Genomic DNA, 108687 nt, shown 5'->3' with positions numbered 1-108687 from the left:
TGCGCATATACACCATAAATTAGCCTATTTGATGAATTATAACCATTGGTTGTTGATGATGATGGACCATGGTCCAAACATCTCGTCCATGCCAGATACCGAGTCATCTTGGATGAGTTTTCCAATATGTTTGAGATGTCTCGTTCAAAAATGAAAAAAATAAACTTGGGGTTTTAAATCTAGTCCGAAAAATTGACTTGTCCTTCGGTCTCATCCATACTTGATACTAAGACAACTCGGGCGATACATCTCGGTCTCGGACGAATTTTGAAACCATGATGATGGACTGCCACAACCATCCAATCAGATCAGTTTGTTATGTACTTTTATGTGGGAGTCGCAATCCATTTATTCCAACTTGAATATTTCTCAGACTTGATTGATCATGCACAAGTTACGCAATAAGGATTGAAAGTTGGGAAAAAATAGTAGACATCGAAGGTTATTTGAATTCTGAATGTGCACGGTAGAGAGTTACTAAAACAAATGTGGTGCTCATAAGGACTAACTTATACGTATTAATTCTACATATGGAACATCACTTGAACTGAATTAAGCTATCAACCATTTTTCTTTCCTGTTAAGTATGTAGCAAGCATCCTATACACGTAGAAAGAGAACCTTTATATGAAACAGATACGAGTGGTCCATTTAATCCATAAATTTACTGAATTCTTTTTTATTATAGGGAGGAGCGAACCAACACTCATTCTTCTTGAAAAATTGGGAGAAAAAGCCCAAACTTGTTAGCCCAATTCAAATCTTAATGAGTTGGTCTAAATCATAAATCATAATCAATAAGGTTTAAATCTCATCTTGAAGTAATGTATTGATCAAGAGAAAAATCAAAACTGTCTCGATCAAGACACTCCAAAACGATTGAAAATATTCTAAAATATTTAATATTTTGGACCAGTATTTTCATTCAATCCCACCAAATGCAACCCAAATCGTGCTTTTAAAAATCCTTTGAGACTGAGATGATTTGACAGAGTCATCATCTCGTAATTGTTCGGAATTTTTCTTTGTCTTCTTATTATTATTTGATGTTGTTGCTTTATCGGAATGAGCCTTTCTCTCTCCATGTGCTTTGGCTTAGTCGGGCCCACACATGCGGGTGTCTTCAGTTTATTCTATCATCAGACACAAATTATATTGTTTCTATCCTTTTAAGCTCTTTGTGCCTCTCAACTCATTGCCAATTGATTTTGAGTTGGCCCTCCAAATTTATCAGACATTATAATAACCTTGAAGTGGGTGGTGAGATGGCCAAGACCTTAGCTATCGAAGGTCTTGACTCCGAATCACCCCTCGATAGTCACCCCAAGGATTTATCCCAAAAATGATTTGGTGTATGTGGGAAAGGGAACTGGTTTGACTTGAGTCAGACTGGCGGACTTGCACGGTAACTATGCCCATGTGCGCAATTGTGCACAAGTGGGCCCCACTGGGCTTAATCATGGCATCTTAAACAATGGACGATGATTAATGGACAAAATTAGCTATTCGTATAAAAATTCGACTCAACATCAACTTTCACTTCAGCACATTTTCGAGGATCTAGAAAATGTAAGGTCTTCGATCTTGCGTTCTAACATATTAAAATGCATCAAGAAACACCTCGTAAAAAGCCCCCCTTATATATTTGCGTTTCGCGGCATATTTGGTCAAGTTTACTTGAAGTCTAAAACCCTCGAAAATCACTCTCTACGCATTCGCGCACCACCATTAATGGCGAAAGCAAGCTCCTGGATTCCCCACGTGGAAGCATTCGTCGACCCCTCTCGTCCTTCAAACCAGCAGGTTTAAGCTCATTTTCCTCTCTAATCCTACACCTATAATATCTGAAAGTTTTTTATTCCCTCCGATTACAGTAAAGTCCATCTTCTAAAATATTCGAGAAGTTCGCTAGGGTTTTAGTTCGATTTACTCGAATTATTTGTGTTTTATATTGAAATATTTGATCTAATGACTCGAAATTGATCTTTATTTGTTGAATTTGTTTCTTCTGCTTCGATCCCCGACACTTTAAATTTACTCTTGTTCTGTGACTGTGAATGTTATAGTCTGCAAATCTGGATGCAATTGCTACACTTGTGAAGAACGATCTTTTAACCATAGAAGCATTGGTGAGTCTCTGAATGATTTTCCAACTGTACGATTAAACTACACATTCTCGTCTAAATATACTTACATATTCACACACATTTTTTTTCTTTCTTTCTTAATTTTAGGTAAAAGAAATGGGATTGTACCTGACCACTACAGATAATGTCATTCGCTCTAGAGGTACAGTTTCATGACTTTTACATGGGTTTAAGGCCTTATTTTGTTCGATTTTACTTCTGTACAGCATACTGCAGTGTTCTTCTCTAACAGTCTGAACGTTGAAGCTTTTTTATGATTCGTTCATGGAATGTCCGCGGGGGGGGGGGGGGGGGGGGGGGTTGAATTAAGCTGTAAGTTTTAATAATCACAGATATCTTGTTATTTTGTGGATAAACAATCCCACTATTTCGAACATGAGGAATGCTAATGTTACTCACCCTAGTTTGAGAAACACTTGTGTTCGCTCTCTTTATCTGGTACTCTAGTAATTTTCATTTAGTTAATGGACGACACCTTATTTCAAAGGGAAAAGAAAAGAAAAGTAAAGGTTGTAAATGACTTAAACTCCCTGAATGAATACTTTCGACGAAATGGATGGTTGTGTTTCTATATCTGTTTCTTTGATTCACTTCAAAATGAAACGATCGAAGGTGGGTTGCTGTTGACAAGTGCTTAGATTAATCAATTTAAAGGAAATGTGCTGGTGAGAGATGAATCCTTGAGAGAGTGAAAGAAATAAAGTTAAGAATAATATTGATTTGGGGCATACATTTGTTTTCCTTATGATTGATGTGGTCGTATGCATGTATATACTCCTTTATCCCTATCCTTTCATTTTTGAATTTTCTGGTCGTCACCTCCTTATATTTTTCCTCTGTCATGTTCTTGTCTTCGAACTTTTATGCAATAAAATTTTAATGAAATAACTCTTTTCTATGTCATTTTACTAAGTGGTACTAAAATTTCAGGTATCCTTCTTCTAGCAGAGCTGCTTACATGTCTTTCATCAAAGCCGCTAGACAATGCTACTGTACATAGCTTGATAGGATTCTTCACAGACAGGCTAGTAAGTCAGCAATTATGATTTGATACTCGTTTACATATTGAATGGTGATAAGAGTTCATACAGATCCCTTAACCATTTTTTGGGATCCATGATGATTGAAAAAGGCAAAAGTTTGATTTTAGGACAATCTTCTCAACTATTCCACTTTCTGTGGATTTTTATTATGTATTCCTCATTCCCTTCAAATATTTGATTGTTCCTTGCTGTCCATGTGCCCCTGAAAATCGCAAATGGGAACATATACCAAATGCTCGTACCATGTAATGAAAACCCAAACAACTTCCAACTACTGAAAACATCCGGCACACTTCTACTAGGGATAGCCTAATAAATGCCAAAGAGCTAGAAGAAAGAACTAAACTCCTTAGCAAGATTACAGTGGAGGAGCAAATGTTCTACAATCTCCTTGCTCCTTTCACACATAGCACAGTAATTAACAATTATCTTCTTCTGAGAAATGGGGTGGGGGATGGTCAACTATTAGAGTGTTGTCTAAACAAATTGTCCACACAAAAAAGGCCACCTTACAGAGCATGTGGAAACCCCAAATGAAGGAAGCAAAGAGTGGATGATATGATGCCTGGAGACTACTCAAGTAGAAGAAACTGACTAAAGATTCCTTTGCAGTTGTATCACAATCTGTTTTTATCATATTTCTCTATATATTTTCATCATAAGTTACGTGATGGTGGTATTTACAACAGGTAGATTGGCAAGCCTTACATGGTGCACTTATTGGTTGCTTGGCGCTTCTAAGGAGGAAAAGTAATGTTGGTATTGTCACTGTTAGTGATGCAAGAACACTTGGTCTCACTTACCTACAGAACATACAAGTGCAATCTTTAGGAAATCATGACCGCAAGGTACAATATTTTATGTGCATGTTTTGAAAATATCCAAGAAGTTCATTGCTATCAATTAACATTCAATTTCTTGTTGAAGATATACCCATATGACATTTTCCTTTGTAATGTTATTGCAGTTATGTTTTGAAATTCTTATATGTCTTTTGGATCGCTATTCTGAGGCAGTTATAACACTGGTATCATTTTTTACATTCTCTTTCCTGCTAGTCATGCATAGCAATGAATGGATCTCTCTCTCTCTCTCTCTATTTCAAGCAATTGAAATAGTAATGGAAGTATAGACCCAGATAAACTAAGAGAGACATAAATGCATACAATTGAATTGCTTGCACATATTTTTTACCAACATGCAAGCATATGAAAAGAGAATATAAGTATATTGAACTAAAAACTTTGGAGTTTGAAATTGAATTTCTCATACATAAATTTAGAAGTTAAAAACCATATGTGATTCAAGATTTGTTGCTATCCAAAAACTTGAGGTTGAGTTTAATTATCATATATTTGTTACTTTTTCTTAAATTGATTATTTGTAGTGTTTTTCTTGTTTTGTTTCCTTTCAGAATTTTTATTATTATATGACCTGCTTGAAAGTCTTAGTGATTGTTTATTTCATAGATTTTATAATTTATATGACCACTTTATGGTGCTCCTCCTCCCGCCATAGAGCTGCTTCCTAGCTATTTTGACAACTAAACTTTAAACAAGATTGAATGGGGAACTAAATTCGTTCAATGGACCCAAATTTAGGATGAGGCTTTGATGATAATATATACTATATAAATAATAGAAGATAACCTGCATTATTTGAGCTAATTGGGATTTGTTTAAAAATTATGATTAAGTCATAGTATTCGACATAAAATACTCAGATAAAATAGTGTCTTTGTTACACAATAATTGTGGCTTTCCTCTACATGAATTTTATTTAATCTGTTTCATAACTTTTCTCCTTAAAAGTGCTTGACATTTTTTTGTGGTGCAGGGTGATGACCTTATTTATGGGATATGTGAAGCGATTGACGGAGAGAAGGATCCTCAATGTTTAATGCTCACGTTTCATATTGTAGAAATTCTGGGACACTTATTTCCTGATCCGTTGGGTCCATTAGCAGGTTTTTCTGAGGATCTTTTTGACGTTTTGGGTCGTTACTTTCCTATCCATTTCACACATGTAAGCTTAAGGAAAATCATGGTGTTATATAATCAATCTCTAGGTGCTTCCATTTATGGATGATTTTAGCTGTTTATTTTAATTTTCTGCTTATCAACTAGATCATAAATTGGATTTAATGATTAGAATTTCACTTTTTTATTGTTGTAAAATTTTTGTTCTTCTTTGGTTAGTCTGGAAACATATCCATAGAATGAGCATAGTTGAGATGGATGAGTGGTAAGACTAGGAAAGTCAATGAGAACCTTTGAAGAAATTTAGTAATAACCCTAATAAGATATAAAGGAAAATTGTTTGAGATGATTTTGGCATATATAGAGAGACCTATAACAACACTTGTGAAGAGAACTTTGGTAAGTCGAGGAATCTAAAAGGGCATTAGGGAAATGACGCAGATGGAGGCAGTATGAAAAGATATCATGATACATGCTGTTACTGAGAATGTGCCCCAAGATAGTGTGGAATTTCGAAATAGGATTGTCTTCCACACCCCAATATTTGGATAAGGCATAGGATGATGATGATTTTTTTGTTTAGATGGTTCAAATCAATATTTTTAGAGGCATGTGAGGCTACCTCGAGGCGGGCCTCAAGATGAGGCTCATTATAATTGTCTTGAAGTATAAGATTGAAACCTATAGACAGGTAAGGCTTATGTTTCGGACCAAGATGCTCGCAAAAGGAATACGCCTCAATGTGATGTGTGACTTAGAAAGGCTTATGACTCAGTGTGAGGCGTGGCCGAGGCTTATGCCTTTTGATTGAGGCTTAGGCATCATGTTTATTTTTCTATATTTTCATTTTTTAAATTTAAATTATATATTTTTATCTCTTTTTTTTTTTCCCCCTTTCTCTTTTCTTCCTTTTTTATTTTTCTAACAAAGTAAGATTTTGTAAGTTTCTTCTTTTCTTCCGTTTCCTTGTTGTTGTTGGTATGCAATATAATTTGGATACTTAGAATTAAATTCGAATATCTATTCTAAATATCAATTTTAGGTTTATTACAAAAATATAACTAATTTTTATTTTTTCTATAACTTTCTTTGTACAATACTGAGTACAACAAATAATTATTTTATGTTTATTGCGAAAATATAACTAAATATTACTTTTTCTATTATTTCATCTGTATAATACAAAGCACAACAAAAATTCTTTATAAATCAAACCAACTCAATGATTTTCTTTGCATATATAACTATTTGTATTCGAATTTAATTGTAAGTGTTCAAAAACCTATCCCAACTTAACAACTTACTCTGGACTTGCCTTTTGACCTCAAACTAGGGACTTCTTACTCCGTACTTGGTATGCAACTTTCAAACATAGCTCCACAAAGACTAACGAGTTACAACTAACGACTTCCCAAAATTGTCAACTCTTCAAATAAAAAATATTTTTCTTAAATATAAATAATAATATTTAATATTATCATTTATTGTAATGGATTAAAACTTAGAATTCATTAATGTAGATTTGAAATTTGGGAACATATGGTGGCTATCCTAAATTTTCAATTGTTTAACATGCATGTGAAACTTACGCCTTATGCCTCAGGGCAATGACCAGCCTCACTGCTTGCTTCATACCTTAGCATGTGAAAACATGGCCTCAAATTAAATAGTACTTTTGAGCCATCTGTTTTTGTTGTTGTTTGGTGTTCTACCTGATTTCTTTAATGGTGAATGTGGCTCTGCATAGGGTGTTATACTCTTTCTTGTTTGTGCTTTTGTTCGTCAAATGAATAATGTTCATCTATGTGGTGTATTGATTGGGCTTATAATTTATCTATTTGCTTAGTTGAAATTTCCATGCTTTCAATTTGTTTCCCTTTATTGCATTTTTTTGATTTAAATATTTTTTCTTTAATTTGTGCAGCCAAAAAATGATGGCTTTGATGTTAAAAGAGATGACCTCTCAAGGGCCCTAATGGTACGTGAAATACTTCCAAGTGCTGCTAGAAATTTCTACTCAACCATGTTGCTGTCAGAATCCCAAGCCATTGGCGAGATTTGTTTGTCTCTGCTGCTGATTTCTTTTTGTGTTAATGAGTAGAATGCTGAAAAATATTATATGGATGGAACTTACCTCGGACAATAATTGTATTAGCAATTATTTGTATACATGTAGTGGTACATGTGGCACTTTTTCTGAAAAGCAACCAGAATTGATGCATGTAGTGGTACTTCAAAATTCAAATAAATATTATGTTCATATGTGCATTCTTTTAGTTTTTTGAAACTAATATTACGTTATGTACTCCTATTTTCAATATTTATTTGATTTGAGACACTTCTTCATTGATCATTGAATGTATCAGTGCCTGTTAAATCTTTTGAATTAGGCTAGATTGTGCCTTACACATTTGATTAGCGATGTCCTGTTCTGTAAAATGCTGTAATTGAACTCTCAAAAATAGGAATTCTTTGTTTCTTAATTTATTTTTATGTACGCTTTAGCTCATAGTTAATCCACTGTTATAATGACTAACTGGAAACTCAGTTTGCAGCTTGCTTTCACTTCAACTCCTCTATTTGAGCCATTTGCCATGCCATTGCTTCTTGAAAAACTTTCTTCTTCTCTGCCAACTGCAAAGGTTAGTGACATTAGGGTATAGTTCTAGTCATTTGCACTCGTCTTTGTGAATTATCTCACTAATTTTTATTATAACACCATGGCACTGTCTTTTTCCTGTTAACAAATCCTGACACTTTACTGCATTGTCACCCTTTTAATTTGATGATTGTTATTAACTAATGATTACCTAATGAGGGTCTGGGTGTTCCATCCTTAATATGCTACTTCTTTTCAGTTGCTAAATGTAACTATGGTTATTTGATTGCATTAGCTCTATTTTGTATGGAAAGGTTTTCTTTTATTTTTCGTATATACTATTTTCTCATTTTTATTTTACAAAAAAACCCTTTTGAAATCAAGTAGATTAAAATGTTATACTATGTGAAAACATGAAATGTTTGTCGTCAACACCCATCTACCATATTGGGCATGCCAAATATTGCCACACAAAACACTTTTCAGCCCCATTGATCCAATGAATGTTTAGGCCTCTCGTAACCTGGTGAGCTTACATACCACAAGCCAGCTTTATAGGTGATTTCTTGCCATTGGATTGGGCTTTTCGCCCATCATGAACCAGAACCATGGGTAAAAAACAATAGGAGCACCCAATTAAAGAATTCCAACCTAACAGCTAGAGACCACCTAGAAAGTTTTTAGTGTGTAGGTTCATCCATGGTGGTCGGGGTAAACATTCATAGATTTAGTTGGCTTGATGAGTGTTCCATGTGGCAATATTTTGTGTGACCGAAGGACAGGTCTGTGTTTTAGCGTACTTTGAAGTGCCGTGTTAGATACCTCATATCTGAGGGACATCGACACAGTTCATGTAAATGCTACAGTGTAATGAAATTTTCCTGTTAATTTTTTTTTTCTGTTGGCACTGTAAAAGTAATGATTTCCTGAATGCTCGCAGGTTGATTCTTTGAAGTATCTAAGCCATTGTTCAGTGAAATACGGAGTAGACAGAATGGGAAAACATGCTACCTCTATTTGGTCTTCCTTAAAAGATGCATTTTTTAGATCTTCACCACAGGAGCCTATATTTTCACTGATTTCAGAATCACCAAATGGTATGGAATTCCAGAAGAATGAAATTACAAACGAAGCTCTAGTATGTTTGCAAAAGTTTATGCTTCAAGATGGTGGCCTTTTTCTAAGTTTGATTCTTGAAGATGAAGAAATAGAGATGACATTCAGGTCTGTCACATGTGTTAAAAAATATAATGACATTCCTGTAGAAATAAAGCAAAAACTACATGCAGTTGGATGTATCCTCTCTGTTTCATCAACAGTTTCCAGTGCTTGCTGCAATAGGGTGTTCCAAAATTTCTTTTTCCGCTTGATGGACATCTTGGGACTTTCCCCCGGAAGTTCAGACTCAGGTTGCATTTTAGATGATGGCTTCGTGCTTTCTGAGAAACTGAATTCCGGAGCACTTTACCTCTGCATTGAACTCCTTGCTGCCTGCAGAGGTTTGGCCATAGGCTCTGAAGAGCTCTCTCCACAATTGATCTCAGAAGAAGACACTTGGTTTTGCTTGCTTAAAAAATTTTCAGGGCCATTAGCTGGTGCTCTCCGCTATATTTTGGTTACAAGTACAAATCAACATGTTTCTGAGGCAGATATTTATTGTGGGGGTAAACTCTTATCTTCCCTTCATTATTTACTTGCATTCTTTTCTACTAATGTAGCTACTTATCTGCTTCTCATTATGTTTGACTGGCCAGAAATCACTGTTCTTTTACCAATTCTTATTTTAGACTGTATGCTTGGTTGGTTTGTTTCCTCAGGGAACTCAAATTGTCATGTGCACTAGGTAGTAGGTATGAATGATATTGTACTCAGATGGGTTTCTTAAACATTTTTTTAATGCAGTCTTTTATACGCCAGCCTCATCCTGATTTCAATCGCTGCAGCCTGCAAGTTTGATATTAAGATAGGTGTATCTTCTATTTTTATTGGGACATAATATACTCAGTGTTCTATTGATCCTAGGGAGTAAATATTCACTAAAAAATGCATTTTAATTGAATGCTTTCAATTGCATCATGGATAAAATATACTGTCAGTGTTTTAACATCTCCCTCCAGTTCATTATCTTAAGGTGTCATTTGATGTTTATGGGATTCAATTTAACACACACATGTGATCTAATGCCAGTTAGCTACCATTAAATTCTTTTCTTGACATTGTTTTTTTTTCTTATTTTTTTATTGCAGTGAAGGGCTTGCAGATTCTGGCTACATTTCCGAGTTGTTTCTTACCCGCATCAAAGTCAATATTTGAAAATATTTTGAATGTCTTCACATCAAATCTGTCTGTTGGTTGGGAAGAGCAATTGTTATGGAAACTTAGTTTGAAGGCTTTAATGCAAATTGGTACATTCATTAAGAAGTGTCATGATTCTGAGAAGGTGATATGCTATATGACTATCGTGGTGGAAAAGCTTGCTTCATTAATTCTTCTTGAAGATTCTTCTATGCCTCTATCTCTGCAATTGGAGGCGATTTTTGAAATTGGCACAATTGGTCTAGATTTTATGCTGAGGGTAATTCAAGGGATAGAAGAAGCTATATCTGCCAATTTCTTTGAGGCTTTTGTACGTCTTTCCTGTTACTTTTCTATTTGATAGTGCATACATCCTTTTAATTATTTAATTTCTGTTGGTAAGTCCTAGAATATCCTCACTAGGACAATTTAATGACTTAATAATGAGTATCTTGTGCCATCAATTGATTTTGTGCATCAATCTGTGGACATGTGTACAAGATTAGTGGTTGGTGTAGACCAGTGTTTTTAAATCCATATAAACAATCCTTGGGGAGAGGCTCACTAAAAACGTGGCACAAGGAAAAGATGTCTCAACTAAGAGGCATCCAAAAGGCTTACCTCATCAATGTGAGGCGTGACATGCGCCTCTCACATTAAATTGTCTATTTTTTTTCCTGTTTATTAAGACTTATATTTATTATTTTTTTGTTTTCTTCCTATCTATATCTGTCTTGTTCTTTTTTTCTATTTCTTTATTGCTGTTAGTATGCTATGTAATTGGAGATTTGGAAATAATTTATAATATAAAATAGTAATATATGCGAAGGAAGTTAAATTGATTTGATTCGCAAATACATTTTTGTAACATTTGGTATTATGCACAGAGAATTATTGAACAACAATAATTAGTTATTTTTTGAGATAAATATAAATAATTATTTATGGTAGAAACTTTCAATTACTCAAATATAAAATATTTAGTTCTTGCTGAAATATGAAATAACAATATTTAAAGATATTATTATTGTAGGAATTGAAATTTAGAATTTTATTGTCTGCATTTGATACTTGAAATTTGGAAATATCTGATGGCTATTCTAATTTTCTATTTTTAATATTAACTATTTATGTATGTTATATTATTTATCTAAAATTCCATGCATGTGAGGCTTACCTCTTATGTCTCAAGGCTTACACCTTGAGGCACTGGCTAGTTCAGCCCACCGCCTCATGCCTTAGTGTCTGAAAATATTGGTGTAGGTTGCTTTCATTATGTTCAAATGTCAATATGTGATTCATATTTTCTGTTTTTTCCGGCATAGTGGCATCCATATTGTTCTTGTTAACTTTCTCCAAGTTATAAGAATGAAATCATGTTCAAGAGCTCATTTGTACTGTTTGTGTAGGTCAAAGGTAATTTGAAGTCGGTTGAAATTTTAGTTCCTTTGTTGGAATGCTACTCCAGTAAGGTGCTCCCATGGTATGCAATTGTATCACAGATCCCCCTCTCTCTCTCTCTCTCTCCTTTTTTGTTTCATTATGATTACTCTTTTTTCTTTCCCGCTTTCTTTTTAGTTTCACTACGACGATTCAATGATTATAGTTTGTACCCTTTCATTTTATATGTTTACCATATTTGGTAACTTGAATCCAAGTCTTATCCTCTTTTTTTTTTTAATTGACAATTCTATGGTATAGGCTATTATGAATTACATTTTCCTGTATAATATAGGCTACATGCTTTGCATTCTGTAGCTCAAAAGTGACAATTATAACTTAAGCAACCTGAAACTTGCGATCCAATGAGACTTCACTACTTATGAATGCCCATGTTGAGGGTGTTTTGGCCATTTAGAAGCTATGAGGTGAACGCATGTTAAACTCCCTCCAACTCAATCAATATCAACATGTATTGACTGGTTTGTCTTGGTTGATTTTGTCAAAAACATCAAGGAGGTTTCAGGGATTCATTGATTTGTCCCCTCGTGCTGGTAAGGTTAGGACCATGGTCCTCTCCAATTTTCAGCTGAGAAGATCTTTGAGATTAACCGGCCAACTGGGTTGGGGCTATTCTTTTCTATTAAATAGGAGTCAGCTATCTGCATGAGTCACTTTCTTCTAGGCTCTGCGGGAAACATAACATTCTCGTTCAAATATAGGCTGGCCGTACCTGTGATGGGCCTAGGATCCAATGTGACCACTTAGTCTACGTTGCCATGTTATTGTTCTATGCAAGTGGCTGAACTGCTTTTTATAAGTTTCTCCTGATAGTTTTTCATATTGTAGCAGAGGGATTGACCTTTCTATCACATATTTTTGGTGTATCGACATGGCTCCATGGATTTATTTTCAATCGAAGCATCAAGCAGCGAAACCTAGTTCTACTTGACTAAGCCCCATGCTCGTCCAAGGAGGGAGTTTGCTTTACCTAACTCCCCTTTTTGATAACAAGGCAGAAACCTCGGGCCTGACATTCATTGTTTTGTTCGTTAGTTTTGAATGAAGACTGCCCTACGTGGTAATATATGAGCATAACAAGAACATGACTACACTGAACCCAACAAGAGCATAACTTGCTGGGTCTCCTTATTTCTAGCCCCATTTGTAACTAAATTTTTTAACAGAGTACGGGTTATTAGTGAGTAGTATTGAGTTTTTCAAAGTCAATACGGAGTTTAGTTGAAAATTAAGCTGAATCACATTGGGACCATGACACAACCCTTGTCCATATCTACTAAACTCAGGAGAACCAACTTGGTGTCAGATGAGTTTAAATCATTGTTTGTGCTACCTAAATTTTTTGAGGGCTGTCTGATGAGTAGGAAGGGGAGGGTGGTGCTCATTTTTCCTAGGGTTTGGTGGAAGGAGAGATGGGAAGGTTTATGTTGTCCAGTTTTTTAATCTCATGTAAGATTTCTTTATATCTATCTAACAAAGACATGGGCACGCGTTTCTGTGTGTGACATTGTTACTGAGTGTTATATACTCTTGACATGTCCAAGCAATTTTTCTGTATGTTGAGAAACATATTTTTAAAATACTTCAGTTCATATTTAGCGTATAACACAGAAATGTTGTATTCAAGTAAGGTTATATACATCAAAAAATATGCAACCAATATATAAGTAAAGACGGGAAGCATAATATTTTGTATAAATCAAGATTTGTTTGAAAAGTGTGTTGGCATGTGTCCTACTCATGGCATGACATGGTGTCTGATACTGCAAATTCTTGGAAAATGAAGGGTCCTTGTTTCAAAGCTTCATTTGATGTTATTATTGCATGTTCCATTGATGTTATCCTTTGTTGGCTTGGTTAGGTCCCATAAGAGTGAAGGTTTTGAGGATGTTGCATTGCGTTTTTCTGTTAATATTTGGAATCAAATGGAAAATAACATGACTTTCAATGTCGGAGTCGAAGGAAAAGTAAGTATGCTACAATATCATATTTTCTTGTTTTTATTTTAAAGGGGGATCATGTGCTGAATGCATCTCTTTATTCACTTGCACATTCGATCTGCTAGCTTGCCTCAGTTTTAACCATTAAACAAATAGAAATATATCTTTATTTTTGTTTCAGGTCCTTCTTGATAAAATGATGACAACGATGAGACTTGCTGTTGCGGGTTGTTCAGAGTATGATCAGGGTTTGATTGTCCAAAAAGCCTATGGTGTACTTTCATCAACCTCGTTTTTTCCTTTGAAGGAATCAATTTCATTCTCTGTTCCCATCAAATTAGACGACTTACAACTTACTCAAGATTTAGAGAGTTTTTCATATAGAGATGAATGTATTATTTCTCTATTTGCATCAGTAATCATAGCACTTCGCCCTCAAACCTCCCTTCTGAATGTGAGAATAATACTCAAGCTATTCATGACTGGCCTTCTCAAAGGAGATGTTTCAGCAGCTCAGGCTTTGGGTTCTATGATTAACAAATTGCCGTTGATGATCAACACTACAGAGGCTTCAACCGAATGTACTTTGGAAGAAGCAATTGATATAATCTTCAAAATGGGTTTATGGAGTGTATGTGGTAGTGACCCTTTGTGGAAATGTAGTGCAATAGACGACAGTAATGAGGGTCATGTTAATTTATACCGTAATGTTGCCCTACAATCCAATGCTATGGTTGGACTGGCATGGATAGGGAAAGGTATGATTATGCGTGGACATGAAAAAGTGAAGGACGTAATAATGATTCTTTTGAGATGCTTACTGTCAAGGAGTAACATGAGAACCTCGCCATTGCAGCAGGATATGCTGGGAGAATGTAGTGAGCATGATATACATCCTATTGTGATGAGATCTGCAGCAGATGCATTCCATGTTCTTCTGAGCGATTCTGATGTTTGTTTGAACAAAAGGTTTCATGCGACCATACGACCACTCTATAAACAACATTTTTTCTCTAGTATGATGCCGGTTCTGTTATCTTCATTGAAGGAATGTGATTCATCAACCACAAGGTATGTTCATGAGTTCAATCAAAATCTTCTGGTTCTCTTTTATACATTTTGGAACCCTTCGCTTCCTCCCTCGCCTTACTTGATATATCAGAAAATTTTTGCTGTCTGTTAAATAATCTGGAGGAGAAAAAATATTTATATGTAGATGAAAATGAATCTTTTAACTGGTCTTCATTGTATGGATATTGTATTTATGAATCCTCCAACTACTTCTCAAATGTTCCTTTCATATAGTTGGAAACAATGATGTCTTGCGGAACTTGGGAAACACTAACGATATTCTGTCTTTCATTTCACACAATCTGAGTCAGCTCTAGTTTGGTTTTCATTTCACAAATAAATCTTTATGCCAACAATTTAGGGTTGAGCAAATCATGTTCTTCCATTCAATTCCATCTAAAGCCATGCCTTCTATTAATTTAATTATCTTCATATTAGCTCTCTCTACCTCAACACCCGTCTTTTTTGGGCTTCCTCTCGTTCTTTTAGAACCTAACTTGCATGCTTCTAATTGAAGCAGTTATTGGTTTTTGTTGCACATGGCCAAAGCATCTCAATTGACTTTCCCTTTTTATCACCTCATGGCTTCTACATTTTCACGAATGCACTCTTTTCTAATCTTATCTTTCTTTGTCTTCCACCCATCTTTGCTACGCTCAATTTATGAACATATTGTTTTTGATTGCCCAACGTTCAGCTCTATAAAGCTAGTCGGTCTTATTGTTATGTTATAAAAATGTATTTTTTGTAATGTCCCATTTCAATGATATATCATAAAGATCCAGAAGAAAAAGAATTCATGGTTTCTTGATTACACCATCACACATAGGGGAGAAGGTTTTTTGCTTGGACAGATTAGAAAGTGGCAAGTGAAGTGGGCAAGAGTGGTAAATTGGAAAGCTTCCATGTGTAATATGGATGTGTGCCATGTGGAAAAATTTGTAATGAATCTTGACCTTGCAAGTGTTATGTTACCCCTTGAAAGGACCATAGCACAGATGCATGTTACTGATTGATCTGGGTTGTCCTTCAAAGAGCATTGTTGGGGATCAAAATAACATGGTCGATGGTCCAAAACTGGTCTGGCGTCAATGATAATATATTTTTTTTCTATTTTTAGAACAAATCATTAGATACCTTGGATAGTGTAAATTTTCTATTTCAGTATAGCCAAATGGTTGCCTACAATCATTAGATACCTTGGATAGTGTAAAGATGAGTGGTGTGATCTATCTGTCTTCTTTTTTATCTTTCCATGCGGGGAGAGTGTTAATTTTAAGATAATTGAGTGTGTAGGAGATATTTATGGGTCATTTCGAAGGGAACACTAGTTAATTGATGATTACGAAACAATATATGAACTATCTGAGACTAGTGCATGTTTACTATTCTTTACACGTTCTGTTCTTTACACATTTTTGAGGTCTTTCATTACTTTTTGGTTCCTTATGAATTTATTGCCAATTGTTTATTGAAATGATGAATTGTTGACTTGCTTATTCCTATTTTGGTTATGTTGTTTGGTTTTCTTCTTGTTCTGATGGGTGGCCGCCTCTTTCTTTCCTTCTATTTATAAAAAAAATTATCTACCAAAAAAAAAAAATGTTGATTGGATTGGCCTAGTTGGTCTTGGAAATGAATGACCAAATTCTTAAACTTCGGTTTCCATTACAGTTTTCTTCTCTTGTATTTAACTTCCATGTTCAGATAACAAGGTTTGATTTTTATCCACTACTACTGCAACACCATTTCAGATCCATGTTGTATCGAGCTATCGGGCATGTTATTTCTGGTACTCCACTTGCTGCTGTTGTGACAGAGGCCAAGAAGGTTAGTGTTGGAAATCTCAAAATTCTTGATTAAGATGTTATTTCATTGAACATATTTTATGACTTATATAAAATCTGAGGTCACTTCGAATTATCTCCATTGTCACTGAATTATCATTCTTTCTTTGCAGCTGATTTCTGTGCTGTTGGATTGTTTATCCTCCTTGAGTGTGGATGTTCTGGATAAAGATCTGACTTATAGCCTCTTGTTGGTCTTGTCTGGGATATTAATGGATGAAAATGGTGAGATTATTCCATACATGCATGAATTCATAGCCTGTATGTGTTGTTTAATTTGTTTACCTTGTTTTTCATGAAACTTCTATAGTTTTTCCCTTATCTTTGCCCCTTTAGGTTTTTACATATTTTCACTATGGTATTCCTTTTAGTGCCTCTTTAATAAAAGTGATATCGTACATATATCTACTATTATACTAATATCATATTTCTAAAGATGGAAGTTTATCAGTCATGTAATTGACTCCTAAAGATTGAATAATAGTGAGTGGGATCAAAACCCCACCTTCACCTGTTCACCTTTCCAAGAAAAAACTAGAAATTGGAGTGCCGAGATTGAAATCCCACCTTCACATGTACTCATGAACAAAGAAAAAAAGAAAAATGTCCCTCGTCAAACCATTATGTTCATGTGTTTACCATTTTGTGCTGTCCACTTTCACCTCAGATCTTTAATTCTGATCATAGAGAAATTATTAATGGTTTTTTAGGTGGCTTACCTTCGCCTCTTTATGTATCTAAAAGAAAACTGAAGACATTTTCCTGAATTAAGAAAAAAATTTAGGTGAAATTGTTTATTTTACTAGTTTTCATTTCTTGTATACAGTGATTGTTATTCATAAGATCTTATGAATTCCTATTTCTTCTTTGGCATGCAGGAAAAGAAGCTGTTACAGAGAATGCACACATCATCATAAATCACATTATTGGACTTGTCTCCTACCCTCACATGATGGTAGTATTTCATATCTTAGATACAAATTTAAGTTGGTGGTTGTAATAACATTCATACTATATTCTTGTATGTTTGTGGTGTAACTACGTGCATAGCTAGAATTTCTTTGATATGATTGTGAGTTCTTTTCTTTTATACATGTCTAGTATCTTTTGTTTTTGACAATATTAATTGGGTCTGATATCTTGTTCTTAGTAACTATTAAGGGCAGTACACATACTGCAACACTACCATGGGGCTCCAATTATAAAATCATAGGTTTTTTTTCATTGATATTTTGATGTGTATCATTTTTATCTGAAGGTTGTCTGGAAGCACTATTACCCAATGAGAAACTTGTGTCAGTCTCTTGCTGTTAGATTTAAAACTCACTCATCAACTATCTTTTCTTCACGTTTTTTTCCCCAGTAAACCTACATGCTGCAGACAGAGTCTTTGATGCAAATGTTTCTGTTTTCTTCTTATTCATGGTTACCAATTCGCTTTGAAAGCATTTCCATTACTTTCTCTTTCAAGTTTGTAAGATAAATAGCTTGTGTTGAAATTTATTGAATTACATAAACTTATGGGATACCTTCCTGGAATCTTTCAGCTTGTTCGGGAGACTGCAATTCAATGTCTTGTTGCCATGACAGGGCTGCCTTACACGAGGATTTATCCCATGAGGCTGCAGGTTGATTATATTTTACCGCATGATGTTTGAAATTTTCACACAATTACTTCCACTTTTCACCATTTACTGAATTTTGATAGCTATTACTTTTAGTTCTTTGGCTGTGGTGTAACTGCCATATAATCTTTTTGCAGCTGCTACAAGCTTTATCCAAGGCTCTTGATGATCCAAAGAGGACTGTTCGTCAAGAAGCTGTTAGATGTCGTCAAGCATGGTTAGAAGTTTTAGTTTAAATGGTTGTTACTTCAAATCTTCAATCATCTCTATATACAAGTTTATCTGATGTTGATTTCTACTATTGGTTGTTGACTCAAATAGGGCATCGATTGCATCAACAAATGTTCATTTCTGACTAGTGATAGCTGTTGAGAGCGCCCATTTTCCAATATTGGCCAGGTTTTCATCTTAAAACCTCTTCCAACTATGTTTGAAGTTCTTATTCTTCCAATAATATCCGAAGATCAAATTATTAGTAGATCATAGGGAGTGCAATGTTTTCTTGCCTAGTAGTGTGAAATAAAATACTATATTAAAAAAAAGAAAAAAGAACCAGTACTCCCTTTCCACTAAATCTGACATTCTTTGTTGACAGCAACAATCAAATAATTCTTAGCATCATAAATTATCTTAATCTTCTATTGGGTTAACAACCAAATGTCCCCTTTGGCTTCATTTACCACTTCTGAAAACTGAAAACTGAAAACTGAAAACTCTTATGCCCGTATAAATGTAAAATAATTCATGACCCACCCAACTTCAAGGCAATCTACAGGAGAAAAAGGTCTATGGTTAGTTGATGAATCTTGATTAGTTTGGGCTGCAATTGTATTAGGCAGAAGTCAGATTCATTATAATATAATATAATATAATATAATTTACCAAACTTAATTCTTAGAACATAAAATCATTTTAATTTTTTATTTTTCTTTGCGTGGATATATTTTGTTGTTGTCAATAGGTACGCCTGTTTTAAATGAGATAAACAACTAGGGTGCGGACAGGTTTTGAACCCAAGACCTGTCACTCTACAATACAGGCCTGCCCTTACTACGGTAGCCAAGGCATTTGCATAATGTTTAACAAAACTGACAATTACCAAACTGATTGTTTCATCTTTTTCTCATTTCACAAGGGCAATCCTTGACTATTTGCAGGCAAGCTCTTGATTGGTATTGAATTGCAGCCACGGGCTTCCAACCAAAATCATAGGGCTGACACCAACCTGTATATATGTCAGTAGAGATAAATGGGAACGAGGTTTTTTGGTAGGCAAGCAGGTTAGTGGTTGGTAGCTATAAGAAGGATTGGATTTCGCAGATCTTGTTTCAACTCCCATAGGCTTCATCTGTATAGTATGCATGTAAGGTGATAGGACATGGTTTCTATTTGCATACTAAAATCCTACGCCTGATTTAGTTGGATTTATATTGCTGTATTTCCATCTTCGTTTGGATGACTCATAGATTAGCCAAAAGAAAACTTTCCCTGATTTATAAGTCGGATTCTGTGCTGATGACCATGATATTCTGTTGAACATGATTAGCTTTCATACGGTTTATTTTATTGAAATATAAGAATTTGTCTTGGAAGAAACTGTAAATTTGTTTTTTTGTTCTTGTTTTTGTTTTTGTTATTTTTCTTTTAATTTTAAGAATTAGCATTCAAGACTTGTCTTGGTCAAACCCTAAGGAAAAGGTTGGTTTTTGGGGAGGTTGAAGGCGATGGATTTTTGGAAAGAAATTAGGGTGTTTTTTTTTTTGGGCTAGATTTGAAGCGGATTGTTGAAAAGGGTGTGTTTTATATTTCATTTTAAATTAACTGGGGTTGGAGACAATGAGTTTATGGTGAAAAATGTATGGTTTTGGAAAGGGGCTGAAGTGGTTGTTTTGGTCAGTTTTTGTTGGTATCTCGGTCTATACAACTGTCAATGTATCTGGTCTGTACCAGATTGAGGTCGACCACCAATCCAACAAGGATCGCATAGCACCTTTGTTGGATTATGTTTTGTCGATCTCAATATTAGGATCCAAATCCAAAATGATGTAAGTTGGATCTGGATTGGACCCAATCTGATTTTGTCTACAAAATTTGAATAAATATCATGTCTAAACAGTATATATAAATATAATTGATATGAATTCTCACTTTTTATCAGATCGGGATCCTATCAAGCTGGGACAAGGTTAATCTAAAAATGATTAACTAGGTTATTAAATCTGATCTTTATCAAACCTAAATCCTCAATCCACCAAATATCGTGTCCATAATCCATTTTATAAGTTCTTAAATCCTAGAGGAGCCTAGCACTAATACATATTATTATTTGATAGCAGGGCTGCAACCTAGACGGGTAAGCCCGAAACCAACCCAAGCTCAACCCAATTGATAGGTGAGCCTGGTTCAAGTTATGTAGAAGATGAGCTTGGGTTAGGATCTCTCTTTAGGGCCTCCAAACGCCACCCATACTAATACGCACATATTTTTATATGTATATATTAGTATATAAAAGTATGTGTTTATGAGTTGAAGAATCTTGAACGCTCCATTTTTTGTTGGTGGGGTTAGTAAGTTTCAAAATTCGCTGATTTTTGGTGAGGATGATCTCCTCATCATAGAGATCATCTTCACCAAAATTAGCCCATTCCAAAAATTCTTACTCATGTAGGACAAAACGGAGCCAAATAGTTGGCACTAATGGCTCCATTTTTATATTTGTTATATATTTTTTATTTAGTTTTTTTATTCCATGTTATTATTATGCCTTGTGCAATTGAATATTATTAATGTTGGCTCTGGTTTAATACGATATAATTAAATATTCTCTCAGTGATGGATTTGAAGGTTGTATGCAATTTTATTTACTGATTATTTTGTTTTAGATGTTGTATTTCTTTTTAAAGATATACATTTATTTGCTAATTAATTTGAAATTAGGGTTGCTCAATGAGCCCAACCCTACCAACTTGCCCAAAATTACCCAAGTCAGATCGACCCAAACTCAAGTTCAACCCGATTTTAGAAGATCAAGCTCGGATTAAACTTGGGTTAGTGAGCTCAGGCCCATTGATTGGGTTGAGGGTTCTGCTTCTGAGGTTGAACTTGGGGTATACCCAACACCCCACCCAAGTTGCAGTTCAATCAAGGGAAATGCTAGTTTCAAACGGGGTTTTGAAACTCCATCAGACAAAAAATGAATGAGTTTGAGATGGAAGTATGTTCCTAGAGATTCTCTAATATGTGTTTCTTCTTCCATCTCATCCTTTTATGATCACAAGCGGAAAAAAGTCCCTCCAATTAAATGAATCTGGACTTACCTGACTTCAAACCATGTTTGATGGACCACATCAAGCATACCATTTCTTAGGGATTAACACATGTTTCTCATGGATTTGTTTCATTTTTAACATCCTAATGGAGGAAAACTCTAGCCTCAAATGAGGTTTGATGCTGTCCATCAAAAGAATGATTGAGATGTATGAACAATCTTAGGGATTCCCAAGAAAAATGAATCTCTAGAGAATTTATACTGATTATATAAAAAACTTGAACAGATCTCCAAGAAATCTATGTTTTTGCTCTCAACTTAAAGGTAGTTTTAGATTAGAAAAGGTCCCCTAATGAATATTCCCTGATCAGGATGCCAATCTCTCTCTGTCACCACAAACATGAAAACTTCATTTTCAATGGTAGAATTTTTATGTAAGCGTTTCATGTGCTTATATTCTACAAAAGTATATTTGTAGAATATATCCTAATTTTGGTCTCGAACACATAATGGACTTGATGGGAGCCAAGCAAAAGTTTCATTAACTGTTTTTTATTTAAAACATCTAAAGAGAACATAGGAAGCCATCTAAACCCTTCCAGTTTTATTCAAATTGAACTACCCCCACATTCATAAAACTACTTTTAAACCATCACTGCAGTCTGTCTTCATCCTCATTGTTGCTTCTTACTTTGGGCGAGTTGCAGTCTCCGCTGGTCCAACTTGTCTTGCCAACTGAAATATCAATTTTATGCCCAAAACAAAAAAAAAAAAAAAAAAAAAAAAAATTACTTTAGTTATAAATATTGATAAAGTTATATTTAAAAATAACTTATTATACTAAGTTTCATTTGTAAATATGTCTCTATCACTAACAAAAATTACTTGAAATTTGAAAGAGACATTTACTATATGATTGATGATTGATTGGACAACGTATGAAATGATGAATATGGCCCCATCATCAACTCATCAATATAAACTCAAATGCATTATTATACTGTTTGACAGCTATCAATGACATGAGTTGTGGTAAGAAAAAAATATGCCAAACTTAGAACACCACGCATGCACTATAATATTCCATTCTAGATTTTGTGAATCTCATTTTTAACACCCATTGGTAATAATGATACAAGAAAATGGTAGAAGAGACCTGAAAATAATTTTCGAGTTTCTTGCGCAGGGCTGCATGTTCTTTCTTCATTTGTTCGAAAGCCTTCAAGCATCTACATAATAATTAATTATTATGTGGTGTATCTCATGTATCATACTATATTATAAGAATCGTAATAATCTGATGCTCCTCATCACAAAATCATAGATCATTTTTCTCGAGATATACAAAAAAATTTATGATTCTATATCTCAAGGCAAATAATCTATGATTCTGTGATGGGCGTTTGACAAAAAATCATTATCCATATTATAATTTTGATTTTATTTTTTTTATAAAGAAAAAGTATATACCCTTCGGCGTTTCCTTGCATGCAATACTCCCTAAAGTTTGTGGTCTCGTCCTTCACCTTTGCAGCTCCAATGCTACATCAAATTACTTTAATTAATGCGGCACCCACAAGACAACGTAAAATGATTATTTCATTATTCGAGAACGTGGCCCACATGATTTGATAGGAGAATATTCTAAAATATATTGTGATGGGCAAGACGTAGTTGAGACCCTTTGTGGTTGAGGCTCCTTTGTTTGCGGCCATTCCTATGGCATGTGAGGTTTAGCAGGTGTTCGTAAACAAAGGAACCCACCATCTATTTGTTAGATGATCAAAATCATTCAATTGGATTGATCTATTGGATTAATCCAAGGGGACTTTTTTAATTTTATTTTGGTAACCTAGGGTGTATCCCCACTTAAGGCAAGACAAGTCTACCAGGGCCGCACGCACTATCCCACCCTGTAACGTGTGACAATGTGTAAGTAGTCAATTTATGTGGAGGGGCATTTAGGGACTTAAAGTCACAACTTGGGGAGCAAACCCAGTCATGTCTTACCATCTCAGCTAACCTTTGGTGGGTCAAGGGGACCCTTTATTGCAAGCATGTCGCAAGTAGTACATACGCTTGTTTGGGTATCTTATATTATTTCTAGATTTAGATATATATATATATATATATATATATTTTATACCTTGAACTACTACCCTTGAACTGGTGCATGTATTTGTCCAGCTTATCAAAGTCGAGGGGGGTCTTCTCCCTAGATACATTACATAAATGAAAATTATTATTGATTTGAAAATTTGAATAACAAATTAAACTGAAATCAATAATAAAATTATTTACTTACAATGCTTGCTCCATGTTATTGATCTGTCGAACTGAATCCCTGAAGAACAATGTCACAATTTCCTCGACGAAATTTGGGTTAGTGTCGTCTGCTAGTTCCTCCAATTGAATAAATTGCTCATCAAGATAACCCTGTAACAAGTTCAATATTTTTAAATAAATAAATAAATACATACATAGGCATTCTTAATTGTATAAACAAAAAAATGGTAGAAAAGGGTTAAGTTCCACTGCCTAGTAGTAAATGATTCATGTAAAAAACACATGAACCCAACCATGTAAATGTGTCAATAAGTTATGTATTATCATGATGCACATAAATCCTGATAATTGGATTATATGGTCAGGACCATATGTTTTTTCGTGAGTCATTGGAGCCTGTCCCATTAGAAAAATAGGTAACAATAAATAATTTTCCAAATATAATCAGGCGATAACCTCGAGGTCAAGGTCACTTCGAAAAAACAGGGGAAAAAAAAAGAGATAAAATTGTGCAAGCAGATTGAGATCTCCGCCATGGCACGATATAAAATGTGCCCTATTTAATGCGTGCCAATCTATTGTGATTTTCATGATCATTCCCTAAACCCACTTGATGAAAATCAAATATGCAGAACAGGGTTTTCTTTTTCTTTCCAATATGCCATCCTCATCTTCAACTACATGGGTTATCATAGACAAGCTTGCATGTGTCCGTACATATCTAAAATAACATTAACACTAGAAAAAGTTACCTAGTACATTGAATTGTCTCAAAAAATTGAAACAATCCTGTCTAAACTAGTATATCCAAACCATGGTTCCCAAAAACTAACCATGGTTTTGGGATGGTATGTATAAGTGATGTGCTTTGAAGTGGGTTGGACATATTAAACAAACAAAAAAAAAAAAAAAAAGGGGACCCTTAAACAGAGCAAAACCACCTAAGAATCAAAATGGGATGTATTTCTATAAACAAGTCAAGGCTTTCTAAAGGACATTCTTCAATATTTCTGGTCACAAAAAAGAAGAAGAAAGAATTGATAATAACCTGCTTAAAGAGGGCATCTCTCATTTGGGTAACCTGGTTTTGGAGCTGATTTCTTCCCATCCTTGAAAGTGAGAATATGTGAAGAGAGGGAGAGAAGGAGAGGTGATGAAATAATGAAACCCAAAGGAGAGTATTTATAGAGAAGGAAAGGGAGTAGGTTGCAAGGTGGAAAGGAAAATCTGGGTGTCCTCACCTTATAGTGAAATGGGAAGAAAAAAAATGATAATTTTGTGATCTAAACAGAGGGCTCTCTCTCATGTTGATCCTTGTCAGGGAAATATCAAATCTTTTATCTTTTTTAGGCCCTCAAATAAAGGCATTTAGATTCTGTAATTTTCTTTTTTTGAGGGGGCTTTATGTACACAATCCTATCATATATTATAAACTTTAAAATCCAATATTAAAAAGATTTAACTATTAAATGTAGTAAAAGGGGGAAAAAAGGCAAAAATATTTAAAAAAATGTCCTTGTAAAACATTGAAGGCACCTGGGATATGAAAAATGTGCCTGGCTGTATCATTGCTTAACGGTTACGATCTATTGATTTTTGAATGATTCCTGATCCCAAGCAACGCGTGGCATAAACTTCCGTCCTTGGGCCCATTGTTTTTTTGCCCTCCCATGGTTTTTAATCGTGGTTTTCAGATACCGGTAGCGCCCACAAATATCAAGATTACTCAGATAAGTGGTCTCAGATCGGACGAGTTCGTAAATGTATGCAAGTGCCAACTAGTTTAGTTGGTAAAGTCCTGGGTGATGATACTATTGACTTGGGTTCAATTCTCACTAGCACCAAATTACTGATCTCATTAAAAACAGACTAACCTACTAATAATATAAATTTTTTAATAGTAAATATATGTCTATATTTAAATAATTAGTAGTTTGTTTTTGTTATTAAGTGGATACATAAATGTGACTATCGAAGCCTCATTCTGAAAAAACGAGTGTATATATAGAACCAGGATCGATAGCCAATGAAATGGCCAAAGTTGGGATAGAAATTTAAAAATGGGCTGATTTTTTGCGAGGATGATCTAGTTACCATAGAGATCATCCTTACAAAAAATCAGGCCATTCTAAAACTTCTAACTTCACTAAAATTAATTTACTAGTTAACGGTAAAAATTGACGTTCTATGATTCTTCAACACTTTTCATGATATTAGAAGTTCTGGAATAGACAGATTTTTCATCTTCATGTTGAAGAGATCTTCGTCACAAATATATGATAAAACATAATTGTAAGACTCACAATTATTATAATTTTGTGTGGATCCCATCAATTATAATTTTGTTAGGATAAATATCCTATCCAACTACAACTTTGTGAGTCTACTTTATTATCCTTACTTGTTACCTCTTTAATTTTATAATATTTCCTCTTTGACAACTTAACATACTTTACTGTTTTTCATCTTTTACCTTCTTGACCTCAATTTTTTTTAAGAATACTTCTCCAACAAATTTTTTTCAAGAATACTTCTCCAACAAATTTTTTTCTTTTACCATATATATATGGGTTTCGTTCGGTGCCCTACCACGTAACAAACAATTTGGCAAACATTTTGGAGCTGTCAGATACGAAGAAATCGAACGGACAAGATTAAAACCAACACCGATCTGCATTAAGTTATAAACTTTATGTTTATTTACATCGCCATCCCTCAATAACATATTATTTAGTGTTTCCTCCCTTTTTTCTTTAAACTCAATCGAACAAAAAAAAAAAAAAAGAGTTCTGTGGAACCCTCTCTCTCTCATTTGAAACCCCCTCTCTCTCTCTCTCTCATTCTCTCTCGTTATCGCTCTCTAGCTGCAACTACCTCCCTCTCGACAGAACCCCTCTCTCTCACTCTCTCAAACCCTCGATCAGTATCCAATGGCTCCATCGTATTTTATTGTAAAAGCTGGACAACAAAAGAGGAATCGGATAATCAGAAATCAAACTTTCAATCACTATCTGATTGATAGAGGAAGGGAGGGGCGTGAACGTGATTCCATTCGGTAGACACGATTTTTGAATTTTTAGCTTTTCTATCGATTTAAATGTAGTAGAGGCTACTCATAAAGCTATAACGTTTCGTTAAATAGTGGGTGGGATTCCACAGACACATAAAGAGAGAGAGGGTTCTATCGTAATCTATCGAGTTCTATCGAGAGCGAGAGGGTTTGAGAGAGAGAGAGTTCATTCGAGAGAGAGAATGAGAGTCTCATTTTGTTTTTTTTTTTTTAATGAGAGAGGGAAGTAACACTAAATAATCGAAAGGAGAATGATGGTGCTGTAATTAATTGAAAACGTATAAGTTATACGTTAAATCGAGGAGAATGAATCTCGTCTGTTCAAACTTCTTATATCCGACGGTTCCAAAATGATCGCCAAAATGTTTGTCAAAATGTTTTGTGCCGAACATTTCCCTATATATATAGGGTGACGTTCGGAGGCCCTAAAGAGAGTCAAACATTTTTCAATGTATGAGTTAGAGATTTTAGAATGGGTTGGTTTTTTGTGATGACGATCTCTATGATGAGGAGATCATCCTCACTAAAAATCACCCCATTCCAAAACTTCTAACCCAATTAAAAGTTGTTTACAAAAATCGAACGATCCACAATTCTTCAATTTGTAAATTAGGGTTAGAAGTTTCAGAATAAACTGATTTTTGGTGAGGATGATTCTTTTATCATAAAGATCATTCTTATAAAAAATTAAATTATTCTGAAACTTTTAACCCCTATTTTGAAAAATACTTGGCTTTCTTTAGGACCTCTAGACATTTCCCATATATATGGGGGCGGATCAAGCGACATATGTAAAAATAATTGTTGTTAAAAATACGAGTTAGAGGTTTTGGATTGAGCTGAATTTTTGCGAGGATGTTCTCTATGATGAGAAGATCATCCTCACAAAAAATCAGCTCAATTTGAAAATTTTAAGTCCATCAAAAATGGTTTACAAATTATTGGTAAAAAATCGACAGTCCACATTCTAAATCACTTTTGATGGGGTTAGAAGTTTCAGATTGGATTGCTTTTCTTTTAGGATGATCTTTTCATCATAGAGATCATCATCACAAAAAATCAGCTCACCCAAAACCTCTAACCCATATTTTAAATTGGTTTTATTATTACATTGTTTTTACATAGGGTCCGTTAAAGTGTAGGGTAAAGCTTAGGGTGTTGAACATTTCCCATATATATATATATATATATATATGAGTAGCGTTCAATGGCCAACAGTTTGGCAAACACATTTTTCAAAACATGGGTTAGAGGTCTTGGAATGGGCTGATTTTTGGTGAGGATGATCTCTATGGTGAGGAGATCATCATCACAAAAAATCAGCCCATTTCAAAACTTCTAACCTCATCAAAAATGGTTTACAAAAAATGGACGGTTCACGATTTTTCAACTTGTAAAATGGGGCTAGAAGTTTTGGAATGAGCTGATTTTTGGTGAGGATGATCTCCTCACCGTAGAGATCATCCTCACCAAAAATCAGCCCATTCCAAGACCTCTAACCCATGTTTTGAAAAAGTGTTTGCCAAAATGTTTGCCAAACTGTTGGCCACGGATAGGGACCCTATATATATATATGGGAAATGTTCAGCACCCTAAGTTTTACCACACACTTTAACAAACGTATTTTGTCCTACATGGGTTAGAAGTTTTGGAATGAGTTGATTTTTGGTGAGGATGATCTCTATGATTAGAAGATCATCCTCCCCAAAAATCAGCCCATTCCGAAATGTTTAGCCCCATGTTTACACGTTGGAAAATCGTGGACCGTCCATTTTTTGTAAATCAATTTTGATGGGGTTAGAAGTTTTGGAATGAGCTGATTTTTGGTGAGGATGATCTCCTCACCATAGAGATCATCCTCACCAAAAATCAGCTCATTCCGAAACTTCTAACCCATGTAAGACAAAACGCGTTTGTTAAAGTGTGTGGTAAAACTAAGGGTGGCGAACGGGACCCTATATATATATATATATATATATGGGAAATTTTCAGCAACAAACATTTTGGCAAAACATTTTTCAAAACATGGGTCAGAGGTTTTGGAATGGGCTGATTTTTGGTGAGGATGATCTCTACGGTGAGGAGATCATCATCACCAAAAAATCAGCCCATCATCATCACCAAAAATCAGCCCATTCTTTCTAACCCCATCAAAAATGGTTTACAAAAAATGGACGGTCCATGATTTTTCAACTTGTAAACTGGGGCTAGAAGTTTTGGAATGGGCTGATTTTTGGTGAGGATGATCTCCTCAACGTAGAGATCATCATCACCAAAAATCAGTCCATTCCAAAACCTCTAACCCATGTTTTGGAAAATGTTTTGCCAAAATGTTTGTTGCTGAACGGACCCTATATATATATATATGGGAAATGTTCAACACCCTAAGCTTTACCCTACACTTTAACAAACGTGTTTTGTCCTGCATGGGTTAGAAGTTTTGGAATGGGCTGATTTTTGGCGAGGATGATCTCTATGATTAGAAGATCATCCTCACCAAAAATCAGCCCATTCCAAAAATTTTAACCTCATGTTTACAAGTTGAAAAATCGTGGACCGTTCATTTTTTGTAAACCATTTTTGATGGGGTTAGAAGTTTTGGAATGGGCTGATTTTTGGTGAGGATGATTTCCTCACCATAGAGGTCATCCTCACCAAAAATCAGCCTATTCCAAAACTTCTAACCCATGTAGGACAAAACACGTTTGTTAAAGTGTAGGGTAAAACTTAGGGTGGGGAACGGGACCCTATATATATATAGGGTCCCGTTCAATGGCTAACTTTTTGGCAAAATATTTTTCAAAACATGAGTTAGAAGTTTTGGAATGAGCTGATTTTTGGTGAGGATGATCTCTACGGTGAGGAGATAATCATCACCAAAAATCAGTCCATTCCAAAACTTCTAACCCCATCAAAAATAGTTTACAAAAAATGGACGGCCCACGATTTTTCAACTTGTAAACATGGGTTAGAAGTTTTGGAATGGGCTGATTTTTGGTGAGGATGGAGAGGGCTGATTTTTGGTGAGGATGATCTCTATCCTCACCAAAAATCAGCCCATTCCAAAACTTCTAACTCATGTTTTGAAAAATGTTTTGTCAAAAAGTTAGCCATTGAATGCTATATATATATATGGGAAATGTTTAGCAACAAACATTTTTCAAAACATGGGTTAGAGGTTTTGGAATGGGCTGATTTTTGGTGAGGATGATCTCTACGGTGAGGAGATCATCATCACCAAAAATCAGCCCATTCCAAAACTTCTAACCTCATCAAAAATGGTTTACAAAAAATGGACGATCCAAGATTTTTCAACTTGTAAATTGGGGCTAGAAGTTTTGGAATGGGCTGATTTTTGGTGAGGATGATCATCCTCACCAAAAATCAGCCCATTCCAAAACCTCTAACTCATGTTTTGAAAAATGTTTTGCCAAAATGTTTGTTGCTGAACGGGACCCTATATATATGGAAAATGATCAGCATCTTACTATTTGCCCTACATGATTTGTCTTAAATGGGCTAGAGGTTTTGAAATGGGCTGCTTTTTGGTGAGGATAATCTCCATGATGAGAAGATCATCCTCACAAAAAATTAGCTCATTCCGAAATTTCTAGTTCCATGTTTACAAGTTGAAGAATCGTGGATTGTCCAATTTTTGTAAATCATTTTTTATGGGGTAAGAAGTTTCAAAATGGGCTGATTTTTGGTGAGGATGATCTCCTCACCATAGAGATCACCCTCGCCAAAAATCAGCCTATTTCAAAACTTCTAACCCATGTAGGACAAAACTTAGGGTAAATAGTAGGGTGCCGAACATGCCCCTATATATATATATATATATCACTGTAAAATTATAGATTTAGAAATCTAAATGAAGGAGCACCGATTTGATCTCTACAAAATGAGGTTCTAGCATCTTGTGGTATATCATCATCAAATCTGTATCCCAAGGAGTTGGGCGAGCTAAATGAATCTAGTTCCCCAATTCCAATCAATCTTGGGTTGGGTCTTTTTGATATTAAAGTTGTATTTGCTTTCACTGTCTCAATCCACTTTTTGTTGTTGTTTTCACACTCTTCTAGAGCTTCTACTTGAATATTTGTTTTAATTGAGGCTATAATGGCTTTTGTTGACCATGTCCAAGCATCTCATTCGACTTTTTCTTAGTTTATCGTCTATTGGAGCAATTTCTACATTTTGTTTATAATTCTATCTTTCCCGTGTGACGTCTCAACATCCTCACTTTTGCAACATTCAATTTACTAACATGATATTAATTTTTTGACCACCCAACGTTATGCTCAAACGAAGCATAGTAGGTCTTAAAAACCGTTTGTGAGTAGAAAACATGGTTCGGCCTTTACTCTCTACAGCTACCCTGATCTGAGTTAGAACTGGTGGAAGCTCCTTGCCTCACAGTTAGGGACTATGAACTCAATTCAATAAAATTTTTGGTTGAGTTTAGATTTAAAAGAATAAAAATTCCATACATTTGTCTTCAACTAAACCTTTTGTTCATAGAATATAAAATACTTGAATATTTTCATTGAATATGAGTAATAATTTCATATCTGTAACTATAACAAACAAACGCATACTCAAGACCGACTCTTAATGAAAATCAATTATAATTGGAAACTCATTCATCACATCCTCATCGCACTCACTCTAGTCACTATCTCTGATAAATATCTTCAATTGTTTTAATATACCCATTTTGGTTTATGTCCATTATCCACTAAATTGGATTGTGAATGTCATGTACTTTCTTTAAATTAGTAAAAAAAGCATGTAAGGATTCTCTCTTTTATATGCATTTCTCTGTCATTTGCTTTTAAGTAGAAAGATCAGCAAATCAGCCGAAGTGTTAAAAATATCAAATGAGACAACTCAAATTTCAAACAAATCATTAAGGTGATCTATTCTGGCCCACCCCTTGTTGAAACTAACCCGTGAGTTTAGATTTTTTTTTTTTTTGTTTTGTTTACTCAGAGAGCTGATTTTCAGTAAGTAGGCTTGTAGGAGGGGACCAAAGAATTATGAGTCCTAACGAATACTCTCGCGGTTGACATGGTAAGGGCACAAAACCCTAGATCTTTTTCATTGGGATACACAGGAAAAAGATGTGCAGTTCTGTGCCCTTGCCACATCAGTCTCGTACCAAAAACGCGCATGCATCCATCATCATTCAAGAATCATTAAAGAGGGGTTAAAGAATGCAACGTGGCATTTGAGATCATGAAGACAAATGTCAGAATAGTATTGTCTAAAAAAGTGAAGCAATCCCTTTTTTAATTGGAGAAAAATTGGCCCCTTATGCCACTTCTTTCTTAGTATCTCAAATTATAACTTTTGATCCGGTGCGACTTGTCTGATTCTCAATGTGTAAGAATGCATGGCACATGTGAGGTCAAGTCCATGAAAGAGTATTCGAGGTACTCTTAGTCTTTCCAATAAAATAAAATAAAGACAAGGTAAGATCTTTTTTATCACTAATGCTGGAGTGACACAAACGGAGACACAAATAACGTGGTCGCGTGCACATAACCTTAGATACCTTTTACTCATATCTTGTGGAAAAGTTTCTACGGTTATGTGCGCATCAATACATCATTGTCACCCCTGTATCCTCCTTTGCGCCACCCCAGCACGATTCCTTTTTTTATTGTATCTATATTTTTAATTTTTGATGCAAGAGAGAGAAAAAAAACTAAAAAGAACATAGATTAAGGTATAAGAGCATATACAAATGCACCATAATTAATGGAAGACATGGCCTTAGACAGAATTGAATGATAGAACATGAATAATTGAATTACAGAACAAGATTCGTGCAACGAACATCTTGGGATTAGGCTTTAGTGATATTTTGTCAAGTCTTTTAGGGAGAAAGGTGATTCTTGACTCCATTGATTTTAGCTCAAAAGAACTTTTAATCTTATATGGAGCTGTCTAAATTTTTTTTTACGAACAAGTAAATTAAGAGAAAATTTTATAAAACATTATTAAGACTGACTATGCTATATGAAATTAAATGTTGGTTAATTAGGAAAATGTGCTTATAGACTGGACTTAATTGAAATGGGGATGTTGAGATTTGATGAATTGACTTTGATCTGGTAAAGAAAAAAAATATTGAATTAACAGAAGATGTGATTTTGGACATAATTAAATTAACGAATATGATTTGTACAATGGACCCATTTTTTTTTTTTCATTTTTCCCATTAAAATATTTAATTGTTACGATGAGATAAGATGGAGATCACTCGAAGGGCTCACAATATAATGCAGTCTACAATAACAACACCACATTATTTCTGCTGTAATTCACGCTTCACACCAAGCCCTTCATGTGCCAGAGTTACTTCTTCTCATGTGTTACACGTGCCTTTAATAATGGTTCTTTATTCAAAAAAAAAAAAAAAAAAACTTGATTTAGTAGATGGTGGTTATATGTCCATCCTCACTGGACCCTAATCCCCATGTAAGAATTCCAACTAACTAGACGGTTAGAATTAATATGTTGGTGGGCCCATTGGGAGAAGCATGTTCAAACAATCACTGCAATCAGATCAGAATGTATAATCCATCAAAAGATCAAATTGCTTGAGCAAAGTTACATTATAATTGAACAAAATCTAATTTTCCTCACTAATGTTGAAGTGGGAAGTTTTAGTTGTGAGTGGAAAATAGTGACCCCACACACCAAGGAGAGAAGAATAATGCAGAAACCAAAAGAGAACAAATGGGAGAAAAATCCCATTAATGATTGAAATAGGAGCTTTAGTCCATCAGTGGTCCTTATCAAATCTTTCTCTCTGCAAAAACTCAGAACAAAATGTTAAAATAGGAAAGAACTGATGAAAATTGATTCTCCCTTTATTCCTTTGCCACCCAAGAGAGAGGGGGAGCTGAGGAAGGAGTTGCCTTAACTGCTCTCTCCTTAAGCTTTCCTCTCTCACTCCCATTGTTTTCCTGCAAATGTGCTCATCTCCACTCCTTTGTTAAAGAAGCAACAAAAGAAAACTGTGTGGTTGGGTGGAGTGGTATCAGAATATGGTGTTTTCATGTTTTTTTCTTGGACGGATTGTGATTCTTTCTTTCTATCACTGTCGCCTATGTTGATAAGAATCCCACCGTGGACATGATAAAATCTAACAAGTAGAAAGTTGAAATGATTCAATGCACACAACGATTACTCTGAGTCACCATCCCATCCCTGCCAATAGATATATAACAAAACTACAAATATCTCTGTACTTATGATTGAGAACATAAATTATTAAAAAAAAAAAAAGATAAAAAAGAAAAGTGAGAGAAAAAATATCAGTTATGCCAATGTGCTTTCGGTTACCTTGTCTATGGCTACTCTTGCATTATCACAAAATTCTCTGAATTTTCCCATAAATTGGGGAAAATTTGCCGGAATAAGCAGTTAACTGATTAATTCCCTGAATTAATCGGCTAATCGATTTTCTTTTATTAATAAATGAATCAGCCCTAGGGCTGTCAATGGATCAAGTTTGGATCAGATCGAGGTCAATTTGGTACCAATCTGATAAGGATCGGATTGGATCCAGAATTGATCCAATACGTATCGGATCAGGTTTTTATCATATTTTAGTATTAAGATCCAAAACCCAATCCAATAACAATCGGATCGGATCTGGATTGGACCAAACAATTTGATGTATAAAATCTAAATAAACTTCATATATTTAAACAAATATATAATAAATTTGATATAATTTCTAACATTTTATTGGATTGGGGAATGATCAATCAAGATCCAATCCAACAAGATATCATATCGGATCCTTATCACAATCTAAATCATTGATCCAGACCCGAAGTTATCTAATTAGAATGGATCGGATTTGGGTCTGATCCGATCCACTGACAGCCCTAACTTCTGCACCCTAACCCTTGTCAAATTCGTACTTGATTAAGCAGCATAGGCTCTAAGCATAGGTGTGCATATCAAAAAAGCAATCCCAATGACCAAACAAATGTTGCGTCATTCAAGAAGTGAAAGAGCTCATAATGTGGGAGAGGTTAAAACTCAAATAATTGTACCTATATTTACTGGTTTTTTTTTTTTCTTTTTTTTTTTTGGGGGGGGGGGGGGGGGGGGGGGGGGGGGGCGCGCGGGCACCAAGTTGTGTCTAGTATTGTGAGAAAATGAAATCCAGTATAGATTCAATGAACAAACACAACTATCCAGAAAGGAGAAAGATTGAGTGGCTACATCGAAGAATTTGGTCCTTGTGGGAACTTGATGAATAACCTTTTTTCCCACTGATCAACAATATGGTCTCAGAATAATCCAAAAACTTGAGGACGTTGATTCATCCAAAAGGTAAGATCGCTTTCCTACTGACCTTTCCACAGAAATTCTTTCTGCAGTATCGATTCTGCTCATCACTGAAAGAATCCCATAGCTTGGTAGACATTATTGAGAGTAGCATCTACAATATCAACAGCTTTTATAGCTCCCTCCATCAAAACTCTATCCAAATAAGTTGAGTTGGATATGATATCCTTGTAGCGAACCTTCAAAAGCTAATATAAATTATGATTGGGACCATAAAATCAGTGATAAAAGATAACCAAAAACGGAAAGTTGTAAAGGTATCTGCTTTCCACTTGTGCAGTGGCTTTAGATTGGGGTGCATCGATGCATTGGTTTAATGCATCCACGCTTCCCTCCTAAAACCCACACACATACAAACGTAAACACAAACCAATGTTATTCAACATGTAGGTTGTCTGGTGAATAAGAAAGGGGATAAAACTATATACGCATTCAAAGCTATGAGAACACTTCTGTATATAGGTAGGTGGGTTGCCTGGTGAATAATAAAGGGGATTTGATCAAGAAAAGATTAAAGAATAGACAGCGGCATCTAAGAAAATACAGGTTCATTTAAATGGGAAAAATGGACATCAAATATTGTTGCACTATGAGTCCATTTACAAAGGCATTGTTAGTAGAAACAGATACCTGAATGGGTACTAGATGATCAATCAAAGCATCCGCAAAAAGAGGCTTGAATGTGCCCCTGTTCATATCTTTGCATTCCTCTGCAATTTCCTGTAACAGAGAAATGTTCAATACTCAAGCCTCTCTGTTAATGAACAAAGTAAAGCTCACAGAAATGCAAAGCTAAGAAGAAATACATGATAAAAAGTTGAAGCTTACAATCACTTTGTAAAGTCTATGTTTTCAGACGTTGAGGTGTAAGGCGAGATATCCGGTTGGCTAGGACCTTGACACGTAAGCCTACATCCAAGGCATAAGGCGTAAGCCTTAGATGCATGGAAGTTTAATAATATAACATATATAAATAATTAATATCGAAAAATATGAACAGTTAAAGCAGGCACCACATATCTCCAAATGTCAAGCTTCAAATCCACATAATCAAATTACAAGTTCTAGTTCTCTACACTAAAAACTAATATAAAATACACTATTTTGCATTTCAGAAGAAAGAAAAATATTTATATTTGAATAATTGAAAGTTTTTGTAGTAAATAATTATTGAAAAAATACAACTAATTCCATCTTTTCAATAACTTCTTTGCATAATGCTAGTCTATTACAAAAATTTATTTATGAATCAAATCAATTTGACAACTCCATTTTCATATATTATTATTTTATATTCAAATTTATTTCTAACTATTCCAATTATGTTGCATGATATTAGCAACAAAGAAATAGAAGAAAAGAAAAAGATGAGAAAAAAGAAAAAGAAAAAAGAAAAAAAAAAAAAGAAAAAAAAGAAAAAAAAGATTTATATATGATTTAAAAATAGGAAAATATAGAAATGATAATGTGAGACACAGGACTCAACCTAAAGGCCAAAGCCTTAGCCACATCTCACACAAAGTCATAAGCTTTTTGGGACCCTCATTGTCTATTGCGTAGTGCTCAATTGTTTTTACATTTCTTTCTTGCACCTCAGAGTGTTTTTAATGAGCCTAGACCAGAGGTGGTACTTAAGGTGTAAGCCTCAAATGCCTTTAAAACACTACTTCAAACATCATCAAGAGCCCAAGCTGATTGTATTGATAAAAGATTTATACCAAGCAACTATGGACTATTAGCACAAGTGCATAACTTCCTTCTGATTTAACAAAATTACATAATTTCCATGGTCCCTTATTTTCAAGCATGGCAAATACTACTTTCTAGAGGAAATGCGTATGCAAGTATATCAAAACTAAGGTTTAACATCTCAACTTGAGGCATTGCCTTGGTCAGGAGAAAAATTGAGACTGTCTTGACTCTCGATTGACACAATCATAAAACATTCAAAGTTCCATCCCAGTTTCAACCAAGACAGTGTGAAACTTTAAACCATAATGATAACAGACATATCCTAAAAGAGTGAGAGGAAGACCCAAAACAATATGGATGGAAAATAATGAAATCCACCTAAAAAATTGCACCAACCAGCGTTACTAGAATAACACATGCAGTCAAATTCATAATGCAAAGAAGAGAGTACTAAAGATAGAAATGAGAAATGGATATGTGGGAATCCAAATGTAGAACTTTAATTTTTACACTCCCATTTTCTTCCAATTCTTTCCTCCAAATAAATAATTTATTCGCTCAGCCAGTTCGCGTGTCAGTTCTAAATGTTGTTTCTGATCCTCGCAAACTGGGACCGGGTCAATCTGCAAATTTCATGCCTGATTGAGGGACAAAATAAGTCAAATTGATAGCAACATGATAGGATAAAAGATCCAAGAATATTTGATTTATAAGCCAATAGAAACAAATAAAGTGTCCATCCTAACATTTTTTTTTCCCCAAAACAAAACATTTGGGGGATCTAACAACCAAATGTCAACTTATGGAATCATATATATAATCCTGTTAAATGTACGTCAACGTGAACAAAAAACCATCTGATACTAGAGAATATTTGAAGCCATAAAAACAGGATAAGTCAGAAGTGCAACTCCAACATTTTCATCCCCAATACAAAAGAATATGGCGTCTTCGTGGGATGCATTTACGCCAGAGCGAGGACCAGAGAGCTTCCATTCCCCCCCCCTATCAAGTAAGGGCGTTTCCCCTTTCTACCATCCATTCGCCAAGGAGCTTCCCGTGGTCCGTCAGCTCTTGAACCCTATGAACCTCCGGTTTCCTCATTGCATCTTTCCACACAGCATCGGTTCTTCGGATAAAGAACTCTTTCCTTCCTATCGGAGATTCCATTCCCTTCCAACGAAAGGGATTCTCCTATCTTTATACGGTCCTTTTTTGTTTTGACAGCACCGGTTTGGAACATTTTGTTCAGCCAACCAACCGGTGTAGCAGAACTCAAAAGCCACATTAGTTCTACCATGGGCACACATTTGGGACTGCACAAAGACAGAAGCCTATACGTACAAGTTGAAATAAGTGTGTTTTTTTAGTAATAGATGACAAACACAATTACACACTTTGAGATTGCATAAAACAGAAATATAAATAGCTTCTCTAGATCTTGGAGGTGTCCACACCACATGTTAGATAAATAGCCATTGTGTTTCTTCATGTTGTTTGTAGGAACCAAAAATATTTGATCCTAGGGATTAGAAAGGAAACAATCTGACCTGATCCAAACCCGATTATTTAACCGGTTTTACTCATAAGGTGGTTCGAACTCTAAGGGATCCGACCCTTCATTGATTCACGCCTAAGGTGGTTCGGCCTCCATAGGAGCCGACACCTCATTGATTCACGACTAAAGGTGGTTCGGCCTCCCATGGGAGCCGACCCCTTAACGTTTCACCAAAGTAGGTTCGGCCACTCTAGGGAGCTGACCCCTCAATATACCATTCCAAAGTTGATTTGGCCCACTAGAGAGCCAATTCCACTTCATTATATATATAAAGGATAATTTAATTCAGCTTCCTCAAGGAACCAATTCCTCTTCACCAACTAGAAAGTTGACACAAACTCCATGAGAGGTTCAACCCCTTCAATATTAATTCACATTGCTCCGGATTCCCTAAAATTATGAATTCTACCCTTGAGAATACCCAAGTAGTAACAAAGGGAGGAATTACCATCAAATAATACCCAAGAATATTACAGGAAGAGAATTGGCACCGTGTTGGCTCCCTAACGTTGGCTGCTGAACGGGGGCCATATATATATATATATATATATAACTATGAAAGCAAGAGGATAAGTGGGAAAGTGGGTTCAACGAGTTTTCAATGTAGGTCGTGAGATCAACACTCCACATGCCTTACCAAGTTAGCTAAGTTGGCACCTTTGAGCATGAACTTCATCAGCACACTTATTAAATGAGAACTAAAAATTAAAATGAATTTAGTAAAAAAAAAAAGTTATTTTAAGCTTATACTAGCTAACGTTGGCAGCGTCAGCACCAGCAAAAGCATGAAAGGTGTTAGATACGACACAGTGTAATATTGGCGAAGCAATTTTCGTATCGAAAATCGTCATTGGAGGAGTAAAATGTCTCAATGAAGAGTGTATTTCATTTTAATTGGTTATGTAAGACATGATGAAACTTTTGCTATAAGCAAGTTTAAAATATTGTCTCAGTATGAAGAAAAACCAAGATTGTTTCGTTCCGGTCTTGGCCAAGAGATTCTGAGATGGCACAACCGCTTTGAAATGTGTGTTGTTCTTGTAAATAAAAGGTGATTACAGAATAACTTATAATTAATGTTCTCAGCATTTGATATAAAATTCTTCACTATGGGAAAACGAAAAAGAAAAAGAAAAAGAAAAAGAAAAAGAAAAAGAAAACAATGGTCTGAAGCGAAATCCAGTTTTTAATTTAATGGGAGCAAGGTGTAACGGTGTATAGATCCGCGTTTATAGGTTGGAGATACCGTAAACAATTCTTGTTTTCCTGTAAAGTAATTAAACATTCAAATTGAATTGAAACCCTAACTATTAATTTGAAGGTGAAACTAAAGTGCTCTGCCGAAACACATAATCAAGAAATTAGATGCGCATTTGCACTCACTTTAGTTTATACTTTATAGAGATCGCGCGGAAGGATTCTCCTTTCAGCTGCGATTGGTTCCGCTCGAAGAGGATTTCTTGTCTTTAGACTTTCGAGCTGAAACTTGAAACTGAAAGAGGGATGTGGTTCGGTTTTATAAATATATTTAAGGCTCCTTTACGGCGGGAGCGGGAACGGGAACTTGCTTTATACTTCAAACCGACTTAGACATAACACGTGGATTGATAGTGATGTACGATAGTAATCATCCACCATCGAAAAGGCCTCCAGATATGTAAAATATTTTCTCGAGATTGCTAACAAATCTCAAGGTTTTGTCATATGCATTTCGAGGTCTCGCTGTTTTAGTAGGGAAAGAGGTTCTCTTAATTTTTCCATGAAATTTGAAAGGCTCTGGTAATTCTTGTGGGTCCAACGACCCTAAGTCAGATTAGCCTTATCCAATGCTAAATAACCTATAGACCCAAAACACCCTGATTCTTCAGAGTAATTCATTATCAACCTTCATGCTAAATTATTTTTAATCTGATTAACCTTATCTTCAATCCAAAATAATTTGTGTTCTCTTCATTATCTTATTCGTCTTTCGTAAATTACCTTTAATCTATTAAAGTCTCATCCAATATGTTGTCATGAGGCATGGAGAATATGGTAAAAATTTAAGAACAATGATAGCCCTTTGCACTAAGGCTTCTCCCTATTTAGAACATGACCCCCTCCCACCCACCTACTATGCTTTGCTTGTGAATATCATAGATATTTCATTGTATTTTGAAAATATTTATCTACCCCTTTCACGTCATTCTATATTGAATAATAATTTTCTGACACCCCCCCCCTCCTCTCTCTCTCACTCACTCACTCACTCACTCACTCAGACACACCCCTTTCACGTCATTCTATATTGAATAATAATTTTCTGACACCCCCCCCCCCCTCCTCTCTCTCTCTCTCTCTCTCTCTCTCACTCACTCACTCACTCAGACACACCACCTAATGTGACATATACTAGAATTATAAATTATTTTTTTGAAATACATAATTGCACATATTTATGGAGATGTACAATTTTATAATCTAAGGTAAAAATTTTATGATTCTTACCCATCCCTAATTAAAGGGCATATGAGAGGTGTGTGTCAAAAAAATCACAACTCATTATGAATCATGATTTTAAATCTCATAGACCAAGATGAGTTGTTTGATATGTCTTGATATCCGTCCACGAATGAGATGGATAGATATGTCAAAATATTATATCAAGATTTAAAATTACAATTTATTGTTGAACGAGACGACTCAAATGTAGACTAGACTAGACTTAAGAGTTTTAAAACCATGTTATGTTATCCAAAGACCAAACATTCCATGCCATCGGATTTCATTTATTAAGAAAAACCAATAATTCATTCATTCATTCAGTAAACAAAGGGTACAACAGCCTTTCTCGACTTAGGGTACTCCTCAAACTTCACCCTATACCATCTATCGTTCGCACGGGCTCTTGGCACCAAGTTGGCACAAGTGTAGAGAAAAAATCCTAAGCCCACCCAAGACCACGTCATCACCGTCCATCCAAACCACTCCACAATCTCCCCAAAATAGTTGGGACAGCTCACCAATTCGAACCATCCTCCTCTCGGTATCTTATACCCTCCATCCTCACCCTTCAACGACACCAACGTCAGATCCGACCGTACGTTCACAATCATTCCACCCAAGAAAACCGCCAATCCAACCAAAAACCGCCCCCAAAACCACCGATCCTTTTCATCCTCGTAACTCGCGTAGTGAGAGACCCATCGAGTTTGTAAATAGGCGTTGAAGAGGTTGAATGCGAAGGCCATTAGAGCTATCAAGATTGGAAAACCACTAGAAGTTTTAGATTTTATGGTAGTGGTGGTTTTGTTGCGGATGCGGAGAGGGTAGATGCAGGTGCGATGTATGTAGTGAAAGAGGAAAATTGAAATTAGGGTTAGGGATTTGGGATTTGAGCGGTGTTGACCGAAGGGGAAGATGAAGAAGGTGAGCCAGACTGTGGGACTCTCCATGAGGAACCAAGCCAAAGATGGAGAAATTGTGGGGCCCCATCCCTTACGGTAGTGCTTTCCGTATGGAGCTTGGAGAAATCGAAGAGAGATAAAGGTTGGAGGAATTATGAGGAAATAGGAGAGGACACAGTTGTTGAAGATGGTTTCATCCCAAGATGTCATTGGTGCTTGTTTTTCTCAAAGACGGCAATAGGGGAATAAAACTAGAGGATTTGTTATTTATTTTACTTATGGATGATTTTTGGAGATCCTGTCTCTCTAGATTTTGCTAGATATTGTTTAGATACGGGGGCAGTGTTAAATCACTAATAGAAAATGACCAAAATACCTCTACTAACCCTCCCTCAATTTTTCTGTCGAAAGATTGGTTGTGTTCGAATTTTTCTGAAAATTAATTCTATCGTCCTAAGATTTGAAGGCAGAAAGAGAGAGAATTCTAAGTAAAAGTTTTGGTTTAAAAATTCAAAGTACCTTTTTCAATTTTTATTAAAAATGTGATAAACTTACCCACCAAAATAAATCTTCAACATTGAAGACTAAAACATCTAGACAATTTTATGTTAATCATCTAGCGTTGACTTGAGTCAAGGACTCATGTCATCATTTTCTCAAATATTCAGAGAAAAAAAAACATCCTTGGAAAATAACTAATAATAACCAACGCATACATAGAGAAAAAGCTGCGTTCTTTGTCATTAAAAACAAGGGTACCACCTATTTCAATCATTACTCTCGAGTTGTTGGCCCGCAGAGGTGGTGTTTTGGATCTGGTGATATTATATTATATTTGTAGTCTAATCCAAGATAGAGTAAACGAACCTACAAAAAATGCACATGTCCATGAAAGTTCATCCTTTCTTTTGTGATAAACATGATTTTTAAACTCTATATCTCGTCTCATTCAGCTTCGATACCGACTCATCTCGAATAAGTTTTTCGATACATTTGAGATGTCTCGTGAGATAAATAAAAAAATTGAATGTAAGTTGTAAATCTCAATCAAAAAATGATTTTGTGAATTAAACTAATTCAACTTAGATATTGAGTTAACTCGAATGATACATCTCGATCTTGTACGAGTTTAAAAACCAGAAATTTACTTCTAAGTAAAATTATCCTCATATTATGGATTGTGAGAGTTAAAAATGTAAGCAAGAAAAATAAAATTAAGGGTGCTCCTCTTTCCACATACCAAAATGACTCATTATACCCAAAATAAACTTACACTTTTACCTTTTTTGTGTTTACTCATTGCACCACAATCTACCGAATAATAAACCCATTACTTCTTCCAAAAACCCACAGCTAGCTAGCTAGCTCTCTCTCTCTCTCTCTCTCTCTCTCTCTCTATATATATATATATATAGAGGGGCCATGTTCAATAGCAAACTTTTTGGCAAAACATTTTGCAAAACATGAGTTAGAAGTTTTGGAATGGGCTGATTTTTGGTGAGGATGATCTCTACGGTGAGGAGATCATCATCACCAAAAATCAGCCCATTCCAACACTTCTAACCCCATCAAAAACAGTTTACAAAAAATGGACGGTTCACGAATTTTCAACTTGTAAACATGAGTTAGAAGTTTTGGAATGGGCTGATTTTTGGTGAGGATGATCTCCTCACCGTAGAGATCATCATCACCAAAAATCAGCCCATTCTAAAACTTCTAACTCATGTTTTGAAAAATGTTTTGCCAAAAAGTTGGCCATTGAATGCTATCCCTATATATCTATATATATATAGGGAGGGGTTTGATGGACGTTTTGGAAAACGTCTAAGAAAATCACATTTCTCATACGTTGGATGGAGAGAAACGGACGGGGGAGATGGGGAGAAACGTCACTTCAATGAAAGAAACGAAATTTCTTTATTTTTCAAAAAACTCTCTCGACTTTTTCCTCGTTTCTCTTTGTTTTGTTTTTTTTATAACAAAACCTCTCTCCTCTGTTTCATTGAAACTCGACAGAAATTATACAAACCCATCTCTCCTCAGAGAACCCAAACAATCAACAAGTTTCACCTAGATGTCAAGGTTTCGTTTCGAGAATCTTCCCAGAATCATGGTGAGATTACTACTAAATCCATTTGAAGACGGTGCAAAGAATCATCAGATGAGGAGAATCACAATGGTGATGATAAAGGAGGTGATAAAGGAGAGGTCTTGAGATGTAGTTCAAATGCTTCGTTTCAGAGTAGTTCAAGTTTCTTGAAGACCAAGACCCTGAAATTGAGGTTGATGGACCCTCCACCAGACGAACAATATAAGAAATCAGGAAAAATAGAGAAATCAGGGCAATTGAAATCTGGTATGTTGGGTAGAATAAACGATGAAGATGAAGAGGATCCTTTCGCAGTAGAGGACATCCCACCAGAATTCAAGAAAGGAAATTTCAGTTTGTTAACAATCGTTCAATGGTTGAGTCTCATTTTAATTGTGGCAACTTTCGTTTGTAGTCTTTCGATACCTTACTTTGCCAAGAAGAAGCTATGGGACCTCCCTCTATGGAAATGGGAGCTCTTGATAACTCAAGTGAGGAAATCTCTCCTAGGATTTCTCAATCGGTTTCAAAAGATTCGAATTGTAGTCTTCTTTATAGAACGTAATTTCCTTATTCGAAAACGGGTTTTATATTTCGTTTATGGTGTTAGGAAAGCAGTTCAGAATTGTTTATGGTTGGGTCTGATTTTGATTGCTTGGCATTTTATGTTCGACAAGAAAGTTGAACGAGAGGTCAATAACAAGATCCTTCCTTATGTTACCAAGATTTTGATATGTTTCTTGTTGGGTACATTGTTATTACTTGTGAAGGCTCTTCTTGTTAAGGTCCTGGCATCATCCTTTCATGTGAGTGCCTACTTTGATCGAATTCAGGAGTCCTTGTTTAATCAATATGTGATTAGACACTCTCGGGAATGCCGTTGATTGAGATAGAGAACACTCAAGAAGAGGAGGAGGTGGTCATGGTCGAGGTTCAGAACCTTCAGAATGCGGGTGCTAAAATGCCTGTGGACCTCAAGGCCATGGCTTTCCCTACTATGAAGAGTGGAAGGGTAATAGGCAGCGGGGGACTTCGACGAAACCCTCGGGTTGTAAAGAGTTTCAGGATTTCTGAGGCAATTTCTAAACAATAGAGAGGAAGATGGGTTTGTATGATTTCTGTCAAGTTTCAATGAAACAGAGGGGAGAGGTTTTGTTATAAAAAAAAAAACAAAGAGAAACAAGGGAAAAGTCGAGGGAGTTTTTGAAAAATAAAGAAATTTCGTTTCTTTCATTGAAGTGACGTTTCTCCCCATCTCCCGCGTCCGTTTCTCTCCATCCAACGTATGAGAAACGTGATTTTCTTAGACGTTTTCCAAAACGTCCGTCGAACCCCTCCTATATATATCCTTATGAGTTTTGTGAGAAATTGAATTAATGGAGACCTTTTTTTTTCTTTAAAAAATTATCTTATTTATTTGATTTTTGATTTTTTATTTCATTTAATTGTAAGGATGAAAAAATCACTATTAAAACCTCTAAAACAACTTTGGAATGAAGAACTTTTTTTCTTGACAAATTTTGTTCAATAACTTCAGGCCGAACTTATTTTAATACTAAATAGATTCGGTAAGTACCTATCAAACATAACTTTCTCATGTGAATGACTTCAACTTGATTGGACGTGTTAGGAAAAAAACAAATAGGAGCAAAACTTAAAATCCTCATTTAAATCTTTCCAAATAATAAAAAGAAGAAACAAGAGTGAGAGAAGAATAAGAAATGGGTTCAATAGGCTATTGGGTGGATGAAATGAGAATTAGACAAAAAAAAAAAATAATAATAATAATAATAATAATAATGAATTAAATGTGTGAAATTTTATATGGATTTTGTGAGTAAGTGGTTACAATGAGCCATTTTGGTGTATGCAAATAGAACTGCCCTAAAATTAATATCAAACACAAACATATATTTTTTTTGATAAAAAAGGAAAAAAAGAAAGTAGGAATATCTCAATAAGCTATAAACGAAGAAAATTCATCTAGATGATTTGGACACACGACCAATGCAGATTACAGCCACAATTGTAAAGAAGACACAAGTTGAAGGTTCTAAATGAATGAAGGAACAAGATTAAGTTAACTAACTACACATCTTTGAGATAAGGCTTCAATAATGATGATGACCACAATGACGACGGCCACTGCTGGCAGCTGCATGATGTGTGATTGCATCCAAACATACCAGTTCATAAAAAAAATGGTTCACAAGCTACAAAATCGTAACCCGAAATTGAGATATTAATGCCAGATCCAAAACTCATTAGTAGAACTTTTTGAATACAGTTAGGTAGAGAAAGACTTGTTTGAATTGTCTTTTAACATTAGTAATCCAAATTGGATTACAGAGGCAAGAGACTCATTTATACAGAATATTAATAAATTAGAGACAGAGGGACATACACGAAAAAAGAAAAACATAAGCAAAATACCAACCCTTTTTTTTCTACCTGATTCAAACTGCAGGGATTGCATTACTGTCATTCTTGCTTAAGTTCGGTCCATTACCTGTTTGGTTTGCATGAAATGCTGACTGCCTTGAGGGAGCTCCAAGAAATTTCAAGGAGAGTTGTGATGGTTCTAGATGGCTAGTCACGGCCGTTCCTAATGTAAGCTTAGACAAGCCCACAAGTTCATCTACATTGACAGGTTCTTTTGAAAGGATTGGGATTGGCTTTAGAACCTGATGATGAGGATTCTCCTTTGGGTGGTTCTCTTCTTCAGTTGCTGAGAGATTTGGTGGCCAGAAGGGAAATGGAACAGGCAGATATGTTGGAAGGAATGTAGGCATGATTGGTGTGACATTGTTACATGTTGTAGTTTCTTTGGCTTCTGTAGGGGTTTCATTAGAGGTGGTTTCCATTGGTTCACATTCGAGATTGAGAGAGAGATGCCGAGGAGGTAATGAGGTTATCTTCTCATTTTCGGTTCCATGAGAAGAATGGAGCAGGAAGGGTTCATCTGGGATTGGTACTGGATTGATAGACTGAAACAAAAGAAAAGGAGTGATTAAAAACTATGGGTTTATAATTGCAAATCAAATCAGGTCCAACACTGGTATTCCTAGTATCCCACAGTGCCAATGTTTCCATGCAAATATAAGTATAAATTACAAAACTTGGAGAGATACCATATCGGGGGCCATGTCGAATAGGCTGGAGCGTCTCTTTCTTCGGGTTGCATTACTCTGCCTGATGAAGTACTTCTGGGCATGGCTGGCCACCTGGGTAGGAGTCCTTGAAATGACAAATTTCCGCGCAATCCCACGCCAGTCTCCTTTCCCTAATTTCTGGAGACCCTTTAAGAACAGTCGATGTTCCTCTTCTGTCCATGGGACACCTAAAAAACCAAATCAAATTTACAATAAGTTGAGACAAATTTGCAAATTGGTGTAAAAATCTATGGGACGTGCAAAACTGCATAGAGCAAACAACAATGCCCACTTAGAGAGTTCAATCCACCTTAATAATGCTCCATAAAAGGGATGCCGGGCTTATGAGCCAAGGAACAAGTTGGAGATCAGTGTAAAAAATAATAGAAAATTTCTGAGTGCTTGTCATGTTGGATACCGACATGACACTTCATGGCATGATGACACTTCTAGGCACTTGCCATACATATGGATCCTTTTTTTTTTTTATAAGACTAGCCATACATCCGGTTGAAATCATTTTCTCGAATTTTTCTCTAAAATGATAAAGAGTGTTGATCACTTATCAAAAGGGGGAAAAAAGATATAGAGTATGGATCATGTACTCTAGTAACTTGGGTATCTAACTAGCTAAAAGGTTCCTACACATTATACAAATTACTATATTACCACAGATGATCTGGTGTGCCAAAAGTTAATTTTCAGAGGTTGCTGTGTTGCACACCTTTGGACACCTTACCCCTTAGCATCCATGCCACAAGTCAGGGTAACATTGCTTCCTATCCTACCAGTCCTCTAATTAGCATGAAAATGGGAAAAACCTTACAAGTTCAGCTGCCTTCATGACAAAATAAAACAAATGATTTGTACCAGAGAAAAATGGAAAGGATAGACAGACAATTGGCCCAAAATGTAGAGCATAAATAGCCTAATAAAGAATCGAAGTAAATACCTAGCCTTCCATCTGAGTCGACAAAGTTCAATTCGAAATGTGTTCCATAATTGGATCTAACTGACCCATTGACATATTTGATGACATTTAAAGCAACCCTAATGATCTGAAAGGACAATAACTGCAAATGATTGGTTGTGCAAGTGTCAAGATCTTCAACCTCATGGATCAATCTAAAACTAATGTTCAACTAAAAATGACAAAAGTGAGGCCTGCAAGTTTTGCGGTTATCGATCTGAATTACAACCTCATTAAGAAGTGCAACTGACTTTTCCTATTCAACAAAGTTATTCCATTTAAATTCACTGTGTCAGTTTCACATAATGGTACTCTTTTCAAACACATCCTAATTTATATATACAGGGGGAGGTTCAAGGGACGTATGTAAAAACAATGGTTTTTCAAAATATGGGTTAGAGGTTCTGGATTGAGCTGATTTTTTGTGAGGACACTATGATGAGAAGATCATCCTCACAAAAAATCAGCTCAATCTGAAACTTCTAAATCCATCAAAAGTGATTTACAAATTATTGGCAAAAATTGACAAAAAATTGACAGTACACATTCTAAATCACTTTTAATGGGGTTAGAAGTTTCAGATTGGACTGATTTTTTTTTTTCGGATGATCTTCCCATCATAGTGATCATCCTCACAAAAAATCAGCTCAATCCCAAACTTCTAACTCATATGTTGAAAGTTTATTAATGTTACATTGTTTTTACATATGTGTTTTCATATGTCCCTTGATCCGTTCCCATATATATATATATATATATAATTATTTAGGAAATTTTAAACTTTTTGATCTTAACTATTACACTGTTTTTATATTATACTTCATATGAACTGAAGTAGTTTAAAAACATGTGGAACAAATTGAAGTGTCAGAGTATCAAGTTTTTGGACATCAATGTTTGACACCTATCGTTGATTTCTGACACCATGACATCTATCCATGCCTATGTTACATAAGTTTTCTCAACAATAATCTATAACACTATACCGTTCAAACTCCAACCATAACATAAAAACCCACACCAACATAAATATATAATTGAAAGACTCCAACTGCTTAAGCTTGAACCACCTTATAGAGCAAGTTTTCCAAACTACCACTACATGCTCCACTTTCAACTGTCTATAAAACTATTTATGGGTAAACAAACTGAGGAATTACTATTCTCTTTTACTCATAAGTAAAAGGCAGGTCACCAAAGACCACAGTAACGTGCCCTAGGCTAAAAGTCGGTCCTTAGGGTCGTTTATTCTTAGAGATTTTCGTGACATAAGTATATTTCTATGATAAGTTGGTAGGTCTATGGTGAGCTCATGCTTGAAATGTTGAATAATTACCTTTTGGGGGGGAGGGGTCTATGAAGAGTGATCAAATTAGGGTCTGAAGTCAAATTAAGTGGTTAGATTGCTTTAAATCAATTACTAGGATTAACTAATATTTCCAAAATTTCAAAAAAAAATACTTTATATAAATAATTGACTTTCCAGAGAAATTTATACCTATTCTAGAGATTTTTTTTTGTCTATTGAAATTATAAAATAGATGACTAATCACCTCACCCACCTTAGTCAACATAATGCATCAACAAGAAAAAAACCCATATGATCTTGTAGGACAATATCATCTGATATGAGAAATTGGTAATAGATACGTAAGACAATAAGAAAAGAAACACTTGCCATGTTGTTCCATTAAAATTAGTAGTATAAAATATAATCAAACAACAACATTTACTCTAATTAACTGTAGCAGAGTGAATTTGCATACAAGATCATAACAACAGAAGATATGTCATTAAAGAAAAACAAAAGAATAGCTACTCTTCACATGGAGACAGTGACGAATGAATTTTTTATATATATATAAGAGATGACGGATTTCATAAATATAATGATATTTCATGTAAATCGAGTAACTAAAATATATAATAATTAATAGTGCATAGATTAAAGTATATATCCAAACAATTATACAATATATGCCTTAGTGACACAAGGGGCCTATTAGCTAGTGGCCAATGCAACACGAGCTAAGAAATATTTGGGTAGAAGGACCCAGCTGTATAATACTAAATATGCCGGAACTGAGCCGTCCACTCTTTTACACTTGTTATCGATGTGTGAACATTCCTGCGGGTTATGATCAGCCCGGTAACCATAGGCCCCTACACCAAGGTACTATCTTTCACACTCTTCGGTCCAACAAGCAGACCCCCAATATATGGGCTGAAGCAGGACAACCTCACATGTGTAAGGGGGTTTGGTACTAGGGAGCTACGGCTTTTCTGCTTCTGCCTTCTTTGCTGAATCCATTTCAGTGCCACCACCCAACACACCCCCAAAGAAGAAGAAGGAAAAAAAAAACTAAGAGATATATCAGGCAAAAATTGCATTTTTTTGGTTGCAAAAATAGCAACCCAAGCAGCACTTTATCCACAAGAACACATACAGGAGGATAGGGGCACTAAAATTAATCAGCGAGAAATGTACATTGAGAATCTATATAAATTCTATGGTGTGTTATTCAGTTGCATGTGATCCTCGGCCTGTAATTTTGAGATCTCTGAAACAATTAATTAGTGGTTCAGGAAATTAAGAAGTCCCACAACATATTCAAATGGTTTCCTTCCTTATATGGTTTTTAAGTACAAATGTTTTATACCAAAAACATTAAAGATTCAAAATATGTAATTGAACTTGTCAAATCAACATAAACTACACAATAAATCCAAAATTCAAACCAAAATCCAGCTAAAAAAAAAAATTCAAACCTTTCTTGCGATCACCCCGAAAATTCGAAGAACAAGCTGTATGAGTAGTAGGATCATCAGAAACATAGCCTTCTGCGATTGGAGTCGGATCTCGAAGTGGATCAGAAGAAGGAGAACCAGGATTCGGAGATGCCGCTGCAGAAGATGACGAGTAGTAGTGAGCAGAGGAAAGATTCCCCATACTTGCACTCTTCTTTATAGAACCATCTGTAAGTCGAACACCAAACAGCTTCACCCCTCCTCGACTCGGACACGTTCGCGAGTTGTGTCCATTGTTGCTGCAATGAGAACACCGCCGAGTCATTGCCACCACCACCTCTGCCTAGCTTTTAACCAAACAGAAGAATCAATCAGATGGTCAACGGAAACCAATATTGGTCAACAAAATCAATGGACAGAAACACGAGACGCGTTATGGTTGCAGAGAGAAAATGAGACAGAGATGATGAAGAAGGAAAGGAAGGAGAAGGGGAAGAGGAGATTTGTGTTTGTGGGCAAAAATGGTGATTGGTGCATGTGTTTTATGTTTTATGTTTTTTTTTTTTTTATAAATATTTTTGGATAATAAGGCTTGGAACTCAGACAATTTACGGTTTTAAGTCTCCCGTCGTACACGCGGTGAAATTTTCTTCTTTATGTGACAGGTGTTAAAAGAAAAAGCAGACTTGGACACTTTATCTTGTATGCCGGACTATTGAAGAACATATAGTTCCACTAGAACCATTGATCTTGACCGTTCGAAAAAAGAGATTATTTTTTCTTTAAAAATAATCTATGATCAAAATGTAACTTCCGACCTATATTGATCTAAAGTGATTAGTGGGCCCATGGTAGGAATATTTTGCGAAGGTATTTATTTTTAAGATGGTGATACTATAATAGTGTGGGCAAGGCAACATGGAATAATTATCAATGCTTTGTCATTTGGGGGATTGGATGTCTCCGAAAACAAATTCGGACACGAAGTTTAGATAAAATTACGAAATGAGGTCTTTGACGTGTTTGTTTCGGCAAGCATTTCCTTGTGCTAATGCCACGTGGTCCGAAGTGAGACCATAGAAATCCACAAAAAAAAAAATCCATGGCTGTCAATGGATTGGATCAGACCAAATCCGATAACTTCGGATTTGGATTCCGGATACGGATCTGAATTACCTATGCCCTATCCGGTAAAATATTAGAAACTAGAAAGTATATAAATTGTATCCTACTTGACAGCTTAAAAATGATTGCCTGTCACATCGGGTCGAATCCTCGTTCAATTCAAAGGGTGCTCGGTTACTTTATCTTATATTTAAAAATAAATAAAACTAGATTCCATTATGGTTGGACCAACCTGGTACCAAACAAATACTATATATTATCTTTCCCCAAATTATCTAATCATTCAAAAATAAATAAATAAATAAATAAATAAAATAAAATTTGACCTTATTAATTTATTAAAGAGGATATTTGGGTAAGTGTATTTATTTTTGTTATTGATGTTTTGTATTTATCTTCTTTATGATACATGCAATTTGAGAAGGATTGAAGTAGTCAAAATCTTTTATCTAACATGTTGCATTGGTCTAATTTTCCCTTCTACTCATGATTCTTAAATAATTTAATTTTTAATACTAATAAATTTAATATCATTCTTCAAGATCAATCTAATAATGATTAGATTAGATCCAAAGCCAATAAAAAAGAATTAATTGGGACTGACTTTTGATGGATATCAATATTAAGATCAAATAATGATCAGATTGGATCTGGATGAGATCAAATCCAATTTGATATATAAAATATAAATAAATTTAATATATTTAAATAAAATATATAATATAATTTATAATTTCTTAGATTTTATCAAATTGGGATATTGTTGATCTAGAACTGATCTAATATGTTATCAAATCATATCCTTATTAAAATTTAAAACCCAAATCCTTGATCCAAATCTAAAATTACTTGATTGAAATGGCTTAAATTTCAAGTGTGAGGCGACTCATTGACAACCCAATATCCAATTATTTGGTGAACTGGCAAAGAGATAGCATCCCTTCCATATATACAAAATGTATACAACTAGTTATTCAAACCAGAGGGCCCCTCGAATAAAACAAGCAGTAATTTAGGAAGTGGTTCATACCTCAAATTTTTGAGATAAGTCTAAGATGATAATGATAACGATTACGACCAAAGCCTAATTAGATTATTTTGAATAAATAAGTGGTACACTAAATGATTAATTATGCATATCTTATCTTTATATTAAAAGAAATGGACCCAAAATTAGGACAATAGTAAGTAGATAATGCAAGCATGCTTTACAAAAAGCGACATGGAGGAGACTGAGACTGACTTTGATGGACGTGAGTGAAAGTCAGATTTAATCTTCTTCTACGGGAAGTAAAGCCCCAAGCTTTAATCAACTTTATATCCATAAGGCCCCAAACTTTTCCTTAAGAGATAAAAAATGTTATCTTTGGTGTGTGAAGTTCCAAGAATGTTTGACACTTTTTATCATAAAAGGAAGAAGAGAGCATATTTTGGGATTTGAGTAATTTTACAACCAAACCTTGTGGGTAGGTATTTTTTTTTTTTATGTTTGTGGGTTTTCTTTAAGGTATATAAGGTAACGTTTGTATTACGTTGGGAAAGCGCTTCTCGTATTTTTGGTGTTTAAAATAATGTTTGGTGAAGAAATACTTCCTTCAAAGGCACAACATTGCCTAATGAATTAAGGAATGTGAGTAAGCTTACAACCAAAGCTTGTGGGCAGTGCACGTGTGTGTGTGCATCTTACCCAAAGTTAGATCTTGAATTTCTCCCGAACTCCAACCTTTTTTACCTTTATCGTAGTCAGTATGAGGATGCTAGATTCAATATGGGGTGTTATTAGATTCGTGAGCGATAATCCCACATCGTCTAGGTATCAAGACCTTGGGGCAATCCTCACCTTACAAGCCGGTTTTGTGAGGTTGAGTTAGGCCCATGGGCTTCTAAATGATTGAAGCAATGAATTAATTTGAAGAACTTAACTAGGACCTTATGAAGGTGCCATTCCATTGATTTTTTTAATGGGTCTAAGCTCATCTACTTAAAATATACTTGGGTTGTCAAGAGTTGGTTTCACTTCTCGTATCAATGTACTTAGATTAAATATGACGAAAAATCGTGAAAGTAATTAGAGTTAGAGAATACCGGTTTAGCCTAATGAGAATGAAGAGAAGAGGGAACATGGGCTAGTGAAACAGATTTTGGTAAGATTAATAGGCCTAGTGTTCAAAGTTGGGATGGGCTCAGTCAGAATGAAGTGAGCACTAAATTTGGGCTTTAAAATACAGCTTAGTCTTATTTTTCAATTCAAAGTTGGGCCCAACATCAACACGAAGTCATGTTCTACACTACTCATAAGTTAAGGTTCACTCAAAGTTCAACAATAAATATTTCTAATAAATTTATTTAATTTTCAATTTTCATGACTCATGATCTACAAACTCCCTCAAGTACTTTCCTACCTAAAAAGAAAAGAAAAGAGATATGATATTAGCTTCCAATCATGATTTTAAAACTTGTCCGAGTCATCTTGGTATCCTTGTGAACAAGACGAGATGGGAAGACCAAATTATACCCTTTCACTCCTCTTCTCCCTCGATTCTTCTTACTTTTTTCGTTTTCTTCTTCTTTTTGGTTCATGGAACTGCAAAAAATAACTTTGTCTCATCCAAAATAACGAGATGATTTTGAAAGAATCATCTTGATATCTTTCGTGAAAAAGATGAGATGCTTTTTCGAGATTTAAATGTGTCTCCAATGGATATGAAATTATGGATTATGGATATGGTTGTACAACATCCATTTAAGGGAGAACCAAAAATAGGCCCTTTTTACCAAACATGGCCCAACTACCAAACGGGCGAATCCATCTCCACTATAATCTAGATATGGGTGTCAAAGGAGCCTGTTGGCCCATTAATCTGGCCTCGCCACCAATGCCCAACATGGCCCGGCCCACTAATACATTTTAGATGTACATTTAATTTATGGATCGATGTATGATTTTATTGCAAAAGATAGCCGAGCAAATTGTAAGTAATAAATATTGGACTCCTATTTTAATAAAAATAATTGATAGTTTTTCTTTTGTTTTTGTTTTTTTTCAAATATTTATGGGTGTAGAGGATAAAAGCTGTAACAGATCTGAACCAAACATTTGGATCAATTTCCTTCGCAACGAAACGCAATGACACTAAAACGTGTCATCTTCCTTTAAAAACTAGTTACTTTTATTTCTAGAACAATATCTAAAAGGAAAATGGAAAATATTTATATTAATTTTCTTTGCTCTTCCTGGGTGGTGGTTTAAAATCTTAGTTTCAGCTGATGTTTCAGTCAGAAAGAAAATTAAGACAATTGATACAAGTTCTGACTGAAATCAGAATGTTTTCATAATGCACAAAATTTGGAACTATGGTGGCAAGTGGCAACAATAGTCGTGGCATTGACAATAGCACCGCGTGACACCATGAGATTGCATCTCTGTCAGTGTTAAAAGTTGTTATTTAAGCACAAAGAAGAAAAATAAATATTGGTTTGAGATGAACTCGAAAATTTTCCTCTGATACTTAATAATTGACTTCTTCATGGTGTCCTTTCTGTGTATTCTGCAAATAATTGGAACCTTTCACAATTCACACTGAGATTTTATTATAGAAGACTTTCACTTCAAATTATTTAAGTTCACATACAACATTTTCTAAGCTAAAATGAACCTTTACGTACCTAGACTGGAAACAGCAATGATGCCTGGCCACCGAATAGAAACAAAATGAACAGAAGACATCAGTCCAAAAAATAAAGGACCTGTGAAACTAAGAAACTGCAGCATTGACTCAGCGATAGCTTCGGTACGAAGGGCTGTACATGCAACTCTCAGCATACTTCACCAGATCCTCTGGACGAGGAAGACGGGAAGCCAAACCTATAAAGAACATATATAAATAAATAAATCTTTTAAAATCATAACTTGTATGAAGTGAACTAAACCCATTAAAAAGTAACTCACCAAGTTCATATGCTTTAGCAGCCACTTTAGCAGCAATGTTTGCCGATATTTTTCTAATATTAGAGAATGGCGGGTAAATCAATCCTTTATCAAAGTTTTCTTGTGTCACCTGAGCAGCCAAAGCTTCCGCTGGAAAACATAACAAATATGTAACAAATATGCATATATAGGGGAACAAGAAAACTGACATGTCTTCACACAACACCGTCTGTGCCCCATTTAACAAGTCTAAGAAACATCTTGCCCAACTTATCATAGAGGATGATATGTGCCCCTGAAAATCTACTAAAAATGTGCCTAACTTACATTATGAAAACCAACAGAAAAAAAATTATGAAGTTTAAACCGTAGATTTTGCATGCTTTGAACTCAGGATTCATGATTATTTATAAGATTCACGGGGAGCGACCTTTTACAATCATGAATTTAAGTGGTATTTTTAGATCTTTTGTGTACTTACAGGCTGCCAGAAGCATGTCATCATGAACGCGGATGGCACCCGAGATAATCAAACCGAGACCAAATCCAGGGAATATGTAAGCATTATTTGCCTGAATTAACGAGATTAAACAAGTGTGGAAGTCATTCATATTTCCCATAATATCTGCTAATGAGAAGTGTCCATTAAATACTAGAAAAGAAAAAAAGGGATCAAGTTTAGACCTGTCCGGACACCAAAAGTTTCCCATCATATTCAACAGGGTCAAATGGGCTTCCACTAGCAAAAATTGCACAACCCTGCAAATTGAAAATATAGAAAATAAATAAAATAGAGTCGGTTTTACTTTATCAGTTTGGAATACTCAGCAATGAGAGAAATCTACGGTGAACTTATTACCTTAGTCCATGTGTAAGCTTCTTCAGCAGTACACTCCGATTGTGAAGTTGGGTTCGATAGGGCAAGAATAACAGGTTTCTATATGTCATTCACATATATCAATATCAGCATTTTCAACTTTATTATATAAGAGAGAAATAGAGAAATAGAGAAAGAAAGAAATGAACATGTACCTCGTTAAAGGTGGCCATGGCCTCAACCACCTCTTTTGTGAACGTTTTTCCGACTCCAGAAGATCCGATCAAGACTGTAGGCTTGATTGTCTAAGAAAGTAAGAAACAAATGATACAGTAAGAAAACACTTCAACTAAAACAAATTTATAACATTGGTAAGTGAAAGTTTCCCCACCTTCACGGCATCTAAGAGTCCCTTAATGGGCTCATGCTCATGTGCCCAAGGCTTCTTGAATTGTTGGAGTGACTCCTTGCGAGAGCTTACAATCAAACCCTGAGAGAATTTATATACACTTTTTAATTGATGTAAGAAGAAAAAACAACAGAAGGAATTCCATAATCTTCTTTCTTATCATGGATTTAAGTTCGGGTTTCTCCTACCTTTGAGTCAACTAGCCAAATCCTCTTGCGTGTCTCTTCCACTGGAGCTTTCGTCTGAAACAAGAATCAATTCTCATTGTATAAAGAATTATTTACATCGAAGTGCTATGTTAATAGAAAACCAAGATATAGTATATATATGTTACTAGCAAGTTAATACCTGTTTTGACATCTCAAGAGCTATGAGTTCAGCTATGCCGGTTCCCGCCTGCACAGAGCAAATAACAGAAGTGAGGCACAATGGTAAGCCTGAAGTGGTGTGGAATTAGCAAAGGACCATGAAACTCACACTATTCACATAGTGCAAACTTAGTTCAATAGAGCAGGATAGTGAACAACAATTGTTCATGAAAATTATGCATGAATGCTAAGAAAAAAAATTACATACAAAAAAGAAAGGTGGGGGGGCATATATTTACATCAACAAAATATAAATTCACAATTTGTGGAGATAGTAGATATAAAGCACTAATTTCAAACTAGAAAGACTATTTGCAAAATAATTATAAATGATGAAAAAGTAGGCAGAGGGCAACTAGGCCTTGAAAGACGCAAAGTGTATCATACATAATGGAGAGAAAATAAATAAATAATGGAGATTACCACCTGTCCTGAGTTTTTCTTTATTTTCTCTCAATGTAACAAATGGCAACAAAACGCTAATTTCAAACTAGAAAGACTATTTGCAGAATAATTACAAAAGCTGCAAACATAGGCAGAGGGGGATTAGACCTTTAATGTATCATACATAAGGGAGAGTAATAAATAATAATGGCGATTGCTACCTGTCATGACTTTTTCTTTCTTTTCTCCTCAATGTAACAAATGGCAACAAAAAACAATTACGACAGGTGACAGAAACTCACCTCGCCAGCACCAAGGAATAAGAATGTGTGCTCTGCTAAGGTTCCACCCACTAACTTCAATGCTGCAACAAGCCCAGCAAGGACAACAGAAGCAGTCCCCTACAAAAAGAAAAGAAACCAATGATTAGAGAAATGGTCCCCAAGGAAACCAAACTCACACACACGAAAGACCCACAACCTCACGTTACCTGTATATCATCATTGAAAACAAGATGAGTTGTTCCGTATTTTGCAAGCAAGTCAAAGGCATTGTGGTTTGCAAAGTCTTCAAACTGCAGAATGTGTTTGAAAGATTCAGAAACCATTAGAATTGCATCAATAAAACTCAAGTCAAGCTCTGGGAAATTGTAAGAATTGATTAATGAAATCTCCTTCAGGTCTGGTACTTATGACTAACCTGTACGAGGACTTTTTCTCCGTAGTTCTGCTTAACCGCACACATGAATTCATGCAGAAATTCCGTGTATTCCTAGATTCAGAAAGTACCAAATAACTTTTTAGTATTACAAAAAATAGCATAATTTACTTGTATAGATGCTGTATTATGGGCATACAATTTAAGCAAAATAGGCTAATGAAATTATGGAACCTTGCCAGCTGCCCTCTTTTGTCTAAGCCCTATATAGAAATCATCTTTCAACAATTGCTCATTGTTTGTTCCCACATCAATGGTTATAGGCAAGCACTGCAAATGATCAATAACTTGTTAAATCCCAACAATTGAAAAATAAAAAGGAAAACTCTAACGTCGTGATTAAGATATAAATTTTTGGCCAAGTAAGGTGTGAAGTTGTAGCAAAGTCTACACACAAGACATAGTTGTATGAGATACATACCAAAGTGAGGATTACTTCATTGATAAAGATTGATGTTTCTAAGATGCAAATTGATCTAATGGGGTGGCATCAGTTATGTAAGTATTTACCGAAGAAGGACGAAGACCACCAAGTGCCGTGTATAGAGAGAGTTTCCCAACGGGTATCCCCATCCCCTGAGAACATTTCAGATATTGTCGTCGATTGGGTCAGCAAGGAATCCCAAGTAAACAGATATGACGACCAACTGACATGCTGATCCAATATTCTTGTTTTGTGAATCTGTATTTTAAAATATCTATGTCCAAGAATCCAAAGATAACCAATCAAGAGATTATTACCTGGCAGCCGAGATCCCCAAGCCCCAAAATCCGTTCACCATCGGTAACGACAATGACTTGGATAGCCTTCGCAGGCCAGTTCTTCAATACCTCAAGAATCTTCCCCCTATAAGACCACAATTCCTCAGTCTCCACATGAACAATTAATATAAACAACACATAAAAAAATCCAAGCTACAGTAATGTGGGGAGCTGAAAAACAGAATATCTCCTAAGAACCCATACTTCTCTTTCAAACTGATGTAAAGACCCTGAGGGCGGCGAAAGATGCTTCCATATTTCTGGCAAGCCTCACCAACTGTTGGGGTGTATACAACTGGAAGCAATTCCTCGACATTATCAATGAGAAGCTTGTAGAATAGCTTTTCATTAGTCTCCTGTAAACAGGGACAAAACGAAGAAACAACAAATAAATGAACTCACCACTCAGCAACACAACACCGCTGTCAACTCAAAAACAAAATCCAAACTAGTGTGAGTGAACTTATGTACCTGAAGGTCCATCATAGCCATGTATCTTTGCAATGGAACTTGATACTGGCGGAGACCATGCATCAGTTTTTTCACCTGATGGTCCGAATTGAAAATGGGTTAGCAAGGATAGTCGTAAAAAGATCAGTTAAAAGAGAATGAAATCTAAAGAAATGTCATTTAGAGAAGTAACCTGAAGATCTTGAGTCAAAACTGTGGGAGGAAGAAGCCCTCGTAAATAATGTGCATCCCTTTCTTTTTCATTGAAGGCAAGCCCTTTATTGTGTTTTGGATCCCTCAACAATGAATACCCACTGTGGCACATAAAAAAGCCAAAGGCTTATAAGTTATGGAGGCAATGCAGCACAATGAATGATAATTCCGCTATTAGGAATAGCGATAACCATTTTATAAAAAACATTGGTGTAGTTGCTTAGTGATGGAAAATTGTGACTTTTCGAGTTCAACACAGATCAAATTGATCAATGGGTGTCGGCAAATCACATAGACAATAAGAGTCCCATTTGGTTAAATCCCTTCTCTTCTCGGAGGAAAAGGAGCAAACTTTAAAAGAGGGAATTTATTAGAAGCTCATTGAACTCAAACCAAACAACAGAAACATGAAATACAAATAGAAATACAAATAAAGCCAAAGAAACTCTTATAAAATCAAGAGAACTCAATCAAACTATCATTCTTAATTTCTTATTGTGCATTTTAGGCACATAAACTGAAACATAGATGGAAAGTAGAGCATTGAATTTCCTCAAATAACATTTTAAAAAAAATTTAACAATAAGCAAATCCAGGAATTATCCACTAAATATTAAATTAAATAAAACAAAACCCATCATATCCAACAAGAAATTACCAAAAACATTCAACCAAAACATAACAAGAACAACAATTAATGAAGATGAATAAGTAAATAAATAAATAACCAAAACTTGTAAAAATTTCAAGCCCAAAATGAATAAAGGTGTGTTAATGTCCTTTTGAAGACAATGACGTCCTCCTCATGGTCGACATTGTTGATGGTCCTTAATATTCTCACCACGCAAAAATCACGAGGAGGATCATCATTGAAAACATCGAACAGACGAACCAGACAGAATAGAAAATAAAAAACAACAGAAACCCAAAAAGGATTATCATTGGTTGATCTTCTTTTAGCTCACCTAGCAACTGAGAAAGTCCACGGAGTGACGAACTGATCCTGCGTGGCGCTATCCTCACCGTACACGTCCTTAACCCCACCACCAACAGTGGATTTGGGATCCATGTCGAGAACTGATGGACCGTCTCTTATCTCCTTAAGAGTACTCTCCATTAGAGCCTCAACCTTCCTGTTTACTACTCCTCCTCGACCGTTAGAACTTAAAGCTACCACCACCACAGAAGCTGAAGCTTTTCTCTGCGAGTGAGAGAAGCCAGAAATACTAGAAATAGTTGGAGCCGAGTTGCTCTGCTTTAGATACAAACATCAAAACAAACACAAACTCAATGCCTCTTTTTTATACCCAAATCAGAATAATCTCAAACAACGCTATTTTCGAGTCAAAACAAGAAAATCGAAAATCAATAATCAATAATCAGTGAAAGATCTCTTTTTTAAATAAAATAATAATGTTAGTACAGAGCAATCGCAACCTACACTACAAGAAATTGATTCGGGGTTCAGCAAAGCTTTTTTTTTTTTGGTTACTATTTGTTGATCTGGGTTTTGTTTAAAATTACGATTTAGAAAATGGGTTCAATTTATATTACCAGAAAAATGCTTTGATTCAGTGAGATCATGGCGAAAGAAATGTGGAGTGAGAGAGTTTTTCGCTTCTGTTGAAGTTGGTGATTTAGAGAGAGAGAGAGTCTTTCGGGGCTTTGCCGCTAAGGTCTTCTCTTTCTGGTTCGGACTCTGTCATCCTGAGGCTCCTTTTATGCGGGAAAGAGTATCAATTCTAACTTACGCCGAAACGTAGAATTTTTTATTTTTTTTCTCACAAAGCTCACAATCACATGTACCACGTGTAGTGAATGGCATTTCTAATTTATAAAAATACCCTTTTTTTTTTTATATGACGTGGCAAGCACTGAAGACTCTGTGAGAAAAAAAAATGACTCAAGAGTCACGACACGTAGATTGCATGCTTGATTTGTTTAATAGATACATTTAGTTTTCTTACTGCACCGACCTCATTTGATCCACTCATATACAATTAAAAATATTTTCACACCTCGCACATGTAAATGGTGTGTGATTAAAGGGAAATACTGAAATAACATTAAAATGTACATCAATTCTCACGTTGCGGATGTGGATGTGTGTACAAAAAGCAATACGAATGAAAATCATTTATGGTTGGTTATGTGTGCACCTCCACGTCAGTAATGTGAGAATCGATATACATTCAATGTTACTCTAGCACTACTCATGATTAAATTTGAGAGGTTCTATTGTCATATCAACTTTTGCTAATAACGTCTCAATTCATATGTAAACCACCAAAGAACTTAAAAGTTGGTGTAGTAATAGAAGCTCTCTTAAATTATTTAATTACCTCGATTTTACAGGATTTTACTTAGTTTCGGATCAAATTATGGTCATGGGTAAATTCATTGCAACAGTGAATCTACTTTGTCAGAGTACCAATATCTTGATTACTGTAGACATCCCATTTTTTGCATCTGTCTAATTCGACAATTCGTCTTCCGGTTATCGTGAATTTCTAATGATGTTCGCAAAGAACTCGAAGGCTTCTGAGTACTATTCTTGATTCCCTCCATTTTCAATCTTTTCATCTCCCCTACTCGTTACGACTCGACATGGAAATTTACGCACGCTTAGGATCGTTACACCTTACACTCGACTTAGCAAGCACGTACGCCTTAGGTTCGATACACAGTTCGATAACTTAGAGACCTCGTTACTTTAGGAAAATGCAACTTTGAAACATAGAAATAATCACGTTGGGACTGAAAGAAACTTCACGTTAAAATTCGAAAAATCGACAAAATGATGAAAATACCCCTCATAAATTTTGGACCACCAAAAGATTTCGAAAGTACCTCCATTGCACTCAGAACATAATTTTGAGTCTAACAGGATCCAAACCAACGAAAATAAAGAAATTTAAGAAAAAATATAAAAATGACCGAAATGCCCCTCAACCTCCAAATTCAACTTAAAAATCCCGATCCCTAGGAAAATGTAATAAAAATCAAAATCCAGTTAAAAATCCAATCTATTAAAAAATAAAACTCAAATTAAAAATTAAACAATTCAAATTAAAATCAAATGAGAATCAAACTGAAAATTTAATAAAAAGCAAATCCAAGATTAAAAAAATTAAACTCAAGCTAAAAATCAAAATTCAATGAAAATTAAAAATTAAAAATGACTCAATCGATTAAAATTTCATAGAAATTAAATTAAAAATCAAAGTCAAAATTAACTGATCAAAATCAAAGTAAAAATTGAAAATCAACCAACTAATAAATCGAAACCTAACTAAATTAACAAATTCCAAATCCAACTCAATTGAGCGACAAAACAAAATAAAAAATCAAAAATCAAAAATCAAAAATCAAAAATCAAATGGCCAATTAACAATTAAAATTCAAATTAAAAATTAAAATCAAATTAAATTTTTAGCCAAACTCAAAATAAAAAACTAATCAACTAATAAAACTTAAAATTAAAAAATTAATCAACAAAATAAAAATTAACCAAATCGATACAATAAAAATTAAACCGACCAACCGTAACTCGACAACTCGAGACTATAGTGGTATGAGTAGCGTGGGAACATTGCTCATCATTCTCCTAAAAGAGAATAAAATAAAAGGTAGAAAACGTGTAAAAAATAAAAAAGAAAGAAAAGAATTAGAAAGAAAAAAATTAGAAAGTTTTTTGGGTACAAAAGAAGAAGACGTCTTCTTCTTTTGAGGCTGAACGATCTTCGTCTTCTCTCCTTCGATTCTCTCTCTGTGCACGTCTCTCTCCCTGCTCATCTTCTTTGGGTCTCCTCTCTAACAGCAGCAGAATTGGGACGTCCTCTCCTCTAACAGCAACCACATTGTTGCTGCTATCTTCGACTGAAGCTTCCTCTTTCTCTACAGACGTCTCAGACCATCTTCTTCTCCCATGAAATTGTCGCTCACAGCCCCCTCTCACTCCCTGCAATCTCTTCTCCTCTCACTCTCAAACTTTTTTATTCTCCAATGAAGTTGCTGCAATAGCCCCTTCCCCTCCCCATTGAACCTACAAATCCCGTTCTACAACTCACTTCACAATCATCTTCTTCACCTCACGGTCTGCAACAGCTCACCTCCTTCTAAACGTCCCCTTCTTTTTCAATCTCTCAGGCTTCTCTCTCTAATCTCTCATTTTCCATTGATCTCTCCTCTCTCAGATCTCTTCCCCACGTTTTTTTAGGCCATTAAACTTGCTCCCCCTCTTCTCCATGTTTTTTTAAGCCATTAAACTTCTCTCTCTCAGCAGCATTTTTTTCATCTTTCTCTCTTATAACATCCTTACATCACCTCTCTCTCAGTCAAGCCTCTACAACAAACAGCTGCAACCACATTTTTTTTGCTGCCTAGCTGAGCCTCTCCACCATTACATCACATAACACAATAGCCTCTCTCCACCTTCATCTCTCTGTACTCTCGTCACTCGCGTCTCCACAACAGTGAATACTCGCGAACCTTTGGATTTTACCTGAAGGAATAAACTCACCATTATCGATTCAATAGGTAATTTTATGTTCAGTTTAGTCTTTTATTTTATTTCTCTTTTTTCTCTTCTTATTTTTGCATTACATTTTTTCTCTTTTCTCTACTGTGTTCATGTGTTTTTTAATTAGATTTTTCCCCTTGTATTGATGTCCCCCATTGATTTTTTTTAGTATCATAATCGTTATAGAGTTTATACTTGCGATGCTATGCGATGTCGTGTCTTGTTTTGAATAATTTACCATAGTCCCGGTGCATCATTCTTTTTTTTATATTTTACTTTTGCATATCAATAGGGTAGGAAAATATTTATTTTTACGTTTTTTATGTTTTCTTTTTTGCATGTTGTTAGGGTTAGGAGAATATTTTATTCTTTAGTTTTGTGTGACGTAGGTTTTTAGGTTTATTTATTTATTTATTTATATATTGATAGGCTTAGGAGAATTTTTTTTATTATTTATTTTCGCGCATTGATAGGGCTAGGAGATTTTTCTAAGAATTTTACGATTATTATGTTTGAACAAATTTGTGTGGCTTATGATGATATTCGAGTTCTTTGTGTCATTTCGGATTATTCCATGTGATTAATGCACTTATTGACTTGGCAAGTATGCATGTTGTCGAATGATGGTTATTTTAACAAAATTGAAAATCATGTGTGCATGCTCATTTCATTAGTTTAAGGATTCGATGAACATAGAATTTTTCTTGTAGGTTTTTCTTTCAAATTTGAAAATTTTATGCAATGATATTTGACAATCTCCACTTTAGTAAGTATGATATCCTGGATTTTTTGTTGTTCGGTGAATTTCTAATTTAGTGATTTTTGACAAATTCATAATCTTCTAATTTGGGACTTCATTATTTATATAATTTTCCTTTTTGGAGATTATTTGTTGATCATTAGAAAACTCATATTTGAAAACTTTCTAATACGGGATTACATAGTTTCCTATTTTGGGAGAATATATTTATAGATTTCTAATTCAGAAATTTCATATTTTAGTAATTTTTTAATTTAGAAGATTCTGCATTTTTATATTTAGGAGGTTCATGTTTATGAAAATTTGGAAATTTCAAATTTAGAAACTTACATTTTTTGGAATGTTTTATTTTAAAAAATGTATCTTTTTAAAATTTTAATTTGGGAATTCAACATATATCTCTTGAATTCTAATTTAAGAAATTTCACGTTCCTAATTTGAAAATATTATAAGTCCCAATCTGACAGGTTTCTATTTATAATCTTCTTATTTAGAATATTCTCATGAGTTTCTATTTTAGACAGTTTGAGGAATACTTACATGTGGAATTTCTTAATTGATTTCAGGTCATGGAGCTAATTAGGATTTTTTCAAACCCTTCAATATTTTATGGAATTCAAAGAATGATCATACGATAATTGGACAATTTTAGCCCTAGGATTTATTTGGCAAACTCAACATAAATTGATGATGATGATTGGATTGTAACCTTGACTGTAGTCTTTGTATGTTGACTATAGGATGATTTTGGATCGTAGTAGAGATCGATCATCTTGATCGGGCGGGTTCGATGCCTAATACCTTTCGAATCCCGTAATCTGACCCCTTACCCATATCTTTGATCTGTGGACCGACCTATATCCATTTAGAGTTAATTTTGGTTCCTAGACCTAAATTAGGTGGCGACTCCCATTTCTCAAAAGTCCCCCATTAATAAATCGGACTCCTATCCACTATTTAATGAAATAGGGTCGAGGTGATTTCAATTACTAATGTCATATGCATCAGATTGGGTCAATCTAGGATCAATCCAATAAAGATTGGATTGGACCTGCAACCCTATGTCAAGGATAAAGTTGAATGAAGGGACTTTTATTTGAATTAGGATTCAATTTCTCTTGGTAACATTTAAAAAAAAAAAAAAATTCATAAGAAGAAATAGTGAAGGGTGAAACACAAAGTCTATTCTAGAGGTCACCCATCTTAGTAGTATTCGTGCCCAAACAAACTTAACTAATGGGATCCAGTGCATTATAATTGTACTCATCCATTTTTCTTTTATTTTTCCTTTTCTTCTTCCCAATTCTATTTGTCCCTGTTTCCTTTGTCTCTTTTAGCCCTCAATTAAAATGAGCTTTAAACTTTAAACCACTCTATTAATAAACTCCATTTGAGACCGACCCTTTAAAACTCCAAAAATTAAATTCCACCCCAACTTCTAAATTCTCAATTTTCTCAAAATTTTGTTTTGATCTTACTCCTTCTAACTTCAAAATATTTTTTTTTAATAAAATAAATATTTTCACTCCTCCTTAAAATTTCTGAATCCAAAATTTTATCCACTCAAAAATTGTTTAAATCCCGAATTCACAATATCTTAATTTTCTCAATAAAATACTATTTAAACCTCAATAAAATACCTTATTCTTTCAAATATAAAATCGGGTTATTACATGCTATAGCCCTTAAAAAGAATTTATCCTTTAATTCACAAGAAAGACACATTAAATCTATCAAGTTTTTTACATCAATTCATTTTGAAGCCTCATTTCTCTTGATAGCACATGTCATTTCTTGATTTTCTTTTGCCAATTCGAAGTTGAACAAATAAATAGAGAGTTGAGAGTATAATGAGGAAGATGAGAAATGAGATAAAGATGTGAAAGAGAATAAATTATGTTTATTCTACAAAATGAATGCATTCAAAATATATAGGATAAGCCTAAATGAATGATGATAACTTAAGCAAAAGTCGATTGAAATGATTTGATTATGTACAACAAAACTCAATTAAAAAGAATTTGTGAGGTGAAGACTCCAAATAAGTGAGAAGATAACAAAGAAAACGACAGTTGAAATGGTAAGGACAAATAACAAAATGGATTTAATACAAGATGTGTTTAGACAAAATGTAATGGAAGAACAAGATTCAATCAGTTAAGCTCAATTAAACCCCAATTAAGATAAAAAATAGGGTGAATCTCCAAATTGTACATTGAATATGTCGAAATTTCATTTTCAGTACACTATTCATTTTAATTCCCAAAACATGCATGCGCTACACTATTGATCACTCTTTATGCTTCTACGAAGTTGTAAGTTTGCCACTTTTAATATCTACGAATTTGTAAATTCGTCAATTTTAAACTTACAAATTCGTAACTGTGTAAAAGTGAACAGTGTACACGTGCATGTTTTCCTAAATAAAATGAACAATGTACCAAAATCGTAATTAGAATAAAAGTAGTACATATTTTCATAAAAACTCTCTCTCTTTTAAATTTCCATTTGTTACATTTAGGATTTTATATGAGCCTAATCCTAATCGTAAACAATGTTGAATTTTTTTAAATGTGTTAACATCATTGGTGATGTTGACGTAATAACTTGAACCAAACTTTCCTAAGTTTCAATAGTGTGTTTTAATCTTTAATTAGGATGTGATAAATAATTTAAGAGATAGGATTGTAATAAGTAAAAATTGGGGTGCCAATAGCAGTGCTATTCAATTTTATAGAGAAATATTTATTTTTTAATGCCAATATTTTAATGGAATTCATGTAACTGCAATCATACCCACAATTGCTTACAATCTGACATATCAGTTTGGCTCTAGAGAGTAGTTGAGTAGTTGAGATTCGAACTCTTAAGAAGTGATTAGAAGCTCTAATCACTTGAGTTATAAGTTTTAACTTCTTAAATTTGTCACGTGAAACATATTCGATCTGTCGAGTTAGTGGGTTGGCCAGGTCCATCAAAACTCGTTGCTCTATTAAACTGATATTTCTTAGACAATATTTTATGTATCTCAGTGGACAAAAATTGAATAACGAAACTTGAGATTCAGGGGAATCTTATATATATATATATATATATATCTCGTAGACATCTCAATTTGAATGGGTCCTGTTAAAAAAAAGTAAAAAAAAGATCTATTTTATCCAAATGGACTCAAGGGCTCAAAATCCTCAAAATAATGATTTTATTTCAAAGAAATGCCTAATGTCTCTTGTTTGGCCCATGGGTTTTCTAGAAATAATTCTCATTTTTATTTTGCTCATGTGCGTAGCATATGCATTTAACTAGCATTTAATCATACATACACGGAGCTAGAACAATATTAGATCTCGTCTAAGATATGTGCTAGTTCTTGAATATGATCAGTTACTCCACCTATAAATATAAAGGAAACAAAAACGGATTCAAAGTTGATCTTTGATGTAGACCACTTTTAGCTATGAACTCTAAGCATAGGGAGACGCATTTTTTCTCCCATTAGACGAGTTTTGGTTATAATGGGGAGAGTTGAACCATCGAACAATTTTGATTCTTGCGTCTTAGTAGCAAACCTTGCAAGAGAATCAGCTACAAAATTAGCTTCTCTCCAAACGTGCTGTATTTTTCACCTCGATAGAGGCTTGAGAACTTCAAGAATCTCATGGAACCAATGATCTAATGGGCATGGGATTGCAGCACCTTTAAACCCATTCACCAATAAAGATGAATCAGATTATATAATTAGCTTCGTGTTGGTAGGAACTTTCACCACCAACGCTTCAAAAAGTGTTCTACATTCCGCAAAATTATTAGAACCATAGCTAAGAGACCATGAACCTGCTGCAATAAGATCGGCATTGTCATCTGCAAAACTCTCCAACCTCCAGCAACTCCAGGATTTGAACTCGCTGCCTGAATAAGCCAACCCATAGTAAGTGGTCCCCAAAGGATCAAGGCACGCCGAAGGGGAGCAACTGCTATTGGCAGAATATCCAACTCATTCAGGCTAGCAACTTCCCCTGAAGAAGAAGATTTGCTGAAAAACATCAAATTCTGAAGCACCCCAATCCAGTTAACGCACCTCAAAATAATCGTCCAAACCGAGGGATTCTTACTCTCGAATATAGATTCATTCCTCGTCCACCATATACACCATAGGATCACCCACGGAACCATAGCAGATATTCCTTTAGAAGGATTGAAGTAAAATAATTCCAGATTTCATAAGCGAAGGAACATTCGAAAAATAGATGACTAATTGATTCCTCACTCCTACAGCAGCAAGGGCATCTCGGAGCAAGCTGAAGTCCCCATTTCTTCCTCCTAGTATCGACTGGACACACCCCAAGCAAGATTTTCCACGCTAATGTTTTGAACTTGGTTGGAACATTTGCTCTCCAAACTGATTTCCAAACTATATTCTCAGAACCTCTCATTCTAATAGAGTCCCAAGCAGCTTTGGAAGAGAACGAACCTGACGAACTTGTTATCCACACAATTTTCTCAGCCATGCATCTTGGGAGGGCAGATTGAAGAATCTCGTGCACTATTTCTTAGTTGAAAATGAGCTCACTGATTTTAGGTTCGATCCAATTGCCATCAATCCGGACTTCCTTAATATTTATGTTTTTATTTATATTGGGAAATGAGAGGAACACTCCCACGCCAATTAGAAAGGAAGAAAGAGGTTCTTGAACTATCTGCAACTAGGCATATTAAAGTCTTAGGAGTACTACATTATTGTAGTACTAAAGCATGTGATCATCATCTCAACTAATTACATGAGAATAGGTCTTTCTTGTTAAAGTCTTGCATTCTCATTCATCGTGTACAACCACTGTTCCCTTATTCAAGGGATTTTATCCTTGTAAATATTTGTAACTACTGTTCTATATATAGAAAGAACTCTCATGGCTTTTACTATTGAAGAAGACCACTCAAATTCCCTTGAGTTAAATTTACTATGTTATCAGAGCATAAACGGATCTGATATATATATTCTCTCTCCTTCTTCTGATTTTTTTTTTTCAATGACCGATTCAACTATCAATGATCCTTTCTATGTTCATCACTCAGATAATCCAACGGTGGTGCTCGTTTCTCCAGTTCTATCCGGTGACAACTATGGTACTAGGATCCGTGCCATGATGATAGCGCTTCATGCTAAAAACAATTAGGATTTGTTGATGGTACAATATAAATCTACGTCTCAATCTAAGATCTTGTAATGGGAACGTTGTAATGATCTTGTTATCTCCTGAATTCTTCACTCTACTTCAAGTGAAATTGCAAATAGTATTCTTTATGCAGATACTGCCCATCACATGTGGATTGATCTTCAAGAACGTTTTTCTCAAACTAATGCTCCCAAAATCTATCAACTCAAGCAAGCAATCTCTTCTCTTCAACAAAAGAATTCTTCTTTATCAAATTATTTCACCAAGCTTAAATCACTTTGGGATGAACTCAACTCCCTATCTCACATTCCACCATGTTCATATGGACACAGTAAGGCTGTTGCTAATTTATTCCAACAAGATAAGAGTCATGGAATTTCTTCAAGGTCTTCATGAGAACTATGCTACTCTACGTAGTCACATCTCACTCATGGACCCGCTTTCCATTACTACAAAAATCTATTTGTTAGTATGTCAAGAAGAAAAGCAACAAGAACTTCATCACTCTGTCTCTTCAATGCCTGAAGTGGTTGCACTTGTTGCTGATAAGACCAATGAACCATATCGTCAACTTAGTGCCAATATTGACAATCGAAGAAAGGGTTGGACTCGCCCTCATTGTGATTATTGCAATTGAGATGGTCATATCAAGGCCACTTGCTACAAACTTCATGGATATCCAACAAAACCAACTTGATCTACTGATAGATTCACAAAGTATCATGCAAATCAATCTGTTACTCTTCACAACACTAACTTTGATGCACCAGATGATCAAAATATGGTGTCTTCTCCTCTTATCAATCAAGATCAATACAACAAGTTATTAGCCATGCTTTCTTCAGGTAGCATTCAACCCACAACAAACTTGGTAGGTATTGTACTTTCAACACCTCCTATTTCATCATGGATAATCGATACCGGAGCTACAAATCATATGTGTTCTTCTCTATCATTATTTTCATCATATTCTACATGTTCCACTTCTAATGTTCAACTTCTTAATGGCTCTCATGTCCTTGTTACCCATATTGGCATTGTTTATTTTTCAATGTCTTTTACATTCTATCTTTCAAGTTCAATCTTCTATCCGTGAGTCAACTCACCAAAGAAATGCATTATTTAGTAATATTCTCTAATGATGGTTGCATTTTTCAAGACATGTCCAAGAAGAGGAGGATTGGAGTGGGTATTGCTGATAATGGACTCTATTATTTTCAAGCATCTTCTGCCTTTCTTGTTACTTCATCACCTACAATTGATTTATGGCATTGGCGGCTTGGACATCCTTCCTTTATGCATTTACAAGATTTAGCTAACAAATTTTCGTTTATTTCGTGTTCAAATAATTATGTTTGTGATGTATGTCCACAAGCAAAGCAAACAAGATTACCTTTTCCATCTAGGACAATTCGTTCAACTAAACCATTTCAGTTAATTCATAGTGATATTTGGGATAGTTTTTCTCAATCTTTTTTATCTGGGGTACATTATTTTCTCACCATTATAGACGATTTTTCTCGATGTGCTTGGCTTTATTTCATGAGTTTCAAATATGAAACTAAACAACTTCTACAAAAAAAAAAAATAATAATAATAAATAAATAAAAATAACATGATTCGAACTCAGTACCATTGCCATATTAAAGAACTTCATTTGGGTAATGAAATTCAATTCCTTCCCAATGATTTCTCATCAATACAAAAGATTACTTCTGACTATGGTACTGAATTTCTATCAAATGACATGTAATTTAAAAAAAAAAAAAAATCATGGTATTATACATCAACGAAGTTGTATTGCCACACCCGAACAAAATAGTGTGGTCGAACATAAATATCACCACCTTCTTAATGTTGCACGTAGTTTACGTTTTCAGTCACATTTGCCTTATATCTTTTTGGGGGGAATGCGTTCTTTAGCCGCTTATCTTATTAACAAAATCCGGACCTCAATTTTGTCTGGCAAATCTCAACATGAAGTTTTATTCCAATCAAAATCAAACTATTCTAATCTTAGAGTTTTTGGTTGCTTATGTTTTACACACAATCATGATGTCAAACACAAATTCGACCAACATGCGAGTCCTAGAATATTTATTGGCTATCCTTATGCCCAAAAAAGGTATCATGTTTATGACATTGCTACTTAATCTATTTAAATTTCACGAAATGTGGTTTTTTATGAAACTATATTTCCTTTTTGTGATGTCCATTTCATTCCTAGATCTCAATCAATGTTGCCTCTTCCTCTAGCCGATGCCTCTCAATTTGACTATTCACCACATCAATCGCTATCAATCTTACCATCTTAATTGGATGTCTCACCAACTTCACTCCCTATTATTACCACTCGGCCAAACCAAGAACGTCATCCACCAACATATCTCAAAGATTACAACTGCTCTGTCTTACATCGTGACATTACCAATACTTTATCCTCTTCTCCAAAGACAGGTACTCCATACCCTTTACATCATTATATCTCTTATGATAAATTCTATGTTTCTCATAAAGCATTTCTTGTAGACATTTCATCTACAGTTGAACCTAAAACATTTTCACAAGCCATGAAGTTTTCTCATTGTTGCAATGCCATGGTTGTTGAAATAATTGCATTGGAACATAATAACACTTGGACTCTTATCAAGCTTCCTCCTAACAAAAAATCAATCGGGTGCAAATGGGTGTACAAAGTGAAGTATAATTCCGATGGCACAATTGAACGATACAAAGTGTGTTTAGTGGCCAAAGGCTCCACTCAAATAGAGGGTCTTGACTACATGAAACATTTGCGTCGATGGCTAAACTCGATATTGTACGTGTTCTTCTATTTATTGCCTCAATTAAAAATCAATTCATCAACCAACTCGACGTGCACAATGCTTTCCTACATGGGGATTTCCATGAAGAGATATATATGACTATCCCTCCAGGTTTTTCATGTCAAGGGACAGATCAAGTATGTAACCACCACGAAATTAGTTTGCAAAGTTCTTTACAACTCTTCTTGAAGCTGGTTTTTCTCAATCAAAAGCTGACTACTTCCTCTTTATAAAAATAAATGGGCTTTGATCTACTTTTGTCTTGGTTTATGTCGATGATATCATTATCATTGGCAATGACAACAATATCATTCAATCTCTCAAGAAGTTCTTGGAAAGCAAATTTTTTATCAAAGACCTTGAATGACTAAAATATTTCCTTGGTATTGAAGTCACTCGTTCTCAAAAGGGTATTTTTTTGTGCCAACACAAATATACCTTAGATATTCTCCAAGACATGGGCATGATTGGTGCACAAGTTTCATCATTTCCAATGGAACAACATCTTCATCTCACTCCCTCTGATAGAGAGTTACTATTTGATCCATCCCAATATTGACAATTAGTGGGGCGTTTGATTTATTTAACCATCACCCAACCGGATATCGTCTTTGTTGTTCACATTTTGAGCCAGTTCATGCATTTATCTCGTACTAGACACATGGATGTTGCACTCAAACTACTCCACTACCTTAAGGGTTCTCCGGGCAAAGACCTTCTTCTTTCATCCTCAAGTAATCTACATCTTCAAGGGTTTTGTGCCTCTGATTGGGCATGCTGGCCTACTACTCGATGCTCCACGATAGGGTTTTGTACTATACTTGACTCCAGTCCAATCTTGTGGAAAAGTAAAAAAGCAATCTACCATTGCTCGATCATCTGCTGAGGCTGAATATCGAGCTCTTGCCACACTCACATGTGAATTTCAATGGCTAAAGTATCTTCTTAATGATCTCAGTATTGCTCATCCAGAAACCTATCACATTGTTATGTGATAATCAAATTGCTCTTCATATTGCTAATAATCTTGTATTTCATGAACGGACGAAACATATCGAGCTTGATTGTCATTTTGTTCACAAAAAGATTCAATCTAAATTACTTACTCCAATGTACATTCATACATCTCAACAAATTACTAATGTCTTCACCAAACCATTGGGCAAAGAACCATTTCATCATTTAATAAGCAAGTTGGGTATTGTAGATCTCCACACTCCAACTTGAGGGGGAGTATTAAAGTTCTAGGAGTACTATATTATTGTAGTACTAAAGCATGTGATCATCATCTCAACTAATTACATGAGAATAGGTCTTTATTGTTAAAGTCATGCATTATCAATCAACGTGTACAACCACCGTTCCCTTATTCATGGGATTTTATCCTAGTAAAATTTGTAACTACTATTATATATATAGAAAGAATTCTCATGGCTTCTACAATTGAAGAAGACCACTCAAATTCTATTGAGTTAAAGTTAATAAGGCATTTAGATTGCGAAATAGTAAACTATATATATTTCCTTAATTCTCTCCAAAATTTGGAGCCTTGGGTATTAGAAGATGTCAACCACCAATCTCCATCAACGACATACTTATTTTTTAAAATGTGAATCCAAAGGCCTTTTTTAGTTTGAATCCTCCAGCATAAGTTTATCATCCCAACTTTGTGGACTTCTTCCAAGTGCTTAATGCCCAAACCTCCTTCCAATTTAGCAAAACAACCCTTCTTCCAAGTGACTAATGCTCTGTTTGGAAAAGCTGTATGTAAAGTTGTTGATGCTGAATTAAGTTGATGATGCTGAGAGAAAGTTGTTACTGTTGCTGAAGCAACTTGCTGAATTAAGTATATACTTTGGTAACATGTTGTCTAATTGTCTTGTTAAGATGTTGAACTGTTTGGTAATCTGCTGTCTAAAAATTGCTGGATGAAATTAAAAATAATATTAAAAAATATATTATTTATCTGATATAAGTAATAATATGTTAATCATAAATATAAATAATTTCAATAGTTTTTTACAATTAAAAAAAATATTCATATAAATCTTATACCTAAAACAAAAGAATCTAAGAAAAAAAATGAGAGTTTCTATTAGCACCCCAACTTTTACTTATTCTCAACCATTCCCCTATTTTCCTTATTTATTACTAAGATTTGCCTCTAATTATAATCTCAACATAATAAAATATTATAGCACTTAATCAAACAATTTCAATAGTATTTTACAATTAAAAAAAAATGTTCATATAAAATCTTAAACCTAAAATAAAAGAATCTAATAAAAAATAAATTGACATAATAAAAACACGATAATAAAATTCTAAAAACATATATAAACACACTTAGATTCCTTAGGAAATATCTTCACATCTCAATGGTTTGTTGGACACTACAATTTTCCAAGGAAAATTAAAGGATACGAAAGTATTCACTTTTAAAAATAGAGAGTTTCTATTGCCACACAAACTTTTATTAAGACGAATGCAAGATAGATGCTAATTCCTTGTTGATATCATAGGAATGGTGGTGTTGTTAGTAAAAGTTGTCGAGACAATCAAGTCTCTTTAAAAATAACATTATTAGTAGTCTTACACATTCTTTGATAATGTCCATTAAACAAACGGTTGAGATGGGTGCATAGTCCTAAGGATTTTCATAAAAATGTAGATCTAAACTAATTCCTAAAAACTAAGAACTCATTTTTGGAAATTTTTAATCTCTCCACTTATTTCAACCACCTTTTAATAGAGATCTCGGGCCTAGCAATGAATCAAAATTTTTTTTCGATATCCAATCCGATCTGATAAATATCCGAACCGTCGTGTTAGATCTTTCTCAATCCAACGGTTGTAATGTTAAGGAAAAAAATATGTCACACCCACGTTTACTAAATGCACACCAATTCACATTATCACTATTAAATTCCATCACTATCCCCAAATCTATAGGAAAATGACAGAACCATCAAATTGGATAAGAAAATAACAAATAGTGAAATACATTTTGACTTGTTGGTTATTTGGATGAGCTTCAATCATTGTTTATTTCCCATTATAATTGGACTCTACTCAATAACGTTTTTTAAAATTTTAAAAGATAATATTTATTTAATCCCTTTAAAAATATTTCAATGTATCTTATTTTATATTTTTTTATTTAAAAAAAATAGAAAAAAAAAATGTAGGAAATGAGTATCTCAAATTGTTGCTTCATCTCTATTTGTTGTCAAGCCAGTGAACAATCTCTAGAAAAGTAAAAGCATTTTTAAGTAAACTAAAAGGAAAAATTACTTACCTTTTAAAACCATGAACTCAAATTATCAAAATTAATATTTCAAATTGTTGATCTCGATGTTTCATGTTGAAACGTTGGGATTGATGATTGTTCAATGTCAATGATTAGAAAAAAGTTGGTGTAGTGTTAACAAAAGTTGGTGTGGCAATATAACTTTATTTGTTAAGTCTGTTTCTAACACACAATTTTTTTGTGGCTGTGGGAGAACATTGTTGACTTTAGGGTCTCAAGTTCGATTGATTCAGAGAGGTGTGTGGGTGAGTTCTGTGGGTGCTGTCAAGAGCCCAAACACAAGTTGAATGCGATGAAGGTGGGTTCCATGGGTGAGTCGTGAGTGAGAGAGGGTGTTGAGAGAGTTGGCCATTAATGGATGGCTGAGGTGCTGCTGTGTAACTAAGTGATTATTTGGTGTTGAGAGAGTTGGCCATTAATGGATGGCTGTGATGAAGGTTTGTGAGTGATGGGTGAGAAGACAAGGATGTTTGTGCCTTAATGGTGAACATGAGTGAATGAGGGAGATGAAGGTGTTGGGACGAAGAGAATGAGGGTGAGTTTGGGTTCGATTGAACTATTGGAGAAGATGACAATGGTGTTGAGACCGAAGGTTTGTAGGTGAGTGAGCATTGAAATCGATTGATGAATGGATGCAAATTTCTGTCTTACTCTTCTTTCTCTTTTCTCTTTTTTTTTTCCTTTTTTACTTCTAGAATCTCTGAAATTTTTCGATTGAGCTCTTGTAGAAGATGACAATGGATTGCTTAAAACACGAAAATTGAAAAAAAAAAAATTGCTTACCTGTGTGAGTTGCAGAGATGAATTCCTAATTGTTAGATCAGAGAGAGAGAGAGAGATGACGCCAAGTAAGTTGTTCACTCTGTTTTTGCGGAACCGGTTGATTTTGCGGAGCCTCCGTGAAGGGATGGTAGTCGATAGAATCGGCTGGTTTTGACGAAAGAGTCGACAATTAAAAAGAGGTCCAATCCATTCCAAACACTAAGGTTTCAAAAAACCGAGCGTGTTCGAATGAATTTAGCCGGCCCACAGCTATTCCAAACAGAGCATAAGTGGTGCTTTCGAACTCTTTTATCTTCACCCCAGAAAAAAAATCCAGAAGAAAGTCTCCAAAAGAGAAAACACGGTCTTAGGAATGGAAAAAATCGAGATGAGATAGATGGGGACAAAAGATAACACATGGAAGAAAATATTTAAATCACCACCTTTCGACAAAAACTTTGCCTTCCATCCTTCCAATTTCTGAGATATTTTGGAGCCCAAGCTAGCACACATTTCTCTTGAAACTTTACTGGAGAAAAATGGTACACCAAGGTAAGTAGAAGGAAGAGACCCTTTACCTTGGTCTTGCCTCTCTGTCTGAGCTCTTGCTGGAGCAGGAGCTTCAGCAGGTCTGGTCGTAGACTCATCCTCTGTGGTGCAGTGCGCTAGGTTGGCTGCAGCAGGCTTGGCTTGGGAGGCAGGTCCGGGGTAAGCCAATATGACGCTAGCAGGCGCAAGAAAGAGAAGGTACGATAGATCAGTCGGAGCTGGAGGCAAGTCCGGTTCTTGAGTTGCAGGTCCGGAGCAGGGGCGCCTATAAGGGGGGGGGGTTGGGGGAACTCCCCCAGCTGGTTGGTTTTTTCTTTTATTAATTACTTATACCTTTTAACTGGAGTAGCGTTTGTATTAAGAGTATACCGAAGGAGTTCTTTAACTGGCATGCTTTGGAGCTAAGGAAATCTGGCACCTTGGTAGTTTAGTGAATCGACTCAGAACAACATCTAAATAGCAATAGCTTTCTTGTGACAAAACAAGCTCTCCAAGCAAGCTTTATCCGACCTTTGCTCCGTTGTGGCGGCCGATCTCGAGCCGGATCGGACTGGTCATTTTGGTAGATAAAGGTGGCCCGGCGTGAGGAGTATTCTCGCCCGTTCTTCCACCCCAGCTCCCAGAGCACCACAACATTCCAACAGTGAGAAATATTGAGCCCGCCGCTAAGGCATATTCTTATCTTGAGATCTACCTTTCGCTTCCGAGGGTTAGGATCAAGGGCAGGTCGAGTGAGCCAGCAGCAAGTCAGTACCCCCTTTACTAGTAAGGGTGCTTTAGCGCCTAGCGGCTTTTTGGCCTTATATCAAGTGTAGTTCCGTCATCTCATATTACATTGACCCTTCGTTCCTAAGGCCTTCCTTCTCGGATCAAGGGATTCCTATTCAGCGGATTCGGCATCTGATGGTGAGGCCTATGATGTGCCGAAAAGAGTGACTAGTAGTACCATAGAAAAACCAAGGATCCCTCTAATCACATTTGTTCTTCTAGAATCCACATTTCTGGGAAGAAAGAAACTACTCTTCTTCTCATTAACCTGTTGACCCGAAGCCTTCTCGTAATCTTTCAAAAAAAAAAAAAATTAGTGATGTTAGATATTTTTTTTCGGGCTTTGGTGAAGATCATCAAGTCACCTGCGAAGAGAAGATGGGAAGGCGCGATCCCTTTCAAAATTTTAAAGCTTTCCATGTTACCATTTTTGACTAACGAATTTAGCCCCTAAGATAAAGCCTCTTCTGCTAAGATGAATAGCCCTAATGATAAAGGATCACCCTGTTGGAGACCTCTTGTCCCTTCAACAAAACTGAATAACATCATTTTAATCAATATTGAAAACGTGGCACTTTGAATACATCCACGCATCAAACTCAAGAAATCTTTAGAGAAACCTATTTTAGTCGTCACCACTAACAAGAAAGGCCATTCCAATTTGTCATAAGGTTTCCTCATATCTATCTTTAAAGCTAGATTATTTCCCCCTCACCTTCTTGTTTAAATCATCTATGATTTCATGGGCTACAATAATGTTATCATAGATATTCTTCCCTTTAACAAAAGCTCCCTATTCCGGAGAAATTAATAAAGGCAGGATCTCACTTAACCTATTAGCCAAAATTTAGAGAGAATTTTATAGACAAAATTACAAAGGCTAATAGGACGAAAATCCAAAAAACTGAGAGTTAGTTATCTCCATTTGACCTCATGTTGAAACTATAGGTTTTTGAAGTTAGTTAGCACCACTCGTTGGGCAAGGATCTCTGGCAACACTAGCTCTAGGATTCAACTGAGCCAAAATCCTCATAAAAAATCTCAGCATTAATAATGCCTATACCAATATATTGAGCAGTGTGCTGATATAGAAAGCAGATTTAGAATTTGGATATGGTGTTTCGTTGGCGCTAATTTGGGTGCATAACATAACACCATTTCTTTCCTAAATTATCTTCCTTTATTTTCATATAAGGACAATCTTAAATCTTTATTATTAAGATTTTGATTATTAATGAATTTTCCATTTGTAGAAATCATGAGTTAGGTTAGTGTGTCACGCTTCCATCCTTAATAAGGCTTATAGGGTTTCATATTGACCAAATAAACATTAGCTTTCTAATGTTCATGGCCTAGATCAGTTGACGTGATCAACGACTTTGAGAATGTATGGTCATTGAACTCCTAAGTTTAAAATTTAAATCCACCGATGTTTTTTTATTTATTTATTTAACTTTTTTGAGATTTTAAAATTGTGTGCCCTGACCATCCAATCATGATGTTGTTAGTTAGGAAAAGTGTTTTTCAAATAATATTTACTTTTCCCATAAATAATCTTGTCTTGAATTTATATATATATATATATATATATATATATATATATAGTGTGTGTGTGTGTGTTTTGGGTCTAGGAATGGACCCTGTAATTTTTGGGTACCCTAATAATATTATGAAAATTATATATGTTCATCAATTTTGATGAGAGGGCCTCACATTGAAGTCTACGCCCAGCCAACTAAGAGCCTACGTTCCATAAATGTTGGGCTAAGTAGAGTTAATTTGGGTGCCAATTTAGTGTCTCATTGAGACACAACGTTTGATGCTACTCACAGCTAGTTTTTTTGGGTCCACAGATCTAAAGATTTGGTGATTTTGTCCATATCTCAACGGATCTTCACAGATTTTACTAGATATCAATCAAATATTCTTATCAGTTGCTAGAAATTATTGAGCAAACGGCTATAAAGTTGATATCCAGTATGATATAGTGTACTAAGATATCAATCAGATACTGTGAGATCACTTAACCCTAAAAAGTGTTCAGATATCTTGAGGGGACATCGAGATTTTTGTATTAGCGTAAGACAGCGAAGTCACTTGCCCTATTAAATTTGGAATTATAGAACATTGAAAAACCGCGTTGCGTTTTTTTAGAAAGTACTCAACTCTTCTATATATAAATGCTCAGGTGAGAATGTGAGAGTTCACTTCTATTTCCTAACAACAGTAGAGTGAGAGAGAGAGAGAGATGAATAACAGATTAGAAATTCGAAATATTTCAGGGGATGAAGTGTTGTTCGCGATGATGGGTTCAAGGGCACTGTTGTATATCGATTCAACAAGGGAAGAACAGGCGATGAGGGGGCTTTGGGGAAATTTTGAGCAAGACCTGGCAATTAAGAAAGCATTAAGGAGTGTGTGTATCATCGATGACGGAGACACTTGTGGTGTTTGCTTGGACGAGATGAAAGTGGGTGTTGAGGCCATGAGCATGGGATGTTCCCACACCTTTCACTCCAATTGTATCTTAGAGTGGTTGAAACATAAGCTTAATTGTCCTCTTTGCAGGTGCTCACTGTCCATCAATGGAGGACCCAAGTGATGAACGACATTCGATATTCTATCAATCTCTCATACGAGGAATTTATTAGTTTTGTTCTAATTGTAATCGTATGAATGCATTGATAATACTAAGATTTAATTTTCGTTTTTCAGATTATTACCTTTTTTTTTCCCTTTTTTTGTTCAAGCGAATTTGATAGGAGAGTGAGTTGGTTCTATAATGGATTGATCAGTAATTTGATTCACTTGAGATTTAATGCGAAGTTATCCTTTTTGGGTGCTGTTAACTTGTGCCCTAAGGGATGCATTACATACACCACCAAAATTTATTTTACTACCTGAAATACCCTAAAAAAAGTTTGAACGAAAAATAACCTCAAATTATTATTCCCATGGCCTTTTAAATGCCTCCCTTTGAGGTACTTCTTAATATATTAATGGGAAAGACCCAAATGCCCTTTTATATGATTGCAGAACTTCAAAAACAGAGAGAAAAAGATTATGCTCCATACGATGTTACTACATGTTTCAAATGAAGGAGATGATTAATTGATCATGAAACTTACAGAAAAAAAGTAGAAATGAGGACCTACACAAAAAATATGGACATATTAGTAAATTAACAACCATCGATGATACCCTAGCTTTCTTACTGAAAACCTTAGCCCCCCGACTCAAAGTAGGAATTCAATAGAAGGGTTAGAATTAGATGTTATGACAAAAAATTGGCCTTCAATTTAGTTGTAGCATTAGTGCCGTGTACAAAAGGGGCTCCAATAATTCCAATATTTCATCAACCAAAGTTCTCATTTCTTCAAGTTGGTATTATATTTTTAATTTATCAAAAAGTATTCGAAATGCACTAATCTAAATCCAATATTACTCCACACATACCATTACGGAAATATATGGTACAACCCAAACAACAACTTCATCATCAACCAATTGAAGTGAGTGGTGGTATTGAAATATTTTCAATCATGTGTGATTCGACGAAGTAATGAATGTTGTTGATAATGATCAACTGGTGAGTGCACTGAAATGCTACAGTAATAGAGGGAACATGAGACATGGCTCCCATGAAAGATGTACCAAGACACCATTCTAGCATCATGCCTATGTTGTTTGGCATACTCATCCAAAACTAAGGGCTAACGACAGAACTTCCAAACAACAACATATTGGTATGTATAGCTCTCTACAGTTTTCAAGCTCTTTATCCAAATTTTCTTGTACATCATGCCAAACATCTTATGTCATTTCATTAATCAACCATGACACAGAATATCCTCATCAGTCATTGTCGAAAACATCTTTTACTTCATTTAGGAAAAAATGTAGTGACTTCTGAAAGCAATTGATAATCTGCATTAATAGTTTACACTCTCGACTTCGTTCGATTCCTCTAGAAACAGAAAATCTTCTAACTTTGTGTCCCTTGATGGATCATATTTTGTTGATATCATCAATGCTTTTTATACTCTTTTAACTTATTCAACGGAAAATGCTGGAGTAACATAAGATTGACATCGTTTAACACATTGCTGATGTGGATGTGTGTATGGAACCATAGATGTTTTTCATCAAGATACGAGTGAGAAGCATTTCTACGCGTACCTCCACATCAGCAATGTGTGAAACAATGTCAAGTTTAATGTCACTTCAGCACAACCTTATTCAATTCCCTTGGTCTACTCTTTTGTTTAGGTACTAAAGGTTATTCCATTTGTACATGATGTCATGTTTCCAATTTCACATAACTTGCATTTCATTGCAGCCTTCTGATATGTATTAGGAGTGACATAACTTTTTGATAAATGTTTAGTCTACATTTTTTGCTAAATGATAATCTACATATCATTCTCATAAAGCACCAATTCATGAGCACAAAATTACTCAAATGTATGGCAAATCACATTTTGACAATCATGGTCATCACTAATATTTTATAGCATACAATCTTATTCAAATGAATGGTATAGAAACGCGGGCTTTGAAACCTTTTGAGAATGTTTGAGTTCATCTACAAGGGTTTATGAGTCACCACCATTCAATTGAAGTGTGAATGGACACTATAAGAAAATATTTTTTTGAAATCTGATTTTTGGTTTGTAGTGACTCACATATCCAAAAGATAAGGGGAAATGATCTACTTAGATTTCTAAGTTAAGAAGGTTTGGTTGAGGGACAAGGCAGGTGTTAGGCACCTTGTCCCACTCATTCTAAGATAGTTACCAATATATGACCATAGGCGGAGGTTATAAACTCTTTTTAGGTTTTTGAAAATAATACAAATTATATAAGAACATAAGGAAAATTGGCTATAATCTTGTTTTAAAAAAAAAATTGAACAAACTAATATGATGAGCAAGCCCCTACTAGAAATAGGTGCTTGCTGAAATTTTTTTGTGAGCTTGGGATTTTGATAGAAATCCACATGGATTTTATCATTTGGGGTCCCAAAGCTTCAAAATAAATTTATGTGCTCCCTAAGAAGACTTTATTTGTTGGTTTGATCTTTTGATGATATTAATGAATTGAACCACACCATATAGGAATCAAGACCATATGCATGACATTTTGTCCATTTTTTAACTGTTTTACTTGTAATCATTTTAAAAGTGAGTGTGTGCAAAGTGCATGCATGCTATGGACTTATTTGGAGAAGATCACCTCCAAATAGGATTTACTCTCTAGCTTTATTGTCATTAATGAAGTCAAATAAGAAAAACTAAGAAACTTATATTGCAAGTAAAGTAAGAAAAGTAAAGCATCTACACTATGAATTTAAATTGCATAAACATAAAATAATTTATTGAGGACTTACAGAAAGAGATTACCTTTAGGAGGTTTTACTTTTTACTTCCTAACCTCATTAATGCAAACAAAGATTTACATGATTACAAAGGAAATAATGAAACAAGCTTGTTTAAAGTAAAGAAAGGAATAGGTAGGAAAGTGAGGTTTAAAAGGGAATGATGGAGGGTTCAAACCCTACCTTAATTTTCTTCTTCTACTTCATTTGAGCTTCTTGGAGGTTTGAGAATGAGTTTTGACAAAATTTTGATAGGCTAAAGAGTTTTGAGAAAGTTTGGATAGAATTTTATATCACCTTTAGCTCCTCCTCATTTTGCCTTGAATATGTGTCATATTTATAGGAGTTTGGAAGACCCTTGGGGATAAATTTATCCAAAATATTGGAATTATATTTATATTTTCAACAAAACCCTCATGCAAAGAGAAATTTTCACTTTCTAACATTTGTCTTGATGGTCTTTATCCTCTTGTTGGGTCTTACTAATCTTGATCATCAATGGGTATGATGATAAACATCCAAAAGTTCTAAAAAATTCTTAATGAAGGTTAGAATGATCCTAAGACCTTAACCTTAAGTCAATTATGAAGGATATAACTCAAATGATATGTAATTAAATGATAAGTATTTGACTTCTTTAGTTATTTTTCTTAAGAGAATATCTTACAAATTAGGGATAGGTTAACCATTAGGCACAAATTCTAGAGAGTTTCTTGGGTAGACAAATTAATCAATAGCTTTAGACATTGGTCATATTACATTGAATGTTATGGAAGCTCTTTGAATGGTAAATAATGTAGAAATGGTAGAAGGGAGATTTACCTTTAATGTGTCTCAACAAATCAAAGTTAGTGGGATAATTGGCCTCAAGTGGAGACCAACTAAGACTAGAGTCCTAGTTATAGGATTTGGTAAATTACTAAAAAGAAATATAAGAATATTATTTAGGTAAATAAAATAAGGATAAAAAGGTAAAAAAAGTAAGATTTTCTTGAGAAAACACAAGATTAGGAAGTGGGTTTAAGGTAATTAACCATAACAAATTCGAATGCACATGAAGCTCAAAATTGCCCAATAAAATTGGCCTTAAGTGATCAATGGCTAATACAAAATTTCCTTTTGGTCGTTGGTCACTTTCATACTATGCAAAAGTTCATTTTGGCAATTGGTAACCTATGGCCAAGCTAAAAATTAAGCCTAGTTGTTGGTTACCTCCATACCCTACTAAAATCAAAAATGCATTTTATTTGTTGGCTCAACATGGGGTCCTCACGAACACTTGAAAATCGACTCAAGTCAAATCCTTTCTCGGAAAGTCATTGGTGCTCTCAAGCTCGTTCTAAGCAAAAATGGGGTGCTACATATGGCAAATCACATGTTGTCATGTTTTTTTTTAAACCCTAATTGTTAATTTGTTGACCTACTTTTTACACATGTTACCTCAAGATGCATTTTTATGGGCTATCCTATTTTTTAAAGGTGAGACAGATTTCTCCAAGATAATTTTCATGGATACCCATTAAGATTTTGAGTCATATAAGAATTTAAGTTAAAAGTAGAAAATAATCTATTGTTGTTCGACAAAGATGAATTATTTTCCAATTCAAAAAACCTAAAGAGTTGTCAAGAAGAAGGAGATTGACTACAACTCAAAAATTTCAGGTTCTCTCTGGAAAGCTTTATTGTTTGAGTTACTTCTATCAAGTATTTTTCAAGGTGCCATTTAGCTTGGTTAGTAAGGTCTATGTATGATAATACTGTAGACATGGGTTCAATTCTTGCCATCACCGAGTTGTTGATCTAGTTAAAAACAGGCTTACTAAAAATCTCTATCATTAATTGGTTGGAGGACGATTAGGCTTCATTGGTCGAGACTCGCATGGTAAATTTCTTTTTAGCAGTTGGAGCTGATGTGAAGACCAGGACATCATATGCATTAAACTAAATGCAATTTTTGAAGCCTTGAAATTTGCATCTTCAAGATATATTAATTACTCATGTTGTTACTAGTCTAGACTCTCTCTAGTCCACAAATAGTATCCTTGGTGCCATTGAGGATTCTTCAAAATATGACAATAGGGTGAAATATGTCTGTTTGCATTATGCTATTTGAATTCTATTGACGAGAAATGAATACGGTGGCTAACTTCTATGTTATTGAGGAGGATGTTCTCATAACTCATTACTCAAGAACTTGCGAAAATTATTATTGATGATGTAACATGTAACTACACTGGCTTATAGTCTATTTTGGAATTTTAATGAATGGGTGGGATCCCATTGAACCCCAACTTACAAATCAAAATATATAAATGGCTAATCCATCAGACAAAATCAAGGATTTCCTCCATGAAGACTAACTAACTGCATAACCAGAAAGAAAAGTTGCCCAAAATCCCAAAAGAGTTAAATAAATATGTTGGACCACCTACCTTTGTCCAATTTCCAAAGTGTTATAGGGTCCTAAGATCTCAATCAAATATTCATGGGAGCAAAGAGTCCAAAAGAGTGCTCAAAGATTGAGTGGAGACATCAAACTTATGTGGTACAGTAGAACAATGAGTTGCTTCCATACATGGTTAGAATTAGATTCCTATTACTTATCTATGGCTACAAATATAGGCGCTCCGCTGTGGGAGAACTGGAGATCAATGGGCATTTGGGAATTTTTGAGTGAGAGGGCACTTAAGAGGGCATTAAGCAATGTGTGTATCATCAATGGAGATACTTGTGCTTGTTTGGAAGAGATGAAAGTCGGTGTTGAGGCCATAAGCATGGGGTGTCCCCACACTTTTCACTCCCATTGTATCTTTGAGTGATTGAAACGAAAGCCTACTTGTCCTCTCTGTAGGTTCAAACTGTCCTTCAATAGAGGAGCCGAGTGAATAACACATTGCATGTTCTTTCAACCTTACAGAAGAAATTCATTTAGTTTTGTTATTTGTTATGTTAATGTGCAATGACATGAATGCATTGATAATGATTTGATATTTCGCTTTTCAAATTATTACAGTGTTTTTTCCTCTTTTTTTCTTTGTTTTGTGCTAAACAAACTACTTATTAAATTGGATGCAAGCGAATTTGAGAGGAGAGGAGAGTGAGTTGGTTCTTTAATGGGTTGAGTAATTTGATTCACTTGAGATTTAATGTGAAGTTATCCTTTTTTGGAGCCAGTTTACTTGTACTTTAAGGGCACACGTTAAGATTCATTACATACACCTCCAAATTTTATTTAGAGAGATTTACCGGGTAGACCTATACATTCAATAATCATTACAAAAACCCCATTACTTTATATAGTTTGTTAATAAATAAAAAAACTCAAGTGGGATCCATATCTTTTAAAAAGATTAAATATCTATAATACCTTTAGTTCTATCTATTCTCCTGAAAATATGGAGAGGATATATTATGTATTTAATTGAGATTTGGACCTTTGGCGGGTTGATTCTCAGATGGTCAACTCTTGAAAGTTGATGGTGAGAGTTCATTATAACTTTAGTTTTTGGTGATTGTGATAGTACTACTTCTATCGCATGTCTCTTCCCCACGTCTGCTTCAAATTAGGATTCATTTATCTCCACACACACACACACACAAAGACAGAAAGAGCTTTGCCACAAATTTTTGATGGATCGCATTCCATGAATTAGAATAAGTATTAGGATTTTGGAGGTTGAAGAAATGATTTTAGAGTAAGTATTAAACGACTATAGATTTAGTCTATCACCCATCAAACATCTTTTTGCAACAAGGGGAAGGCTAACCGGATACATTTACAAAACACATTGAAGCTTGAGAACTAACTACAAAATTAGCTAATGCATTTGAAACATAATTAGCTTCTCTCCATACATGTTGCACCTTCCAATTCAATGGCAATGGAGGTTCTCAAATATATTGACACTAAGGCTCTAATTTCCAAAGTATCTTCATTCCTTTCAGCCCATTCACCAATAATGATGAATCGGCCAACTCTATATTACTCATGTCGTTTTGAGTTTAGGGTTTGGGGTTTAGGGTTTAGATGCTCTTCCTGAAATTATGCTCTTATTCCTTGAGAGCTTGCAAAAAAATTTATTGATGATGTAATCAATAATGTAACCTTTAAATACATTCGTACGTAGTCTCTTTTGGAATTTTAATGAATGTGAGAGATCTGGCCATTTAACTGCAACTTATGAATTTGAAAAAAATAAGGCTTACCAATCGAACACGAAAAAAAAAAAAAAAAAGAGATCAAGAATTTCCTCTGCGAAGATTAACATTGCATAGCTAAGAAGCCCAAAATCCCAAAGGATTACCATGTCGTGAGCTGAAAATGAATTATTTACGATTCTGGCTAACTATTCCTTTTAATTACCAAAACGTGAATGATCACGATTTCATTTAAAAAAATCAGAATGGTAAGGAATTCAGAGGTTTTTAAAGTGACCATTTCCTCATTTTGAATATTAAAATGAACAGTGGGATAGAATTGTAAATTCGCCAAAAATTGATCACTTTTGGGTAAATATTCCTAATATAAATATGTTGGACCACCTGCATTTGTCCAGTTTTCATTACCAAAATGTCAATCAAATGTTCGTGGGTGGCAAAGAGGTCCAAAAAAGTTCACAGAGATCGTGTGAGGACATCAAACTTGATGCAGTATAATACAGCGAATCGCTTCCACACGCGGTTACAATTAGATTCCTAATGTTTATCTTACCATATAAAAGCTCCACTGTAGGAGAACAGTTCATTTTCCTAGAGATCTAAATTGGTTTCCTAAGGATCTGTTATTCTTCTTGGGATAGCAAAATGCCACCTCATTTTTGCTGTAGATATGCGGTAACGTGTCAGAACCCGTATGATACTCAACTATAAAACCCAGGTTAGATTTCAGGGCAAATTCAGACTGAGAGAGAGAGAGAGAGAGGGAGAAGATGAGCACTCGCAGGTCAAGAGTGAACATGATGAGGGCGACGGCTGATCCCGAGTCATCATCGTCAGAATCCGAAGCTTCAACCACGATGGATCATATGTCGGAGCTTGAACGAATCCTGTTATGTCGCGTAGCTTTGAAGAAGGTTCTGATCATAGACAGCGGAGACGTTTGTTCCGTCTGTTTGGAAGAAATGCTGGCAGGAGACGAAGCTAAAAGCCTTGCATGTTCACATACGTTTCATTCCAACTGTATCACAGAGTGGGTGAAACGTCATTTAACTTGTCCTCTTTGTAGGCACATCGTTACCATGGAAGATGGATCCAAGCGTAGACGACTGAGGCATTAGAAGAACATCGATCTCATCAAACTCTCATCAGTATTATTTATATAATAAATTAATTTGTTTTGTTTTGTTTGAGAGTTTGTCTGTAATAAATGGGTTATGAACTGGTTTATTTAGAGTGATAATTTTAGTTTTTCAAAATATTATATATCTGCGATCAATTTATTTTTCATTTTGATCTCCTTTACTGCAACTTGATTGACATGCAGGAGCTTCACATTTGTGTTTTAGGACCGAAAAGTGGCTAAAATGGCCGGATCCATCATATTATATTTTGTTTATTTCCTCAATCCCTTGGGTATGAAGAATTTTTATTATGTTTAAGATCACTGGTTGGTGTGAGAATTTGCTTCCTTCACTTTATTGGAAGGATGATTTTAGGGTTTTTTTTTTTTTTTTGGACTAGGCAAAGGATGATTTTAGGTTTTTGCAATTAAGATTTGATTTTAGCCTTCCTATTAGATTCTAGGGTTACAGCTACCCACAGAAAACAGCCCCCTTACTGGTAGGGATTATTCCACGTACCTAGTCCTTTTCTTGCTTTCTTTCTTTATTTTCTTGGTTGGATATTATCCGTATAACCCTCAGGGGTTGGTGAATATTTTAGAGGGCCAGGATCATGATCTAGAGACCAATGAAAACTGATCAAAATACCCTCATCTTTAACTTATAGCCAAAATAACCTTTGGTTTAATTTTAATTTTAATTTCTGGGAAAACCGAATTTTCGTCAAAATCTTCAACCTCAATCTAGGGTAAATATCTTTTGGACCTCATATTCATTGTCTTGTCAAAACCCTTAATATTTCTTCCCAAAAATCCTTCATCTTCAAATAGTTGCAAATCCTTTCTTGTTTTTGAGGTTCGAAAGTTGGAGACACAATCTTGAGATCAAAGATGACAAAAAAATGTTTAACCTAGGGGTTGAAGATGTCTATATAAATTATATACAAGACAATAGTCAGGGGTTAGTTCAAAAACATAGAGGTATCTCAAATATGTACCAAAACTCATAAGAATATGTCTAATTCAATTACCCTATTTCTTTCTTTCTTCTTCTTATTTGGTAATTCTCTCAATAATTCGGGAATTATACTCAAATTTCCTGAATAATGCAAGAATCGATTAAGAAATCCATCAGATTCAACACCTTGGAAAAAATCATGACTTTCTAACATACTTCAAAATTGCTTTGGAGGAATTCCAAGTGGTAGCAAACCTGCATTTTCCTAGCAAATGCTCATCTCACATGCTGAAAGTGTGCCTTTTGTGCTGCAATATAATACATCTGGAAAGAGAGGAATGCTAGAATGTTTGAGGGACTTCGCAGCAGTAAGGAGAATGTGCTTAAAAGAAATGAAGCTGATATGATTAACATCTTCGGAGGGATAGAAGTGAAGGACGATGTGATAGGTGCATCCATGAAATGGTTTCAGAAATGGCATTACTCTCCAACTTTTGTTCGGAGTTTAGGAATATCAGTTTTTTGGAGAGAGAAAATTGTTCTCCATAAGGAGTATTCAAGGGACCATTGAGACCTCTTGGAAGTTCAAAAGCTTGGTTTGAAAGATTAAGATGCTAACTCAAGAGTTTGTGTCCAGCACATTTGAGTTCTACTAGAGGGAGGCAAATACAGCGGCTGATTGTTCAGCGAAATTGGGAGTTGTAGATGGTAGATTTCATATTGCTCTAGGCCCACATACCTTGTGTTCCTCAAGAATTATCTCGAATCATCCATGATGATTTAATTTGTAATTAGTCAAGAGCTTGATTCAAATAAAAGTAGACTCTCTCCCCCAATCGGGAGAGTGCAGGGAGGGAGAAAAACTCAGTGTCTAACTCATTAGCAAATTATGGAATCCATTCTCAAATTTCCATGATCTTTTCAGAGTTTAGCTGCCTTCATCTTATTACAAAAAAGTGTATTAAGGTCATATAAGTATGAATTTCATCAAAATAGCACAGCCGGCCGAGATGACCAACCAAGCAAAACCGCAACAAAGCGAACTATTCAATAACTAAACTACACACCCTATCCCAATTGCCTACAAAGTCCTCAAAGAAGACTCTCTTAAAGCCCTTGGAACCTTCAACCAATAGAAAAGAAGGCCCAAAATGGACAAAATTATTTCCTTACAATCCTTTGCCAACCCATTGGAAGTACAACTATTCCACTCCTTCCAAATACTCAAACATATCGCAAACGGGGTGAAACTCCACAACAACCTCTTCACATTTGAGAATTGATCACCAAGGAAGAATCAAGAAGCAAAGTGACCGTTGTGGGCAAGCAAGTAGAAATGCCTCACATATATGATATGCTGATTCCCCCTCTCTAAAGCACAACAAACAACCATTAACCCCACACATACCCTCCTCATCAAGAAATTGAAAGTTTAAATCTTCCCCAACACCGTTGTCCAAGTAAAAAAGGCAACCTTTGTAGGAACCTCAGCCCCCAAATGGCTTTATGGGGGAAAAAGAGCCCATCAATATTACAAAGTGATTGGTAGAAAGACTTGATTGTAAACCTCTCATCCTTACTTTCCTTCCAAATTCTCACATACTCTCTCCCAAGATCCAAGCAGATTGAAGATGTATCAACTATAAATCTCCCAACTTCTTTCATCTACCAATCGTTGAAGGGTCTCCTAATCCGAAGTCCCACGCCCACTCCCCATTCACAAATCTTTTAAAATTGTCAACCGAAAAGCCTTTCTTAGAGAAAATGGAATAAAGGGAAGGGAATTCCTCCCTAATTGACCGAGTCCCACACCAATTGTCTTCCCAAAATCGTACCCTATCACCTTTTTTACTTTGAATTGAGTTCTCACCTTGAAAAACGGAATGACCTTAAATGTTTTTCCACAAACCACACCCATATGGAGCCCAAGTTGTTCCACTCTCCCACCCAGAAGCATCTGACCAGAATTTTGCCACGATTACTTGTCTCTACATGCTACCCTTTTCCACCTCGAACTTTCAAAGCCACTTGCCCAAGAGAGCCAGATTAGTCATCCCTAACCTCCTAATCCCCAAACCACCAAGATTCGTCCCTGAGCACACTTTGCACATTTAGAAAGAAAACAGATAGAGGAGGGGGGCTCTACAGCCCTAGCTTACTAATAAAAAAAACATATTTCAAAATTATTCAAGATCTATTCATTTTTTAAATTAAACCTTTCAAAAAAAACATGTGTATATATATATATATTGATTGAAATCTTAAACAGTTAAGTAAGACACTATATGCTTTGTTTTTATGAAGATTTGTACTAATATTATATAGGATTAACTCATAATACAATTTCTTGCTATTCTTAAGTTTAAACTTAAACATGTTATTGTAAAATATAAGGATTAAAATGCTTGAAAACCATAAGAAGAAATATCAAAGTGTTTTTTTTTTTTTTTCGTTATGCGATATATCTAAGTTATTTTCGTTTGTATGAACTTAAAAAGTTCTAAATCTTAAAGAAACATATGTAGAAGTAAGTGTTCTTTGTTTATAGGAAAATTTTATAAGATTTCAATTATTCACTCGAGCTCATGTTCAGAAGATCTTTTTTTTTTTTTTTTTTTCTAAGTAAGCAAACGATGTACTAAGAGAGGAAAATTTACAGAGGGAGAACCCTTAGTTTACAACTCAAACTTGAAGAAGAGCTAGCAAGCCTATCACTCATTCAACATTTTTTTTTTTTTACAATAGAAGGAAGAGAATCAAGATTATGAAAATCTGAGAAAATCTAATCCTAAAAGCTACATTCTAGGACGGCACCAGGATTTTCTTTACAAAAAGCAAATTATAGTTGCCCGATAAGGTTGAAAAACTTGAAGATGAGTGATTTTAAGGAGAAAATTCAAAAGTTTTTTTGTTAGAGATTGAAGAAAAGAGCATTTAGGTAAATTCTCATAAGTTTATGGGATAAGACCTAAGTCAAAGCATCAATGTCATCTGTGGACTCGGGGAAACTATCAAATATTAATCAAATAGAGGAGTTTTAATAAACCCAAAAACTTGCGTAGGGTGGGGGCAAATTGAAAATATATCAAATTATCACTAAGACAAATGTAGATTTTTTTTTTTAATCCGCACCTGGCTGCATTTGGGGAAAAAGAGTCCAAAAAAGTGCTCATAGATCGTGTGAAGACATCATACTTGATGGGTGTAAAGTACAGCGAATCGCTTCCATACGCGGTTAGGATTAGATTGCTGATGTTAATCCTTGGCTTACCATATTAGACGCTCCGTTGTAAGAGAATAGTTAATTTTCCTAGAGATCTATGTAGATTTCCTAAAGATCTGTAATTCTTCTTGAGATAGAAAAATGTCACTAACCTGCTGTAGGTCTGGCGTTACGTGTCAGACACCGTCTGAGACTCAACTATAAAACCCAGGTTAGATTTCAGAGCAAAATCAGACTGAGAGAGAGAGAGAAGATGAGTACTAACGGGTCAGAATTGCAGTGGATGAGAGTTGTTATCGATCCAAACTCACCAATGTCTGCCTCAGAAATTTCACTGATGATGGATCGCATGAGGGAGCTTGAACGAATCCTCATAAGTACAATAGCTTTGAAGAAGGTTGTGATCATCGATAGTGGAGACGTTTGCTCTATTTGCCTAGAAGAAATGGCGGTTGGAGACGAAGCAAGAAGCCTTGTCTGTTCACATACGTTTCACACCCACTGTATCTCAGAGTGGGTGGAACATAATTTAACTTGTCCTCTTTGCAGGCACAACATTACCGTGAAAGATGGAACCAAGCGTAGACGATCAAACCGTTAGAAGAACATCGATCTCATCAAACTCTCATCAGTCTTATTTATGTAATAAATTTCAGATTATTTTGCTAAAAAATTAATCTGTTTTGTTTAGTTTGAGAGTTTGTAAGAAATGGGTTATAAACTGGTTTCTTTATAAACTAATAAATTTCGTTTTTCAGAATATTATGTATCTGTGATCTTTCTTTTTTTCATTTTGATCTCCTTTACTGCAACTTGATCTATATGCAGGTGCTTCACATTTGTGTTTTAGGACCGAAAATTGCTAAAATGGCAGGATCGACCATATATTATTATTTTTTATTTTATTTTTTCTCCATCTCTTGGGTATGGAGAATTTTTATAATTTTTAAGATTACTGGTTGGTGTGCTTATGGGGAAAAATACTGGTCGGTGTGAGAATTTCTTTCCTGAATTTGCTTTGTTTCTTACAAGGATGATTTTAGGGTTTTTTTTTTTTTTTCCTTCCTATCTAGGTTTTTGAAATTAAGATTTTTTTTTTTTTTATTATTTTAACCGAGGGAGTATCCCATCAACACTCTCACGTAAGCGTGACAGACTAATCTCCCTTGGGGGCCCCGCATGACCAACCCCATACGAGATTTTATTATTAATGATCCTTCCTATTATAAAACATCATATTGTTTTTCCCCAGAAATCGTCTTATAATTTTTTAGATACTAGGGTTACAAACCCTCTTGCTACCCACACAATGCACATCCCTCATAAAAAGTTAGTAGGGTTTGTAGATTCTACGTACCTGGTCTATTTTTTTTTCTTGGATTATTTAGACATAACCCTCAGGAGTTGGTTAATATTTCACAGACCCCGGATCATGGTCTGTAGACTAATGAAAACTTACCAAAATACCCTCATCTTTAACCTCTAGCCCATAACCTATGGTTTAATTTTAATTTATGCAAAAACTCATCAAAATCTTTAGCCTTTGGATTAATTTTAATAACTCAACAAAATCTTCAACCTTGATCTGGAGTAAATATCTTTTGGACCTCTTATTCAATGTCTTGTCAAAATCGTTAATTTTTCTTCCCAAAAATCAAGCATCTTTGAGCATTTTTTAAAATGATTTCTTGATCTTAGGTTCGAAGGTTGAAGGAGACAAAATCATGAGATCAAAGAAGACACAAAATGTTTATCCTAGGGTCGAAGATGGCTAAATTGTTAGAACCCAATTTCATGTGGTCCATAGACCTACACAGTTTTAATAATTTATTTGCATAAGGATTCTATATGTTAAAGAGGTGAATAGTAAAGGTTGATTCACTATCTAATTAGAAATAGAAATACACTCTTTAAGTTTTAGTAGGAAACCTCAATGGATAAGAATCTTATTAAGAGAGGATGTCTAAGTCCTCTATCTCCATCTATTTAAGTGAATCGACACCCCATAATAGTAGTAAAAGTGAGAGACGCACAAACATACACATAGGGTTCTGAACGTAGTGATCTCCATCAATCACTAGAATTCTAATCGATCCAAGCAGAGAGGAGAAAAAAGGTGAGTCTGAAAATTGAAGAACTCAATTGGGGATTTGCGCACCTCAATTCATTGGCACGTCAATTGTGAAAAGCACACTTTCAGCACAAGTCTTGGATCAACGTTTTGACTTATGGCACAAGGTAAGCACCCTAAACTTTGATTATTAACTATATGAATAGGTTTCTTGAGATATATGAATGATTATTGATTTTTGAAAATTTTATAATAATAGTTATGTGAATAAGATTTTATATGTTTAAAATCTAACATAAATTATATGCAAGACAATAGTCAGGGGGGTAGTTCAAAAACTCATAAGAGTATGTCTAAATTACCTTCTTTCTTTCTTTCTTTCTTCTTCTTGGTTAGCAATTCTCTGAGTAATTCAGGAATTATATGCAAATCTCCTGAATGATACAAGAATCATAAATATAAAAAATCCATCCAATTCAACATCTTGAAAAAATTCATGACTTTCTATCATATTTAAAAATTGCTTTGGAAGAATCCCAAGTGGTAACAAACATGCATTTTCTTGTTTCTTTTTTTGCTAAATGAGATTTGTATTTAAGGATCAAAATTAATTTATGATCCGAATGTGAGGAATTCTCAACATATCCCTCATGTATGCTTGCTTTGCTAAAGGAGGAAGGACTGCAAAAGAGAAAAAACAAGCAAACTATTACATAGCACCCCCATGGTTTGCTAATGAGTCTGCTACACTGTTGCTTTCGCTCCGCACATGCTGCACTTTCCTCCTAATTCTTGAAAGAGCTTCCTTGATGCCAAACAACACATGGTTTAATCACCATGTTATACTTGTGCCCTTCAAACCATTGACCGCTATCATTGAATCCAGCTCAACAATCACAGATTCATTATTCAAGTTTAAAACTTGCAAAGCTCGCAACAAGGCTGTAATTTCAGCCACGTTATTTGTCATATTTCCAATAGCCCAGCAACCTGCTCTTATTAATTTTCCTAGATCATTTCGAAGAATAAAACCTCCACCAGAGTTGCCTGAATGTAACTTTGATGCCCCATCCACATTTAATTTCAGCCACCTTGAAGGAGCAACATTCCAAGAAATTGTTAGAGCTCTTCAAGGTTTACTAGCTTTTAATTGAAATCCCATTTCTAACAATCACTACACCTTGATGTCCGAAGGTGGTCTTAGAAAATGCTCATCTCACATACTGATAATAGTGTTTTTTTTTCTTTTTCTTTTTTCGCTAAATAAGTAGGGTGTGATTTTGGGAAGACAATTGGTGTGGGACTCAGTCACTTAGGGAGGAATTCCCTTCCCTTTATTCCATTTCCTCTAAGAAAGGTTTACTGGTCGACAACTTTAGAATATTTGAGAATGGGGAGTGGGCATGGGACTTCGGGTTTAGGAGGTCCTTTAACGATTGGGAGATGGAAGAAGTTGGGAAATTTATAGTTGATACATCTTCAATCCACTCGGATCTTGGGAGAGAGGATGTGAGAATTTGGAATGATAGCAAGGATGGGAGGTTTACAATCAAGTCTTTCTTCCAATCGCTTTGTAATACTGAGGGACCCCCTTTCCCCCATAAAGCCATTTGGGACCCTAAGGTTCCTACAAAGGTTGTTTTTTTTACTTGGACAGCCATGCTTAGGAGGATTCAGACTTTCAATTTCTTGAAGAGGAGGGATATGTGTGGGGTTAATGGTTGTTTGTTGTGCCTGAGAGAGGGGGAATAGGCGGATCACATACTAATACATAATAGGTTTACTTCGAAGATTTGGACACACTTCTTAAGTTTCTTTGGTGTTTCAACTTGCTTGCCAGAAACGATCAAGGATCTATTTGCTTCTTGGTCCTTCATTGGTTATCAATTCTCATGTGCAAAGAGTTGTTGTGGAGTTTCACTCCATTTGTGATATGTTGGAGTATTTGGAAGGAGCAGAATAGTCGTACTTTTAAAATCTTTTCGGACCTCATATTCAATGTCTTGTCAAAATCGTTAATTTTTCTTCCCAAAAATCAATCATCTTTGAGTACTTTTTAAAATGATATCTTGATCTTAGGTTTGAAAGTTGAATGAGACAAAATCAGGAAATATGACACAAAATGTTTATCCTAGGGTTGAAGATGTCTAAATTGTTGGAACCCAATTTCATGTGGCCCATTGACCAACACGATTTTAATATTTATTTGCACGATGATTCTATATGTTAAAGAGGTGAATAGTAAAGGTTGATTCACAATCTAATTAGAAATAGAAATACATCTTTAAGCTTTAATAGGAAACCTTGATGAATAAGAATCTTACTAAGAGAGGATGTCTAAGTCCTCTATCTCCATCTATTTAAGTGGATCAACACCTCATAATAGTAGTAACAGTGAGAGACGCACAAACATACACATAGGGTTTTGAACGTAGTGATCTCCATCAATCACTAGAACTTTAGTTGATCCAAATACAGAGGAAAGAGAAGGTGATTCTGAAAATTGAAGAACTCGATTGGGGATTTGCACACCACAATTCATTGGCACGTCGATTGTGAAAGGCACACCTCCAATACAAATCTTGGATCAACGTTTTGACTTATGGCACAAGATAAGCACCCTGAACTTTGATTCTTAACAATATGAATAGGTTTCTTGAGATATATGAATGATTATTGATCTTTAAAAATTTTATAATAATAGTTATGTGAATAAGATTTTATATGTTTAAAATCTAACATAAATTATATACAAGACAATAGTCAGGGGGGTAGTTCAAAAACTCATAAGAGTATGTCTAAATTACCTTCTTTCTTTCTTTCTTTCTTCTTCTTGGTTAGCAATTCTCTGAGTAATTCAGGAATTATATGCAAATCTCCTGAATGATACAAGAATCATAAATATAAAAAATCCATCCAATTCAACATCTTGAAAAAATTCATGACTTTCTATCATATTTAAAAATTGCTTTGGAAGAATCCCAAGTGGTAACAAACATGCATTTTCTTGTTTCTTTTTTTGCTAAATGAGATTTGTATTTAAGGATCAAAATTAATTTACGATCCGAATGTGAGGAATTCTCAACATATCCCTCATGTATGCTTGCTTTGCTAAAGGAGGAAGGACTGCAAAAGAGAAAAAACAAGCAAACTATTACATAGCACCCCATGGTTTGCTAATGAGTCTGCTACACTGTAGCTTTCCCTCCGCACATGCTGCACTTTCCTCCTAATTCTTGAAAGAGCTTCCTTGATGCCAAACAACACATGGTTTAATCACCATGTTATACTTGTGCCCTTCAAACCATTGACCGCTATCATTGAATCCAGCTCAACAATCACAGATTCATTATTCAAGTTTAAAACTTGCAAAGCTCGCAACAAGGCTGTAATTTCAGCCACGTTATTTGTCATATTTCCAATAGCCCAGCAACCTGCTCTTATTAATTTTCCTAGATCATTTCGAAGAATAAAACCTCCATCAGAGTTGCCTGAATGTAACTTTGATGCCCCATCCACATTTAATTTCAGCCACCTTGAAGGAGCAACATTTCAAGAAATTGTTAGAGCTCTTCAAGGTTTACTAGCTTTTAATTGAAATCCCATTTCTAACAATCGCTACACCTTGATGTCCGAAGGTGGTCTTAGAAAATGCTCATCTCACATACTGATAATAGTGTTTTTTTTTTCTTTTTCTTTTTTTGCTAAATAAGTAGAGTGTGATTTTGGGAAGACAATTGGTGTGGGACTCAGTCACTCAGGGAGGAATTCCCTTCCCTTTATTCCATTTCCTCTTAGAAAGGTTTACTGGTCGACAACTTTAGAATATTTGAGAATGGGGAGTGGGCATGGGACTTCGGGTTTAGGAGGTCCTTTAAAGATTGGGAGATGGAAGAAGTTGGGAAATTTATAGTTGATACATCTTCAATCCGCTCGGATCTTGGGAGAGAGGATGTGAGAATTTGGAATGATAGCAAGGATGGGAGGTTTACAATCAAGTCTTTCTTCCAATCGCTTTGTAACACTGAGGGACCCCCTTTTCCCCATAAAGCCATTTGGGACCCTAAGGTTCCTACAAAGGTTGTCTTTTTTACTTGGACAGCGATGCTTGGGAGGATTCAGACTTTCGATTTCTTGATGAGGAGGGGTATGTGTGGGGTTAATGATTGTGTATTGTGCTTGAGAGAGGGGGAATCAGTGGATCACATACTAATCCATTATAGGTTTACTTCGAAGATTTGGACACACTTCTTAAGTTTGTTTGGTGTTTCGACTTGCTTGCCGGAAACGATCAAGGATCTATTTGCTTCTTGGTCCTTCATTGGTAATCAATTCTCAGGTGCAAAGAGGTTGTTGTGGAGTTTCACCCCGTTTGCGCTATGTTGGAGTAATTGGAAAGAGCAGAATAGTCATACTTTCAATGGGTTGGCAAAGGATTGTAACAAAATAATTTTGTCCATTTTGGACCTTCTTTTCTATTGGTCAAAGGTTTCCAAGGGCTTTAGGGGAGTCTTCTTCGTAGGCAATTGGGATAGGGTATGTAGTTTAGTTATTGAGTAGTTCTCTTTGTTTCGGTTTTGCTTGGTTGGTCACCTCGGCCGGCCTTGCTATTTTAATGAAATTCATACTTATCAAAAAATAAAAAGTAGAATTTGATTAAAAATTGGGGCAAGTGAAGCTGGTGTGATTAACATCTTCGGCAGGATAGAAGTGAAGGATGATACCACAATGCATCAATGGATCGGAATGGTTTCAAAAATGGCATTGCTCTCCAACTCTTGTTTGAAGTTTAGGAAAATCGGTATTTTGAAAAACACCCGAACAAGGCGCCATGATAATTAATTTGTTAGTTCTCTATCCAATATAGGTGGTGGGCTTGGCTTCAATGGGCGTGTCAGCAATGGAGAATCTGTCTTCAGTGGTTAGAATGGTTGTCTGGAAGGTGATATAATATCCAATAGAACTATTGGCCATCCTTGAAGGTATGAATTTTGCTCGCACTAAAAGCATCCCAAAAATCCTCGTTTGTTCAGATTCCATGGTTGCCATAACGAGTATTCAAGGTACCATTGAGACGTCTTGGAAGCATGAAAGCTTGATTTGAAGAATGGAAAATCTAACTCAAGAGTTTGTGTCCAACACATTTGAGTTCTACTGGAGGGAGCCAAATAGAGCGGCTGATTGTTTTTTAGCGAGATTGGGAGCTGTAGATTTTAGATTTCATGTTGCTAGCTCTATGCTTCTCTTGTATTCCTCAAGAATTATCTCGAATCATTCAAGAGCTTTTTTTTTAATTCCTCAAGATTTATCTCTTGTATTCCTCAAGATTGGAGAGTGCATTACGTTTGAAGGAAGAAAACTTGGTGTCTGACTCATTAGCTAATTATGGAATCCATTCACAAACTTCCATGGTCTTTTCGGAGTTTAGTAGCCTTTCTCTTATTACAAAAAAGTGTCTTATGGGGTGAACAGCTTGCTTTGCCTCAGTTTCGTCTTGTTAATTAGGGATAACCCCGTTGTAAATTTTCCCTATGTCAATACACACTTTTCCCATTTAGAAGGGCAAAAAAGGAGGGGTTCCTCTACCACCCCAGCTTACTGATAAAAAAAATATATCAAAATTATTCAAGATCTACTCATTTTTCGAATTAAACAATTCATAAAATAAATAAAAATGTATATCTTGTGTGAGGGATGAAAACACATGAGCCCTTATTTCTTTTATTTTCTTGTAATAATTTTTTTATATCCCAATCTTTGATGGTAATATTTGCTTATTCTCCCTTTAGACCTTACATTTCACCATTAGACATGTTAACCATCATCTATCATGTAAGTCAAAGATAACCAACCAGTATGTCAGTTTTAAAATCTTAATTAACAGTTAAGTAAGATGACTACGCTTGTGTTTATGAAGATTTTTGCTAAAATTATGATTAACTCAGAAAATTTCTTGTTATTCTCTTAAGTTTAAACTTAATTTGTGTTATTCTAAAATACAAGGATTAAATTAAATGCCTGAAAACCATGTGAAGAAACATCTAAGGGTATGTTTGATTGCACATGGAAAATAAGGTGGAAAATCAATTTCCATAGAAAATGATATTTTTCAAGTGTTTGATTGCACATGGAAATGGAATTCATTTTCCACCCCATTCAAAAAGTCCACTAAATCATGGATTTCACTTTCCCACCCATATGGGTGGGAAAATGAAATCCACCCATGTTTTCCATCATCAATTATTCCCTACCACCACCACTACCACCACCACCACCACCACCATTACACTAACCTTGCCATCGTCGTCATCGCCGTCGTCACCATCGCCGTCGCCGTCGGCTCCGTCTCCGACCACCTTCTCTCTCTCTCTTCTTATTTTTCTTCTTCTCCATCCCTCACCTCCTCCGTCACCACCACCACCAAGTTCTCCCCCTATTTTCCTCACTTACCTTCATCGTCGTCGTCGCCACCGTAGTCGTCGTCGTCGTCGCCGCCGCCACCGCCTCCACCATCGTCGTTGTAGCAGCCACCGCCAACGCCACCGTCGCCCTCGTCGTCGCCACATCCTCCTTCTCCTCTTCTTATTTTTTCTCATATTTTTTCCATGATTTTATCCAAGTGAAATCAAACAATGGAATTTGATTTTCCAACCCTACCTATTTTCCACAACTAATTTTCCATGGATTTCAAATTCCATGGAAAGTGACTTTCCATGCAATCAAACATACCCTAAGTGTTCTTTGCTCGTATGAACTTTTCAAGTTTTATAAGATTTCAATCATATTCTCTCAAGCTCATGTTCGGAAGATCTTTTGTTTTTTGCTAAGTAAGCAAATGATGCATTAATAGTGAAAAATTTATTGAGGTAGAACCCTTCGAGCATCTCCAATGCTAATGCTAAATTTTCCTTTAGCAATTCTAATTTTTGAGATAATAAAGTGTCAAAATGTCACATTTAGCACACACCTCTCCAATGCTTCATCTCAAAAAAAATGTCATGTTCTTGATGGTAATTTGATAATAAAAGATGAACAAAAGGTAATTTTTTATTTGTTTAGATGGCAAAAACACATTTTTATAACCTAAAATCCACTTTTGCAAATTATGAGATATGTTAAAACCAACGCTAAATATAACATTGGTTTTAGCATATGTTACATTTGAGACGTGCATTGGAGCTCATTTAATGAGGGGGTATTTCAAAATTTGGAATTGCTATCCCAAATTGAGGGACCATTGGAGATGCTCTAAGTTTACATCTTGAACTTGAGGAAGAGCAATAGCCTATCACCCATGAGGCATTTTTTTTACAACCAAGTAAGAGAATCAAGATTATGAAAATTTTGAGCGAGAAGAACAACTCCTTACAGTTACATTCACCAAAGCGTCCACAACTGAGTTTCCTTGCCTAAAAAAGACAATTTAAAATTTTACAAGCAAAGAGGGAAAATATATTGTTATCATATATTTTAAAAGACTTGATTTACAAAAGGATGAATTCGAAGATGAAGTCTAATTATGGTGACTTTGAAAATCAAGATAGAAAATGATAAAAAGCGTTATTTTTATTTTTGTTGTTATTTTTATTTTTGCTAAGTAAATGACGATCTTATACCTAACTAACCGAAATCAGATAAGTTGGGTTTCGATCTTATACCCAGCCGTTGATTCAGTTGGGTTTGGATCCAACTGCTTGAACTTGATGCTCAATCATGTTGTAAATCAATTTATCCCCAGCCTAAATCCATCTTTCTGATTTTATGTAATTATTTGAGATGTATCAGTAGTTTTATTATGAACAATAGAATTAGATTTTCAGTACTCTCAATTATAAATTTATCCTCCATCATTTATGTGTAACCTTGAGATAGATATCATTATTTTGGTAATATGAGAACCAATGACGAGTGTTGCATGAAAAGCCACAAAAGTTAGGAAAATTATTGAAAGATGATAATGGTTAAATTGGACAATCCGAAGCTAATTAGTTGACATACATAGAAAAAAAAATCTAGAAGGTGTCAATTTAGTGCATTAGTAAAGTCTCTGAGTGATATTACCTTGACCTAGAATCAAAACTCGTTTTCACCTTCATAATTATCGTTAGATAGAAAAAGAAGACGCTACGTTAAAAAGGGTAAATTCGACACCAAATTGACACCTTTGGAAGTCGAAAGAACACTAAAGATACAAAATTGACACCTTTTTCACATAGTGAGAGGAAGAAAAAGATCGCATAGTTCAATCACCAATTGAACTTGGACTACACATGTTGAGATCTTTTAACCATTCAGGCATGCCACTCAAATGTCACCCTATATGAACAATTACATAGCACGATAGAGTACCCATTGTGGGTTAGACTCTTGGATTTGGCGATCATATGGTGCATCAATTTCCCAATACCCCTCCAAATTGGCATATCCAACACCATTTTAAAACTCAAAAAATAAATAATAATAATAATAATAATAATAATAATAAATAAATTAGTCTTGATCCAAGATTTTTAAAATGGACAGTAACTCCTAAATTTAAAATTAAAATTCAACAGTGAAAAATATCTTTTTTTTTTCGAAAAGTTTTTAAAATTATGTGATCTACTATCTGCCATTTGATCATGATTTTGGATAGCACAATACTCCACGGTCACTGACTTAGTGAGGAAAGTGTGTTTCAATCCTAGCCGTTGTCCTACTAAAATTTTACAAAATCAGATAGATGGATTTTTTTTCTTAAATCAATTTTAAAAACAGGGTTAGTTCAGTAATTTCATAATATAGCCAACAGAAGTAGTAAAATACGAAGTTGTGTCGGATTGTTGTTACTATTTTCTTAGGAGTCCGAGTTTTAGAAAGTTTGTACACTTTTTTTCTTATTTAACGAACCAACTCACAATCTCACTCAAACCAATTTAGATTTCGATTAATTTGTTTTGTAAATTGAAAGAAAGATGAGTAGCAATAGCTTCTCTTCCAATTCTTTAACAATGGACGACTTTGTGGAATCGCAACTTGCAAGGTTGGAAGAAATAGAGATGAGAACGAGAGAAGTTTGGATGACATTGGGAGAAATAGAGATGAGAAAGACAAGGTTGGTAAATAGATTGATGAGTTTTTTGGCTGATTTTGGTTTGGTTTCTGAAACAATGGAAGTCATGACGGTTACAGTAGTATTTGAGTCGGCATTTATAGGCGGATTAAGAAAGGTGTTTACGATCGATGGTGGGGATGTTTGTGCGATTTGTTTGGAAGAGATGAAAGAAAGAGAATAGGGAAGTTTCATGGGTTGTTTCCACACGTTTCACTGCAATTGTATCTCACGATGGATAATATTGAAACCTACTTGTCCTCTTTGTAGGTCCGATATGTTGGTCAATTGTGGAGCCACATCCAAGAATTAAGATATGAGAAGATCAGGGAATTAATGAAGACTAAGACTAATTGGCACCCCAACTTTTACTTATTACACCCCAATTAAAAATAAAGAAATTAAATAAAAATTGAAGCTTTCTTTTTTTTTTCTTTTTTTTTTTTTTCATTTGTTTATATTTTTATTTCTATTTTTTTGGGTTTAGGATTTTGAACAAGCCTTATCATAATTATAAGCAACTATTGAAATTTCTTGAACAAGTGTTATAATGTTTTGTAAAGTTGAGATTATACACTTTTGTAATGTTTAAAAAGTGTTTTATCACTTGATATTTTTCTTAATTAATTTGTTGTCTATTGGAGCTATTCCTTTATTTTTCCAAATGTGTTGGTTGAAATCGTATTACATTTACTTGTAATCTTGTGTTTAATTTTTTTTATTTCCTCAAAAATAATTATTATGAATCAGTTCGTACGTAAAATAGATGATTTACTCGATTCAAAGGACTAACCAATGATTCTAAATAAATTGACAATTTTTTTAAGCATACTAATTTCCAATTGGATCACTTATTCAGACCACTTTTCACAGCACTTGTGCAAATTAGACACCTAATAACTGGATTAAATCATTAGGTTGGTAAAATCTGGATATCCTAACATGCTGGACATAATCAACTCCTATTATTTTGATCCAATGTCCTCTCCAAATCAATAATAACATAAGCCTTGGGCATAGTGGTCAAGGTCTCCCTCTAAAAAGGGAGAGGTCTTGAGTTCAAGTCCCCTCATGAACTACCCACAAAGATTTATCTTGATTTGCCTAGTATGTGTGATTTGTGGGAATTGCATGTATCGGGAGGATTTGGTGAGAAATGCCCCTCTAAGGGATAGTTGCCTCACTTTTGCTAGTTAGACCTACATGTCTAGACACCTAAAAAGGTACTTTTTATTTGTTTGGATGACAATTTGATCGGAAAAAAATTTTGAAAATACACATTTTTATTATCTAAAAGTCACTTTAGCAAAGTATGAGATATGCTAAATTCAATGTCAAATATAATATCAGTTTTAGCATATGCTATATTTGAGACGTGCAATTGAGCGCAATTTTTTTTTTTTTTTTTTTTTTTTTTTTTTGCTTAATAAGAAGGAAATTATATTCAATGGAGCTCACTTAATGAGAGGCTATTTCAAAATTTGGAATTGTTATCCCAAATTGAGAGGCTGTTGGAGATGCTCTTAGTTTACAACCCGAACTTGAGAAAAAGCAATTGCCAATCACCTATTAGGCATTATTTTTTACAACCAAGTAAGAGAATCAAGAGTATGAAAAATCTGATCGAGAAGATCTATTCCTTACAATTACCTAAAGCATTCGCAACTAAGTTTCCTTGCCTAAATAAGACAACTTCAAATTTTACTAGCATTCGCAACTTAAAATTGTTATCATATATTTTAAAAGATCGACTTGATTTACAAAAGAGAGTTCGAAGTGAAGGCTAATTATGGTGACTTTAAAAACCAAGATAGAAAATGATAAAAAAGCGTTGCTTTCTTTTTTTCTTTTTTTCTTTTTTTCTTTTTTTTTTATTTTTTTTTCTTGTTTTTCTAAGTAAAATGCATTGTTATCATGCACGTGCTCCAAATTTATTACTGGAGAGACTAGCAAGCGCATCCTAAATGACGACCTTATACCTAACTAATCGAAATCAGATAAGTTGGGTTTGGATCCATCTCGTTGGACTAGTGATTTCTAGAAACCCTAATATATTAGTTACATTTCACTGCTTGAACTTGGTGTTCAATCATATTGTAGATCAATCTGTCCCCAGTCGATCTGAATCCATCTTGGTCATAGATTTGGATTTTCATTAATCTCAATTAAATAATATAAATTTATCCCCCATTATTTAGGTGTCACCTTGAAATAGATATTAATTTTTTTTTGTAACTTGAGAATCAATGATGGGTGCAGAACGAAAATCCACAAAAGTCAAGAACAGTATTGAAAGATGATAACGGTTATGTTGGACAATCCGAGGCTAATTAGTTGACATACATAGAAAAAGATCTAGACAAAGGTGGCAATTTAGTGAAATAGTAAAGTCTAACTGATATTACATTAACTTAGGATCAAAACTCGTTTTTGTTAGAAAATAGGATGCATTGTATTAAGATGCATGAGATACTTTATATCATTGATAGTGTATCTCATCGCAAATTGAAGGTTGTTATGATGGAAGATTTTCTAAAATATTTATTGATATTTAAAATATATCAATTAGGATATTATAGAATATTTATATTATGTAGTTTCCATATATTTTTGTTAATGTAATGCTCATAAATATCTTATTAGGGTTTATGTAATATTCATCCAAGAATTCTCAATAAATCAGATTTCTTCATGGTATCAGAGACTAAGCTTTACTGAGAGGTCGATTTTGGTATGTCTTTCTTCAACAATGGCGTCACCGCCATTGTTGTGCCATTGCCGAACCTGGATCTCTTTCATTTTCTCCTTTGCTATTATTTAAAAAAAAAAATCAATATAAATCACATGTCCTTTTATATCTTTACTAATTTCCTAATTTCACATATTCATGTTACACAATGTCATTTTTTTTTCTATCTAAAATCTCTTCAACGGAAGTTTTTTATTCATTTAAATCACACGATCCTACTTTTTATGCTTTTGGGAGAGATCATGATAAATCCGATCGAATAAGCCACCGGCTCCGACATACTCAAAAAGAGCGCGATGCGACAATCATGGACTTTACAAACAGACAATGACCACCAGTAAGCACGATTGTCACTTCGACGATCAATGAACATATCTATTAATAAGATCAAATAATTATTCAGCAAAACCAATTACATATTCCTTCTTCAAAGGATCATGCAATTGCACGAGGATGTTAGAAAATAAGATGCATGAGATACATTATATCATTGATAATGTATCTCATCACAAATGAAAGGTTGTTGAGATGGAGGATATTCTAGAATATTTATTGATATTTAGAATATATTAATTAGGATATTCTAGAATATTTATATTAGTTGGTTTTCATATATCTTGGTTGATGTAATGTTTATAAATACCGTATTGGGGTTTATGTAATATTCATCCAAAATTTCTCGATAAATCAGATTTCTTCAGCTTTAACTTTCATAGTTATCGTTAAGTAGAAGAAGAAGACACTACATAAAAAAGAGGTAAATTCGACATCAAATTGACTCCTTTGGATGTCGAAAGAACACTTGAGATACAAAATTGACACTTCTTCACCTAGTGAGAAGAAGAAGATCGCATATGTCACCAATTGAACTCGGACTACACATGTTGAGGTCTTTTAACCATTCAGGCATGCCACTCAAATGTCATCTTATACAAACAATTACATAACAGAAGAGCGTAATGATACCCATTGTGGATTAGCCTCTTGGATTTGGAGATCATATGGTACATCAATTTCCCAATACCCCTCCAAATTTGCAAATCCAACACCATATACCTGTAAATTCCCTTTTAAAACTCCAAAAAAAAATACATTATTAAAAAAACTTTTTATAGTCTTGATCCAAGATTTTGAAAATGGACAGTAACTCCCAAATTTAAAATTAAAATTCAGCAGTGAAATTTTTTCAAAAGTTTTTTAAAATTTTGTGATCTACCAGACACTCTAGCATCATCTGATCATGATTTTGGATGGCACAATATGCCGTGGTCATTGACTTTGTTGGGAAAGGGTGTTTCAATGTTAACCGCTGTCCTTCTAAATATCTACAAAATTGGATATATGACTTTTTTCATAAGGAAAATTACTATTTGGTGAGCTGAAAATGAGTTATTTAGGATTCCAACTCATTGTTTATTTTAATTACCAAAACGTGAACTATCACATTTTCATTAAAAAAATTTCAGAACGAAGTGATAATTTTGCAGGTTTAAAG

At 35.0% G+C, this 108687-nt stretch overlaps 5 protein-coding genes and 1 long non-coding RNA gene across 13 annotated transcripts; 1 reads left to right on the top strand and 5 right to left on the bottom strand.

Annotated features, from left to right (window-relative positions):
* Nucleotides 1-1647: 1647 nt before the first annotated feature.
* Nucleotides 1648-19603, top strand: MET18 (ARM repeat superfamily protein). 3 transcript variants are annotated; one of them, XM_086456418.1, is made up of 21 exons: nt 1648-1803; nt 2067-2129; nt 2235-2289; nt 3078-3175; nt 3880-4038; nt 4158-4217; nt 5027-5215; nt 7094-7147; nt 7725-7811; nt 8709-9432; nt 10015-10394; nt 11473-11546; nt 13386-13491; nt 13646-14535; nt 16290-16365; nt 16496-16607; nt 17261-17337; nt 17930-18010; nt 18145-18224; nt 18329-18406; nt 19165-19603. In XM_086456418.1, exons 1-20 carry the CDS (start codon nt 1732-1734, stop codon nt 18360-18362), a joined length of 3471 nt encoding a protein of 1156 aa, XP_086312544.1. In that variant the 5' UTR covers nt 1648-1731; the 3' UTR covers nt 18363-18406; nt 19165-19603. The 3 variants fall into 3 exon arrangements, with proteins under 3 accessions (XP_086312544.1, XP_086312539.1, XP_086312548.1); XM_086456413.1 differs by having other exon boundaries at nt 19143-19603; XM_086456422.1 differs by lacking the exon at nt 4158-4217 and having other exon boundaries at nt 19143-19603.
* A 2193-nt stretch (nt 19604-21796) lies between these two features.
* Nucleotides 21797-24793, bottom strand: AHP4 (HPT phosphotransmitter 4). Of its 2 annotated transcripts, XM_086456430.1 has the most exons (6): nt 24610-24781; nt 23581-23711; nt 23422-23490; nt 22746-22817; nt 22432-22504; nt 21797-22010 (listed from the first exon to the last, which is right to left on the bottom strand). In XM_086456430.1, the coding sequence occupies exons 1-6, from the start codon at nt 24667-24669 to the stop codon at nt 21963-21965; spliced, it is 453 nt and encodes a 150-aa protein (XP_086312556.1). In that variant the 5' UTR covers nt 24670-24781; the 3' UTR covers nt 21797-21962. The 2 variants fall into 2 exon arrangements, with proteins under 2 accessions (XP_086312556.1, XP_086312558.1); XM_086456432.1 differs by lacking the exon at nt 22432-22504 and having other exon boundaries at nt 24610-24793.
* Nucleotides 24794-32729: 7936 nt separating this feature from the next.
* LOC147412109 (uncharacterized) lies at nt 32730-40045 on the bottom strand. Of its 4 annotated transcripts, none has more exons than XR_015182237.1 (5): nt 39641-40044; nt 35836-37337; nt 35638-35727; nt 35015-35195; nt 32730-33852 (listed from the first exon to the last, which is right to left on the bottom strand). It is a non-coding gene; the product is annotated as an uncharacterized LOC147412109 (long non-coding RNA). The 4 variants fall into 4 exon arrangements; XR_015182238.1 differs by having other exon boundaries at nt 32731-33787; XR_015182236.1 differs by lacking the exon at nt 32730-33852 and having other exon boundaries at nt 34758-35186; nt 39641-40045.
* A 751-nt stretch (nt 40046-40796) lies between these two features.
* DET2 (3-oxo-5-alpha-steroid 4-dehydrogenase family protein) lies at nt 40797-42038 on the bottom strand. The gene has a single exon (XM_086456396.1). The coding sequence runs from the start codon at nt 41851-41853 to the stop codon at nt 41059-41061; it is 795 nt and encodes a 264-aa protein (XP_086312522.1). The 5' UTR covers nt 41854-42038; the 3' UTR covers nt 40797-41058.
* A 3928-nt stretch (nt 42039-45966) lies between these two features.
* On the bottom strand, nt 45967-51140 carry LOC147412107 (transcription factor MYBS3-like). The gene is made up of 3 exons (XM_086456391.1): nt 50624-51140; nt 46864-47072; nt 45967-46719 (listed from the first exon to the last, which is right to left on the bottom strand). Exons 1-3 carry the CDS (start codon nt 50925-50927, stop codon nt 46189-46191), a joined length of 1044 nt encoding a protein of 347 aa, XP_086312517.1. The 5' UTR covers nt 50928-51140; the 3' UTR covers nt 45967-46188.
* A 4153-nt stretch (nt 51141-55293) lies between these two features.
* Nucleotides 55294-61491, bottom strand: LOC147412106 (NADP-dependent malic enzyme). 2 transcript variants are annotated; one of them, XM_086456385.1, is made up of 20 exons: nt 61330-61491; nt 60741-61027; nt 59756-59876; nt 59584-59658; nt 59317-59468; nt 59092-59197; nt 58861-58926; nt 58525-58620; nt 58333-58404; nt 58124-58207; nt 57936-58034; nt 57230-57277; nt 57070-57123; nt 56864-56962; nt 56688-56777; nt 56515-56592; nt 56340-56414; nt 56137-56227; nt 55677-55805; nt 55294-55592 (listed from the first exon to the last, which is right to left on the bottom strand). In XM_086456385.1, the coding sequence occupies exons 1-20, from the start codon at nt 61357-61359 to the stop codon at nt 55504-55506; spliced, it is 1941 nt and encodes a 646-aa protein (XP_086312511.1). In that variant the 5' UTR covers nt 61360-61491; the 3' UTR covers nt 55294-55503. The 2 variants fall into 2 exon arrangements, with proteins under 2 accessions (XP_086312511.1, XP_086312504.1); XM_086456378.1 differs by having other exon boundaries at nt 60741-61030; nt 61330-61488.
* Nucleotides 61492-108687: the final 47196 nt, after the last annotated feature.

This window comes from Akebia trifoliata, chromosome 1 (genome assembly GCF_017979445.1).
Source record: "Akebia trifoliata isolate Shusen 1 chromosome 1, ASM1797944v1, whole genome shotgun sequence".
In the NCBI taxonomy this organism is placed as follows: Eukaryota; Viridiplantae; Streptophyta; class Magnoliopsida; order Ranunculales; family Lardizabalaceae; genus Akebia; species Akebia trifoliata.
The sequence above is the reverse complement of the archived record's forward strand: the minus strand, read 5'-3'. Positions and strand labels throughout refer to the sequence as shown.

Excerpts from the sequence above, each read along its gene's own strand:
- DET2 (XM_086456396.1), bottom strand. The coding sequence starts at position 41,853 with ATGACATCTTGGGATGAAACCATCTTCAACAACTGTGTCCTCTCCTAT.
- LOC147412106 (XM_086456378.1), bottom strand. The coding sequence starts at position 61,359 with ATGATCTCACTGAATCAAAGCATTTTTCTG. Across the intron at positions 59,469-59,583 it reads TGGCTATGATGGACCTTCAG|GAGACTAATGAAAAGCTATT; the intron begins GTACATAAGTTC and ends CCCTGTTTACAG. Across the intron at positions 57,124-57,229 it reads CTCTTGAGATGTCAAAACAG|ACGAAAGCTCCAGTGGAAGA; the intron begins GTATTAACTTGC and ends TTCTTGTTTCAG.
- MET18 (XM_086456418.1), top strand. The coding sequence starts at position 1,732 with ATGGCGAAAGCAAGCTCCTGGATTCCCCACGTGGAAGCATTCGTCGAC. Across the intron at positions 7,148-7,724 it reads ACCTCTCAAGGGCCCTAATG|CTTGCTTTCACTTCAACTCC; the intron begins GTACGTGAAATA and ends CTCAGTTTGCAG. Across the intron at positions 18,011-18,144 it reads TTTATCCCATGAGGCTGCAG|CTGCTACAAGCTTTATCCAA; the intron begins GTTGATTATATT and ends ATCTTTTTGCAG.
- LOC147412107 (XM_086456391.1), bottom strand. The coding sequence starts at position 50,927 with ATGACTCGGCGGTGTTCTCATTGCAGCAACAATGGACACAACTCGCGA. Across the intron at positions 47,073-50,623 it reads TCGGGGTGATCGCAAGAAAG|GTGTCCCATGGACAGAAGAG; the intron begins GTTTGAATTTTT and ends TTGGTTTTTTAG. Across the intron at positions 46,720-46,863 it reads TCGACATGGCCCCCGATATG|TCTATCAATCCAGTACCAAT; the intron begins GTATCTCTCCAA and ends CTTTTGTTTCAG.
- AHP4 (XM_086456430.1), bottom strand. The coding sequence starts at position 24,669 with ATGGGAAGAAATCAGCTCCAAAACCAGGTTACCCAAATGAGAGATGCC. Across the intron at positions 22,818-23,421 it reads TTCAAGGGTAGTAGTTCAAG|CATTGGAGCTGCAAAGGTGA; the intron begins GTATAAAATATA and ends AATTTGATGTAG. Across the intron at positions 22,505-22,745 it reads ATGCAAGGAAACGCCGAAGG|ATGCTTGAAGGCTTTCGAAC; the intron begins GTATATACTTTT and ends ATTATTATGTAG.